Source organism: Pseudochaenichthys georgianus, chromosome 4, assembly GCF_902827115.2.
Source record: "Pseudochaenichthys georgianus chromosome 4, fPseGeo1.2, whole genome shotgun sequence".
In the NCBI taxonomy this organism is placed as follows: Eukaryota; Metazoa; Chordata; class Actinopteri; order Perciformes; family Channichthyidae; genus Pseudochaenichthys; species Pseudochaenichthys georgianus.
Genome location: NC_047506.1, coordinates 22,130,254 through 22,274,432, shown reverse-complemented (window position 1 = coordinate 22,274,432; position 144,179 = coordinate 22,130,254). Strand labels below are relative to the sequence as shown.

Below are 144,179 nucleotides of genomic sequence, written 5' to 3'. Positions count from 1 at the left end.
AGTTTAACCTCTCACGCATGGGACCCAGTTCTACCCTCGTCACTTGGAAGTCCAACAGAAACCGGCCTATAAGCACATTTGAAAGTGCAAGAAACACTGCCGCAGCTACACAAATATATACACAGCTGTCTGACTTTTTAATGCCTTATTGTTTAAAGCATTTGTACTTACTACCACGGTTTGGGAATGTTGTGTTATTATTTTAACCTCTGTGTAAATATGGTACAAAGGTCCTGAGTGAATGAGTGAAATACAAAGATATATATTCAAAAAAACGTTAAAATTAAAATGGAAGCAAGTCGATCCTGCGGCAGAGGAAATGGTTTGAATCACAGTCTGAAAAAAGATTCTGTGTCGACATTTGAGTTAACGGATCGTTTTAATGCAGGATGTGAAGGAAACACTGACATTTTTACCGTGATCCTAAGGTGCCTTTCAGCAGGGGTGCAACTTGCTTGTTTCTGGACTTATTTGAATACAAAAATGTGCTTTACATTTGCTTGTATAGTCAAATAAACTGCATTTAGCAAGCGATAATCGAGAGAGAAAATGCAACAGCAGATTGAACAAACAAGAAGTTCAACAGCTTTTACTAAGAAGACCAGCAAAGAACTGTTTGAATATGTATTGATGTGCGTATTGAAGTCAGACAGCTAATGGCTATGTGACAGCTCCCCATTGAAGCCGCTGGAATTTAAACTAAAAAGATAAAGGTGATATGTTGGCTAAAAAATTGGTGCAGGCTTTGAGATCTGGCATTTTCTCACAAAATCCCTTCGGAAATGACCCCTGAATGTTATTTGTGCAACAACATGACACTTTGCAACATGGACACAGGCCTCCTCATCAGTCTTTTGTTTCTCCTTCCATTCCTTCATCATGTCCCCCTCCTCCTTTTTCCTCTTGTACCATCATCCACCCTCCCAGAAGAGCAGGCATGGCATCTAACTTCTGAATCTGATCTACAAATGAAACAACAGAATGCTCATAATCCTCCACAGTAAAAATGTATTGGTCTCATGGAACAATTTACAGTCAGTGATGTCAAACTGAAATGTCCCCCTGACAAAAAAATATGTATAATAAGTGTAATTTGAGTTTTCCCAGTATTTGAGATTTTTCTTAAAGATTCTATTCACAGGGCTTATCTTCACGTCTTTGACTTTTTCTTTCCTGTATTATCTGCGCTTGTTTGGTTGAAAAATCATTTTTCAAGACATGGAGGACGGAATGTACTCGAAGCGGAAACAGTTAAGCAGATAAGGCTCCTCGTAGACAATTTTACCATTAAACAAATCTGCCTCATCTACGTGAACAAGAACTCCAATGAACAGTATGTTGGAAATGCTCAACTCCCACTCTGTGCCTTTGCAGTAGGATGCTAGATTTAAATAAGGATCATTTTCCTGAGCTGGGGACCGACTGTATCACTGGGTGCAGAGAGATTTATGTACAGTTTTTCTTATATTTGGTTCCTTAAGAGAAAATGGTCAGTATGCTAATATTGTTATTTCTAAATGTCTGGCAGCAATTGTGCTGACATGTAAGCAATCCCGACAAGTGAAGCTTCTAATGGTAAAATATCTCAATTAATATGACCGTAATGTTTTGTTCGGAGTCTGTGAAATCACAGCTGTTATTTTATTTTTATTTCAACATGTCCAGTAGCAGGTCATTTTATACGGTTTTGGACACAATTGGCCAAATACTAAAACATTTTTGGTTAATGATGAATCATTTTCAGTCCTGTAATCACACATATAATGCCGAAGCTGTCTATTAATGTTTAATTATGGTAGAAGCACAGCTTAATATGAAGCTTTTGTTATTAAAATAACATATAGATAGAGAAACAGCTGAAGTTTGCAAAGTTTGTATCTTAGTTACCTTCAGTGCCTTCTGGTTAGGAGACAATCATTGGTTTTTAAAGTTGTAAAAGTGTCCCAGACTGTACGTGTTGCACTTCTTATCACTCTTAGAATCCGCTGTATTCACTAACCAAACACACTTTAGTCGGGCACAAGGGTATGCTGATAGCATTTCACTGTGTATCTGCAGAGCATGAAGCGATGTGAAAACAGCATGCGTAGCAAGTACAAGTACACTACAGCAAGTGTAGTGCACTTTTTTTAAATTGTCATTTGTGGAATGTAGATAGATGACACTTTATCTTCAGTTTCAGTTTTTACTGTATGTACCCTTATAAACTTTAACCCTTCTAATCATACCAGATATCCATACAAGAACAGTAGCTGCCCCAATTCACTGCAGACTAACATGACTATGAATCAATTTTAAATTAGACTGAGCTTTTGTTTTCCCCCTAGATCATTTATTCAACCATGGTAAAACAAAAAGCAGCTTGTCTGTTAAAAGCTAAATGAAGGGAGAAGATTGTATTTGTTTTATTATCCTGTCGAATTTAGTCCAAGTTAGTTTGACTCGTATTAAGTTAATGTTCCCATTATTTCATTGCTGTCTTTTGTCTATTTTTCTTTTTGTTCCTTTGAAGCAGATCAAACTACCTTGGGCATCTGAGTTTGTACACATGACATCTAGCTTGTAACAGACTTACGTGTATGAATATAGCAGTGCAAAAACCACTTGTACACAAGACTGTGAATCTAAATCAAGTCTGGTTATTTTTGTATTTGGCCAAAATCGTTATTGTGCATTTTTTAATACTATATATCCATAAGAGAAAAATACAATTACATTTATATTTCAATGACAATGTACCCGTTTCAGAAGGTTTACATGCTTATCCTTTTGACCATGAGGCCTTTACTTTGTATTTTGTCTGAACATTTTTGCACAGATGTTTTGTATTGCAAAATCATTTATTAAATGATGTTGTTTGGTTAAACTTTGAGTACATTTGTTTGAATAATCAATTGGTCTTTATAACTAATTTGTTGGGTTTTGGCTTGGTGATCAGGGTTGTAATTGCAGTATGAATCCACTAGGTCTCACCAAATTACCATTTCTGTGGATGTTCAGCCTTTAATGGTAGGGACCATTGTTGACCAGGTGGTGGTGCCCTTTATCTGTTTGATTTGTGTAGGTTTGAGCATAAAAAAAGCTGGAAATAATATAAGTCCAGCTAGAATTTGGCAAAAAATGACTAGTGTATGCTTACTTGAGTGTGTGTTTTTCCCTCTAGATTCCTGCTCAAACGTTAATTTTGCATAAAAAAGCTGAGTGAGTGTGGCTGTGAGTATGAACTGTACTCTATATACACTCGATATGCATGTAAAAAAAAAGTTTTATTTTTGTACATAGAGATCATTATTTGTGCACACGGCCCTCTGGTTTAAGATTTGTGTGAACGTATAAAAGCAGACAAGTGTTCTTAATCACCAACACACCATGTTAAACATCCTTTTATTATATGCATTGTTAAAGGGATTTTTTCAGTGCAATACCTAAATTACATAGAAAACTGATTAAATGAATGTTATGGTATTTAGCCATTTAGATTGTTTAGTTGCCAGGCTTTGCTATAACTACTTCAGAGCACTGGTTCCTGACCTTCTTGACTTTTGACTTCTTAATGTGTTCTTGTGACCTGTCATCGGTTTGCATGTGATTACAAGTTATGATCATTTTTAGCAAAGATTGATTTTCCCTCGGAGATTAAAATAGTTTCTGGAAAAAGATACTACTTAGCTTCTAGTGATTTTCCTTAATATCAATTTTCTTCAGAAAATACATTTATGGGCACATAAAATCAAACAAGTTTATTGAAATTCACATGAGGGGCATGACATACTTACGTTTTGTTTGTAATGTGCGTAATATATATCCAAGATAATATGAAGGTGAGCCTTTCATTCTCTCTCACCATCTTAAGTGTGTTTACAAGTGGAGTAAAGGTCCTAATTGTCATTGTTCACCACTTCTGAATTCACGTAAACAGACTACTCTCACACTCTGTATGATAGGTGTAATGGGGACGGGTGTGTCCTGTCATGATGCTAAAATAGGGGGATTACTTCCTGTGACCAGAGTGTGTAACTGAGGACGACCACTCCCATGACAGCAGAGTGCTAAGGGCGCTCTCTGCTTAAGCCTCTTGAGTTCAGGGTGTGATAGGCTTTGAAAGCAAAACAGCGAACGAAGAAGATAATGATTTGGCTTTAAGAAAAAGGGATGGATGCATAAATGGAGGAAGGAGAAGTATACAGCTTAAGTGCATTGAAAGACCAAAACAAAAGGCACTAGTGACTTACAGGTACAGCATACAGCAGAGGGATAGTCAATTGACATATAAAGCCCCATTAAAATATCTTAAAATTGTACAGTGGAAAACTGGATGATTTAGCACTCCTGGTTGTGAAAGCTGAAGGCATATGAAGACTGAGAGGAAGCGATACAGATATATATTGAGGAAGGGAGAGACAGGGAGAAGGATTCAGTTTCACCGTCCTCTCGCTCTGCCATGGCAGCACTGGAAACCTCCAACAAACGCCTGATTGTTGGGGAACATGAGCTGTTTTTGTTGAAGGACTGACAGGCGCTTGACCTCTGCTGTCTGTCCGTGCTGCCACACACTGACCTTGGAGAGAGGAAGTCGAGAGAAGCCTTTGAACGATGTCAATTGAACTACAGTGCCTTGTTTAATTTCACCCGGAGGCCTAGACACAGCTGAGATAGGTCATCAGGAGTTTATAGTCATCCTCATGGTTCATGCTAATTGTTTTCTTCAGAAAGTTAAAGTTTATTTTCCTGGTCAACCTAAATTATTGTTTTGTATAAATTAGCTTGTAGAATGTTATCTAAAAAATATAAATTGTTGCCATTTGGTGGTCAACTTTTTAAATCTTACTTTGAAAACATTTGTGTTCTCAAACATTACTTTAAAGAATACAAGTTATAATATAGAAATAGTTTTCACCAAGATCTTCAATTCTCAAAGGCTGACACAGAAATGCATCACAAATTTGGAATTTTTGTGATCATACATTTGAATGTTTTTTTAACCAGACTAAGAGTCTGGAGCATAGGTCTGGAGCCATGCCCCCAACTCTGTTTGGCCAACATCCTGGTTTTTATCAGCTAAATGTATCAAATCAAATCAAGTTTTAGTTATATAGCACATTTATAAACGATTTTTGGTCGAGCCAAAGTGCTGTACATATAATAAAATAGCCTACAGTAGAGACACTTTACGGCAAATACAACAGCCAGGGTCGGCGTCATGGGCAACACACTCTCACTCCCTAAGCGTCCAATAGCTACGTTTGGTCAGTGTCCGTGGCGTCCAATTGTGACGCTCCTAGGCTCCTTCAGCGTCATAAAGGGACGCAAATAGCTTTCAACTGATTGCAATGTATTCCCATCTGCGTCGGGATTTGACGCTCATGGAAGCACGGCATTCGTTTATGCCGGCTGCCCTTAAAGGCAATGTGAGCGTCCATTCCCATTGGATAACGGAGAATTGTACACCCGGAAGTAAGTATTCCTCTTACTGTCGATTGATTTTACAGTGATATCTGCACTACTCATCGACTAAAAAACACCAGATTATCCCTGTTAATTACACAACATTGATTGGTTTAAATTGTGTGCAATGCTTTTGTATTTTTCCCCTTCGATTCGGAGAAACAAATATTTTTTCTGAGTAAAGGATGGCAGAAGACACTACACTACCCAGAATCCCCAGCTATCGTTTGGACTACACCATGTGCTCTGTTTTTTACCCCGTTTTTTTCACCATTCATTTGATGGCTGGCGTCTGTCACATGATCTTCAAATTTCTCCCTGCAGAAAAAGAAAACATGGCCGAAATTCGTTTTATTCTCGGTAGAAAATGCCTATTTTAAAGTTAGTTTGGCCATTAAAATGCGTTTTGATGTCATTTGATGCGAGAAATATGAGTTGTTATTTCAGATTATGTGTGCAGTCGATGTACATGATCTTTAGTTTGCTAGTTATTACGAAGATTACTTCAGGAAATCGCGACGTTTTCATTGTTACCAAGGTGGTTGCTTGGGACGCTGCTATCGATATTATTTCTGTTATGTTGTGTAACTGTTTAATGGTGTTATCGTTATTGCTACCCCCTTCCCCGTCAATGTATAGTGTTGGTCCACAGCGCAAACGTATTAGTTTAACAAAATCCGCATCTAAAGATAGCCTACGTTATTTTCCCCCTGTGCAATTCCAGTCTCACATCTCACAGCACATCGTCATTAACAAATACCGGAAACAGACCGAAAACATTTTTAAAAAATAATGATAATACTTTATTCCGAGTGTGCTTGCTTTTCTCTTTGAAAGTCATCACGTAACGGGATTGTAATACACGGTTCGGCTGCATTACATATTACATATCTGCCGTAGTTCTGTATTTATAGAGCCCTGATGAGAAGACAAACATGAGGAACTGAAAACGTGACGTGGATCATAAATATATCAGCCATTAAACAACATCTTAGGCAAGGCAAGGCAAGTTTATTTATAGAGCACTTTTCAACGCAAGGCAATTCAAAGTGCTTTACAAAACAAAACAAAAACAAAAAAATGAAAGACATTAAGCATTAAAAAAGAAAAGCTAATCAAATAAACATTAAGAAAAAATACATGGATAAAAGTTACAGTGCAGTCTAAAATATAAATAGTTCAATTAAACATTACAAGAAAAAGTACATGGATAAAAGTTACAGTGCAGTTTAAGATATGAAAAGTTCAATTAAAAGCAGCGACAAAAAGAAAAGTCTTCAGCCTGGATTTAAAAGTAGTAAGAGTTGCAGCGGACCTGCAGGTTTCTGGGAGTTTGTTCCAGATATTTGGAGCATAATAACTGAACGCTGCTTTACCATGTTTAGTTCTGACTCTGGGGACAGAAAGCTGACCAGTCCCTGAAGACCTGAGAGATCTGGATGGTTCATAGTTTAGCAGGAGGTCAGTAATGTATTTTGGGCCTAAACCATTCAGTGCTTTATAGACCAGCAGCAATATTTTGAAATCTATTCTTTGACACACAGGAAGCCAGTGTAAAGACTTCAGAACAGGAGTGATGTGATCCACTTTCTTAGTATTAGTGAGGACTCGAGCAGCGGCGTTCTGTATCAGCTGCAGCTTTCTAATAGATTTTTTAGTGAGACCTGTGAAGACACCATTACAGTAGTCCAGTCTACTGAAGATAAAGGCATGGACAAGTTTTTCCAAATCCTGCTGTGACATTAGTCTTTTAATCCTAGATATATTCTTTAGGTGATAGTAGGCTGATTTAGTAACTGTTTTAATGTGACTGTTGAAACTCAGGTCAGAGTCCATGACTACACCTAGATTTCTGGCTTTATCTGTTGGTTTGAACATTGCAGACTGAAGCTCAGCGCTAACTTTTAAACGTTCTGCCTTGGCTCCAAAAACCATTACCTCAGTTTTATCTTTGTTTAATTGGAGAAAGTTCTGACACATACAGTCATTGATTTGTTCAATGCACTTACTCAGTGTTTGAATTGGAGCATAGTCTCCTGGTGAAATTGTTACGTAAATTTGTGTGTCATCTGCATAGCTATGGTAACTTATTTTGTTGTTCTTCATTATCTGAGCCAGTGGTAGCATGTAGATGTTAAAGAGAAGAGGCCCCAAGATGGAGCCTTGAGGAACCCCACATGTCATATTTGTCAACTCAGATGTGTATTTACCTATAGAAACAAAGTTGTTTCTGTCCTTTAAGTAGGATTTAAACCAATTTAGAACTGTTTCCGAAAGTCCCACCCAGTTTTCCAGTCGGTCCAGTAATATGCTGTGGTCAACAGTGTCAAACGCAGCACTGAGATCTAATAATACTAACACTGAAGTTCTGCCACTGTCTGCGTTTAAGTGGATGTCGTTAAAGACCTTTACAAGAGCAGTCTCAGTGCTGTGGTTTGGACAAAAGCCTGACTGGAACACATCGAAACAACTATTTAAATGCAAGAAATTACTCAACTGTTGAAAAACAACTTTTTCAATGATTTTACCTAGAAATGGCAGGTTTGATATGGGCCTGTAATTGTTCATTACTGAAGCATCTAGATTATTCTTTTTTAAGAGCGGTTTAATGACTGCAGTTTTCAGGGCCTGTGGAAAAATACCTGAGTGAAGAGATTTGTTTACTATATGAAGTAGTTCTGAGGCCATGCAAGGCAAAACATCTTTGAAAAATCCTGTTGGAATAATATCAAGGCAGCAGGAGGAGGATTTCAGAAGTTGTATAATGTCCTCTAGGTTTTTATCATTAATCTGATGGAATTGTGTCATGATGTCTGAATTGATGTTAAGTGGACACAGAGACAACACATTTGCTGTTCCTGATGCAGAGGCACTGACTGCTTGTCTGATTTTCTGAATTTTGTCAGTGAAAAAGGAGGCAAAATCATTGCACGCCCTGGTGGATAGAAATTCAGAGGCTACTGACACTGGGGGGTTAGTTAGTCTGTCGACGGTAGCAAACAAGGAACGTGCGTTGTTTTTGTTTTTGGTAATGATGTCAGAGAAGAATGATTGTCGTGCGTTTTTCAATTCCAAATTATAAAGGCCAAGTCTCTCTTTATAAATTTCAAAGTGAACCTGGAGATTTGTTTTTCGCCACCTGCGTTCAGCTTTTCGACATTCTCTTTTTTCTGTTTTAACGGTCATGGCCTTTCTCCATGGAGATATTTTTCTTCCCAGTCACTTCCTTTACCTTAATTGGAGCAATGGCATCTATAACAGTTTTAATTTTTGAATTAAAAGGATCTACTAGCTCATTTACTGAGGTGTTAGCAGGGGCAAGTGTGGAAGAAAAATTCTGAGTAAACATTTCCCTAGTATTTTCAGTTAAACATCGCTTTGTGGTTACCTCTTTTTGAACACTTGTGTGAACAGAAATAGAGCTCTCAAAGAAAACACAGGAATGGTCAGAGAGTGCAACATCAGTCACCACAACCTTAGAGATATTCAGACCCTTTGAGATAATTAATTCCAGAGTGTGCCCCTTATTGTGCGTGGGCTCCGTCACATGCTGAGTCAGTCCATAGCTATCAAGAACACAAAACAGTTCTTTAGCCCCTCTGTCCTGGGGGTTGTCACCATGGATGTTAAAATCACCAACAATGACTAGACGGTCAAAGTCAATACACACTATAGACAGCAGTTCAGTAAGGTCATCAAAAAAGCTTGCACAGTATTTGGGTGGCCTATAGATATTTAGGAACAGAGCTCGAGAGGAGCATTTCAGCTGAAGGGCCACATATTCAAAATAATCAAAGTTTCCATACGATGTCTTCCTGCATTGAATGGAATCATTGAACAGAATAGCAACTCCACCCCCTTTCTTATGCATTCTTTCCTGACTCATAAAACTAAAGTTGGGAGGGGTTGATTCGATAAGAACAGCTGCACTGTTATTTTGTTCAATCCAAGTTTCTGTTAAAAACATAAAATCAAGATTGTGCTCAGTGATAAAATCATTGATTAAAAATGTTTTTCCTGCCAAAGACCTGACATTTAATAAAGCTAGTTTAAGTTCGTTAAACACACTATCAGTCGTGTTTTTTGTAACAAGCTGTGGCTGACATGGAATCACTGCTAAATTAGATAAACTTACACAAACGTTTGAGTGCTTCCTGTATCTAAGATGATTCACCACTCTTAATCTATTACCTATCAACACAGATATCGAAGCTACTGGCAGGCAGGGCCCGGGCATGTCCTGGAAAGAGTTGAGAGTGCCATACGCCCTTGAGCCTGGACCCAGCAGATATCAGTTTGCAGATTGTTTTGGTTTGGATGATTGTGGTAGGCATGGTGATGAAGCCGGGGGAGATGGTGCGCGTCTCTGCTTTGGTGATTTTGGTGGGCGTCGTTGAGGAGCGGGGGTAAAGAACATGCTGCCAGCCCTGCGTATCACCTTAGTCTGGTCTTTGAAATCCAGGAAGGAATCTGTGCCAGCCCTCTGTATCTCCTTCTTGTGTTCCACGATCTCCAGGAGGGTGGGCGAGGGTGAAAGGGTGAACGGAGTATCCTCAAAGGCGTTGACAGGGGGGGGGGGTGACGGGCGGTGGGGACTCCTCCGTGTGTTTCATAGGTCTCCCATAATCAGAACATTCCTCAGGCGGGTGCAGTGATACTTCTTCAGGGTTTTCTGCGCGATGTGTTGTGTCTATCTCCTGTTTTGATTCCTCTTGCCGCTTGTCCTTGGCAGAGGGAACAGATTGATGACGCAGGCAGTTGAATATGTTAGAGATAAACAATTTCACTCCTGACTTGTTCAGGCAAACTCCATTTGCCTTGAAAAGATGTCTGCGGTTCCAGAAAAAGTTAAAGTTGTCAATAAAATGCACAGAATGGTCAGTACAGACAGTTGAAAGCCAGGTGTTCAGTGCAAACAGTCTGCTGAATCTCTCCACTCCTCTTATGACTGGCGGTAGAGGGCCACTGCTGAACACCTCTGCATTTAGAGAGCTGGAAGTTTCCAACAGACATTTAAAGTCTTTTTTCAGCACTTCTGACTCTTGTTTCACAACATAATTTGTTCCAATGTGTAGTACCACATTCTTCACAGTCAGATGTTCTGCCCCAATATGCAGGATCTTCTCAGCCAAGTCAGAGACCACATCCTTGGGAAAACAGAGTACTTTGTTGTTGTTCTTACTACACAGACCTTTTACATCTCTTACAGCAGAGTCACCCACAATCAGAGTTTCAGGCCCAGTCGTTAGCTTTCCCTCTAGCCTTTTACTTTTGGAGTAGCTATTGGTCCTTACCCTGCTGTGTGAAGAGGACGGGTTATCCAGGTCATCAGAAAGAGATCTCCGGCTCTCGGTCAGCGGAGCGTATCTGTTCTGGATTGGCACACTTGGTGGTTTAGGAGGATTTTTTGTAATTCTCCCTTTAGCAGCTGTCTACTGCTGTTTAGGGGTTGAAGAGGCGCTCTTCCTGGGTGATAACAATGCAGGCCAGCCGGTCGCATCACATATTTCAGAGTGTTGGGCTCTGCCCGTTATCCTTCCTCCCAAATCCCATGAAAATGATTTACTCTTAGGCTTTGCACCCAGAGAGTTCCAGGGAGGACCACCACTTGTAGATTTATGACCCGGTACACAGCCCTCCTGTTCCTTGGAATCCTTGTAGCTGCTAACTAGCTGTGAGTTAGCATACCCTTTTCCATTATTTTGCAACACTGGTAAAGTGGTGTCATTCCCACAACATAGTCCATTCACTTCCACGTTAACTTCCAGCCGTTGCATTTTCATTTCCAGCACGGCCATCTTCTGTAGAAGTTTGTGGAAGTCATCTGTAGAGAACGGAGGCATTTTTCTACCAACTAGCTTAAGCTAAATAGCATGCAGTAGCCTACCAGGCTTTAGCTGTTGCTAGGCCACGCTACTGTAAGACTGGGGTCGCCGTAAAAATGTTGAAATATGGCTGAAAACCTCCGTCTATTTACGAAGATGAACTGTCCCAGTGATAGGTTAATGTCCAGGAGCCGCTGCTCGAAGTTTTCAGAGAATAAGAATAGGAAAATCAGCATAAAAAGTAAGCAGAGGCAGGAGCAAGCAGAAAAGCGTCTGCACTGTAAGAAAGATAAGCATCTTACATTTCTTTTCAGACAATACGTCTCCTTGCAGTATCAACACTAATTCGGCTGACTTTTATATTTGATCCAATTGGTAGATTGACCATAAAGGTGCACAGCTGATATAAAGGGACACCTGGTGGTTAAAGCATGTTATTGAATTTAATTATTTTTATTATTAGATATTAATACGATCCCTATAAAGTATATTCATTACTCGTTATTCTCTACTAATAGTTAATTAAAGACTGTATGTAATGACTATTTTGCACATCCCTTTCAAGATTTCAAGATTTTCTAAGGTTTATTGACATATCATATAGGCCTACACAACTGTGGTGTAGTTCTGCACTGAATGAAAAACTTGGGTTGCAGGTTCCTCAATAGTGCATTACAAGACATCTATCAATATTTGTGCATACCTCCAGCAATGTTAACTATGTTGAAGCACTTATTTTAACTGATATTATACATAATGTATTATACTCTTATAAGATGTATATAGATATTTCATCTCCGGCATTGTCAGGTATTGAACAATCAATAAATAAAGAACACAGAATTGTTGAATATAAAACACAGAATTTATGTGATTATACTAAATGATTTTCAAATAAACACAACTGCATATTTAACTGTTACACATGCTGATGTAACGCAAATGTTCCAACTTGGGATGAATAAAGTATATCTTATCTTAAGCTGATCGATGGCTACTGCCATATTTGCAAAATGTGCCTCTGAACCTTGACAAGTGCATGTTTCAGGCTTATCAATTAATGTAATGTAATGTTATCACAGGGGTCACACACATAAGACCAGCTGTTAAATAAAGCTCTTCTGACCTTAGCTGGCATGTGGGTATATATATTAATACTGCCCATAATGGGCACAAGCAATTTTCACCCATTTATTAATTATATGTTTTAAATGTGAGTGTTTCCTGTCCCCTATACCTCCAGGGATGTACACAGTTTAATACTGGCAACTTCTTATTATGGGAAATACGATAACGTCTTTTAAAACTACAACTCCCAGTAGAGACGTGCCATAGAGAACATGTTGCGAAACAGAATAGCCAGCATGTGTAGTTCTGGGGACGGGTGGGGGAGGGGGGACGCGGTGGACCCGTTCAAATCCAGTTTTGGACAGTCTGCCGTGGTTCCATCCCATTTCAAGTGCTGTTCGAGAATCGGCTTAACCCTCGGAGCACACTCTCCAATCACAGAGCTTGAGGACTATCACGGGGTTTGTCAAACAGAGCACATGGTGTAGTCCAAACGATAGCTGGGGATTCTGGGTAGTGTAGTGTCTTCTGCCGTCCTTTACTCCTGGGAATGGACGCTCACATTACCTTTAAGGGCAGCCGACATAAACGAATGCCGTGCTTCCATGAGCGTCAAATCCTGACGCAGATGGGAATACATTGCAATCAGTTGAAAGCTATTTGCGTCCCTTTATGACGCTGAAGGAGCCTAGGAGCGTCACAATTGGACGCCACGGACACTGACCAAACGTCGCTATTGGACGCTTAGGGAGTGAGAGTGTGTTGTCATGGGGGGTCATTCGCGGGCCATGCCTCCCCAAATGAGTCACTGTGCCCCCCCAACGCAGGGTGGGCAAGCCTTGCCACTTTGCCGTTTTAAAAAAAAAAAAATCATATAAGTGAAAACGTTTCCATAAAGGTTTTTTGTGTGAAATACGTCAGAAATAAAGAATGCAAATATAAAACACAGCCTGAGCTGTGCTCACTGCTGCTCTCTGATTGGTGTTTTGCTTGACCAATGACCCCCGACCTTTGTTTTGTTATCATTGCGTGGCTGTGTGTTTAGATGAAAGCCCCGTGGCGATCTGTTACACTGATTATACAGTAAAGCCATCGAAAATAATATGATATACAGTACAGTACAAGTAGCCTACTTCTGGGTCTCTGTGTTTCATTCAAGCTCGGCTCTGTGTGTGTGTGGCACGAGCGCATTTTGTGAGTGCGCAAGCGGTAACTTGGAATGTTGATGTTAGCATCTGGTTAGCTAGCTATGCTAACGGATATAAAGAGCTGTTTCTACACCAAGGTGGAGGACAGTCATCTCCTGTCAGACTGAGAGTATCATATAACCTCAGCTCAGTGAGGTAAGGACTCTCTCAGTGTTTAGATAGTTAACTTTAGTGTAGGTTATCTCAGTGGGTCTCAAACGGTTTGGTCACCATTTATGTAAACAAGTATTTGCGAGGAATAGGCTACCTTTATATGATCATTATAGTTATTAAAGAATAACAGAATAAATAAAAATGAGTATGAAATACTATAGGACAGTAACACAAGAATACAGTTTAAAAGGGGAGTGATTAGTAAAATATCCATAAAGAAAAAGTCAATCTTTGTACAGTTCTGTTTCATATGGATGCTGAGAGATGTAGACTATCCATAGATCTCCTAATGTTGCTCTCAAAGTGCACCAGATTGATGCTTTTAACTTCAATATTTTTAAAATAATCTTCCCGGGGGAGCATGCCCCCAGACCCTCCTAGAGGAGGTTAGGTCCACCCCCACCTAAAACATGTTCACATGGATAGGATACTAAATACATTTGCACCCTTTTTGTATGGTGGCCTATGTCCATATGTTTCTGTTTTGGTGGTCATGCCACAACCGTGCAATGCACGGTTGTGGCATGACCACCAAAACAGGGCTCTCAAGTCTCACGCATTTGGCGTGAGACACACGCATTCCACTCCATTCACACGCTCACACGCCACACCTTGTATTTCTCACGCAGAGATTTCTTTCCAGGGTACCGCCCACCAAGTTGCGCCGAAATTTTGTAAACAAACTAGTACAGAATCACTGTAGCCACGCATCAACCAATCAAAAGAATGTAAGCTGTCGAACAGCCAATTAGAAAATAACATGGCTGTATCCGGGTAGGATTTAGACATTCTGCCCTATACTTTATAGACAGGTAAGGGTTTCAACATTTTCCAGGATTTCAATACTTTGATTGAATACATTAATCAGTTCTTTACACATGGTGCTCTTTTTAGATTTCAGGAACTACTACCTTTCCATGGGCCGGAGGAACAGGACAAGTGTGTCCGGGACGTGTTATTTACAATATCGGACAAGTAGATCTTTCAATTGACTTGTCCGGCGGACAAGTGATGTTTTTCGACCTGATTTATTGACAAATTATTGATACATTCAGTTTACAAAAGGCAGAACTCATTCGAAAATGGTACGTGTCCGACATTGTTCGTTTAGAAGTGTTAGTTTCGGTTCTGCTTGTCGATTCCTAAGGAAATGCATCTCGCCGCTTTCTGTACAGTTAGACGGGGGCGGAGCGGGGCGGGAAGTGTAGCACAGTGGCAGGCTTGGGAAGCAACACTCGGTTCCGAGTAGGAACAAATAACAATTTCCGGTACCGGGATTAATAAGAGTTGTGAGGACAGGAGGCGAGGCTGAGCCCCGCGGACTGCAGCTCTCTCTATGCTCAGTATCAGCTGATCGCTGCTCGGTGCGGCTCAGCGTCTCTCTCTCTCTCTCTCTCTCTCTCTCTCTCTCTCTCTCTCTCTCTCTCTCTCTCTCTCTCTCTCTCTCTCTCTCTCTCTCTCTTTCTACACACAGCGGATCCGCTGCCCGTTTAACAGCCTCATCTTTGTCAAACTTTCTTATGTTCTTTCTCGAACACGTAATGAAGGTTATTAAACGTTTTAACTCCTGTGTTGTTAATATTAACCACCATTTCCTTTATGAAGTGAAGCAGCCTCCCTGTCTGTCCTCGCGCTGTCCTCACATCCCCGGACCCCCAGACTCGGAGGAGCAGGATGTCAGTATTGTTTATGAAGCAGGGTATAGAAAGTACATTATGGAAATGGTTTATTTACTTTTACAAACAGTGAGCAGCTGCAGCATGTGTATTGCAGGACGTGTGTAAGCGTGCAAGCGTCTTTGCGTTGTAGAAAAGCGCTAGGCCTATAGGCTATAAATATAATGTATTATTATTATTATTATTATTATTATTATTATTAGGTTATGTCCTATGTGTTGGACATGTGTGGTTGGACTCTGTCTCACAGGCAGTGTAACATCAGAGGAGACTGGGCCAACTGTACATTCTCAAACTGCACCACTTAGAACTAACTAAACAATGCAGAGATTATTTTTATATAATTGTATTCAATAACCGTAAGAAATTAAACAGTATGTGATTTGTAAATAGGAATACAGATTTGACTTAATGTTTTCATAAATATATTTTTCTCCCAGTTTGTCATGGGACTTATTTTTACCCTCTCAAAGAACCGGAACCGAAAATAACCGGAATCGAAAAGCAGAACCGGAATCGTTAAAATCCAAACGATACCCAACCCTATGTGTGATGCAGTAAAATCTCACTTCTCACTTACGTTAGCGGTGTCATAAAAACCGTGGGAAAATGTAAAATACGATGACGAAGAAGAAGATTCCAGTGGCCCCAATTTTTGTCCATTCTGGACAAGTGAAAAATGTATTCGGACAAGTAAATTTCCAAACTCACTTGTCCATGGACAAGTACTCTCTAAAAACTTTTTCTCACACCTTAGGTGTGTGAGGAGTTCCTGGAATATCAGCTGATGGATATCCCCATGGTTCCTTTTTTTAAAGGTGACCGGTTTGAGCCAGTTTGGGAGGCTCACTAAAATAGCTCAACTTGTTCTAGTGCTCCCTCACTCTAATGCCGACGCGGAGAGGGTTGCCACCAACACCTACAACAAAACACACACACACACACACACACACACACACACACACACACACACACACACACACACACACACACACACACACACACACACACACACACACACATCCCTTCACTAAGAATGAAATAAATATGTTTTTATATGAATTTATGTGTCATTTATCAGATAAGACCACCGTCCCCACCCAAAGCCCCGCCGCTGCCAAAATCTCACTCTGAACTCTGTTCAAAACTTGAGAGCCCTGGTGCATGTATGCACAAGTCATAGGTGCGCTATACAATAGCACTACACTATGCAATGTGTGTGAAAGACAATAGACTTTACAGCATGTTTTTTGAAGTTGCGTTGGTGTTTGTGTGTTGGTTGTTGACGGCAGTGTGTGCCCCCCAGGGGCGTCGCCTGGGGTAGGCATCCGGGGCTTTAGCCCCGGATGTTTTTTCTTTAGCCCCGGACAAATTCTCCCTCAATAATATAATACATTAACCTACTTTACCTATAGGACGGACGGCAGAAATGTAATTTCCCATGTTCAGTGAATGCAACACAGAGGCAAGACGACGCCACCAGACCAATCAGAGAGTTGCATGGAAATAAACGTGTTTTATTGGCTGACAGGTACGTACCTCTCCTCTGTGACAATGTTTAAACTTTAAACTGTCAGCCCCGGACGCGGAGATTCTGAAGATGGACATTAGACATTTCTTTAATAAAAAAGACGGCAATTCTCAAGTGGTGGCTCACACAACAACCCTAGAGCCACCACCTGAGCCAGGTGAACAAGGTACCTGTCAGTAAACTTACAAGTGATGTCAACATGTAAGCAAAGCATAAATTATAGCTACGTTGACATTACTTTGAATCGCGGGGGTAAGCTAAACCGTTAGCAAGTAGCTATAGCTAGCCAGATATAATATTAAATAAACACTTTGTCATACAATCTAAATGTTGTGTTTTTTAGCGTTACTTGGTGATTTCAAAGAAAGCTCTCTGGGAAATGTTGACTTACTGTCTGTGTTCGACATGAAGCTAGAAGCTACCTTACAGTAGTAGTTGATCCTGAGTCCTGCCAGTTAAAGTGTTTCATAGTTAGCTTAGCTAAGCATCAACCTAGCACTGAAATATATATGGATGTTATGTGACGGTATTTCTGAGAAAAAGTCAGCTGAAATGGTGGCATAGTTGCCACTGCTTTACGTGTCGACAGCATGTTTGAACGTATTTGCAGCAGTAAATGTGGCTGTCTGGCCACTGACGTTGCCATAACAACACCTGCATTTAAATGTGCAACCTCTTTTTGTGACAGATTTTGCATGAAAATATAATTCTTCTGATTGATATTTCCTATTGACAGCTAGTTTCTATGTGAACATTATGAGATGGACAGCCAGCTAACAAGCTTGTTATACACATATTTCAGATCAAAGCTAATCCAGTGGGGCTCATGAAAGGGGGCAAGGGACACTCCCAAATATTAAGCCTTGACCCGCATCTTAAAATTGATATGATCAAAAAATGATCTGCATTGTCGGAGGCCTTTTTTCCTCATCATCATATCAAATTGTACAGCTTTCCTTCGTGTTGAATGCAGAAAGATGCCTATATTAGAGTACTAAGTGAAAATGACTATATTAAAGTTTTAAGTGAATATATTAAGTGAATTACTCAAACTGCATTTGTATAGGAATGATTCTGTCCTATTGGCAGATAACTACTCTTAATAGTGATATCTACAAGAGGTTTCCAATGTACATGTAACTATTTTCAATTGGTTAGTATTACATTTTGTGACAGTGTGGTGACACTCATTTTAATGAAGACAAATGTGTGTATCTTGAAATTCATTTATTTGACAGAGCTGGAAACTGATTGACTTACATACTTGTTTGTGTTTACCTACACAGTCATCACAGATGAGCCAAACGGAGTAGAGGATGGAGAACAGGAGAAAGGGACACACAAGAAGGAGATACAACAGACAAGAACGACAATGGAGACAACAATGAACAGGAACACCAGAACAGACAAGAGTCAATGGGTAACATGACTGATTTAGGGACTGCAGATACAGGGCCAAGGCAAGTGAGACATCACTGCTTTCCATCCAGCATGTTTGGCCAGCAAAAGAGATCATTTCAACCGCAAACAGCAAGAGATGAGGGATTATTATTTCCTCCTTCCATCCCTTTTTTCTGTTTAATCTGATTACTAACAACTTCTAATAATTTGACATAGTTTATGATTTAATTGGAAAATGAAGTGTTTTTAAATAATAAACCCGTTTCTGATTCTGATTCTTTGATTTCTTTTTGACATATGGGTGTTGAGAGATGTATCCATATCTCTTGATGTTGCTCTCAAAGTGCACAAGATTGATGCTTTTAACTTCAACATTTAAAAAAATTCTTCCTGGGGGACCCCAGAGGAGGTGAGTTCCCCCCAAAATAGCACTTTATCTCTGCTTATGTAACTCCGGTGTAGTGTCCCCTCGGCAACAGATCACTCAGACCTGGTGATTACTTTCCTGCATTTCAATGGACAGCATATAAAAAGGACACGTGAGCTGCATTGCTTAAGAGATCCTCTCATGCTATCTCTTTTACAAAATAAGTGTCCAGTCAACAACAAAACATCAGTGATCGTATAGTGGTAGTATATTTTTCACAAGCAGTGTGAAACATTAAACTTATACAAACTGGTGTACAGAACTCACACACCTGCGTTGATCTCCTGGAGTGTCTCTACTCTTTCTTCTCCACATCTCTTGTATACCATCAGAGATTGCAAACATTTCAGAAACAGCTAGAGGTAGGGGACAAACAACTTGTTCGCTGGACATGTCAAAAACCTCCCTGCTTTGATCAAGACTTTAGGGAGCCTTTCAGCCCCTCTAGAAAAGGGACTGGAAAGCAAGCTTTGAACATGCAGTACCATCTCCATGCTGTCATGTTCCAGACACTGCTCTCAACCACTCAGGGCCTGCACAAATACCTGCAGAAAGAAACAATTGACTTGGTGCAGGCAGTAGATTACAAAACAGCAGTTGAGAACACACAGAAATTACCAAAGTAACGAGAAAGCACATGAGGTCTATGACAAGACCAAGGCCCTGTGCAATGATCTTGATATTCCCGAAACTGTGACGCAGAGGAAGAAGCGTAGAAACATCATCTTTGTAGTCAAGGCATCATGTGGAGCAATGTGAAACATTACACATAAATAAACTGGTGTACAAAACTCACATACCTGCATTTCAATGGACAGCATAAAAGGACACGTGAGCTGGGTTCTGGTGCTCAGATTAGCTATTGATGATCACGTTGATAAATCATATAAAACAAATAGCCAATCACACAAAAAACATGTTGCTGTGACTGTGAGCATTAAACAATTAACATTAAACTAAACAAACACAACAGTACGTTATTGTCCTTATAAAATAAAAACATACATTTTGTCCACCGAGATAATACAGGCACCTTGCCCTCAAGAGATCCTCACGTGCTTTGAAAATCTCCCACAATCCATTGCCGTAACAAAGCTAATGCAGGCACACGTTTGTGACACCAGATGACGCAATTGTGTATGTGCGTGTGGGGAGTCTTGCAGTAGAACATTTGACTGTAGCCACTGTGGGCTAAGCCCCGAATGTTTCCAGGTCCAGGCGGCGCCCCTGGTGCCCCCCCCTTTGTAAATGATTTCCCCCCCATTCGATTTGTTCTAGAGCCGACCCTGACAAGAGCACAGATTGTTCAGAATATCAGTATGAGAAAAACGACACCCTCTATCCTTAGACCCTCACATCGAACAAGGAAAAACTTCCAGAGAAAACCCACAGTTTAAAGGGAAAAAATGGGAGAAACCTCAGGGAGAGCAACAGAGGAGCCGTGTGTAAATTGAAGAGATAATACATTTTACAGCATATAGACCGAATGTTAGGAAATGCATGTGTCTGTAATAAGAAGATGAATCCACGAGGATGTCAGCTACAATCCTGTGGAAGCCATCAAGGAAGCAGCATGACGAGACCCAAGGCAGGACCGCAGAGACAGGTTCAGCCACGACCCGAAATCCACGACTTAATCCAGAACTCAGGATAGAGGATCCAAGACACAGGACTACAGCAAGAGGATCAGCCTCGACTCCGGATCCCGGCGTAGATATAGATGTATGCCATATTCACCTTCTTAATGAGTGTTAGCATGCTATCATTTCAACGATCATTTGCTTTAATTAGCATTAAACAAAAAGAGCCTACTGAAGCTTTGGTATTTTGTCATCAACCCAAGTATTGGTTTGATGATGACGCTAAAGGAAAAGTTAGGGTATCCATCCTCTCAGGACCATGAATGTCTGAACAAAATGTAATGGCCATCCGTCTAATACTTGTTGAGATATGTCTGTCTGAGAGAGAGACTGACATTGCTGCTTGTGTTTCTAAAACATACAACAGCAGACTGCAGACATCATCTGCTAAAGTGCTAAAGTACGGCCTTGTGCTAGCTGTGTCTGTGTCAGCTTAAAGTCATTGTTCAGGTCGAATGCATTCAGATGTTTTAAACATTAACAGTCCTCTTTATTATCAGACTGATGCTCGAATGGCCGCAGTCAGAAAGACGAGAGGAGAACAATAGAGTGAAAGATGGATCCACATTCCTTCTCTCCATTCATGCCTCAGCTCGCAGGTCTGAGATCACATGACCCCTCCCTAATAATGGCCAGTGTTCTGTGATAACATTTGTCACATCAGCTTAACATTAAAAAACAAGTTGTCATAAGAGTGTTGGCGTTGGAAGCAAAGATGAGATTGTTATTGTGATCTCATTACAACAAAATGTTGATGAATGTAAACCGTTTCGGTTCAGTTAAAGAAACGTATTTGCCTCCTCATGATTATTGCACATTCTCTTAAGCCACCTGAATGTGCATTTTTCCACTGCTATTTTAATGACCAAGTTTAAGGGAATCATTTCACAACACGGTTTAATGCTTGTCCAACAATGTTTGTGTGTTAGGAATAAAGCTAGAGCCAGCAGGTGGTTAGCTTAGCTTAGCATAAAGACTGAAAACAGGGTGAAGCAGTTTGTCTGGTTGTGTCACATTTCAGTTTTAGTACAGATTAAATTAAAAATATATAGTGTAGCGCTTTAGAGGCACTGGTACCAGCTCACTGTTTCCAGTCCTTCTGCTAAACGTCCTGCTAGCCCTTGTTACATCAGCACGCATTATCAGTAGTGAAAGAAAATAAGTACACCGGGTAAACATACTTTGATTGAGTATTTGCATTTTATACATCTCCTATTCTTTCAATTAAGTACATTTATGAGATCGGTATGATAATGGTAAAGAATTATTCCTTACCACTTACATTTTAATGTAGGCTATACTCTATAGCAGGGGTATTCAACTAAAATTCAACGAGGTCCAGTTAGAGAAAATCTCCCCATGCAAAGGTCCGGAACATCAAAATGTCTAAATTGCTTTATGAATTAGAGTGATATATATTGAAGTAGCCTGTAGCTTTATCAACGTCTGCATGTAATCAACAACTGACTGCCAATCAAATAAAGAAAGTACAATTCATAAACAACAATATGTATTGTCAATTAACATTGAACGATACAGATATACAGTAAATACTGTGGATATGTGTAATGTTCCTCTCGGGCTGCATTTTAAAATAAAATGGAGAAAATAAATAAAACAGCTTTTGAAAATATGTGCATCTCAAAAGTGCCTAATTTTAGATAAATAAAATAAAGTGTAGCAGCAGCTTGAGTTTCCCTTTTTCTTTGTTAACCGTTTCACATCATGACTTAACAGTTTCAGCCGATTATAGAACAATATCAGTCTTTACACATCATAACAATTGAACAGTTTCTCTTTCTTTCCCTCTTATATTGCAGTCCCTCACTCACTTTTTTTTTATTCAGTGCGAGAATTTAGCTGGAGCTTGTCCTGCCAGGAGTTTAAATCTGGGCTGAAATGGTGTCAGGGCCATTCTCATACACACATGGTGCTCATTGGTTAGCCTCGGTTAGCCTGCGCTGGAACGATATTTATTTATTTTTTATTTATTTTCACTACACCACACTACATGTTTTACACTTATCCACTCATCACACACTTACATAAATAAAAGTTATTTAAAAAGTATGTTATGGCTATACTGTGTCTTCACTTGTTTATGTGGTTTGTCAGTTGCAACATACCAGAAGCTTCATGTATGTTGATATATAATGTGCTGTCTTCTGTACAATTGTCCATGTGAAAACCTGTTGAAATTATGAGTGGATTATCAGTAAAAACAGGGCTAAAGGAAAAAGGTTGTTAGCAATATCATAATATCAATTCAATAAACATGTTTATTAGGAATGTTTTATTTTTAAATGGCTCATTTGGAATATTTGCTTTTTAAAGAAAATATGGATAGCTCTTAAAAGAGCTTTTGGTTTGGAGGCTCTTAAAAGAGCCATGGTGACCCTACACCACATTCTGCTGCCATGGCACTGCACCCTCCTCATTGAAATAGGAGCAGAAGTTCTCCCGCAGTTGGAGCGATCTGCGTGTGGCATTGTTGGAGCCCATCCTTGGTGCATCACACAGGGTTGGAGTATCTGGAGCTTCATCCGTGGACTCCTCGACAGATGTGCGTGATTTCCTTCCTATTGTCTTCCTGCGGAGGAAGTTGTGCAACACACAGGCGGCCTTCACACACAACTCTGTTACCTCCGGGCTGGTAATGACACGTCTGAACATTCTCCACCGAGATGAGAGGATGCCAAACGCACATTCAACCACCAACCTGGCCCGGCTGAGGCGGTAGTTGAACATCCTCCTTTCGCGTGTGATCTGGCGTTCAGGGAACGGACGCAGTAGGTTGTCCAGCAGCGGAAAAGCGTCATCTCCAACAAACACATGGGAAGAAGAAGGCCCAGCCGCTCTGCTCCTGGGATGACGGTGTCAGGTGGTAGCTGCAGACTGCCATCTCTGAGGCTCTCTCCAAAAGCGGAATTCCGCAGGCTCCCACCGTCGCTGCTCCTTCCAAAACCTCCAACATCCACTACCCTGAAGAGGTACTGGGCATCCACGACAGCCAGCAGTACCAAGGAGTGGCTGGACTTATAGTTGAAGTAGAGGGACCAGGGTTAGAACAAACATTACTGTATGTTCTCAACAATGTGCAGATTTATATTTTGTGTAAATAGATACTTGCTTTAGGCTTCCTACATTTAAGATGATATTGCTATGCTTATTGATATGTTTTGGGCCATTAAAACCTACAATATCTGATTTTGTTGCCACTAGTTGCGAGCAGCGGAAGAACATTGCGACATTCATGTGGAGTTTTGTTTCTGGTCCACTAATGAATGTTTGTCCAGTATTCACTCACTTTTCACTCTGTTTTGGTTACAACCAACCACGGTATAATACTCTTAAGTTGTTTTAAATGGTCCACTTTTTTTCTATACTCTGAGTTGGGATTGTCTACTTGTTGATGAGCACGTTTTTCAGATTGGAGCACAAAAACACAGTCCAAAGTCATACTGCCAACAGTGGGATCAACATATTCAACAGTCTCTTATCAGTGAATGGCTCGGCAAAACCTGCGGTCTAAAAGTGATCCACTTTATTCATGACTTCAATCTGTTTTGGGATGCAGGCATATTTTAAAGGCAGAGTGATTCCACCCAAGTAGTCCTGAAGACCTGATGTACTGATAGGCCACTCTTGGTTTAGCCTGGGACACTCATCAGCCAGGCCTAAGGCTGCGGCCACACGAGGACGAAAACGGCTAAACGCATAGGATTAACGCAAACGCAATCGCAAAAAAGCTTCCGTCCACACGCAATTGTTATCCGGATAGTGTCTGTCCACACGAGACCGCTCCGTTTAGCTCCAACCGCTGGAGAAACTGCAGTACATATGCAGGAGCCTCTACGTGGCGCTGTAACTTCCTCCACAAAAGCAGCGAAGAAGCATGGTTGTCATGGTTGCCCTTCTGTTTATTCTCCGCGGTGGGGGCCGAGGGAACCGGGCAGAGTTTTTCGCCAGTCAACGTGTATTAAAGTTTAAATCTTCCGGACAAAATTATAAAAGTGCCGGTCAAAGGTCTTCTTTGTTATTTATTGAGCTTTAAAACAAATGAATAACGACTCTATATATTATAATAATAAAATACACGGAGCCTCTCTTTTTCCTCCTTCTCTTCGGACAGCGTCAGTGTCTGTCTCATGCAGCAGCTGATCCAGTAATGAGTGACCCGGCCGACAGTAAAAATAAACATATTTATAACTAGTTTAGGTAGTTTGAGAGGTAATTAAAATAGCTAAGGGTGATGATCTGACTTGAAGTGTGTGTTTTGCTGCAGCGGGAGGAGCTGCAGGTGAGCAGAGCTGCGTGTCTCCGTCCTGTCAGATTAGACTTCACTTGCGTTTAGGTCCATATCGAGAGAAAGATAAATAATCTGAATTCAGTGTGCAGTTTACTTTGACGCGGGGGTGAGCAGCAGAGGTGGGGAGAGGCGGGGCTATAATTGCCTCATCATTATCAGAAAATGATCGTATAGGGCGTACACATGGAGCCGTTGGACCCCCCAGAGCGTTGCGTATGCCGTTCTATCCACCTTGGGACCCGTTATCGTTTCCTCGGTCATTTAGTGCCGTATTCGGTCGTCCTCGTGTGGCCGAACGGTCTATATGACACTAAACAGTAACGCAAACGACCGTTTTCGTCCTCGTGTGGCCGCAGCCTAAACAGTAACGCAAATGACCGTTTTCGTCCTCGTGTGGCCGCAGCCTAAGATGATGCACACTGAAAGGCAGTTGCCCCAACTCCACAAAGAACAAACATCACAGCTACAATTTCACCTCCATTGGGAATCACTGATAAAATAGAATCACTGCACACCTAGGACAAAAACAGCCAGTGTCCCACTTCCATTAAACAGGAGCAAAACTATTTGCTTAACTTGTAATCACTAAATCATACAATTAATGTAAAAAGGTCAGCTCCTCCATATCATGTATACAGTCTGTATTTTCCTGGCTTCCTCTTAAAACCAATAATTGAATTATCGCTCAGATTTTATTTTGCATTGTACAATATGTAATCATTTAAATTGAATACACTCTTTCCCCCTTTTTCTATTATTCCGCCCCCCTTAACTCTACCCTCAATCACCTTCTCCTTTCCTCTCCCAATCTTTTCTCTCCTTCACTTTTCTCCTCCCCTCTCCTCCACTCCACACAGACTATCTAATAATCCATCCATCTTTGTGGTGGAATGAAGGTTTAATGCTTTCCATCTGTTTGCGTCAGTGGTGGGGCTCTAAGGGCAAGCCCTGCCACTCTTTATTCATCCCCCCCTTCTCCACTTCAACTACTTTTCAACAAAACCCCCAAGTCTGGTTCCACTCAGCCTTTAAGATCTCTCCACGGTGGGGCCCCTCCTGGCCTGAGGCCGCAGGGGGAGGTCAGTTTGGCTCCTGGAGCCTAGAGATGTCACTTTGAAATTAAAGAGCGAGTCAATTAATCATACATAAAGTTTATGTTACAAAACACAGAATATTCTGCATCAAAACAAAAATATTTTTTTAAATCAACTGCAGATTAGAAGTGATTTTAAAACACATAATTTAAATTTGTCACAGGCTCACATCAGCAAATGTGTGGAAATCTTTCCAATTTAAAGTATGTGGATGGTTCTTAGCATGGGCGTAATTTCCACTGGGTACAGGGGAGACATGTCCCCCCCACTTTTCAAATGTGTTTATTCTTTTTTTTTACGCAAGGGGTCATCTTCACGCAGGAGCGTCTGTGTGTACGTGGCACGTGCGCATTTTGTGTGAGAGAGAGACAGAGAGAGAGAGAGACAGAGAGAGAGAGACAGAGAGAGAGACAGAGAGAGAGAGACAGAGAGAGAGACAGAGAGAGAGACAGAGAGAGAGAGAGAGAGTTACGGGGGTTGTTGTTAGCATCTGGTGCTAGCTCGGAGCTAACGGAGATTAGAAGCCCCCACCCTAGAGGATGTGAGGTCATCACAAATAAAACAGGCTCACATGGAGAGGATACTCGATAAATGTGCGCACTCATTACACTACACATTTTTCTTGGATTAGTTAACACCATAGTCCCTCATATATTTGTAGAATGGCAGGAAATGGAATTAAATCGAGAACAATGTTTCATTGCAGTGGACCCCCTGTTTTGTGTCCCCCCCCACTTCTCAAACCAAAGTTACACCCTTGGTTCTCAGGTTCCTTCAGAAAGTACTGCGATTTCAAAAAATATGGGATTACTGTGGAGGATTGGCATGAGCCACTGTATAGTTGCTCAAACAAATGTTAACATTGACATAACACAGATTATTGTGTGCAATCCAAAAAACACTGCAGGCTTCAAATTGCTCTCTGGCATTATGTGAAGTGACATTACAGTATGTTCTTGAAGTGTTTTGAATGACATGGTTTTTTAAGTTCCAAAATGCTGAAAAATATTACATTTGAAATGGAAATTTGAGACACTTACTTTCTTAAAAATGACTGCCTCCATGACAACAGATGTGCTGAACCAATCGATAAAAAATAAATATAAATAAATAAATAAAAAACATTTGATTTGTTACTGCACAATATTAAATGTAATCTTAAAACCCACGTTTACAGCATGGCCTTTTCTATATTTTTGAGAATATATTTTTAATATTTATATATATTTTATAAAACATTTGTTTATACCATACATATATGAATGCTATTTATTTTTTGTCATTGCCCTATAACATTTATATCTCTATAAATAACCTATTATTTATTAAACATTTAAACATTCATAAAAATGTCAGTATTTTTCCCACATTTTATAAACTGGTCAAAGTGATTGCGCAAAGAGAATAAAGACATAGTAATACAGATTTAAATTATCTTTGTTTGCTGCTCTTATCTACGCATTATAATTATTAATGTATTTACAATAACAATAAAACTTTAAAAACGTAAAATGCATTGAGCATTTCAAAAAATGCATTGTATAGGATTTATTTTGGTTTGGGTTAGTTTGGGTTGAATCAGAACATTTCTCTTCTTCTTGTGTTTTTTTTTATCAAATTCTCGTCTTGTGCAATAAATGATGCAAGTGTGATCAGACCCAGTGAGACAACGCGTGGCATGTATGACAGTGATGAAAGAAAGACTAATTGTATAGTGGGCAGCCCAAACTCTGCAGGAGATGTTACACTATAATACATCTTGTCATGGTGGAGGAATGCACCAGTGCCATCAAAGGGTAAATCCACCCAAAAACAAAATTCATCAGAGATTTTGAGCCTGAAACTTATCTGTTAGCTGGAGACAAGAAAAAGCATGACTTGAGGCTGGAATGCTGATGAAACTATAGCTGACATCAGCCTTTTTTATAATTATCAAAGAGATATATTGCATGGGGATTCTTGTGTAGGGTGGAATTGTGCTGGGTCACCAGAAGTCCTTCATTTTAACAAATAAATGGAGGAAATGGCTTGAGGGAGGTTTGCTTTTTATAGCGGGCAGTAAGTCATCCAAACAGTGCTGTGCTCTGAGAAATGGTTTGTCTTTTATTTCCCCGACACTGTGACTGATGAAATACTGCAGTCTCCACAGAACCGCCTTTGTGAAAATGTCCTGATGTGGATTGAAGGCTGCGAGTGTGTTGTGCACATTAGGCTCAAGGTCTCTTTCAACTCCACTGTGCATAATCATTGTGGAGATCAGATGTAATTATGATCGGTCCCCCATTTCCCGATGCCTTTGCAGTATTTAAAGCAACTGCAGCGGTAATGTCATGCATTAGTCTGACATTTTTAGGAAATACTTGTTCAATTCCTTTCCAAGAGTCAGATGAGAGGACAACAACAAGTCTCATGTCGCTGGCCTCAGTATATGAGAGGTTACAGTCAGGAGATAGTTAGCTTTTTCTACTTTAAACCCTTGAAATAGAAACAGCTTGCCATGTTTTGTTTTTAGCTTTTTTCCACTGCTCCCAGTCTTAATGATAAGCCAATAATAAGCCAATATACGTATATACATTGATACCCAGGATTTGAAAATCAGAGATCTGTGTACAAGTGTAAGTGTAAGCTTTCTGTGAATGTTCCGATTAATATTTTATATACTTATAACAGGATGACAGTCACACACAACACAGCATATTTCTCGAGCTCCTCTCCTCTCTTCTTCATTTCCTCCCATCTCCCTCTTCCTGTTCTCCCCTCTCTGCTCCTATCATCTCCTCTCTCCCCTCCTCTCTTGATATATTTATTTTAGGTCTGTGTTTGTACTTGTATTCAACACACAGTCATACACACAAATGTACACATATTCAAATACATGAAACAACATGTATCATTATCGGTCCCGACCAGCAGGCAGCTTTGTAATCACAATGTTGTTAATGTGTGTTGGGCGTCACACACACACCCACACACACACACACACACACACACACACACACACACACACACACACACACACACACACACACACACACACACACACACACACACACACACACACACACACACACACACACACACACACACACACACACACACACACACACACACACACACACACACACACACACACACACACACACACACACACACACACACACATACACAGATGTCAAACACAGCACTGCATAAAGCCACAGCCACAGTTTTGAATAGAGCCAGAAATAGCATTGGGTTTGACTTGGAATCGGCTTAAGTCTTCAAAGATAATTGTTTGATGTAGCAAAGGGAGTGAGAGACTGAGGGAAGGAGGAGGGGGAGAAAAACTGAGCAGAGAACAGAGCAGATCTGGTTCTCATATCCAGCTGTAAAAAGGGGGGCAAAAAACTTCAAAGATTCAAGTTGCCATGGTAACTGTATGCCCGTGCTCATACATAGATGTAGCAAATGTATTCAGAGAAATTGGTGGCAGCAGAGGAGAAGAGTGTGTGTGTGTGTGTGTGTGTGTGTGTGTGTGTGTGTGTGTGTGTGTGTGTGTGTGTGTGTGTGTGTGTGTGTGTGTGTGTGTGTGTGTGTGTGTGTGTGTGTGTGTGTGTGTGTGTGTGTGTGTGTGTGTGTGTGTGTGTGTGTGTGTGTGTGTGTGTGTGTGTGTGTGTGTGTGTGTGTGTGTGTGTGTGTGTGTGTGTGTGTGTGTGTGTGTGTGTGTGTGTGTGTGTGTGTGTGTGTGTGTGTGTGTGTGTGTGTGTGTGTGTGTGCAGTCGACCTTACCTGTTACTTGTACCACTTTCTTCTTCCTTTGTTGCTCTCCTGCTAATGTAGCTAATTAAAATCCAATAGGGCTAGCAGCTAATGCTTCATATGATTCCCTAAGTATTATCTAGCAGCTTCTTCATGTTTTCTCTGTATTCATGTTTTGAAGCTTGTTCCCTGTAATTACGACATTCTCTTTATAGCTAGTGGGTCTAAATACCAGTTGTAATCAGATCCATCTTCCAGTCTGTTTTTTTCCTTTTTCTTGTTTGTGCAGACTCCGTTTTGCCAGTGTTGCTGCTCTTTAATTGACTGTGACATGGATTTTCTAAGCACAAGCTAAAAATTAATTACATAATGAGCTAAAGTACCAAGAGACAGAAGTTGCTGTGTGTACAGGTTGAATTTCCATTCATGTATTAGATCTGCTTTGATACAATAATTTTCACATTTCTAGCTTGCAGCGTGACTTTATGGATGGCAAAGTATGTCAATCTGTGACATTGACAGCCCACCATTTTTGGCCACACTGAAATATATTAGATTGCCAATGAAATGTGGCACACATTTCTACCTCAGGTCTCAGGTTTTGAGAGTGAATTCACAAATCAGAAATATATGTTTGCCTTTCATCATGACAACTATGGGATTAGTTTTGTATCATAAAGATAAAGCAACACTTTCTCAGAATAAAGCAAAAAATATGAGTTTAAAAGAAAAAAAAACTGAGTCAAGCAAAATAAAATTAATTTCAAAAATAAAACTATAAGTTGCAAACAAATCATTTGTGTAATCATGTAAACTATAAGTTTTTTTTCTGTGTTTTAACATAGGTTTTTGTTTGCAGTTCTTGTTTCTTCTTTCTCAATGATCAGACTTTTGCTCTCGCTGCAGCTTTCTCTTTTACGCTCCCTCATTTTTTGTTTGAGATTTTGACACAAACCTCCCAGGTGGGCGGGACTTTCAGGGGTGTGTCCCCATTGGCTACTCAGTTTTTGAGTGACAGCCCAGTCCTCCAGCGATTGTACAGTGCAGGCAGCTGCGGTGCGGTAGCTAGCTGAGCGTGGACAGAAGACCCCCAGAAGAACCAGCATTTCAATTATTATAATACTACAAGTGAAAATATATGTAGTATTGATCATTTGTGTTGTTTGTGCTATACGGTCTGTTTCTTTATTGTGTTAAGTGAGAAGTAAAGCTGTGCTATGAAAGTTAGCTTGTGCTACCTTTAGATCCATAACAATGCAAGCTAAGTAGCCTAACAGTTAGCTACATAGCTAGCAGTGAGTGAGCGTTCAGACACCGGCGCACACACTCAAACGGACTCGTGTGCCTGACTCTACCAACAGGTTTTCATGATTCTGTTTAGATATAAGCCATGATAGCTTATTTTATTAACACGCTAATTTGATATGAAAATCAATGGAGGCTGAGTTAACTTTGTAGGAAAACCTACCGTCCATGACTGCCCCTGAGCTGTGTTTTATTTGTTAACTTCATATTTTTCCTTTCCTAAAACATTTATTTTCCTCTCATATTAACAGTGTGGATCATTGAGACAGCGTGGCGTCCAGAGTCTTATCCCGTTTTCCCACTTCCTCTGAGGGGTCAGGGACAGCATGGAGAAAGAACTGCACCAGCTTCATCCACGCTGGCGTTACTGTTCTCATTCATAACACTCCGTTCGATGTCTCACTATGGGATGCGCCTCATCGCGGAGCAAACAGAAGCATCAATCTCATTACGCCAATCCTGATTGGCTGGTGATCTTGACGTCAACGCCAGGGGAAATCACCCCCTATAAGTAGCCTGCGCCACGACGCATGCGTCATTCAAACACCTCTTCTCTCTTCAGAGCACATCTCTAATGGTAGCCGGGCTAGCTTAACAGTCCACAGACTGAACCAAAGCTAATTTTCGGTCGACGGGCGTTAGCCGGCTACCCTATTCTGCCTTACAGAAGAGTATGATACTAACACACCAGTTAGTATTATAGTCAACCTCGCCGTTCTTCCTCTGGAAGTAAGGTAAGATTTTGACTTTCAAGTTAGCAACACACCAGTTGCTAGCTTGTGCTTTTTTTCCCTCACTGCCGACACCACGGTAGCGAGGACGTTTTTTCTTTTCTCTTCCCCGGAGGAGAAAAGGATTTAAAGATTATTGCCACACCAGGTAATATTCTTTGAGAGGAAAAGACCCACACTGCCTTTTTTCTCCGGATAAAGGACAGATTGGGAACACTTTTTCTCAACGTACCTGTTAAGAGCGGGTCCTCTCCACGAACGAGATGGACGCCTCTCTCCCTCACACCAGAGGAGTCAGGGACTCGGAGGCTCGGTTCTGCGGCTGCGGGTTGAAGATATCAGGCACAGACTCACACCAGGTCTGCTCGTCCTGCCTCGGGCTGGAACACGCCCAGGAGGCTATCGACAACCCCGGCTCGTGCGGGCATTGTGCCCGCCTCACCATAAAGAGCCTCCGCCGACGGTTAGCACGACAAGCTAGCCTGTCGGGACAGGATCCCCTCATGTCCACTGATTGGCCGGCTGGCAATCAAGACACGGGGGCGTCCGCCGCAGAGACTGAGCCCCTCACCTTCACGGTCTGGGGCTCATCAACTGCGGCAGCTGCGGAACCGGATTCCCGCGCCATATCAGGCCGGGACCCGGTGGCGGCAAAGGACGCGGGAACGGGGCCCCACGCTATACCAAGCTGGGGCTCCCGGCTGGACCTCACCATGGTTTCACCCGCGGAGGATGTCCTAGAATTGGATTACATGGAGGACGAAGAGGATGCCTCTGAGTTCCTCCTGTCTGATTCGGACGAGCAAGAAGACGACGTCTTCGTGTCACCAGCTCAGGCTGCAAAGCCGGGAGCGATGGCTGCTCTCCCGGGCGATAGCACACCAGCTTCGCCCTGTCTCAGTATGGACCTACAAGCCGTGTGTCAGCGCGCTGCGGCCAGACTAGACATCCCATGGCCCGAAGTGGCCAAGGAGACCTCCAGGTCCCGTTACGAGGGAAAACATTTTTCCCAAACAACGAGGACAAAGAGGCAACTCCTCCCGGTCTTCCCGGAGATGTTGGATGAGGTGTGGGTCTCGTGGAGAGACCGGCCCTTTAGCAACAAGGCCCCAATCCAGGGTGCCTCCTCCCTTGACTGTGATGGTATGGAGAGGCTCGGCCTGCTCCACATACCGCCTATCGAACCGCTGGTGGCAGCCCACCTCCTACCGAGGATGGGCCCATCACCAAGCAGGAACCCTACACTGCCAGCGAAGACGGACCGATTCCAGTCGACCATGACTGAACGGTCCTACAAAGTTGCAGCATTGTCCGCCAGAGCTCTGAACGTTTCCTCGATGCTAACCGCGTACCAAGCGGAGCTCTGTGAGGATATGTCGAGCAATTCTGGACCGGCCACTCTGGACGAGATAGCCGCGGTCACAGACATTTGTCTCCGTGTCCAACGCTGCGCCGTCCAGGCCACGGGCAAGGTAATGGGGATCATGGTGGTGCAGGTCCCGGACCGGGAAAAGGAAGATGTGCTTGATATGCCCATCGTTCCCGAGGGGATTTTTGGCTCCGCTCTCGCTTCCATGCAGAGGAGGTGCGAGTCGAAAAAGAAGGAAGACGAGGCCCTCCACCTCTGTCTCCCTCGAAGGGTCCAGCCGCTGCCTCCGCAACAGCGGCCCTTCGCCCAAGCTGCTCCGAACCCTGCTGGGTCTAGAGTACCAGATCAGCAGAGGTCGCAGCCCGCCCCGAGTCCCCAGCCCAGGCAGGAGACGAGGGCGAGTTGGCCTAGAAAATCTCCGGTTCCAGCTGCAGCCCAGGCGCAGCCAACCCAGAATTTCGGCCAGCAGTCGAGGAGGAAGAAGCGAGCGGCATGACAGCCCCTCCTTCTCCCCTCTGTGACAGAGCTGGAAGTTCCTTCCCCGGCTCGAAATGTGTTCCCGCTGCCTCGAGAGATGCCTCAACGCCATCCTCGAGTCCGCATAAAACACATGTCACATCCTTATTGTTTGAATAAACCATTTTCCGCTGACGCATCCAGGCTTCGGCCAAGGGCGCAGCTCAAAAAAATTAAAAGAAAAACAATAAACAGTCCGTTAACCATAAATCCCCTTCTGAGAGCAGCTATGGCCTCTCTCAAAAGGCGGATAATAAACGGGTCTGTGAAGGCACCACCGCCACGCGCATGCGCAGTGCCGGTTGGGGCTTTAAGGGCACTACCGTCACGCGCATGCGCAGTGCCGGCTAGAGCTGTAAAGGACGGCCCGCCAATCCTTCCCCTTTCAAGAGCAGCTACAGCATCTCTCAAAAGACGGATTATTGACGGGTCCGTGAAGCCACCGCCACGCGCGTGCGCAGTGACGGTGGGGACTGTTGAAATGGGGTACCACCGTGTTCAGACACTAGAGGGCCCCATAACACAACAAACAGAGTCTCACAGGGCAAGAGATGTGACATCTCCGCTGGCTCGAAGGAGCACACAGTGGAAGATGCTCACAACATCTGCTTGGGTTTTCAAGACAGTAACACGGGGTTACAGACTCCAATTCGCTGTCACCCCCCCTCGTTTCTCGGGCATTTTGTATTCACAAGCCCGGGGAGGGTCAGCCCATATTCTAGAGAGAGAGAGATCCTCTCACTTCTAGAAAAGAGGGCTATATCTATTGTACCTGCCGAGCAGAGTCAGAGTGGCTTTTATTCCAAGTACTTCCTCGTCCCCAAATGAGGAGGGAACGGAATCCGGCCAATACTGGATTTGAGGGTTCTGAACAGATGTCTAAAAAGATACAAATTCAGAATGCTCACTCACACATCTCTGCTGCGTCTCGTGCGACAAGATGATTGGTTTACATCAGTCGACCTGAAAGATGCGTATTTCCACATCCCAGTATATTATCCACACACATATCTGAGGTTCGCATTTCAGGGGATCTGTTACGAATACAGAGTACTTCCCTTCGGCCTGTCTCTCAGTCCAAGGGTGTTTGTACGATGTACGGAAGCCGCGATAGCCCCGTTAAGACAACAGGGTATTCGCTTGGCGACCTACCTGGACGACTGGCTGCTTCTCGCACAGTCGGAGCAGGAGGCTGTTACGCAGACAAATGGGGTTCATGATAAACACAGAGAAGAGCATGTTGTGCCCCGCGCAGACTATACTCTTCCTGGGCTTACGCCTGAACTCGGTGCCCTTTTCAGCTCGCCTGTCAGCGGAAAGAGTGAAAGCTTTCAAAGCTTGTCTCGCTCTATTCCAGCTGAGCAAACATGTTCTCTTCAGAACATGCCTGCGGTTGATGGGGCTCATGGCGTCAGCCATCCTGGTCGTACGACTAGGACGCTTACACATGAGGGAGTTTCAGCGCTGGGTAGCCGCCTTAAAACTAAACCCCGCGCGTCATGGCGCGCGGAGGGTAATGGTTACTGTGAAATGCGTAACGGCACTGCGCCACTGGCTGCACCCGACTTTTCTAGTACGGGGCGTGCCTATGGGTGCTGTCCTTTCACGAAGGGTGGTCACCACGGACGCATGTCTGACAGGTTGGGGAGGTATTTATGAAGGCCGTCCGGTGAGGGGTCTCTGGAGCAGAGACCTCCAGCGGGCACACATAAATTACCTAGAGCTTTTAGCGGTGTTCCTCACCCTAAAACGCTTCCTGCCTTTTCTCAGAGGACACCATGTCCTCGTGAGGACAGACAATACGACTACAATATCGTATATAAACCGCAAAGGGGGTTTGCGTTCTCTCCAGTTACACATGCTGGCACGCAAACTGATCTTATGGAGCAGCGGGCGTCTCCTCTCCCTGAGAGCAACGCACGTACCGGGTGTGTTGAACCTCGGGGCTGACCTACTGTCCAGAGGTACACCACTTTATGCAGACTGGAATCTACATCCAAGGATTGTGAGCCAGCTGTGGGTGCGTTATGGTAGAGCCACGGTGGATCTGTTCGCATCAAAAGAAAATGCTCAATGTCAGCTGTTCTTTTCGACGCGCGACTTAAACGCACCGTTAGGCGTGGACGCACTCGCACACGTTTGGCCTTCGGGCCTTCTGTACGCGTTCCCACCCCTGGCTCTGATTCCCCAAACTCTGGCCAGAGTGAGGGAACAACGCCACACACTTATCCTGATAGCTCCGCACTGGCCCGCTATGTACTGGCTGGCGGAGATTTATCAGCTGCTGTGCGGGCATCCATGGCAGCTCCCACTACGCAGAGACATACTGTCCCAGGCGGGGTGGGGGAGATTTTTCACCCACACCCAGAGCGCTTGGCCTTATGGGCCTGGCCCGTGAGTGGTACAACCTGAATACAGTGAGACTCCCTCATAGGGTGATAACACTATTCAGAGTGCGAGAGATTCCTACACCAGGTTTCTCTAACATAGTGCTGTTACTGGCCCTGGCTTCCGCCAGGCGAGCCAGTAATGTTTTCATGCACTGTCTGTACATGTACCCAATGGACATTGAGACATTTCCTCAGCCGCTGGGTCCCTCCGGGGAACAGCAGCGGGATTTGCTGTGTCCAGTTCGTGCTTACGCACCTGTATGGACAGATCAGGGGTACTTGTCATAATGACCAACTCCTGGTGTCCTGGGCTAACCCTTATAAGGGCAAGCCTGTTACTAAGCAACGGCTCTCCCACTGTCTTGTGGAAGCTATTGCTTTGGGGCCCATACGAGTCAGAGTTTGCAGGCACCCTCGGGTCCGCAAGCTCTTTCGACTCAGGGTCTGGCTGCATCCTGGGCTCTGTCCAGGATGTCTCCCATCCAAGACATCGGTGCAGCGGCGAGCTGATCCTCGCCACTCACTTTTGTCCGCCTCTTAGCAGGCTGGGCGTTCTGCTCCCGGTGTGACTCAAGCAGTGCTGGGCACCTGATTGAGTCAGAACTCTACCTGTTGAGTTCTGGTTGGTTTGGTGATTTTCGAGATAAGCTCGTCTGGCAATACGGGAGCTACAATTTCCCATAGTGAGACATCGAACGGAGTGTTATGAATGAGAACTATAGGTTACTTACGTAACCCCAGTGTCAGAGTAACATGAAGTGAGATGTCTCACCAGACGGCCCTCCTTAGCCGCGTTCACACTGCGGTACTTTTCCCACAAAGGTTCATGCGAACTTAGTTCATGATCGCGTTCACACCAAAAAGAGCCGGTACTAAAAGTAGTTCATGCGAACCTTTTTACCCCCTCGAAAGTCCCTGCTAGAGAGCAGGGACTTTCGAGCGGCTCTTTTTTGAGAAAAGAGCTATATTCCTGATTGGCTGGGCGAATTGCAAACCACGCCCCGTAAAACTCCCAAAAAGTTTTGTGAAGCCGCCATTTTATTATCCTCGCATTAGCATTATTAGCATTAGCCCAGCGCAGAAACGCAGAGAGACTAACTTATGGCAACACAAAATAAAACATGGGAGCGGTGGAGATGAGGAGGTGTAGGCGTTCTGGCGATTTACTCGGAAGGCTTCAGTAGAAGCTGCTGGGAGTCCCAGCAGCTTCTACTGAAGCCAGTCCCCAACTCCGGGGACTTCCGGCCGGGGACTTTGGGCGGCAGTATACGCCGTGAAGTGGTTTGCGGCCTGCCAGTAAACCCAAAGCAGAAGAAGAAGAAGTGACGTCAGCGGCTTCATTTGCCTAATCCACCCCCAGGGACTTTTTCTGGTGTGAACGCGATCTGTACTTAGTTCATGCGAACTAAAGAGTTCGCATGAACTAAGTTCGCATGAACCTTTGTGGGAAAAGTACCGCAGTGTGAATGCGGCTCTTGCTATGGTGAAGCGAGAAGAGGTGCTTATTTTGAATGACGCATGCGTCGTGGCGCAGGCTACTTATAGGGGGTGATTTCCCCTGACGTTGACGTCAAGATCACCAGCCAATCAGGATTGGCGTAATGAGATTGATGCTTCTGTTTGCTCCACCATGAGGCGCATCCCATAGTGAGACATCTCACTTCATGTTACTCTGAGAACTGGGGTTACGTAAGTAAACTATATTTGCTCATTTGAGCAAATGTCTTTACATATACATGTAATAGATTTTATTATTATCCACCTTTTTGTTTTATGTCCTTTTATTTAAAACATTCTTTGAGACTTCATCTTCTGGTTCAAATTTCAATAAATGTAATTTGTATAATCACTCTTTTGTCTTTATTCTACATGAAAATGTTAGAGATTCCATTCAAATCTGTTGATTATTCATATCTTCCTCAGGCTAGGAATAGGATGTCAAATTTGTAATGCTAAATGTATATCATTTTCTCACAGGATATAGAATGAGACAACACCGGTTTTATCCATTGTGTATGAATGCTTCAGCTCTTCAGACCAACATAGTAAGATGTGAGCATGTTCCTAATTGTGTTGACATGCAGCCTAGGTCTGGTCTGTTTAATAAAGCAAATCTGCCACTTTTATATTGCAGAATTTGTTCAATTAAAGCAGTCTTTAATTGTTTGTCCTAAACATAGCAATATATGCTTTTGAAATGTAATGTCTTTGAATAATAATAGTATACAGTTTATATTGTGTATCACCTTTAGCTTAAAAATACAGATGTGTTTTTTTAATCTATAAAATAAATAGACACACTTTATCAATCCCAAATTGGGAAATTATTTAACAGCAGCAGTGTGTTCAGGTATTAAAATATTTAAAGTTGGAATAAAGTATGAACTACATATCACAAGTATAATGCACTGCAATCCATAAAATAAGTCCGATATGTTCATGAAAACCCCCCAGGAGACACCAACACTAATGTGGCCGAGTGGACTCCGGAGTTTGCTGCATGAGTTGCACTGTATGATCTGTGGTGTAGTGGTCTGTCACTCAAAAGCTGAGTAGCCAATGGGGACACACCCCTGAAAGTCCCGCCCACCTGGGATGTTTGTGTCAAAATCTCAAACAAAAAATGAGGGAGCGCAAACGAGAGAGCTGCAGCGAGAGCAAAAGTCTGATCATTGAGAAAGAAGAAACAAGAACTGCAAACAAAAACCTATGTTAAAACAAAGAAAAAAGACTTATAGTTTACATGATTACACAAATTATTTGTTTGCAATTTATAGTTTTATTTTTGAAATTAATTTTATTTTGCTTGACTTATTTTTTTTCTTCTTTTAAACTCATAGTTTTGCTTTATTCTGAGAAAGTGTTGCTTTATCTTTATGATACAAAACTAATCCCATAGACAACAGCATACAGATTCAAACAAACATGGAGGAATTAATAATCTGTAATACTATTTAATCAAGCAGACCTCAAATGAGTTGTACATTATGCTTTGAGTAGGGTCACTCACGATACCAGAAATGTAGTAGAGCGTCTGTATGCCAATACAGTGACATTCCAGTGTTGATTCCAACTTGAAACCATTGTAAAATAATAATAAATCCCATGATGTTTTAACGTATAGGTTATCATTTCTTCTCTTATATTTATTCTTTATGAAACAACTGTACACTTGTTTAGGTTTACAAGAATACATTTGAACCTGTCATGGCAACTTGAACACTACCAATAGACATGTTCTGAATAGAGCTTGAATGCACCTTAATACAAGTCAATAGCAGCTCCGAAACCGGCTGCTAGAAGCTAACTAGCCGATTTCAACGTGAATTTGTTGCTAAAACGGTAGCATTAGCAGGACAATACGAGCTGCATGTCCCGACTTTGTACTGTGTGCGCAGCGAAAACGCGTTTGAGCGAAGAGATGCCGTCGATCGTTTTCAGCCGTAGTCTATTATTGCATACAATTCGTAACATACCACGTTTTACGATTTTTGGCATAAGGAAGCCTATCTTTGTATTTACTATTTGATAAAGTAACATCAAACGTTAAGAGTTTAAATGTGATTTTATATTGTACATACTAAATAATGAAATTTCTTTATCTCTTTCTAAAGACTATCGAATGTATCTGCGCCGCTAGTGTAGTGGTATCATGCAAGATACCCATTCTTGCGACCCGGGTTCGATTCCCGGGCGGTGCATATTGGTTATTGGTGTTTTTGGTATAGATTGCATACATAAATACAAGCATCATATTCAACTTATTTACTTGTTCTGTTGAGTGTACATTGAGAGCAACTAAACACAAGAGTCAGCTTCTTTATATCTAAGGATGCATAGTGGTTGTTCAGAATTTATATTCATACATGTGTGAGAAAGTAATGTAACTAAGTAAATGGGCCTACTAAGCTATTTGCACAGGGCCGCATTTTGATGCTTCAATCCTGTGTAAAGGTCATACATTTTTTTATTTTAATATTATTAAGGGCCATTTCAAATAATGCTGCAATGTTCATAGGTCAACAGATATTATTTAGCCTAAAGCGGTGTTTTCATGCCCGTCTGTGACACCTGAGCAATGTGAGTTTCTTTGCCTTTTTACTCTGTTTCTTTCTGTTCTTCTTTCTTGCTCTTCTTTCATAGCTGTATGATCACAGGGGTCTGACATGCATTGAAACGAACTGGGTCTAGCTAGTTTGTCCCCGGAGCATTTCCTGTCTGGAGATGGATGGATGCCCAGAGACTCTAAAGCTTAAGCTCTGATGCTGCCAGTGAGTAAGTCAGCTCTGTTTACGTCTAAAATGATTTCTGTTTCTACTTTAGATGATTACTGAGTTGCCATTTTGAGCCCTGTGATCATCCTTGTTTAGAGCTTTGAAAGTGTGAGGCATACATGTGGATAGTACATTAATGGACTTATTGTAACCTTCTGGCTTGTGCTGTTCTTCCTTTTTTTCTTTCTGATTAGACGATTATTTTCTTGATCATGATGATGTCTAAACTGAGGAGTCTTATGAGCATCTGTCACCAAAACATTTCCTTTGAATGGTTTGAGGCTGACCCAAGACCACCTGAGAAGAGGTGGCAAAGAGCAGCGGTGAGGACACTCATGTAATTCATCATAACCAATATCAACTGTCATGCTACCAAGTCATTCAACTAACCAATTCAAATGTGAAGCAAGCATTACAATGTTATCTTATGTATTTAAAAAAATAGGAATATTTTTTTCTTGAATGAGGTGTGCATCTTTTGTTAATTTGTTTTAAAATGAAAGGAAACAAGTTTATTTTTTATCAAATATACTTACTGTATTTGTGGGCCTGTAGTCTACACATATTAAGAAACAGGATTATAGCATTAAGATATAAAGAGGAGATACAACACAAGTCAAACAAGAGTAGGAGTCAAACTATAACAATCATCTCACTTTTTACTAAAAGATGTACATAATCTAGTGGATATGTGTGTGCCTTTTCTGTATTGGTGGTCATTTCTACATGTGTGCACAACCAACTATGTTATGTAAGTGCCTTGATTTGCCAAGAACAGTTTAGCTGTAAACGCTTAACAACCCTTTATGTGTCACTATCAACCGCTGTGTTTACTGATTATTGTGACTGGGAACTTTCATTTGCATTGCCTTTGGCTTTATATAACCTGGTTTTTGCATTGCCTACTTACCTACTACAGTAGAACAGTACTCTCATATCAGAGACTGTGTAACTTTACTGAATCTGGCTTAAAATCTAATCTCGACTTCCCCAGGTAACCGGTAACATGAGATCCTTAGCCAAATATTTCCTGGTCACGTGTGATACAATTCTCTCTCAGTCAGAGCTGCCTTTGAAGCCAGATGTGAAACCCCGGAGTCTTCCTGTCTTGCTTTAAGCAGGACCTCCCCGCATCTTTCCCCAAAACCTGTGTATCTATTTAATATATTCAAAACCCTGAATCCTAGACTAATCAGCCTTAATTTCTCTCCTTTATCTTCCCAAACCAGGTGGCTTTGTGGGTCTTGGCTGTAATTAAAATAATGCAAATGGGATAATCCTGTAAGACAAATAATTCGTCCGCCATTAATAAAAACACCCTACCCGTTTTCTTGTGTACTGAAATATTTTGCCCTGAATAAACCAGCAGAGCCCTCCCCACAGAGACATGCCAGTCAGACAGCCAGTTAGGAGGAGTTATTTCACAGACAGATGCATTGCTTTTGCTGAGCAGCAGACTGAAAAGGATCCTAGAGATTGAGTGAAAAAACAACGAGAGCAAGTGAAATTAGTGCCATGTATCTTATTGATTTATAAGCCAATTATTTGTGTAGTAACGGATGGATTTGGAGATGAATTTATCATACCTTTTTTAGAAGTCCCATCTTATTGGCAACCTTAGCAAGGTGTAGACATAAAATGAAAGCTACTGCAATAGTACAATTCAGCCAAAACATATTCTTCATTTCAGAATTTACAATTATAACAACATTTTAAATACCTTCTAAATAAGTTTAGTACTTTATGAAGTCCTTAAACCAATAGGCCCTCGTCTTAATGTGAATTCAGGATGCAAAATTGCACACACACACACACACACACACACACACACACACACACACACACACACACCACACACACACACACACACACACACACACACACACACACACACACACACACACACACACACACACACACACACACACACACACACACACACACACACACACACACACACCACACACACACAAAAAAACAGGTTCAGCAGGTTTTAAGAAATGCTCCAAACTCATAAACACTGACAGCAGAGCTTTGATGAGGTCAGCTCTGCCTCTGTGGCAGAGAGGAGAGGAGAGGAGAGGAGAAATTGACCATATCATTTTGCGGCATTTAGATGTTACTTTGAGTTATTTTAGTCTGCTTCTCATTATGTAAATTCATAAACTATTTATAATGTTTGCACAAGGATCTATATATACAATGTTCTACTGTGCAAATATTGCATGAGTGTGTTGCAAGCAAACTACACTTTCATCTGTTGCACTGAAATATGAAGGTGAAACAACACAACGCCTACAAAACAGGGGTTTTCTGGGGAACTGATAATGCATGTGGTGCACACACACACACACACACACACACACCACACACACACACACACACACACACACACACTGCGTTTGGCCACTTAACAAACATCCTTGTGTTTGTAAGTGTCTAAAAGAGTCTGACGGCCATGCAAACATCTGATGGCGTCTGCAGCCAAAGACACAGACAGACGACTCATTCAGGAGCAGAGTAAAGTCTGGAGTCAGGGACCCTTTCCCTGCTGCAGATCCCTGGCTTGCAAAGGTCCACTGCATCAATCACACTTGTATTTTATTAGCAATAACATCCATATGAATTCAATCTTGAAAAGACAATTAAAGCAAATAAACAGTTTTGGCAAAGAAAGAAGTGGTTCGTATTATAAGTAGCACATCCTGAAAAAAACACAGTTGGCATAATATTAATATTTTTCTCGAGAATTATTCACATTGTCTTCTAGCTTATTCAGTGAACTACTTCCACTAAAGTATGGAGCTTTACTGCATCGAATGTAACAATAGGATGTTGTTAGACATCACAGATCAAAAATACTCATTTTACAGATGATATCTCAGGTACAAGGCATTGAAGATATTTTGGCTTCATAGTGGAACCATCATGTTGGGCATGCAGGGAATTTTCTGACAGAGCCAACATCAGTTACTAAGCTTAAAAAGTAAATCTCTTTGACAACTTCAGTTTGTTAAACAGGATAAACCCCATTATTACAGATCAAACAGCCATGTAAAAGATATGTTGTGCATTAATACAACCGAAAAATCTCCCCAAATGTGCAAGAAACAGTGAGATGGATAGCAAGAGGCCATCTCAATCAAATGAAGTATAGAGAGAAAAAGATGATGATTTTAATTTGCAGTGAGAAATGAAAATGTGAATTGCTCAAATGAACAAGCCTCTCAACCAAAGTGAAACAAAAGCCCGAACTGGATTCTCATAGGAGTGGAGTCTCTGCTGGTAGGTAAACCACTTTGTTCCAAAAAGCATTTACAACACTGACCCTGTATCAAAAGAGAAAGACTAAAGCATGCAGTTGGTGGGTTTATCATTAAGCCAGTAGGTATCTTGAAACAAGGGAATTAAAGTAAATGTGGAGTTAACATTAAAAAGGCTAAAATCATTGCATTCTAGGCCCTTACAAATGGGTAGGTAATGGCAAGTCACCGATATGATTAATGGAATTTAGATCATGTTCTCTGGATTTATTTGTGGGAAATAAGGGTTTAAGCAAACTGCAGAGAAAATCTTCTACATGCATTTTATCAGCAAATTCCATAATTGTTATACCCAGTTTGTTTAAATGTGAGTTGCAGATCTTTTCTGACCTGATATTCCATTTCCCCATTAAAATATCATCTGGAGGTTTTCATACTAGGAGTGTTCAGGCCGACTCTTTATTTGTAAGCACTGCTGTTTTGTGATTTTGTGTTAGCCTACTTATTTACCTGACTCAAGTAAACAATTTAAAATGTGTGAATGATGTGCTTCCTAACCTTTGAACTGCTTTGTGGAAACATTTTATTTAGAGACATTATTTCTAAAGATGTTGAAAAGGCTTGTTTTATACATCCATGGTGGTGTTAGAAGTCGCGGTGCATTAAAGGAACATTATGGCATTTCTCGGATTTAGCGAGTTTGTCGCTAACTTTACAAACAGGTTGATGAAAAAAATATTAATGTCCTTGTTTCTCTAGTTAGATTAAATAATCTAACTTTTCTTGTGGTTTTTGCACTATTTGCAGGGCCATTCCACGGCAGCTGTTTTTACCACTGTGTTTTTTCCCAGCAGCAGTTGAAGGCGCCATGAAAGCCCGATCCGGAGATCCAGGCGCCGGGAGGACTCTTGTGTTTCCACGCCTCCCACTTTCACCCCCATTGTGGTGAATCTCCGGCTCACACACACTTTGCCAGACTTCCAGGAGTTGGAGCGACTAACCGAGGACGGAACACCGAAAACGTGAAAAAAGAAAACTCGTGTCTTGTTTCCCGCATGGATCTACTTTCTTCTCTGGAAGGGTTTCGTGGAGCTGCAATGTTTTGCGTTGCTGGGAATGTTGGAGACTTGTACCCAAGATAAATGGCACACGTTCTCTACGTTGCAAAGTTGTAAAAGTAGTTTCCCTTGAAGTTTTTTTCCGCCACCAGCTCAGACTTCGTGTTTCTCCAGGACCCACAGCCATCATGGCGAGGAGGACGGGGGAGAAACCGCTGCTTTTGACGCCGATTACACGCGCTGCTTTTCGGGATAAACGCCTTCGGTTTCACAGGGGCTTGTTGGCTTTTTCGTGGAGCTTCGTTTTAATATGCTTGGCTCTTTCATGTGGATATTGCAGAGCAGAGACGGAGTTTTCCATCCTGGAAGAAGCTCAAGTTTTGGCCGATCAGATGAAAAGGCTGTCCTCACAGGAGCTGGGAGTCTTTACTATGCAGGTAAACGTTGGGGAGAAATGTGTTAAAATCGTGTGTGTGTGTGTAAAACTGAAAAATATTCCTCCGCCGCTTAGAGTTAAAGGGATTTAAATAGTCAGACTGATTTAAACAGCATAGTAAACCGATAATCATGGAAACTTTGTTGACAGAATATTTTTTACAATCTTACCAAACAATGAGCTATTTTGTCACCAGTCCAACCACAAGTGCTTTGAAGTTGGGACCCATTTATCTGGGACAGCTACACGCTGGAGATTTGGTGTTGTGGGGGGCTTGTGTTTCTCCTTTATTATACCATGAGCTGCTGAAAAGCGATTGTTTTATAAAAGGTCAGATGTGTGTGGGATTGCATGTGTCTGCTGAAAAGGTGAGAACATTGTCGCCTACATTGATCACCATGAAAATCAGCCTGCAGTAACATTTGGTTGTGGATTGGCCCTTATCCAACATTATACCTGTACCTGGTTGTAAAGATGCTTACATCATTGTGCAGATAAAAACGCTAGTTATAATTTAACAATGTGTCTGAGATTGAGGTCTGAGGTGCCTTGAACCTTGAGATATGTGCTATTTAATAAATGTAATTAATTATTATTATGATTATGTAGGTCTCCTGAACATCCAATAACAGGAATACATCTGTTTTGTCTAAGTTTCAAGGATCAGGTAATCTATTGATGAATATTTTTGGAGTAATTGAATAGTTGTTTGGTAAATATTAACATATCAGAAGCTAGTGAAAAATGCAAATTACAGGTTTGCAGGGATCACATTGCTTGTTATTTTCGATCATGAGTTTATAACAAAAACATATTTAGTTTAATTATATGAAAGGGAGAAAAGCAGTAAATAGAGTGGGACATTTTGGCCTAATGAATGTCTTCAATCAGAGCAGCCTACTATTAAAATTGTTGTTGTTTTTTTAACCAGAAGTGAGATGGTTAGTGCTTTTGTATGCGTTTTGAAAAAAAATCTTTGTTGGAGACAAACCATTTTCTCATAATGCTGATAAGTGTCTCTACATATAAGATTATTAGTAACCGTTGTTCACTAATTACAGTCTGTTGATTAGACGATTGACAAAATGTAAATTGTTTAATTGAAAGCAATTTGATTTGAATGCAATTATCTCCCGGTTTACTTTCAAGTATTTGAGTTAGAGCTGTAACAACTCATCTATAGCTTTATCAGTTGGAAAACAGAACATTTAGCTGTAACTATTTTGAAAATAGAATTAATTAAAATACATTTTAAAGAAAAAAGGCCAGACAATTCTTCGTTCTATCCTTCTCACTTCTGATGATCTACTGTGTTTTGTGATTATAAACTGAATGTTATGGGTATTGGATTGCTCTTAATACCAACAACACACGTGTATTACCATTTCCTAGCATTTCTTTCAAACCAAACGATAAATCAGGAATGAAAATAATTGTTTGGTGCAGCCATGATTTATTTTAAACACATGTGAACACAAGGAAAACACTTCTTTGCCAGCCCATGCGTGCAGACCAGCGTTGAGTCACCAAATGGCAGGAGGTGCAGTGGCTGGTGTGAGGGGGGTGTTTAGCACTTCAGAGGCAGAGGAGCTCACAGGCCCTGAACACAGAGGCGAGGCGGTGGGGGAGGGGGGGGGCACTGCCCCCAAATGGTGTTTCATCTTCTCCGCTTCCACACTGGGTCGCCTTCATCCCGGCTCTAGGAGTCGGCTTTGAGGGTTTCCTCTGATCCCCCTGGATCCGCCTCTGTCACCGCTCATCCTCCCCGAGCTCCAGTTTGTGTCTCGTTCATGTTCTTGCCATCATTTTCTCTGCTGTTTGTGTATTTTGTCCTTTTTGCTCTGTATTATTCTGGTCCTGCTTATAGTCGGCAATCATGTTGTTATACAAGCTGTGAAAATCAGACTTGCCAAGGAGCTAATGTGAGTTAGATTGAAGCCGTGCATTTCATGGATTTTCTACCAATGTAAGAGATGTGCATCCAGTAAAAACAGTCTGCATCTGCCTGTGAAAATAAAAGTAGGAATCTGTTGGCCGTGCTGTCTGTGTGGACACCTGCTCTGATGCTCAGATGTGGCCAGATTGCAGTCTGCTGGTGTGTCTGTTGAACTAGATTTCACTTTATCTTTCTGTCTCTTAAGGCAGTGATTTCCACACCATAGAATGAGTTTGTATCCAAACAGCACTCCTTAAATAGTGATTGATTCCTACTGACATAAATTATTTCTTAAAGGCATTTTGTGTGCTTTCTTTTTTTGGCACAATGACATCAACATTCAAAAGGTCACGCAGTATTATATTGGAGAAGATCTGAAGAATTTGTCATCAAGTGAGCATCCTGACTTCTCTGTTTAAAACGTAATTCTACCTCTCTCCGCTCCACCCCTCATTCTCTGGCAGATGTGTAATTTGAGGTTTTCCTTGTCGGTACTTCTGAGTCACCGGGTCAACCTTGTTCAATCTGTCATTGAGTTACTCAATTATCAGGGGACACGGGGAGTACAGTCGACACTCTGTTCAAGCTGATGGGTCACTTTTAAAGAGGATGTTTTTCTTTCTCATTCATCTCTTCAAAAATAGTTGTTGTTTTATATTATAAAGATATTTTGCTACAGTCTATTAAAATCAGCTTAATCATAGATAAAGGTATTCAGTAGATTTTAATCAGACTATTGTATTTTCAAACTGTAACAGTTGGCAGTAATGACACAACTGTTATTCCTGTCATTGACCACAATTTATATTCATTTGATAACAAATCTAAAAAGCAATTCAGTTTTGAATGTTTATTTGAAATTATTCAGTCACAATTTTTTCTCACTACACATTTAGAAAAATCTAAAATATCATATCATTCTGAATGATTTTTTTACACTCGAATCTCAGTGGTTGTTGTGAAGGTATAATATCTTCTCTGAGATATGTTGCTAATGACAATTTGTATCTGATTTTCTGCGGCTCAAATCAGGAGGGTTTTGCATGGCAATTTGGAATTGGTTCATCTTCTTTCCCTTTACTGTTTTATTAGAACATTGTCCTGATGCGTCTTGCTCAGTAGAGCCAGGGTCACAGTTACAGCAACACTAGGGTGGTCCTTAAAATTGAAAGTCGGAAAGTCCAAGCTCCAACCCCCAGAATTCATTCTATTAGTCGAGAAAACTCTCCTGGGGAATTTTTTCCTCAATCTGACAACATTTACCCCTCCCTCATCGACCTTGAAGTTTCACCCTGAGGATCCCAGAGAGAAGCTTTTTATCTGGGAATAAATAGAGTTTATAAGGATTAAAATGAAAATGAATAAAAACAATCCTTGAAAACAAGTTCCATTTATTCCCAAAATGTTTGCTTATAACACACAACGACACACAGTGTTTTATTCAGATTCAGATTAGGGCTGCACAATTTTGGGAAAAAAATCTAATTGCGATTTTTCTGACAAATATTGCAATTTATATATATCTCCGGCTAGGAAGGTTGTATCAACGTGCTCCCGTCTCTAGCACCCCCGCAGCCCGAGCTACGAGTGAAAGAACTAAACTTACATGAAACTTCCGTTGGGTTGCTTTAAAGTCAAGCTTCAGTTTAAGATTCACCCTGTAATAGAGACATGTGATGGAGCATTACTAACCCGACTCAGATGGTTTGTTTCACCAAACCATCTAGGAAAGCTCCATTGGAAGCCATTTGGAAAGGGCAGGCACTTTCAAAAGCACTTGGCAGGTGATTGGATCAATCTGTCTATCACTTCTATCATGGGCCACTTCTGATTGGTTAACAATGGCTGGTACATGTGGAGCACAGCACTTCTGATTGGTGTGGATGACTAACACACAAGAAGAACAAAAACAATGTAAAAAAAAAAAACAATGAAAAAAATAATAATCGCAGGCTTTGCGATTTGATAATCGCATAATTTCAAATCGCGATTTCGATTTAAAATCGATTAATCGCTCAGCCCTAATTCAGATACCGTTGAATGCCATATTTGCAATGAATACAAATAGGAACTTAGTGTGGCATTAAAAGTGCGACAGTGTTAAATACTTTTTTCACAAGTGCAGACAAAACAAAACTGTGAATAATGAATAACAACAACATAAAACAAATCAGTGCAATGGAGTGGACAAATCAGTGTAATGGAGTTGTATACCTGATTACACAGTTAAATGTATTAAACTATAAAAAAAATCTTAAGAAAAATGTTTTTCTACCTCAAATACATAGTCCAACTTAGTGCTCTTGCTCCTGCTGGGCTGCCACTCAGCTACTGCAACTAAGGATAAACTTCAAGGTTGATGAGGGAGGGGTAAATGCTGTTGGAATTTGAATACAATTCACAAGGAGAGTTTTCTTGACTATGATAACGAATTCTGGTGATTGGAGCTTAAAATAAAAGAATTTGAAAATGTACCTCTCACGAAGGACCACCCTAAGCAACACATGCTTGATCTGTGGGAAACAAACTGCACTGCATACTGTAGCTTGTCACTAATGGAACCAAAACAAGACCACTCATTGCTGTGTAAAAAGTCCCCCTCACTTGCTTTTACAGAGAGGGTATTATGCCCGTCTTCTGATTATTTACAAAGGGAATTTCACTCAGTTTTAAGGGCCTTAATCCTCAGAGAAGTGTGGTTTGTTTTTGAGACTGGTTTTCCCAGTATCCCCGGCCTCCTAATTGAATATTGATAGTAATTTCAGGGCAATGGAGGTTTGGGCAGGAAGAGAGAAAATTGGGGCGTCTCCTGCACTGTCATTAGGCTGTGAATTTCTGAGTTGGGTTTGGTCCAAAAGCAACACCAGTTGAGGGGCTATCACAGAGCCCCAATTGTTGTTTTTCATTTCAGTTGGACTAGACTTTTTATTTGGCCTGTCTTAACGTATCTAATAATAATAATAATAACTGAGATTTCTATAGCGCCTTTCAAGGGACCCAAGGTCGCTTTACAGGAATAGGGCAAGCACAAACAAAACAAAGGTCAGACAGACAAAACAACAGATCGATTTAAGGGCCGAAAGCCTTGATGAACAGATGGGACTTGCATTTCCACTGCAGCGCATAGCACGGTTTAAGCGTGCCGTGCCAAACCCGGCTCGTTTTTTGTTGCGTTTCCACTAACGGGTACCTTTTCACAGTTTTTCTGGCCCTCCAAAATCGTGGTTCTTTCCGGGCCAACAACTGGGCTGAATATGCTAAACAAGTGACGTGAGTGGCTACAACTACAACACAATGAACATATTTTACCGTGATTTAATTTAATCAACATACTGATACCGGTTAGTAAAAACCATGGATTAATGCTTTGACAAGTCTGCAGACAAGACGGCAGGCGGAAAACCTTTTAAAATGCGTGTTTTCTGACGTTAGCTAAGCTAACGTTGTATATGCTCCGACTGTCCACACTCACAACAACGGCCTACAGACATAAATAAACCAGCGACTGTATTCGCCATGACACATACAGTCTGTGGTTTGTACTTGTTTAACTTTTGTCTAGTTTATGAACAGATATGAGTAGCTGTGAGTGCTAACAGCTAACGGCTGATGTTTGGTTTTGTGGTTCGCATTGAAGATGACGTCACGGCTCCGCCTACACTGCGTTACTATAGTTACTGCCCCAGCTACTAAACTGTAATGGAAACGCAGCATAAAGTGAGCCTGGCCTAACTATACCGTACGAAGCCGTGCGAGGCCCTGCAGTGGAAATGCGCCATTTTCCAGCTGGCCTTTCTTTCTCTTTTGTTCATTTTTGGCTGCTGTGTTGCCTCACTTTATAACGAATCCCTCGCAGAGACGGAGAGGCAGCCAGGGAGGAGGAGGAGGGTTAGAGGATGATACAGCAGGACATCAAAATTCCTGCTAGGTTCTCTGCAGCAAAGCTTCAAAGGCTTCTTGCTTCTTACTGCATTGCCTGCATGAATATGTGCTCAAACAGTCAAGGTTACCAACAGCCTAACAAGCCCTCTGCTACATATTGGACTATTACTATCTCTCATTCAACCTCTACTTTTTGCTTGAAATGTATGTATGGACCACTCTACATCCAGCCTGACATGCTGTAACACTCCATATGTTGACTGTATTCACAGGGGAATCGAAGGTCATATATTCCATGAAAGAAGAAAACATGAATGACATGTCTCTTCACATTAGATCTAGAAATTCCTGCACTTAGTCTTTCTGAGGGTATAATGAGGCTCCTTTTTTGAAGCCCACCCCTCAGGTGCTTTAAAACATTTCTGGGTTTGCTATAGGTTTAATAATCTGTGTTAATTTTTCATACCAAAGAGGACCATTGTGAGATTTGGTTGTTTTCGGAGTTTGGAGCCACACGTGACAATATCATTTAACCCACTTACACTAATGAAAAACACTTTTAGGTGTTTTCACTGCGTTACATATCTGTCAGGTTTTGAACTATGTAGGGATTTCTTCAGACTGTTAAGCTACGAGTGCTTTGCATTAGCCGACCTTGCATTGTGCAGCACAACTGCTCCTTTTCGGTCCCGCCGTAAATCATGATGTGCCTCAGCGGTTTATGAGCCATTCGAGGCTGCGCTGAACTATCTGCACCTTTCTTCTTTTTCCATTTCAGCTTTAGCTTTTTTCCAAACTGTTATTGCAGGGAGGTTTTCTTTTTTTTAACATCACCATATGTTCTTGCTTTCAACACAGTTATTGGATTCTCGGTCTGAAGTAGCTGCTGATACATTATACATCTAACTCCAAATGATATTCTCTGATTATGTGTGTGTATTTTTGTTAAAAAATCAAACATGTGTTGGGTATGCATGACCTTATTTTAAAGCTGAACTTTTCTCTAATTTAAAAGTCAAATAGTTTAATATAATTGTAATTGTATTTCTTGGGTTTTCATGAAGTAACAGGCCTTCCTGCCAACAGCTGCAGAGTCCCACAGCAGCATCTGCAGTATTTTTAAACTTGGAATGACTTGGAAATCTGTCATCCTGATTGTTGGTCTGTCCAAATCTGGGGAAATGTCCAAATTCTGTTGACTTTTACCTTTATCATCCCGTCACAATGCAGGAGAGAACAGAGCAAAAGGCCATGTTTTCATTAAATGTTGAGCTGCTTGTATGTTTTGGCCCGAGTCCAGGCCCTGAGAGGCTCAGGCGCCCCTGGTATCCAGGAGTGTCTCCAACCTCCAAACTGAACACATATCAGAAACAGCTGAGGCCCCGGACTTGTTTGACAAAACTGGGAATTTAAGTGCTGCTGCATACTTTGTAGCATCTGGGTTTAAGAAAAACAATCTTATTTCCAATTAGTCAATCTTAAATATTTGAATTGGTGGTTTTAGGTTTTAGTGGTTGTTGGTGAGTTGGAGTGTGACTTCTACATTGAATGAAAATACAAAAGGAAGGTATTCAGGGTAGGGATGTCCCGATCACCTTTTTTTGCTCCCGATCCGATTCCGATCATTTGATTTTGACAATCTGCCGATACCGATTTTTTCCGATCTTTATGCAATGCATTAAGAGAAAAAAAAGTATTCAAGTTGTCCCTTAAGGTTATTTTTTTATTTAAATGACAGTACCCAACTACCCATTCTATCCAACATGGATATAGCTTATTTTTTTCACAGCAGCATTGGACCAGTTCAGTTGTGCAGCATTGGATCAAAACAAAATAATGCTTATCAGTGGTCCACCACAAAATAACCATGTAAACAAATTGAGTGCAGATAGTGCAGTAACAAAACAAAAATAACTCTACTGGAAAGCTTGACTAGCTTCACAAGTTCACATTCAGTCACAAATAATAAAATAAAATAAAAATGTGGCTTAGTGCAGAATTCTAGCCATAAGACTAACTAGTCTAGTATTAATGCAATGAACAACAGCAGCTTAAATTTTTTTTGGCACTGTTCTGGGGCAGTTTCTCTTTCCCTTTAAAAGTCTCTGAAAGTGTCGGTTGTTTCAGTGCCGTTACCTGAGTGGCCGCTGTGTACTCGTCGTGTTGGTGTTTGTTTCTCGGGTGGCGTATTAGATTGGTCGTGTTGAACGTAGCTCTGTTCTTTCCACCATGCGGAACCTCCTTCTTGCAAACATTGCATCTGGCTGTTACACTGCCTTCGCTTTCAATTTTATAATACTTCCAAACTCCTGACATTTTCTCTGTCCCGACTCCCGAGCTGAACGTAGCCTCTCGTTAGCTTACTGCTACTATTAGACACTGCGCCCTGCCCACTCTGTTGCCAGATTTGAGAGAAATAAGCAGAGGTGGGACTAGGGCTGGGCGATTTGGCCTAACATTTTTTTTTCTTCTAACTAATGGACAATTTTCGATTTAAACCTCGATTTTTTTCTGTTTTTTTCTAAACAAACCAGACCAAGGCAACATTTAAATACATATTTTCTTTATTAACACAATAAAAATAAATGAGATTACCAAGTAGTCTAGGCCTATGTGAACAAATCAGTTGTTCAAGAATAAAAAAAATAAAATAAAAACAGCACCACGGCACTTGGCTGTCATTAATGTGCAAAGATTTTTTTTTAATCAAACTGAAAAAAAAATCTCTTGTAGGCCATCCCTGAAAAAACTTGGAAAATGAAATACAACAAATAATAAATAACGATAATGAAATGAATAATAAAAAAAATACCCTCAAACAAAATAACATCCCTTTAACTTTCTAGGAAGTTGTCTTTCTACAGACCTTACACAGAACAGTTGTTTGTTCTATGTATGACCGCTTGTACCCGAACCACTTCCATACAACTGAAGTAGCACCTTTTTTAGGAATGAGTTCTTCATCTGTGTTTGTGGACATTTTTATGGTACGTCTGTCAGTGAAGCGGTGAATGTGATTGTAGTAGGCTATGTGACTACCCGATCTGCAGCTCTGCACATACGCACAGTGTTATAAATTAAAATCAATGTTTTTGATGGCATAAAGTACCTTAAACATACGGTCAGTTTAAATGCTGTTTTATACTGAAAAACCAGAAGTTCTCGTGCGCAGTTGTTAAGCTTTTATTCTGAAAATCCTTCATCTCCGGTTAGCATTTAGCATGTGGCTAATATACCATTTACTATAGAGGTGAATTTAGTAGCGATATGACACGGAGTGTTGCACACCGAAACCTACTGATTTCAACACTATACTGTATAGACGTTGAGATATTATTATTGCTGCATATTAAATGAATGTACAGTTTATTTGAATACGTTTGTTTACAGACGTGGGTAGCATGAGACAACAACCGGAACTACCAGAAATGATACCAGCCGTGAGGTATTTCCTGTATTGAGTATTGATTACAGCGTTCAAAACCATATTAAATGAAAAGTCATGAAAGAGATAAGGAGTTATATATGTAATGTACAATGTCTGAGTCCTCTGTTATGCTCAACAACGAACAACGTACACAGCATAACAACAGCTGATCGGGCAGAGCTGCAGATCGGGTAGTCACAGGCAATGTGGCTGAGTTTTGTGCGCATTCTGGAAAGTGAGAGAGTAAGCTACTACGGAGTCCCTTAAAGCAAAACAAATATGCGGAGTCTAGAAATGTTTTAAAATCGCGATTTTTCGGTTCAGCCATTTCACAAACCGTAGGAAAGTAAAAATGCAAATGAATCGTGAAAACCCAAAAAATCACCCAGCCTTAGGTGGGACCAAGTCATTGTTTTGCAAGTCCAAGTCTCAAGTCTTTGCGCTCAAGTCCGAGTCAAGTCTCAAGTCTTTGCGCTCAAGTCAAGTCTCAAGTCAGGATGGGCAAGTTCAAGTCAAGTCCAAGTCCTAAACTTTGACAAAACGAGTCTTAAACAAGTCCTTATGTGCTTTTCAACAAAATAATACTTAATAATAAAACTGCCCTTTATTAGTCACATTCATAATTTAATAATCAATTTTCTCTCTGCTGGTAAAGTAACGTGTTTTTTTCTATTTTAAGAGGGATAAGTGAGGTAAGGCTACCGTGACGGTTTGATTCAGAAGGAGTTTTCAGTTTAATGTATAAGTTCTGAACTTCTCCCACCTCTGACAATGAATCCTGAGTGATTACCAAAACAAAAACCCTGCTCTGAAGGGTATTTTCATTTTACAAATCCTGCACTCAGCTTTGCTTTCTCCAATATCATTGAAATGTAGCCAGATGCTGCTTCTTTTTTCGGTTTTCGCTCATTTCTTGACTTTTTACAACGCGACTTTTTCCCGTCTGTGTAGCTGGCCTGTACCATGAGCGTCTGCCCCCCACCCTTCTTTCACATAATGGTATGATCCTAGTGTGTCCTCGCATATGATTGGCCGCATAGTGGCTCAGCAAAATAAAGTCCCGTCCCTGCCTGCATGGATTCACAGCAAGGATTGGAGCGGCTGAAGATTCTGCTCCTCCCGACTGGAGTCTGCTCTTCTAGCGGCATCTCGCGATCGGCGTGTTGGAGACCCCTGAATTAAATTATCAAGTCACCTCAAGTCAGAAGGCTCAAGTCCAGGTCAAGTCCCGAGTCATTGGTGTTCAAGTCCAAGTCGAGTCGCAAGTGTTTTGTGATTTTGTCAAGTCGAGTCCAAAGTCATCAAATTGGTGACTCGAGTCCAAGTCATGTGACTCGAGTCCACACCTCTGGAAATAAGCAACCTGGGGCCTATACTACGAAGCTGGTTCAACCTAACCTGGATATGTTTGAGTTAGCCGGTTGGCCTAATCCAAAACATACGCGCTGTCGCTAAACTGTACTACGACGCGGGTTATCAAGTGGATCGCTCAAGCCAGCCGTTTCCTATCTAGTTAGGTGCGCGTTCACATGAAAGGGGTGGTATTTGGAGCATTCGACCAATCACAAACATGGAGAAGCGCACTGACAGCGCAGCGTCATACTTCCTGAATGAAAAGTGAACTTTAATACTAGTCAAATATGAAGAAGTTAAACTTTAAACATCCATGACTTAAACACTTTATCCAGGATCAAAGCCACATAGCTGCACCTGCAAGGTGAATACAGCTGGAAAAAGAAAAAGTGTTTGAATGCGTACATTAACAGGTTTATGATATCACTGCTCCGTCTAAGACACGATCTGACTTTAATTACATTTGTCTCGAGTGTTTCGTCAACTTAATGTGTTGCTTAAAATAATACTTTTGCATACAGTAGGCCTATGTGACACTGTAAGTGTTGTACAGCCAGATACGGCTCAAGAAGCTGACTCAGATAAGGAGATATATGATACATTATGATGTGATTTGATGTGATATGAATGATAATGGGACACTTCGACGTCTGCACTCAGTGTGCTTATGTTGTGGCAGCTATTTAATTAAGCTTTCTTAACGCTAATGTTATAATAGTCAGATTGCTCTGAAGATGGGAGGTGATATTCTATTAATGTTCACGTTCACACAGTCGGTGATTTTTGCCGGCCGTCTTTCCTGCAACGGCAGCTTTTCTGTATTTCCTTTCTCCTGTAATATGACTTGATCGCTTTAAACTCCGCACACTGAGCTCTGATTGGTCAGCAGGCGGTGCTTTCACTGAGTTGAGCTCTTAGCCTGCAACCTAACCTGGTCCCGACCAGGTTACCCGCTAAGCATAAGTTACCATGGAGATGCCTGCTAAAAAGAGAACCAGCTTCGTGGTACCGGAAAGCCGGAGTTTTCCCTGAATTTAGCCGGCTAAGCGAAAATCCTGCTTCGTAGTATACCCACCAGGTCTATGAAAACAAGCCCAAAAGAAGCAACACATACATGATGTTGTGTAATTTTAAACCAAAACTAAGGCCTCAGGATGACTTTAAGACGTGAACATGGTCATTTTTGTTTTGTAACATTAAATAAAATAATTCAAATATTAAAAAAAAAAGATGTTTTCCCGATCTTTTTCTCCCGACTCCGATCTTTTGAAAATCACGCGATCGGCTCCGATCCCCGATCACATGATCGGCTCCGATCACATGATCGGATCGGGACATCTCTAATTCAGGGTTTCTGCGGGGTCTTAAAAAGTCTTACATTTGATAATCAGAATTAGTGTTGCCCGGTGTACCGATACTTGAAAGGTACCACGATACCCTGCCGTTAAAAACTTTACGATTCCTCCGTTTCATTAGTATCGGTACTTTAAGAATGACGGGGAAGAGTACTCCGGTGAGAAAGCGCTGTTTTAATAAGAGCCGTGTGTGTTCAGCGCTCTGCTTCCACTCCCCTCTCAAGCACGCTCTAAGTCCCTCCCCTCTCTCGTGCACGCGCTAGCTGCCAGAGCATGTGAGAAAACGAGAAGCATGGCTGCAAGTGGGAGTGCAACTGCCCCTGCGCCTCGGCTTGTTGACAAAAAAGACGCCAGAAACGACATTTGGAAGTATTTGAGCTATATCTCTGACAGTGAGGGCAAGCCTACGGACACCATGAGGCCTGTCTGTAAGACATGTTTTAGATCCCTGCAAACCAAGCGAGCCAATACATCAAACTTGGCTAAGCACCTCGCCGACCGGCATCCAGAGCTGTTTAAAGAATGTAAAGACAGACAGGTTAGCTAATGTGATAGATAACATAATTACATCATGCTCAAGCCCATGCCCTCAAATCTAAGTCAAACAAGTGTAATTTATTTTGTGACAAACGAACGTTTTCGTAGTTTGGCTATCTTTTTAGCTATCTTACCAATGTGGCTAACATCTGCAATGTACATTTTGTCAATAATTATTTATATTACTGTACTATTACATGTTAATAAAATATAAAGTTAACTATCAAAGAAATCACAAACTTAAGTATAAAGAAGAGACCATGTTGTAAGAAAACACTTAACAGATATACTACAATTGTATTGATCATGAAAATAATGAAAGATAAGTATCGAAAAAGAGTCGGAATCGCAATTCTTGACTTGGTATCGGTATCAAAACCAAAATGTTGGTATCGTGACAACACTAATCAGAATTGAAGGCCTTAAAAAGGTCTTAAAAATGATCAAAATAATTAAAAGGTCTTAAATATGATTTAGAAGGTCTTAAAAATGATCGGATTTGAAAGGTACTTCTGTGTTGCGATCGTGTCTAAATGTGTTTTGGGGGAAATGTCCGGGCTGCAAAGTAACCAGTACGGTAAGAGCCTTTCAGTTCCCCCCAACAATTTGTATTGAAATAAATCAACATGGAACCAGTAATCACTAACTTTGTTTCCCCCGGCCCCTTATCGGAGAACACCCAGCTCGTAACCTAGCAACCAAGATTCAGCTAGCGGCAGTCAGAAACTCAGGTATCTTCGAATCTACTTACAAATAAATATGGGGGAGTGTAAGTTCAACCGTATTTAGAGCACGGTCGTGAACTGTCAACAGGGGTGTGGGGGGGGGGGGGGGAGCACAGTCGTGAACGGGCAACGGGGGGCGGGGCGCACGCTTGTGAACTGTTAGCGCCGTGTTATGCATGCCCACTGCACCTTGCGGGAGTGCGCACAGCGTAAAGCCAAAACTCACAGACATTTCAATGATTTGTAGGGCAAAGTTTGGTTTGGAAACGGTATAATTTCCTTTTTGGAAGGCATGCTTAACACCGGAGCCTCGCTGCGGGGAAACTTTGGCGCTGTTCCGAGTTTGTTCTAATCCGTCAAAATGACGGACTGCTTTCAGATTTTTCCGTCATTGTTAAAAAAAATACGTCATAAACGGAAAATATTCGGTTAACGCGACCTCTGGGTGAAATACTCCAAATCTCCACCCTCCATAATTGCACTTGCTTCAGTTGCTTGCTACTTTTTAAGGACGGTGATGACAGTACGAACTGAAGTTGATGCGATTTGATTGGATTGTGAGGCATGACGTGAGCCTCATCTGATTGGTCAATCCCTCAATTCTTTTCGCCAAGGGAAGCCAATTTCGGCTTGCCTCCTCTCGCAACAGAGTGCAATCTACTTTTTCACCATAGCATGTAGAGGGGCGCTGTTTCACTCTTTGTAAAATACTCAATGAGAATGGGGGAGAGACGGGCCGGCAGCAACACACAGCACAGAATAATTACAAGAAACTAAACAAAGTGTTGTTATTTATTTATTAAAATTATAACTACAATCCAAAAAAACAGGGGAAGCCTGGCCTCCAGGAGAAAACGCCACTGAGTTCAAGGGATAATTCTCACCCACCACTTGCTCTTGCCCTGCACTTGTATATGAGCCAGTTGAGCTGGTTCTTCCAGCAGCTCAACTCTGTCCCTCATCATGAACGCAGGAGGCTGGCTGTATATCTGAACTCGCGCCCTCATCATTCTCTTCATCATCTTGCACTTGTTCTAAGCTGCTGAGGTCTGTCAATTTGCAACATTTATATGCTTCACCTGCAAGTGACTTCACCTTTTTTTCTCTTGCTTTCTCGGCCCCACCTTTTTCTTTTCGTTTTCTTTGATTTTTATCCATTTCTTTTCATTATCCCTGTCTGCCGCGGCGTCTAATCCTTTCTCTTCGTGTGGCCGGTCTTTTTTCTTCTTCGTGTGTGATTTTGACAGATAAGAACCACATATCTGCATTAGTGGCCGCTGTCGCCCTCTGTCGGCCGTCAGCGTAACTTAAATGATGAAGTTAAACTATTTTTGTTTAAAGGGTGGTTCTGTGGTTCTCCAGATTCTACAGATGGCCAGTCCGCCCCTGTCTGCACCCTAAAGAGAGTTAACTGATTGAATTATGACTGAAGATCGTCAGCTGTCTTCCTCTTCCGTGTTTTTCCTCCAATACGTAAAGGCTGCAGCACCTTTGACAACTTCTCTACACATATCAAACATACCGGTAAGCCAGCATCGTTTGCTGTGAAAGCATATAACTCTAACCATGCAGAATTAAACCCTCTGTGTTCCTCCGATACTTTTCTTTGATTTGATTTATCCATAGTTCGCTCATCGAGCGTGTCACAGTATCACCTCAAAATAGAAGATACGAAACATTTTCAACCGTACAACAAAATCCTACAAATATCTTTATTTTATTTCCTTCTTATTTTTGTCTGAGCTCAAGGGAGCCAGAGTAGAGGGCTTAAAGAGCCGCGGGTTGCCGACCCCTGCTCTAGGGCATCCAAACTCAAGTGAGAAATATTACTGCAGTCATTGTCGAAAATCTGGTTTTCTCGAACCAACTAATGTCTGGTGATATATATATATATATATATATATTTTTTTTTTTTTTCCATGTCCATTTTTAAGATTTGGCAAAAGACAGAGACCTGATCAGAAATTGGTTATCTGAATTCACCTGCAGCCAAATTCTATTCATAACCTAACCCTTGAAGACTACTGGAAGAAAGATGAAATATGTAGGATTTGTTTTTTTCTTCCTCCAAGCATTTGAACCACATGGCTCCCATTAATTTCAATCAAATCCCTTTAATTTATTTTGCCTGTGTAAGTGCAGCCTAGTGCACCGTCTCCTGCTGGACTGGGGTCCGACGTTGCAAAGGACTGATGTGCTTCCCCCTCTCCACCAGCTGTTGTGGTTTTAATCTGTCTGTACTGTGGTTGCCAGATCATTTATCTGACCGCTTTTTGATCTGTCTCCCACAGCTTTTAGTTGAGGAAGGCCTCTTTCTGTTTGGCCTTGACTGAAATTTGTTTTGCAGTGCCTCCTCGGCTATTGCCTTTTTGTGTCTGCTTTAACTTATCCTGAATGTCTTTCAGCTTTCATCTTGTTTTGACAATACTGAGCTTCATTGAAGAATATAGACCAGGGGGTCTTCTGACTTTTTAGACCAAAGACTCTTTAGATACGAGGGAGCAGGGTGGGTCAGATTGGAGGAAATACTTACTTTACTGCAGCTGCAAACATCCTTGTTTATCTTGGATACACGTCATTATGCCAAGTGCAGGAGTGCAAACATGCCTAAACAAGTCTGTGTATTTGATTGTCAACATGTAAGGAGTTGAAATGATTGGATAATTAGTTTTATTATTTGGAAATGATGTAGCTAATTGGTTATTAGTCATTCTTCAAGCAAAGATAGATACTTACAAGTTGTAGTTTCACAAATGTGAGCTTTATCAAATGTATCTTCAGGTTTTGGAAAGTTAGTGCGGGCAAAATGATGCCCTCTGTGGAATTTTTTGATGGCCATTTTACACCCAATCTTCAACATTTCATAGACTGGCCTCACAACAAATCCTCACCACAGATATTTGGCCTTTTAGTTTTGTAAACAGATTTTTATGATATTTGGATTATCAAAACAGCTGTGAATTAATTTTCTGTCTACAGTTTAATAATCATATCACACATTTGTATGTATAAAAATAGGCCTTGTGTTCCAGTTTTTCAGTTAAAGTAGCTTACTCTTTCTGTTGCTTACCAAAGAGGAGAACTAATAACTGGCTGTTTAATTGGGTCACTCTCTTTTTTTTTTTAAAGATTCCCTTTCCCTCTTCTTTTTCTCTCACTCTTTATCTTCCATTCATTATCACCCATTTGGTCTTGCCTCAATTTACATCTCTCTCTCTCTCTCTCTCTCTCTCTCTCTCTCTCTCTCTCTCTCTCTCGCACGCACGCACGCACACACAATAACAAATGCACTGAAAGAGTGAGAGGTGATCTTTATTGGTGATCCAGGCTTTGTCTTTCCAGATTCCTGCCTTAGTGCCTTAGTTAGCTCCAACAGGGCTGACCTGGCAGTGTCAGCCAGGGGACCCGGGGCCACCCCTTAGCAAGTCAGTCCCCTCACTCGCCACAATGGGCAGGACTTAAAATGAACTGTCCATGAATGAGAGAAAGAGGGGAAAGTGTAATGAAAGAGAAGGGCGGGGGTTTGTGGTGAAGGCAAGGGGCAGTGAGCAAAATACCCGACTGGGGGGGGGGGCAATGGGAGTAGAGGGACCAGCTCCCTCCCCCAGACAACATGCATTTGTAAGGCCCCCATCCCCCTCATGGTGCACACATGTATGCGCACTCACTCCTGCAGGAGAGGCTTTGCATTCTCGATGAGGAGAGAGTTTGGGCTCCTACTGTGAAGAAGCAGATCAGAATGTTATGCATGCTTCTTATCTCTTTTCCCCCCTCTCTGTTTATGCCTCAGAGCTCCTCAGTGTTGCATAAATAAACTGGCAGTAAACTCAGACGTCAATACAAAAATGTGTGTTTTATTTTTATTTGTGTCTGCGTATTTTTGCCTATATGCAGTGTTTTTGTATTAAATAGGTGTATTTTGGGGGATAAAGATCATACTATGACTATGTAATACTAAACTTGTTTTTTTTTCTTGAGGCATAGGCTGCTAAGAGTGCAAGGAAGGACTGGAGAACATCATGTCAGCCCAAAAAAAAACGGTCTTTCATATTGTGGAGTCTTGAACATAACTCTTACAAGTTTGTGTCTTTGTGTCTGATGCTGTGGAATGACATAACACCTCAAACTCTTAGCTCATATGGTCGTGGAGGGAGGACAGCTCAGTTTGTCTCACTTTTCTCCTCCAAACAATACATCAATACAATGACATCAGCCAGTTAATCAGAAACAGGTTTATTGCTAAGCAGGTCTGTTTCTGATTCTGTGCAACCAATAATTATTTCCATGAAATATCCAGCTACTGATACACTGTGTGTTTGACAAATAAGCAGAGTCTTTTATGAAGATTACTGGAACATATAGACTGATTTCCCTGCTTCCAGACAGTATTCTATTTAATATTTTTAAAGAACTAAAAAAAGAAGACTCATGAAGAGATGAAAGGAATTATTTAACATTTTGAGAATCGCTGTGGAGAGTGAGATGACTAGATTAGTGACACATCTCTGTGTGCTAAATATAGAGCTAAAGCTGAGATGTGATTTATAGATTAAGAAATGTTCTCATATGAACTCCGAACAATATCTAGCGAATGAGGTCTGCACATTTTCAGATAATTCACGTACACATGTGTAGCCATAAACAGGAGTTATCAGACACATTATCACTTTCTGTGAGTGTGTATAAGACACCACAATGACGTGGATTAAACCCTATTCACATATAGTTTGGAAATATGTCATAAACCAGGGATTTCTAGCCGTTCGATGAATTTGTCTGACAACTTGGCATCATCTTTTGCAGTCCCTCTCGCCAGTTAAACATTTTCATTGACATGTTCATGTAAATGACCCTTCTTCTTGACCCTGGGATATTTATTTTCTTGCGTTTTCACGCAAGTAGCTCTAGAAGCATCCTCATCAACCCGGCGCTCACTCTGACTTCCTGTGTGAATGAGCACTTATATTGGCTCCATCAGTCAATACATAGACTTTGTACTGAAGACCTGATAAATTATGTTTACTGCTGTTTTTACATTTGCGTTTTCACACACATGCTTCTCCCAGTGATGTTTAGATCATTTCAGGTTTTTATTGCATGAGTTAAAGCGGCCTAAGGTTAGCATATAGACTAGTAACAGGGTGAAACGGATAGCCTGGCTTTGCAAGTTCTGTGGTTTCATATCCTATTATGCTGCAGTAATGCTTGTGATAATACTTTCTTTTCAAATGTCTTAACAAGATGCCGTCCGCTCTACAGTCACATACAGTCTCTCTATCTTCTAATCTTCTCCTCTCACTCATTTTATCTCTCGGTATAATTGTGTCCACTGGTGTGCTATGTGAAACTGTCGTGTTCCTTTTGTATTCTGCTGGTTGGCTGCCTTTGAAGTAAAGACAGGAAGTGACCCTGGCTAATGAGTTGAACTTTCTGCCTCTGTCTCTTTTATGACTGTAGAGGAAAAGTAATGCAACACTTTTTTTTTCACTCTCGCAAATGAAAATGGCAAAGGGGAAAAACTGATACAGATTGCTAATTGGGAGGCAATGGAGAGTGTCTGGACTAAAAATGGGTAGACTGCGTTAGACACTTTGAATGTTCCAAACACATGTTAACACCTGAAGTCACACTCTTACACTATCTCTGTCTCTGGCTATATACACGCATATCTCACATAAACACACACTCGTATAAAGCTGGATGTAAGGGACAGCTGCAGCTGTGTTTAGCTATCACTGTCTCTGAGCTCAGTTATGCTTCTGTCGGGCGAGTTGCTTATTTAATCTGGACTGAGTCACAAGTAATGGAAGACGAGCATTAGGAGAGCCAAACAGGCTTTGGTGTTTAACACATTTTCTCCTGCTGGCATGTCAACATGACTCCAGATTACCAAAGAAAACGGCTTATTTTTCATGGCCGTTATAAAGAAAGTGTCTTGTTTCAGAAAATACGGTTTCAAACTTAGTCATATTTCTTACTCATATATTTTTTATGTTTTTATTAATATGTATATGTTAACTTACATTTTATATACTTAATTCTACTATTGTGTTAGTAATTTGTATATGTCTATTAGTGTTGCACGGTGTACCGATACTTGAAAGGTACCGCGATACCCTGCCGTTAAAAACGGTACGATTCCTCCGTTTCATTAGTATCGGTACTTTAAGAATGACGGGGAAAAGTACTCCCGTGAAAAAGTGCCGTTTTAATAAGAGCCGTGTGTGTTCAGCGCTCTGCTTCCACTCCCTGCACTGCAGCCGTGCCTGCAGTCCCGCTCCTCTCAAGCTGCAAGCACGTTCTAAGTCCCTCCCCTCTCTCGTGCACGCGGCCACGCGCTAGCTGCCAGAGCATGTGAGAAAACGAGAAGCATGGCTGCAAGTGGGAGTGCAACTGCCGCTGCGCCTCGGCTTGTTGACAAAAAAGATGCCAGAAGTCTGTGAACGGGCCGTTCAGGTGTTCAGAGCAGAGCTCCCTGTCGGAGCGGCAGAGCGTGATGTGCACTGAAAAGTTTTTCTGTCGCAATATTATCGTTGAGCAAACTTAACTAGCAAACTAGCATCACGATCTGCTAACGTTAGCTTTAGCCTTCGTTTTCTATTAGTTTTTTTCATAGGCTATAAACGGAGGTGGTATAAGTATATATCTTGTACTTGAGTAAAAGTAGAAGTACCAGAATGTAGGAACAATCCTGCAATCAAAATGTTCCTCAAATAAAAGTACAAAAGTATTATCATCAAAATATAGTTAAAGTAGCGACAGTAAAAGTAGAAGCACCAGAGTGTAGGAATACTCTGTTACAGTAAAAGTACTGCATTCAAAATGTTCCTCAAGTAAAAGTATTAAAGTAGCGACAGTAAAAGTATTCATTGTGCAGATTGGTCCATTTCAGAATAATATATTATATGTTTTATAATGATTGATCATGAAAGTGTTCTCAAAGCTGGTGAAGGTGCAGCTAGTCTGAAGTACTTTGTAGACTGCAGGGTAGCTGGTGGATTTACTCCAGGTGGAACTAAAGTCTGATTTAACACTTGGTTATATTTCACATCATTCATCCAGATCTGTAGAGTAACTAAAGGGGTTAAATATATGTAGTGGAGGAAAAGTACACCATGTACCTCTGAACTGTAGTGGAGTAGAAGTACAAAGTAGCAAAAGAAACATTGAAATACTTAAATAAAGTACAAGTATCTCAAAATTGTACCCAAGTAGTACTTGAGTTTATGAACTTAGTTACACCAGTGGCTATAAAGATAGAAAGACTAAGCCTTGCACAGAGGCATGAAAATACATTTTCAAAATGCTCATCAGTGCTGCCAAAATGTTAAACTCACTGCTACACAATTAAAAGAAATGCTTTTATATATATTTATATTAGATGTGACTCTTTGGCGTTTCTGTTCTTAGTAACACTGCTGCTTTAGTTGTTCTGACTGCTAAAATCATCTCTTATTCCTCATTTTAAAGCCGATATTCCGTGTTTCCCTTTTTTTAAGAAAAGTATCGAAAAAGAATCGGAATCGCAATTCTTGACTTGGTATCGGTATCGAAACCAAAATGTTGGTATCGTGACAACACTAATGTCTATATATATTTCTAAATTAAGAAGCTGTGATGTATCCCAATTTCCACATAGTCCCAACATATTGCTATTTGTTGTGTAGTAGGGACCATCTTGAAATAGTTTTGCAGCACATTTGACATCTTGGCCTACTTTTTGCACAGGATTTCTCTCTCTGGCTGTCACAATCTGTGTGTGAAGGTTCCCTTTGTTGTGCACTCTGTTTTGTTTTCACTGCTAAGTTAGCTAAACAGCTGATTGTAGACCAGAGATAAAACCTTTATTTCTTTCTCTACACTTAGACACAGTCTAACAGAGTGGTGCTGCTTGCATCCCACATCTATTTTCTATGGAAACATCTCTATATCCATAGAAAAGGTGTGTTTTTATGTTTCTGGAAGCAGCAGCAGTTTATCTTCTAGTCTCCTGTCCAAAAGAGACCCCACTGTCATTCTGTGTTAGTGTGTGTCACTGTAACCAGCGCTGGTGGTCCAACTAAGAGGTCTAATGTTCAGCCAGCAGTATAGCAAGCTGTCTCACTTCAAGCATTCATGCGTCTTTCTCCAGCAGAAGCCCAGTTAACTATTCCTACAAAAAACCTGCATCTTATCAAGTTCTCTACAATCCTTCCAAACTTCTATCTCTCAGACCTTTTCTTTCTTCTCAGAAGGCGTGTTCTCTGCCAGGTTTGGGTGCCTGGTGCCACGCCAGGTTTTTTCAGTCTGTCTATTGGCACCAACAGCCGACTGGGGTTTCTACATATTGGCAGTTTATCAGGAGACAAACCCTGTCTACAAATTCAGTTTTTTCACGACACCTAAGGAACTTTTTTTGTGACTTTTATGTAACTGTCAACATTTCAGAGAATTTGATCAGTCATCTAAATAGATTTTTTTTTAAAGAAAAATTCCACAATGAGTAATAGACCTTATCACAAATGGATTCTTCGTGGATTTATTTGGCAATACTGACACCCCCGTTTACATATTATGTATAAAAATGTGGTATGTGCAAGAAAAAAAAGTCTTTGTGGAAGCAGAAATGCTCCAAGTGGAGCATTCAGCAGCCGGGAACCTGCTCTGTTTGGTGCAGTTGACGATCGTGTGAATGAGCTAGACCTCTTACCTTTTCTGGAAATGTTAATCTCGCAGTGTTATACGGTCTGTGTGAAATGGCTCTTAAATTGATACTGAGCTCTGTGGGAACAGGAACCTGTGTGTATGTGTGTTTGTGCCCCGGTTTATACAGGTAGTAGATTTGGTTTACATTCCTTAGCCTGCGTGTGTGTGATGGGATTCATTGATATGACAACCTTCTGAACATCATGAGACAATAGAAATGTCAACTGCCAGCACATTTGTTGTAGTATTTAGATTAGGGGAACTATCCAGGCCATCACAGATATTGATTCAAATTTAAGAACATGATTTCAAGTGTTTTAAATCAATCGGAAATTGGATTAGCCATAAAATGAATTTTGACTGTATCATTAAGTGATTCACAGCCATTTATTTTGATGGAAATAAACCATCTTAGTTTGGACAGTAGGCCTACATAAGAAAATAGGACTTGATAAAACTATACGTATGTCTCCTGCATACTTCAGAACACAAACACTGCTCTCCCTCCACTCTTATTCATAGCAGCAAAGCCACTCATCATTAACATACCAAAAACTTGTGAATGTCCTGGGGGAACTCTCTTCCTCTCTTTTTTGAAAGCACTCACACTTGAGCTCCTGCACACGGCAATGATCGACTCATGAATCTGAATAGGAGAGGCTTTCCATGTTTATACAGCACAGGGAAGAACCCTGGTGCATATTCAGCTGATAACCACCACAGGCCTGCCTGCCTGCTGTCTAAGATCTAAGATCTCGGCATGACATGTTTGTGAAACACAGGCGCTGTTATGGTTTGCTTAAGCATTAATGAATGTAAATCAGATATTCTGCCTATTGTTTTCCTTCGCATGGGATTTGTGCATATTAATTCAACTAATCATAAGAACTCAGTTCATCAAGAGGTCAGTCATCAACAACAATATTTCTGTCTTTGTGAGATATTTTGTCTCCCTTTTTCTCCTACTTGCATCAATGTCCACATCTTTCTTTATTCAAGTTCCCACTGTCTTCTTTCCTTCCCCTCTCTGTTTCTCTGAGGTAGTTCAGTGGCCGTCTCAGGCAGCTTTCTGATACAAACTGTGTGCGCAGAAGAAGGACTCGTGTTTGCATTGATTTTATGAGTCTACTTTGGTAGTGTGGTTTCCTGCCACTAGTGAGTGTCACAACTCATAAACTGTCCTCCTTTTTAATTCACTAGTGTGTGGGCAGTTGTAGAGCATTGGCTATGAAGACAGGTTGGAGTGGTATAAGCTGTTATTTGCCAGTGGGTGCGTGGTTCATCTGTAATTTTTATGTGAGTCTATATGACATAAATGTATTTCTGTAATTTAGCCAAGCATGGGCTGATGTTTTCCTTCCTCACCACACCGCAGCTCCGAAGGTAGCCTCCCTCAGCATGCTGCGTAGCCAACACAAATCCTGCATCCAGTTAATCATCTCATGTCTGAAAGATTAATGCTTTGCTCTACTGTGCTGTGTTATGCCATGAATGACTGTGCTCAGTAATGGTATTTTTTATATTAGTAATAGTCACAAGTGTATTTTAAGAATTTGTTTTACCACACTGTAACCAATGTAGTCATGATGATTCTAGTAATATATGTGAACTTATTTCTCACAACAATTATCTGTGTTGGACCCATCATCTGTAAAGACATCAAATAGGAGGAAAGAAGAATGAAGAGCCTTTTACTTCTCTGAATATCTTCACATTTCGCCAAGATGCTTTTTTCCAAAAACTTCTAATATGGCTGAAGATAAAATATTAGAACACATTGGTTTGCCAGGGTGAAGTCATACTAAAATGATTGCCGGATTGCCAAATGTTCCTGGTCATGGTTATAAAGTTTAATTAAAAAAAAAAAAAAACAGTTTGGACATCCACTAAACATTATACCCGGCTTTCATAAATGTTTTATTTTAATCGTTTTTTTGGCAGGGACAATGCACAGTAATGAACACTTAAAACATTCAAATGTATCAAGCGTAACGGTGCCAGATTTAGCTTTGAGCTAATTTCCAACCGCAGTCCCTCACATAAAACAGGAGGGTCTGTTCGAAGAACGACCGTATTAGACTGCATTTGTTGGCTATTTACAAGTAATAAACTCACACAAATGTATGAATGACTACTACAATATTCACTCACAAATCATGTTCAACACATGAAGATGACCATGCATCAAATAGTATTTGACCCTTTTCTTGCAGACTGATGTTACTGGTTAATTCCAGATGATTGATATGAACACCAGGATCAGCTGTACTAGTTTGGCTAGGCAAAGGCAAACCCAGAATCATGTAGTTTAAGCCTCTGCAGGGCGACCCATGCCTCCTATTAATCAGTGCGTGTAACTGCCCTTAGAGTACATGAAGTAGAACAAAGCACCCTGTCTATAGAGAGACCTTATAACAGTGGCCAGACATGATCTCACATCATGCTCAGAAACCTGAGAAGGAGACCACCCCGGGAAAACATTTTTTCCCTCTCTGCCCTATGTCCATTCCCTCTCTTATCCTTTCCCCATCTCTCCAATCAGTTCCAGTCTGTTCTTTTTCAGCTGCTCCCTCACATCCAACTCCCTGAGACTTACACACATATTACCTTAAGTTAGGAGATTTCTACTATCTTAAAGGTCCCATGTCATGGCCATTTCTACTGATCATATTTCCATTGTTAAGGTATACTAAAATAGATTTATATTGTGCAATTTTCCAAACTCACATTGGTTTCTCATACAGCATCTCTGTATAGTATGTGTATTCACTCTCTGTCCTAAACGGCTTGTTGGAGCTCCTGCCCCCCCCTCCCTATGAGCCTAGTGGCCGTCTGCGAGACAGCGAGACACAGCGAAACCCAGCCCGAAACCAGCCCGAGCACACACACACACCCGCAGTCTGGCTGGAAGTTTGTGTGTGTGCTCACACACAGACTCGCCGCGTCCCGCCGTCTTAGGCGGAGAAATCGGCAGAGCTGCAGCTGAGAAAAGATTGAGTGTGTGTGTGTGAGGAAGTCTGCGGATTGGTCCATTTGGAACAATCCACGGACTTAACGTAACGGCTCCATGGACATAACATTACGTTACGTTACTATATCCAAATACGTCACTTTTCCCAAGAAGAAAACAATGGAAAAAGAGAAATCTCCAACGAGGCGTTCTGGGGCAGCATAGACAGGCCTTTCTGTGTTAGAGTTTTACTCGCTACAGGGTGTACTTTGAGGGTGTGTGACTGCAGACCGTTTACACGAATACAAAGCTACATAACACACAAGGGGACGGGTAATAACCAGAAAAGCATGACATGGGACCTTTAATACTTTATACTTATTCTTACGTTACATTAAGGCAAATTATTGTTTTGACTGATTCTGCAGTTTATTATATAATCATATGATCCATGATTTAGTTAGTTAAATAGTCAGTTAAATATGAATATCTGCAGCACTGCAATACTTCATTTGGAATTGTAATTTACAAAATAATATGACAAGTATGTTATCTTCTGCATTGGGATGTTGTTCTTGTTCATAATGCCATTTTGATAAATGTATACTTAATCATTCCCTGATTCATAAAATATATTTTTTCCAAGGAATATTTGAGTTATAAAAGCACCATTTTTTTATTTCTCACATATTCAAAATATTAATGTCCTATTTTTCTTATTGCTCTGGTAGCAGTATTTGTTTCAGTTTGTCTATGGTGTGGCTCTAGTGTACATATATTCTTGCTTGTAACGGCGAGTGCCTTACAGTTGCATTGGAATGTGAAGATAATGCAGACAGTGCAGGCGCCCCATCTTAACATCCTCTCACTTGGCTTAGAGCGGGATCTTTTGGCAGGAAGTGTATATCAAAGTTTTAAATGTATTGGCGCTGGATGGCGAGCCTTTTGGCCCTGTGTGTCTCCGTTTCTCTTTCTCTGACTTGTCTTTGACCCCCGACTTACAGATCGTCATTGGTTGATTGGTTTGACATCTCAAAGGGGTCAGTATGATTTTTGTTTTGGCCTTGGCAGGGTGTACCACGAGGGTGTGACTTGTGGTGCCAGAGGCTGCTGGCAGACTGGCGTTGGCCCCGATGTGGCTGAAGCCCAGACCAGAGGTTAAGAGTTTGTTAGACGCTTAATTTCCATTGCGACACCGCCTGTTTGCTTCAGTCATGCTTGGTTTAGTTCTGAAGGCAGTATTTCATGGTAACGTCAGCTGACCCAAAAATATATATATTTTCATATTTCGAGTATTTTCCCCTTTCACATTTATTCTATTGTCAAATAAATTGTTATGTTTATTTAACTGATACAGCACTTAAAAAGCAGGTTTGCAGCAAAGTGCTTCAACAGCAAACATGTATGTACACATACAAGCATATACACAAAGCCATAGAAGCATAGATGTCCAAATATAACAAGTCGATTCATTATATTACATTACATTTACATTGCATTTAGCTGACACTTTTATCCAAAGTGACTTAAAATAAGTGCATTCGACCAAGAAGATACAAACTTGAAGAAAACAGAATCATATAAGTACATCAGGTTTCATAGAGCAAAAACATTTCAAGTACTACTCAACTAGCTATAGATAAGCCAGTCCTTTATTAGTATATCAGTGATTTGTTAGTAATTGTATTGCTCGAAGTGGAGTCGAAAGAGATGAGTTTTTAGTCTGCGCTGTGTAAGCTTTCTGCTGTCCTGATGTCAATGGGGAGCTCATTCCACCATTTTGGAGCCAGGATAGCAAACCCACGTGTTTTTGCTGATGGGAACTCGGAAACAGTCTTAAATGTAATTATTGTACTTTATTTCACACCAGAACCATAACCATAACACAAACTTTTAAAAAATTAGAACAATAAATAAAATAAATGACTAGAATTTGTATTAAATACAATTAAGCATCATCTATAAACAACTTTTTAGTTTTTCGCTTCTGGCGTCTTTTTTGTCAACAAGCCGAGGCGCCGCGGCAATTGCACTCCCACTTGCAGCCATGCTTCTCGCTTTCTCACGTGCTCTGGCAGCTAGCGCGTGCACGAGAGAGGGGAGGGACTTAGAGTGTGCTTGAGAGGGGAGGCACTGCAGGCACGGCTGCAGTGCAGGGAGTGGAAGCAGAGCACTGAATACACACAGCTCTTATTAAAACGGCGCTTTCTCACCGGAGTACTTTCCCCCGTCATTCTTAAAGTACCGATACTAATGAAACGGAGGAATCGTAACGTTTTTAACGGCAGGGTATCGCGGTACCTTTCAAGTATCAGTACACCGTGCAGCGAGCCGTGAGCCGTTTGCCTGCTCCCTGCTTCCTTGAAGTTATAAGTGAACATGAAGTATAACATTTCAAAAGTGTCCCAAAGCCAAGTGTATCCATTACTAATTTAAGGATTTTAACTTAAAAAATGCACTACTGGTCTCTATACTATAGGCCTCAAATGTTAATTAAATGAATGTGTAGTGCAAATTAGCAGACCATGATTTGCAGCAGAGGTTCTTTTTCTGGTTCTTTATGAACCCTCACAGTAATTTATTATCATTCTTGACATGAAGTTGGCCGCATGAAATGAGCAGAGGACATACTTTGGATCCAATCTAAATTGCCTTTAGTTATTCACAAGATGTACACAACATCTATGACTTTTATTTCATATCTGCACATTGAAGGATGGTTTGACTATGACTCTCCTTTGGTTTTCAGTCTTTGTCATGTTGTTTGAACATAAACACCATCATTTATGCACCTTTTTGATATGAAATACTTCCAAGGCCCCTATAAAAACACGGCTTTCTCAGTGTCTTGAATTCCTGTGTCGGAGTGATTTGACCACAGTCTGTGTGGTTTGGTTTTCGTCCTCTTTCTCCCTAGATTTTATCAGCTAAATCGAGGTGCTCAGGTATGCAGCTTTGATCTGTCTTTAGATAGTTTTCACATGGGCTCCACTTTAACAGCGAGTTGCTATTCCCAAAATGCACTGCTGGTCGGACGCTCCTGCCGCCACACACTGTGTCTTGATGCTTTCAGGCTCCAGTCTCAAAAACCATGAGAAAAACAGTCTAAAATGGGATCTCGTTTATTTTTGCATAGTGCTTAAACGTTGATTCAACTTAAAAAAACTTTCATCAACATATTAGGAATGAGTATTTCATTTTTCATTCAAGTTTTGGTATTTCTAATTAGTCTGTATGATGAGTGCTTGGTTGTTGTGGCCTGCGGCCTTGTTTTAATGACTCGACTGCTTTAACATCAAAAGGCCTTGTGTGCAGGAAACTCTATGGTAATAACCTGCACCCTATAGCCCTTACCACATGCGCTCTAAATACACTCAGGCTGCAGCCACACGAGGACGATAACGGTCGTATCTGCTACAGTTCTCTATCAGATAGACGGTTCGGCCACACGAGGCCGACATGGAAACGCAGAAAACGATAACGGGTCCCAAGGTAGGTAGATCTGAGACGAAGTGCTCTGGAGGGCCAAACGGCTCCGTGATTACGCTCTATAACGATAATGTCTTGCTAACGATGACGCCCCAGTGTTTCGAGCCAGGTCCGGTATCTCGCAGGACAGTGCACCCAGCAGGAGCACGCGAGTGAAGTCTAATCGGACAGGAGAGGAGACATGCAGCTCTGCATGATAACCTGCAGCTCCGCCCACTGTGATGGAGCGATGAGCGGAACAAAACACACACTTCATCACATCACCCATAGCTATTTTAATTACCTCTCAAACTACCTAAACTAGTTATAAATGTTTATTTCTACTGTCGGTTCACTCGTTACTGGATCAGCCAGCTGCATAAGACCACGGATACTGACAGGCTGTCAGGAGAGGGGGAGGAAAAGGAAGGCTCCGTCCTCCGTGTATTATTCTTATATTATTATATAGAGTCGTTATTAATTTGTTTTATATCAATAAATAACAAAGAAGACCTTTGACCGGCACTTTTCTCATTTTGTCCTGAAGATTTAAACTTTAACGGACATGTTGACCGGCGAAACCCCACCTCTGCTGCTAAATCCAGCGCGGAGAATAAACAGAAGGGCAACCATGGATGCGCGAGAAGTCTTCTTCGCTGCTTTTGATGTATTTTGTGGCAGCAGTACAGCACCACTTACAGGCCCGGCATATGTACTACAGCGTCTCGAGCTGTCTCGCATGGACGGACACGTTTCTGGTGCCTATTGTGTGTGGACGGAAGACTTTTTTGATAACGATTTCGGTGCGTTTCCGTTATCGTCCTCGTGTGGCTGCAGCCTCATATGGACACACACACACACACACACACACACACACACACACACACACACACACACACACACACACACACACACACACACACACACACACACCACTTTTTTAGTCTTCTACACTCTGAGCATTGTGTTTGTCACAGAACTTTGGACAATTTTGGGCACAACATCTTTGTATGCCTCCTGTCCTTTATTCACAGTTTGATGATGAGTGCCCACAACCTTCATTGTTTCTTAACTCCCAAATGGAGAGGGAGGCATAAACCTAATCTACTCTAAGCTGCTAGATGATGTCCCTCATTTGAGTCACAATGCCTTATTTTCAGGCTGCAGCTAAGACCCCATTTACACGGGAATGCAAACGCATACGAAACGCAAACGAACCGAATACGATATCAAAAAAGTCTTCCGTTCACACAAGACCATTCGAAAGTGCTGGAGACGCTGTAGTACATATGCCAGACTTGTAAGTGGCGCTGTACTTCCGCACGAGACCGCTCGAAAGCGCTGTAGTACATATGCCGGGCCTGTAAGTGGCGCTGTACTCCCGCCACAAAATACACCAAAAGCAGCGAAGAAGACCCCCGAGCATGGTTGCCCTTCTGTTTAGCAACATGTAGTTCATGTAATTCTCCATGTCCACTTGTGGTAGAGGAGCTGTAGATTTTGCACTAACATCTGTAGCATGGTCAGTAGCAGTAGCTACTGACCAATGGGGTCTTAGAACGTAAACAACTTTTTGGAAGTAATCTCAGTTGCTGCGTCGCAGCATTCAGAGTAATTTGCTCACATTGGGTTCAACGCGTCATAGAGCGAGCAAGTCATTTAATTGGACGAGAGGCATTCTATTTTATAGTTGTACTTTGAATTGTGTCCTGTGTACTGTACTGTAAAGCACTTTGTACATCCGTGTTGAGAAGGGTGCTATATAAATAAAGTTGTACTTACTTACTATGAGAGCTGGTCAGAGGGATGCGTTCAAATATAGTCAGTAATTTGAGGAAATGGCGAAAGCAAATAAAGTTGAGCTCGAAAATCCTCCAGCATCATTGAAGTGTCCGGTTTGGAAACAATTTGGTTTCGCAGTTATGTACAAGGATGACGGACAAAGACAGGTTGACCGAACCAAAGCTTTTTGTCGGCATTGTTCAACTAAAATTGGTTACGCGGCTGGCAATACATCAAACTTGCACACTCATTTGAAAAGGTATCACCCGAATGTGAATATCACCGGTACCAAAAGACTGAAGTGCAAACCCAACTCCCACTAGCATGTAAGCCTCCACCACTCGCAAAAAGTTTAGACCGAGCCAAAGCTATTACAAATGCCAAATATCCTTATGTTGCCATGTTAGCAAAGCGCTACCTGGCTGTATCTGCTACTACCTCTGTCCCTAGCGAGAGGGTGTTCTCCACAGCAGGAGACATTGTTAGTGCCAGCAGATCTGCTAATCTAATTTTTCTTAAAAAAAACATGAAAATACAATGACAAGCAAGTCATAATGTCAAACTGGCTGCTTAGGTACTAGTACAGTACAGTTCAAATACAGATTATTTCAGTTCATCGAAATGCTGCACCTTAATGTTTATTTTATTATATTTTGTATTTATTTGAGTGAATACATTATTCACAGTTTAATAATAATTAAAAAAAAAAAAAAAAAATGTATGTTTTGTGATGATTTTTTCTGCTGTACCGAACCGAACCGTGACCTAAAAATCGAGGTACGTACCGAACCAAAATGTTTGTGAACCGTTACACCCCTAATAGGATGTACACACGGAGCCGTTTGGCCCCCCAGCGCGTTCCGTCCGCAGATCTATCCACCTTGGGACCCGTTATCGTTTTAGGGGTCCATTTCCGTTACGGCCTCGTGTGAACGAATGGGCTATACGAAAGAGAAAAGTAGCGGATACAACCGTTTTTGTTCCCGTGTAAACGGCACATAAATCATAATTAAGATGGCTCATTACCATCCTTTGTCCTGCAGGAGTGCCAAATGGAGTAACGGAGCGTCCACACTACAGCTTCAAAAATAGCTTGGAGCTGGGCGTGTCTGGAGCTTGGGGATTTTATTCAAGCAACACGGCCAACAACCAATCACATGAATCTCCCGCCCCCGACATACAAAGCAAAAAACCCCGGGATTGTATGGGAGCAATATATATATATATATATATATATATATAAACTCCCCAAACAGGCGAAAACCTACCAGTTTCCCTCACTGCCTCTGCCACCTCCCTCCATGCCTGGTTCCTCCGGTTTGTATCCCGGTAGGTGAAGAGGGTCTGGTCATACAAAACCGGGTGATTGCTACGGCGATAGTTGGTTTCTCCTCTGACTTTTTTTATATATATAATATAGAAATGAACGGCGGGATATCTCTCCCAGCTTAGACGCGGTTTGATTGGCTACGGCTTCAGCTGTCAGATTTTGGGAAACGGGATTTGATTGGCTACTCCGGCGTCTCCGGCGTCAGAAGTTGAACATTGTTCAACTTCTGCCGCCGGAGACGCCTGAGACGGACCGCTATGCTACCCACAATTCAGTTCAGCGAAAAAGCGAGGCTACGTGACGTCACCCCATTGAAAGTGAATGAGCAGATTGGAGCTTTCGACGCTGTCGACGCTGTAGTGTAGACGGGCCGTAACACTACAAAAGTTTGAAGTTAGTTTGATTTCAGACAGACAAGAAGTTAACATTTCTGCAGCGAGGCCCTCTTGATTTATTTAAAGCTACATTTTTGTTGCATTAACAAGACAAGTTGCTATGGGATCTATGCCAATTGTCGTAATATCAGTCATGATGATTAATGTGTACTTCCCTCAAATGTTACTGCCTCTATACTAACTACCAAATAAGAGCGTAAAATATCAACGGATATTCAATTTTGACATCTTTGTTCACAGTTTTTTACAATTCGCCCCTCTCCTCCCTTCTTCTCTCCTCCACCCTACATTCACTCCCATTTTCTCTCACATGTGGAAAGCATTATATACTGTCTGGTGGAGAGGGATAGCAAACATCCCAGGCGGAGACTGAGAGCCTCTCGGTCGGTGTAGGGGGGGTGGAAGCTGTTGGGATCGGCATGGCCGTGACTCTCTCTCGCTCACTCTATTTCTCCCTCTCTCGCTCTTTTGGCCACGATATTATTTGGACAAAAGGGGGGTCTTGTTATTTCAGTACCTCAGCACCCGATAGCTGACAGGCTTCACCCTCCCACCATAGTGGACGAGACCTTGGTTGAATGAGGCAGAGGAAGATAAAGAAAGTGCATTTAAAGGCTTTTGGTACATTTGGTGTGAATAATATCTACAGCATCGGTAGATGTGGGTTTAATACACTCTGCTCCTCCCTCTCTAGGGAGTAAATTACATTTGGTAGCTTGGGGAAGTGCTATGACTTTCCTGACCATCTTTTAAAAACGTATTGGGATTTTGATGAATGTTTTTAGATCTCTTTCCCCTTTTGCCTGATCAATATTTTGATGCCCTTAGCTAAGTTAAATAATTAATGTTAAATAAAAAGCTACTGCTCCTTTTATAAATGGCATACCTCATAAGGAAGGGGTGAAAACATTTCATGTGATGGCCAAGAAATAGAATAAGGGCCTCTTTTTTTGAAAACATTTCCTTTTTTAATAAGTTTCTCCACATTGAAAAGCCATCATCTGCGGTCAATGTGACATATTTGTCCAAGGTCTTGGACTAAGATGTTGAAAAGCTTCCAAGTCTTTTCTTTACAGTATGTCCCAAAGTTGGATACTATTTCGGCTGAAACCACCACCACACCCTTACCGCTTAGATCAGGACCCACTAGATTACAATGTGCTTTGTTGAATCTTTGTAACTTTTTCAACAAATTTTTTTTGCCCATTGATAGAATAGAAAGCATATAAATGTTGGTACAACATAATATCATGTTACTTCATCAGATAGTGTGATTACTTACAGAAGATCCAATACTTTTACTGTCTTTATTCAGTGTTACTCATACTGAAATCAGAAAAGTAGTAGTTCAGCATATCGGTATGAAAGTGGGGTACACATGGCCTTTCAGTGCTTCTGTAAAGCAGTGCGGCCTGGGATTTAGAAAACAAACGTGGTGCTGTTTTATCCATTACAGCTTAAGGTCACATCAACATGACAACCACGTTTTTATCAAGATATAAAAACTAGGAATCATGTGGCAGCAATCCTTCCTATTCTTCATGTGCACATAAAGGTCTATAAGCACACAAATACACAGTATAGAAGATTTAAAATGGAGCGCAGTAGATCAAACCTATGAGGTGCTGGCTGCAAACTCTCCGCACTAACTCAGTCTGTGGGCCGGGGCTTTGGAGCCATTGCCTGGGGTTGTCCTTTAGTCTGATTCAAGTGAATGAAATTGACCCCTGCCCCCTCTAAATGCAGCAGTTGGCAGACACTGACGGCCGGTCATTGAATTAACAAACCTGCTCCACTGGATTGAAATAGAGATGCACTTCATTAGCAAGGGTTTGGTTTCTCTATGGCCATGATCTAGACATGTAGAGATCCACATTAACCATGTCTCCTCATATTTAACCCCTCCTTTTTTCTTTTTTCATTGCGGCATTGTCCAAGTGCAGGATTTTCTTGGCACAAGTTGTCCATTCAACAAGCTTTAATATGTTTTTTTTTTTTTATTTGATATAAGATATTGATACTCTTTATATATCCCCAAAATCTGAAGTTAGTTTACTTCAAATTTACACTAAAATGGCCATATAACCTAAATCGTTTGACTTTTGTGCTTCACTGGAAAGAATGTTGGAATATCTATTTCTTAACAAAATGTAAACTATAGAGAACCACAGTGACACGTCCTAAAACCCGGATGTAAACTCCTTCCGGTTCTTTCTTCAAAAACCAATGCAATTTCTCCATAGGATTTTGGAAAATAAGGTCTGTGGTTGACACACATTTAAGAAACGGATCACGTTTTGTTCAGCCGGATAATATCCACATGTCTACACTACTTTTATATTTTATAATCATAAATCTAGTTGCAAAATGCTAACGTTATGCTATAAACGAACTACAGCAGGGTCGCTACTTCAACCTCACGCCAACTTAAGGTCCATATTAAAAACTACAGATTCTAAATTGTACAAGTTGAAGGATTTGTTATAACAGTTTGCAAGAGTGCAGGTACTTGCTTTCAAGCAGAACAGGGCAAACAAACTTAGCGGGAATGTTTACGTTTTTGGTGTAATGACGTACAACGGCCTCGACAACTTCTGTAGTCCTATTCAGCCACATGTTAACAACCATCGTTTTTCAGACACCTAAACTCTTCAAAAATCACCAGTGGGGTCACTGCTGATGTATTTAATGTCGTAGAACAAAACGTGATCTGTCTCTTCCATTTGTGTCAACCACAGACCTTATTTCAAGCTATTTTCCAAAATCCTATGGAGAAAATGCATTGCTTTTTGTCGAAGGAACCGGAAGTGGTAAAAATGTTAACTTACTTCCGAGTTTTAGGACGCGTCACTGCGGTTCTCTATTAAGATTACATTAATTTTACCCTCTAAGAAACTGCTTTTTTTTCACAATCTGTAACCTAACAATTCTTCAATAAAAAGAATGCAAAGCCATGCTTTTATCAGGTCAATTTGCACATGCACTGCCTTGACTTTAGCTTAGAATATTTTTGTTGTGGCTCAGTGGAAAGATACACCAGAGCCAGACTAGCATATTATCTGGTTCCTAATTGATCGTAGGTTGTGTTTTGCGCAGTAATAATTGACAGGAAGCTCAGTGAATCCTTTTAAAAAGCTTTTCTAAGGTTTGGTTACTTCACCACGTTCATCCCTGTAGAAAAATAGATTATTACAAAATGTTCTTCTTCTGTTCTGCTCTGTGTAATGGAGCTGTAAAGAGCAGGTGCAATTATTTTCAGACTTCTCTTGTTGTATTGCAAAAATACAATCTCTCTCCATCTTTTCCAGTCCCCTGCTCCCTGACTCTGCTTTGTAGTGTTCAGAAAAAAAGATGGAAGGGCACGGTTGGGGATGCAGACATGGCAATAGGTCTAGGAAAAAGTAAAAAAAAAAACACAACACAGACGCACATCAGAGGCGAAGCTCTGTTGCCGCGTCCCCGGCTCCAGCTCTTTGTAGTGCAATGAGCGGAGAGTTGGCAGGGGGCAGGGAGGGAGGGAGGGAGGAAAAGCCAAGGGGGATAAAGCACTGAAGGAAGGAGGGAGGCTGAGCTATATACCAGCAGCATGGAGGAAGCAGCAGTTACTCTCCCTTGGGCTTTATGCTTTTATCTGTCAGTTGTATAGAAACCAATCTCTCAGGCTCCAAAACATCCACACTGCAGCCAAATGTGAAATGTGAATGTGAAACGTGTGTGAGAAGTTCACACACGTTTCCTTCAATGAGAAGCCTGTAAAGACGGATAAGGCGTCGATGAGCCTCACATACATGGGCCTGGGCCTGTGCGTAGCCAGCATTCACAGTCACATTGGCACAGTCACTTTGACTTGCTCACACGTATTTGAGGTGTGACAATGTTGCTGTTTTCTGCCCTCCAGTGTGTTCACAGATAAACCGTGTACCAATAATCAACAAGCCCTAAAGCCAGGATTAATTGTGTGTGTGTGGTTGTGTGTATGTTTTCGTGTGTACATGCCGTCTATTCCAATTCCAAATTAGTGTGGCTGACTGCTCCTCTCTGCTCTTTGAATATGGGGGAATTGCCAATAGGTGTGTTCCCAATGCTGCCAATGCAGTTGGCCTCTTCTTCCTCCTCTCTTTTTGCTTTTCTTTCCTCCCCTTTGCTCTCTCTTGCCATTGTCTGCTCCATTCCCCCTGCTCTTCCTCTCTGTTACCCCGTATCTCTGTGCCTGTTTCTCCATTCCCTTCCCCTAAAAACATTCACAAGTGGCTCTTGAAGTCTCTTCGTCTTTAGTCTGGGATTGTCAGTCATGTGCCTGGATTTTATTCTCTGCCTCACTCAGAACAGAAGAGTCTCTTTAAAAGGAGAAGAGCCTCTTGGGGTAGTTTATAGAATCTCCTAGGAGAGCCTTGCAGAAGAGCTGGAGGGGCAGGCCCAATTAATTGAATGCTGTGTGTATATATATATATATATATATATATATATATATATATGGAGGGTTTCCATGCTGTAGCTGATACAACAGAGTGCCAAAAAACCGAAACTAAATTCTAAGGTTTGTTTTTTAAGTGGGACCCGAAACAGCAATGGTCTATGTAATTCTGCTCAATCTTAAACCTCCTATTTTACCTTAATTGAGAGGGTACCAAGTTAAGTTATAATCTTTGGAAGGGATCAAACGATAAGTCAGTTATTTTGCAACCAAATTCCACTGATACAACTAATACTACTGTGTACCAGAACAAAACACAGGTTCTTATATTTATCGGAGTTTGAGCTTTGACTGAGGTTCAGTCATTCATGTGAACCACTCGCCTGTGCTCAGGATTAACCTCAAGGTGGATGGATTTAAAAAGTGGCCTAATGAGACAAGGGCTGTTGCTCTTTGATCAATGGACTTTGAGCAGTTTGAATGCATTTCTGGTGAGCTTAATGTTGAGAAAGCTGCTTGGATTTTGGTCCAGTAAAATATTTTATTTTCAAGGGGCCCTGTGGAGATTTATTGTACATAAACAATAGTTTAGTTTACATTGAGTGAATCACCAAAAGGCATTGTGTGTATCCTTGAGGTCTAACCAACACGTTGACTGTATTTCCTCCCTCACAAAACACAAGCAAAGCTGATTTTATTTATTTATAATTCAGTATTGCTTACTTCCATGATTACTAGACTTCAGTATTTTCCCCTGCTATGGCAGCACATCCTGCTACATTAACTGTTGATTATTTGAAAACATAGTATTACACCAATAGTAAGACTTTATTGTGTCTGTTCTGCCAAGCACTATATGGAGGTTGCTATAGCTACCAGGTGTGTACCCCTGATGCCGTGCGGTTGTCTCTGTGTATCTCTCTTCTGGGGTGAATGTGTCTGTGAACATTTGGGTGTTTGATTATGGGTCAGGGGAGGCCACGGGTTCACGGTGGCCCAGGCAGCCTCAGGCCTCTCGGGTTTCAGAGCTGAGCATTCCTCCCCGGCTGCTCCATAGCTGTGAAAACCGCAAAGCAGCTCCAACAACAAACACCCGAGGCACTGGGGGAAAGACAGCTAACCTGTGGCTAATCAACAACAGGAGTTTTCTCTCTCGTCTGGGTTTGTCCCCCATTTTCATAATCGCTGGCTAAATGGAAGCAAAGTGTCTTTTTCCATTCCAGAGCTTATCTCCCTCCCCATTTTCGTCATTTTTCTTAGTGTTTTGAGAGCACATGACTCCTGCTAAGCAGTGGCAGCTCTGTTTGTCTGTGTTTATTTGACGGCTCTACAGCTTTGGACCTTCTTTTTTCTGCTAAAAACGTGGTGGAACACTAAACTGCTGGGCTTGTTTTTGCACTTTTTGAATGATTTGGAAGTAAAATATGTAGCAGTGTGTATGTGTTTTTGTTTGTGTGTGTGTATGTGTCAATACACTGTCAGAATAGCACTTCTCAGTGAGTCTCATGCTTCTGTTAAATGAAAGGAATATGTTCCCAAACAACTGCTGACTCCATTCAGACGATCAGGATTAAAACAATTAGCTCTGTGTTTTGTTTACATTAGACATAATTACATTTTCCCAAATTACATTTGATTCCTAATCTGCAAGAGCGTTAACTGAATAGTCTAATTATGGCCCAGGTGAGGGCATTACAAAGATTTTGCATTGTAGCATGTATGTATTTGCAATTTTGCATCTTTGTTTCTCTGTGTGGTTTTGCTTGAGAGGCAACTTTTTTGATAAATGGTTTACATTTCTAAGCAAAACTTGTAAACATGGTCTGGTTTAAGCTTCTTAAATCTGTGCTCGTTCTTTCTTCCTTATAGTAACCTCATGATCTCTGTGGCTGGTATTCTGGAAAATATAAATCCCAACTTTTGGCTGATGTTTTAAATCAAATTTAGTAATGGCTATACTTTCTATATGGTGGTATTAAGCTTGATTTCTTTGCAAAAATAGTAAGGTATTTATTTGATTAAGAAGCCTTGTATAAATTAGGTTCTGTGAAGGAGGCTTACATATATTGAAGGAACTTCCAACCTTGCCCTTAAGCTGTATGAAACAGAGAAACTATGTTTTGTACTGCTGAAATGTAGATCTGTTAGAAGGTACCAACGGCTAGTCAATCACCTCCAGGTTGTATGGATGCATTATGGGAATATATTGGTGTCCTGTGGAATGTGTCTAACAAAAACTGTGGACAGGAAATAGTGGCTGTGTGGAACTACGCAATTGAAGGCTTTGTGAGCAGTGGGGCGACTTACAGTGAAACATCTGCCTACCTGCTGCCTGAACACAAACATTAGTTTTACTCTGTTGGTAGCTGCCACACAGTGCTGCTTGCTGTGTTTGGAAAGGGAGTTAGGAAGTAAAAGAAAAAGGGAAAATGTTTAGCTGATGGGACTCAGGGGACCATCTGAAACAAGCTGTGTGTGTGTGTGTGTGTGTGTGTGTGTGTGTGTGTGTGTGTGTGTGTGTGTGTGTGTGTGTGTGTGTGTGTGTGTGTGTGTGTGTGTGTGTGTGTGTGTGTGTGTGTGTGTGTGTGTGTGTGTGTGTGTGTGTGTGTGTGTGTGTGTGTGTGTGTGTGTGTGTGTGTGTGTGTGTGTGTGTGTGTGTGTGTGTGTGTGTGTGTGTGTGTGTGTGTGTGTGTGTGTGTGTGTGTGTGTGTGTGTGTGTGTGTGTGTGTGTGTGTGTGTGTGTGTGTGTGTGTGTGTGTGTGTGTGTGTGTGTGTGTGTGTTATTCAGGCAGTTCTTGAAATGTGTTTCTGGAGCTCTCTTTGTGTGTGTAATGGCTGAGGTCACACCAGGACTCATTTTCTCCATGCCCTAATGTAGCACTCCACTTCCTATTCACTTTACAATATAGTCAGGGACTATTAAAATGTTTCTGTCTGTAAGTTGAATATAGAAATGTTACATTACTTTGTGATTAGGTACTCAACATTCAGACAGGTGACGCATTTTCCTCCAGTCCTAGAAATTGATGTAAATGTCAGAAACCTTCTGTCTGCGTCTATGTTGCTTGTTTTGGAAGAAATCTAGGTTTATCGTTCATGTTCGTTTTTGCAAATTTACATTAGGCAGAGTTTATGAAGCAAGTTATAATGAATTTCCTCCATTGAATAACGGAGCTAGTTTAGTAAAACCAGCTCGACTTGTTGCAGATTCCTGAAGGTATTTAGCCTACCGCATAAAAAACGTCCCTTTTTAATCAAGTTGCGTTTGACGTCATGTCGTGCCATGTTAAACCATTGTATAACAAGGCACACGTAAATGCAATCAAGGGTAAATCCATCATTTACTTGTCAAAATAACTTTATCTGTGCCAGATCACATTAACCTAGAAGAAATTGATCAGGTGTGATAGGCAAAGGGTTGGTTACACAACTGTTGTTTCCGTGTCTGTTGGCAGTTTATTCTAATGGATTTTTAACAGCCATGAAAGGGTATCAAACTCCACTATTTACTTGATGCATAAACATGTTTATTTCTCTGCAAAGTCTCCTATTTCTTTTAAAAAACAAGTGTATCATATACATGTGTGTATGTCAAGTGGTTGCTTTACAGTGATGGCCTTAAAGGGGACCTATCATGCAAAATGCACTTTTGTACGTCTTTTATACATGAATATGTGTCCCCGGTGTGTCAGGGAACTCACCAAATGTCAGAAAACACAACCCTCTCTCTTTTCCTCCATACCCAAAATCTCTAAAAACGGGGCTGCAACAGATCTGATACAGACTGATACAGATTGGAAATATCTCTGACGTCAGAAACAAGGAGCTCCGCCTATATGGGCAACTCTCCACCAATCAGGGGAATGAGAGGTTGCCGTGGTAACAGCATGGTAACAGCATGGTAACATGACGCTCGTGCCTCGCCCCCCTCCTTTGCAGGGGGGGGCGAGTTCAGCTGCAGCTCATTTGCCACAGAATCAGCCCTTGCAAAAACAGGGCTGGAAAAGAGCAAATGGAGCGAAATGAGGCATGGCTAAAATGCATGATTTGTTTGGTATTTTGAAAAAAAAACTTCACAGACATGTTTTATATAGGTATGGCCCTACAATATATTATTAAATATAGCATGATAGGTCCACTTTAAATAAAGCCCCATCAAAATAGAGAATACAAGTTAATGAAATAATCTGAAGCCTTGTGATAATCATGAATCTTGACACATTTTGGTCTGCACCCAAATTTAATGCAAATTCCTGGCGGCAGCTTCATTATAGCCGGTCTGATTAATTGGCATATATGGCACGCAGCCACAAACACTCCTGATCTGACTGGATTTCTTTGAAACCGCAGTCATGCCACCGAACATAAAGAGCCGGGAGTGCTTGAACATATTGTTTGCCTTTTCACATAATGCAATAGTTTGTAAATTCCAACAGGGAAAATACTTTCGGATGTATTCCTTGAGTGTTAATAACAAAGGGTTTCTGCTCAGCAACACCTGGTAGAAAAATATATCGCTATAAAGAAACCCTGCCAATATTCTTCCTCAGGAGATGGTTTCATTATTGAGCCAGATCTTCTGCATTCCTCCTTATCTAACCTCAGCGTCTCTTCTTCTCTCTCTCCGTCTCCCTACAGAGGATTTTCAACTCGTTTGTGTACACTGAGAAGACTTCAAACGGAGAGACGGAAGTGCAGCAGGTGAGTTACAAAGGCTTTCCCTCTCCTCTGTGTGTGTGTGTGTGTGTGTGTGTGTGTGTGTGTGTGTGTGTGTGTGGTGTGTGTGTGTGTGTGTGTGTGTGTGTGTGTGTGTGTGTGTGTGTGTGTGTGTGTGTGTGTGTGTGTGTGTGTGTGTGTGTGTGTGTGTGTGTGTGTGTGTGTGTGTGTGTGTGTGTGTGTGTGTGTTTTTGTTGTTGTGTGTACTACTGTTTGTGCATGCATGTACCATGGATGGTGTCTGTTTGTGATCTTCAGCAGCAATGAACAAAAACACTCGCCATCAGTAAGTAAAAATGGGGTTTATTAAAATTCTGCGGCTGCTGTCTCATTGGCTTTGAAGTTCTCTGTCTGTTATTCTACTTGTCTCTGTGCTGTATTTCTCCCTCCCTCTGCTCCCAATATGAGTGCAGAGCTGCAGAGAAACAGAACAAGAAGCCTTTAACGAGATAATGGCAACTTTTTTGATGACCTTCAATCCAGTGCGTGCGTGCGTGCGTCAGGGATCTTGGAGGAGTGACAGTAAACACCAAACTGGTAAACAGCCACCAGCAAGAACAGACAGCTGGATGTTTGTTTGCATTTCCTCTGTGACTGTGTATCTGTGTGAGCATTAGCATATCCTTTCACATTGGTGCGTGTGTGAAATGTATAATATATCTCACCTTGCAGCTACTTGCTGTTCCAGAGGCAGCTTCAATCTGGCCTTAAGGCCTTGATCTTTGTTCTTCTCAATGGAGACGTAGATGGTTCTTGCTAGCTATCACAAACATAGTTTTCATACAAACCCAAGGTTCTTCCTAATTATAAAGTGTTGTCCAGTCTCTCAAGTCCCAGCCACAGTAACTGACTCAAAGAAAAAAGCTCAGACGAGGGCAGACTGTTGCATGGTCCCTATTTGCAAAAATGTTTCATACATTTTTTTAAAGCAGCGTTTACTGACCTTTCTCAATGGCTCACCACTTGGCCTTATTTAAGATGGCTATGGCCATGGGAAAGTATACTTGTATTGGACGTTTGAGACCAGATGAAAAAGAAGAAATGAAATTAGCCTTTGTGTGTGTGGACTTTCCCTAGCAAGGCCAACCACAGCCAGCCAACTGTGCTGCAAACATTGCAAAAACTAGCGCAACAGACACTCACATATGTTTGTTGCACATGCCATAGTTCTAGAAGCATTTCCTTTCACAGAAACCTCAGCTACAATACTGAGTCTTGAGTTTTGAACTGACTACACATTGTTTTGGTGTATGTTAATGAGCACCAGTCCCAGGGCAGCACTGACTTTACGTCCTTGTTGGAATAGTTTAACAGCTCATGGGGTCCATGCATTCTGGCTGCAACCCCTCTGTGTCAGACGCCAACTCATTCAGATGACAGCCCTGGCTTAGTTTTCTTGCGGGTTGTCTCTGGGCACAGGGGCTGTGTCCATGTCCCAAAGTGAAGCCCAATTAGGAGTGGGTCTGCAGAGGAGGGAGAGAGGGCAAGGAGCTCCAGAGAGGAGGCACTGGCCCCTAATATGGGTTTCTTATCTAGAAATGCATTATTCCGAGCGACATGCAGACATCTGTCCATGGTTAATGTTATGATACCTCCCTCTCCATCACTCTGTCATTGAGTGGTTTCCTGTCTATTCTATAAGTCTATTGGTATACTCAGTGAGATCTGCTGTTAGAGTGAATATTATAAAGAGTGCAGGCTTCTAATGTTTTCATGCTGGTCCATCATTCCCATGCAATGCTCTTTCTAAGCATAAGGTTCTCTTAACAGAGTTATAGAATAGAGTGCTATGTATTACCAAAATAATTTAATATACTGTAGATCAGGCTTGTATAGCAGATGCAATCCATAACAAAAAATATCCTTGATTGGAACCAAATACTGAGCTTGCCTTGGGATTGACCTACTAATATGATATTAAAATATATATATAATCTCAAACCATTGGAAAGGAATTGTAGGGGCATTACATATAGCCAAGAGTAAGTAGTAACTTAATAACACATTTTAGGGACACACTTAATGCTGAAAAGACCCATTTCAACAAATGTTGTTACCCATGTTAGGTGGTAAATGTGTGCTGCGATTCAAGGTTCTTTATTTGTCAAACGAACATAGCTACAGTGTAGTTATGTCGATGAAAATCTTGTGTCACAGGCTTCTCCAACAGAGCAACACAAAACACAGATAAACAGAAAAATATAGTGCAAGTAAATAGTAAATACAAGAAGAAAAATAGTTTGAAATAGTGCAATAAAAGTCTATATGCAAGTCATTGAAATATGATATATTAGGTAAATAGATCAATATTTTTTAAGTAGCAGCCAGATGATTATTGTGGATGTTGTTTCAACAGTTCAGGTGTTTAACAGTCTTGTTGCCTGTGGGATGAAACTGTCCCTGAGTCTGGTGGTTTTAGTCCGGAGTGGTTTTTGAGTGCTTTACAGTGTCAGCTCCTTAAACTGCTTCATTGTTACGGCAACTCAGAGTAGATGTAGTCTTCACAAGGTGACATTTAGGAAACGGCAGGAAAAAGACAACCACAAATTGTTTCATTCAAGTGAGGAATGAGATTTTTAGTGTTTCCTGCTTTTGGTTGTCAGGTCTACACTGCTACATGTTGTGTTCACCCTTTTATCTCTTGACTACATTTAGTCTTGCTTTTAGGATATCTGTCATAGGCTTAAGAGACCACATGTATATCATTTTTTGTCTGCCATAAAGAAGTTTATTAAAACAAATGCTCAGCATTAGCCTGATATCGCATACACAGTTTGTTATAATTTAACCTTTTGTAACTATATTTGTAGTTTGTTCCACAAAATAGGAGCGTCCGGTAATACATCATTTTAGAAACTGGCAAATGTATTCATTCATTGGTATATCATGCAAAGTACTTGCATCGGCATCACTGAAGTGAAGAAAGTCAGCAGTGTGGAGGTTTAACAAACTTTTCTGACAGTAAAACTGTTATAATGAAGCTTTGTAAACCTATTTGCGGAAGCAGACTAATGGACTTATTCTAAATTAATCGATGATCCTGTACAGTTTCTTAATTTTGCAGAAATATAGTGCCTCTTCCTGTAACACTCATCCCATAAACCATTATTGAAAGTAAAGCACTTGTCTTGCTGTAAACACCACTGCCAGTTACTGTGGTGGAAGGCCGTCTGGCAAATCTCAAAGCTCCCAACACAAGACGTCAGGGTGCACCCGCTCCATTCACTCCAGCTCTGCGGCTGCACCGACCCCACTGGTTGCTGTTCGCCCTGAAAGCTGGTCAGAAGGGTCGGAGAGAGGAATCTGTGTTTTGGAAGAGTGCGGTTAATCTGCAGAGCGCAGGTTTGCTCTGGCTGCACCGTGGCAGACTGTAACATAAGCTTCAACTTGCACAGCTCAGAGTTTCTGGTTTCTCTTAAGTCACTCTGTTAAAGTGGGGTGTTACTTTCTCCCTCTCCCCCCCCCCCAGCTATGGAAACACTCCCTAGCTGAACACTGGCCTATTTTCTCCCTTTTAATGCAAAATTCACTGCAGCTAATTGCCATGCACGGACATTACTGTGAGTGGGGGAGAACCACGTGTGTGTATTTAACTTTATGTCTATCTATGTGTGAGAGTGCACATTTGTGTGTGTGTGTGTGTGTGTGTGTGTGTGTGTGTGTGTGTGTGTGTGTGTGTGTGTGTGTGTGTGTGTGTGTGTGTGTGTGTGTGTGTGTGTGTGTGTGTGTGTGTGTGTGTGTGTGTGTGTGTGTGTGTGTGTGTGTGTGTGTGTGTGTGTGTGTGTGTGTGTGTGTGTGTGTGTGTGTGTGTGTGTGTGTGTGTGTGTGTGTGTGTGTGTGTGTGTGTGTGTGTGTGTGTGTGTGTGTGTGTGTGTGTGTGTTCTTTGTGGTAGAATAGTAGTAATTGTGGGCTGTGCCTTAGGCCCTGTTAAACCTGTAATAAGAATACTGGCCGGCTGATTAGGTGTACAAGCGGTCAGTGGACTCATCACTGAGGACCTGACGTGGACTCAGCGGTACATTTCCTTTTTCCTGGCTTGAATCGCAGCCTTTTGCAATTATGGGATGTGAACAAAGGGGCTCCAGTTACTGTGGAAATAAGCATTTCTCTGTATCCAACAAGGCTGGGAAGGTAACTTACAATGGCTTAGGAAAGAATTCAGAGCACTGCCATTTTTCTTGAAGTCAGTTTAACTTTTTTTGCATGACTTTTGCAATCAATGCACACATCCCTCCTAATGTAAACCTTTCAAACAAACTGAACAATCAAATGTAAGAACGCTTTCACATTTATTGTATTCTGACAATTCTCGAAATTCAGCTCAGGGTGCACCGTTTAATCATTCTTGAGTTCTCTAGAAGTAGGTGGGCCCCACATAATTCAATTTAAATATGAAATGTAAAAAGAAAACCAGGGAATTATGCCTAACCCTAACCTAACCGTACCAAACTTTCTCCAAATCACTCAAAGATGCTAGAAAATATAATACAATGTAAAGACAGGGTAGCCTAATCCCAAAGTCACTTCTTCATACTAGTGATTAGTAGTTTAACATATCTTTAGTAAACTAATAGAACATGTTAAAGCTTTCAAATGAAGTGAACAATCTGTAACAGATTACATGCATGTGTTGCTCACAAATCCTTTCATGGCAAAATAAAGAAAGAACAGGAACCTTGGTGTGAAGAGGTGGTGTGCTGGTTATTCATGTCCCCCAGGAGGCGACTGTAGAGCTGGTCATTATTTCCCCCAAAGGAGCTGGAACCCCATATCAAAAAGAGCCCTGTGAGATGTTTGCTCAACCAGAACCCTGTCTTTCAGAGGAAGAAAGACAAAGCATAATGTATGCCTCTCCAGGGGCCTTCATTAGGGCCCCAGTAAACACGGACTAAATTAGCCGTTTTGCCTTTGTCTAGAACCACTATTCCCTCCTTCCTGTCTCCTTGTTTTCATGCTTATAAAAGGTAAATTACACACATTTTCTGTTTGAAAAGGAGAGTGTTTTTTTAAGGACTAAGACAAATCGTTGATAGTGTATTTTAAATGTGGATTGCAAGGTTACTACAAAAAAGAAATGTTTTTATTCTCACGCATCCATCTTTCTGCTTGGCTTTTAACAGTGATGGATTTCACACAGCCTGAGTGCTGGGCATCTTTGATATGGCTTAGCTCCATTTGGATTTATGAACTTGTTTGTGTACATGTGTTTGCATGGGTGTTGAGGACTGACTGAGTGTGTGTTCAAACACATGTCAGTCTCAGTTTTCTTGTTTTTAAGCTATAACCATGAATACAATCAAGTTAGGTTTGTTTTGCAGTGTAACCTTTTCTGTACAGTGCTGTGTGCCTTGTATGTACAATGTATGGCTTTTCCTTTAGAGCCATCATGGTATTGTTACTTAGTGGGATACATTTAGAGGTAGCTTTTTATACTTATCCCCAAAAAAAGCAGATGTCAGTGTGAGAGGAAGGATTCTAAAGAACAAAGCAGCCAAAAGATAAAGAGGAGATACAATTCAGAAGCAAGTAGCAAATGTATAACATTGAGATTGAAAAATATAAGCATATTGAATGAGTAAGAAGTGAATAAGTTACAGTAAAGACAAATAGAGTTGATCGAGGTCAGTTTATTCATCTGTATTTATATGCATATAACCGACTTAAAGGGGACCTATCATGCATAATGCACTTTGTGATGTCCTTTATACATACATATGTGTCCCCGGTGCGTCGGGAACTCACGCAGCGTCAGAAAATAAAGCCCTCTCTCTTTTCCTCCGTATCCAAATCTTTTAAAAACGGGTGTACAACGAGAGGATACAGATTCCATCCGAACTGACGTCAAATCGGCAGCGGACCCACAGAAAGTTGCTATCAGAAACAATGCCTGACATGTTTTGGACGTAATCTCGTCTTTGTTTACATTAGCAAGCCTCACTAACACTCAGAGCCAGCCTGTACTGTGTAGAGCACATGTGTTTAAAAAGCAGGAAATAAAAAAAGAACTCGCCTTGTGATAAACCCGCAAGAGAAAAAGCATTTGAGCTCCATACTGTTTCAGAGATAATCTTTGATGTGGTTTAAACAGGATGGCGTTTTATCACAGCAGAATTTAACTTTATCTCCGGTAGAATTCTGATCAGGCATTAGCTCTGCCTCCTCTTCTTTTCTTTTTTTTCTAGCTAAGTACCCAAGATCCGCGTTTCTCTAACAGGGCTTCAAAAGAGGGGTTTGAGCAGTATGAGGGATGGCTACAATGGGTGATCTGTTTGGTATTTTGAAAAAAAACTTCACAGACATGCTTTGTATAGGTATGCCCCAACAATATATGTTTCATATATAGCATGATAGGTCCACTTTAAGGTAACAACAAATGAAAGGATAAATATAAATTCTCTCAATTGGAGTGTCCTGACCTGGGGTGTTTGTGTGAACATCTGTTTTATATGTACATATGCAAGTGTTCGCTGACACTGCAGTACTTCAACTTTGATAAATGCATTTATTGTTTAGAAAAAAAAATTTGATTGTGTTTTTTGATCTTATTTTTTATATACCCAACAAAACAAACTCTGATACTTAAAAATACTTTGCAGAAGTCTTGGGGAATTATCACTATCTGAACAATCCCGCTTTTCACTGCAATATTTAATAACTCCTAATCAGTGGCGGCTGGTGGAAAATATTTTAGGTGGGGCTGTGTAAATGGTGACCAAACAATACTAGGGGGGTCCGGGGGGATGCTATGAGAAGACTGATCAATACCTCCATAATATTCAGTGTGGTTAGCTATGGATCTTCCAAAACTTCCAAACACCTTGTCCTGGACATAGTTTCTACTGCATAAACTGTGCAACAGTACAGTAGGCCCACACAAACTGCAGAACACCGGGGCTTTGGGAACACTCAAAATTACTTAAAATGATTTAATTCCCATTTAACCTTAAGGGGCTTTTCCCCCCAGTTTTCTTTCTCACGAAACTGTGTCTCACAGCTTCTTAACATGTAATAAACTATTCATGTGTCCTGCTCATTTAACAGGAAGAAACTCAGCTAACTGATGATATGAACCATGTTTACCGAAACAAAACACAAGTCTCACAAGAAGCGTCTAAATGAGCCCTGAGCGGAAAAATGCTAACGCACTCTAGGTATAAATCAATCGATATACTTATCGGATCTGCACTTAGCTAACAAGCTGAGATTCCACAGATTCTAGAAATATAAGGATCATCACTGAGCGATCAGAACTCGCAACAGGGGAAGCAAATACAGACATCACACGACGTAGCTTTAGGTAGCAAAACACGGAGATATGCTCACCTTTTGCTGTTATTCTGATCAAAACCAGAAAAACGCGGCTGAAGGTTAATCCATAGGTTAATCCAATGTGTCTGTCAATTTGAAAAAACTATTGATAATCCATAATTCCATTTTTATGTTTTCATTAGCTGCTAATGATAGCTTCCAGAGTGAATGACAGCTTCCTGTTTTGTCTCCTTGGATAAGAGTCCAAACAACTCACAGACTGCACCAGGCGCTGACGTAGGCGCCCTGTGACCATCAGATTTGACGACGCTGATTGGCTGAAATTATGTTTTGGCGGCATAGTTTAAAGATAGCAACAGTTGGCTTCTGCTGCACTTGCTGCACTCTCGTCTGGGTGCTGTGCATAGCGCCCAGACGAGAGAGGGTAATGATACACGGGCAAGGCCAGGCAGGAAACATGTGATTTATCAGTAACTTTAGACATCGTAACACCATTTTAAACGATATTTTATTGTAGATTATACATTTTACTGATACTAATTATAGAATATTTACCTTGTTTATTATTTTTAATTTTTTTAAATGTGGGAAGAGGGGGGGCGGCACCCCTATGGGCTGGCCGCCACTGCTCCTAATTCACAGGAGGAAGGCAGTGTCTGATTCCTGTATTCTTGTGTCCTCAGGGTCATTATTGTGCAACAACTTGCAACCACAGCTAAACAAACCCCACTTCTAACCACAAATTAGCTTTTATTTGTAATCATTGTCAATTATTCTTTATCCCGGTTATTACTACTGGATCTGCATGTGCATACTTGTGTGAATGCTAAATGTGCTAATGTGATGGTTGTAATCTTTTAACTACTTTAAAAGGGATATTTTGTTTTAATTAGGTACTTATGACTTTAAGAGCGTAAGAGGTACATTTAGCTGTCACCTCTTATAGCTGTCTTTTTAATAATTTGTCTGTTTTTTGTGGGGTTTTTTGTGTGCAGTTGGCCAAAAAGATCCGTGAAAAGTTTAACCGCTACCTGGATGTGGTGAACCGGAACAAACAGGTGGTGGAGGCCTCGTACACCGCCCACCTCACCTCGCCACTCACTGCCATACAGGACTGCTGCTCCATACCCACATCTATGATGGAGTGAGTAACTTTCTCTTTAACACACACACACACACACACACACACACACACACACACACACACACACACACACACACACACACACACACACACACACACACACACACACACACACACACTTCTGTGTCTTTGTCTCTCTCATAACACTCAAACAAAAATCTCTGCAGGAGGTTTGTTCAGTGTCTGTAAACTCACCTCCCACTGGTTGCACCTGCAGTCTGCTCTATACATTACGCTAAGCTTTGACCACACACACACACACACACACACACACACACACACACACACACACACACACACACACACACACACACACACACACACACACACACACACACACACACACACACACACACACACACTTCCCATTCCCTGTCTTTCCCTTGTTTAAACATGTTTTGATCATCTTCGGATTACATCATATCATTAATAGCCTTGAGTTGAGTAGTGTTGGCACACTCTGATACCTGGCAGCGTGTTAAACTCTACGCTTTTTTCAGAACCTATTAAAGCAGTCAGGAGTTATGCCATTTGCTGCGTAACTCTTTTTACTGCAGTGTACCTCCATTAAAATGTTTTATGGTACATGGAGCCCAGGAAGGCAATCCATTTCAGTGTAATATTCGTATGGAATTTGCCTACACAACAAAAGCCTTTTTTTTAATTTACGAATATTGGTGTGAGCCTGAAAATGTCACATTTAAGTCCTCTAGGGAGAGAGTTTTAAATTGCCTCAGCCCACAGTGTAGGCTTTTCAGCCAATCACTAACTCCACTTGCATGCGAAAACAGATTTCAAAGCTGAGAGCTGCTTTCAGTTTGAATCTACAGAGCAGCAGCTGTTGTCTACCCCTCATCCCCTCTTTCTCCCTCTCTTTCCATTTCTGTCTATCTCTCCCCCTTTATCAGCCGATGTGACCAGGTTATGATCTGTGAAGTCTTCCCGCTGCAGACTTCACAGGCTGCAAGGTCACCTGCCTTCCCTTCAGTCGTGCAGAGTGGAAGCTGCCTGGCTCAGAGCCACTGTCCACCTGTAGCTGAATCGTGCACATGACATACTGTACATACATTCAACAGTTGTTCACACGCAGACATGTTGTATTTATGTCCTGACATGTTAGCTCTAATCCCAGGTCTAAAATCATGGATTTACTGAGAGACAATTTGAGGCAGAAATTGCTTAGAAAAGAAGATGTAAGACTCAGATAAGTTGGATGGAAATGCAGTCACATGGGTGGTAGTGTTGGGGGGGGGGGGGGGTTGGGGGGGCATACCAAACTGAAGCTGAGTCTGACAGATCCCTGAACTTCAAAGAATCGTCTGCAGGCTAAGAAAAGGGAATGCAGATCTTTATCATGCATTGTTTTCTGCACAGTGGGATAGTTCAACGTGCAGTATGAAGAATAAATGAGCTCTCTCAAAGAGATTATTGCATCAGGAAGCAGCTGAAAAACCACCTCCATCTTAGGATAAATTAGAAGACCGATACACGTAATTTGAACCTTTTTGAAAATATACATGCCTCTCTGATATGCAGCAAGAATTTAAAACATAGAAAAGGACACATATATACTTAAGATAATTTAGAAACAGTGTTGCTGCTACTTTATCCAAGGATTAAACTGTTTTCAACTGTATAATGCATTGCTATTTACATGCACTGGTCACAGACAAATCCAAAAAATTGCACCAAAAACCCAGTTTCAGTCAGGCTGAAATGTTACATTGTAAACCCATTTAGCAAATAGTTTAAGTTCAAGTACTAGACAGCTGTGGGCAACAGATTTACTGGCCGACAGAGAGCCTTGGCAGCCTAGGAGTTAAGATGCCGACCATGCCAAAAGAGCAATTTCTCTTAATGTGTCTAGACTAAGAGATTGTCACTTGCACGTCAGTCCCAATCTCGATTGATAGTCATTAAAAGTATAGGAATCCATGCCACTATTGGGACAGGATTTCAGATATTTTGTGTCTGTTTCAGATTGTCCTTCATTAGTATCAGACATCAGCTGCTTGTAGGGGTCTCAGTCAGGTCAGCCAGTTTAGATGGGGATCAGGTGGTTCACAGAGTGTCCATGTCTGTTAGCTGTCAAGCTAGCAGGCTATCATTTCACAGGGAGGCCACCGAGGCCATGCTTAGCACCCAGTGGTATGCTTTAATCACTGCTCAGTCCCAACGACAGACTGTACCTGAAAATAGAAAGATGATGTGACTCCTGGCGTTGGCATAAGTGTGTTTCTGTATGTTTGTATTTTTAACATGTCATCTCCAGGTGCTCATTTCAACAGTTCCACTCATATGCAGTTGTAAAAGTGATAAGTGTGTTTGGGAGCAGCCCAGATGGTGTTTTAATAGTCACATTCCACCAACCGTTGTAGAGGAGATAAGCTGCAAATGGACTGTGCTTGTAAAATGCTATTCATATGATGAAGTAAGAGTTATTTTAAGAGGTAAACAAACAACTGTCACTGAAAAATGAGAAAGGGAGAAAGGGAATGACATCATGGCATGATGTCCCTAAAGATGGCCGGGTTATACTTGCTGCCTGCAGGCATCAGTGTTTGACCAGCAGTATCACTGAAAGTGCTATGTTTGTCCCATGACTTAGCATTTAGGTAATGAGCTAATGATGACACTAGATGGAAAGGGAAGGAATCAAGGAGTATCAGCTTTCAACAGTCTGTTACTCATATCACAAAGCAGATCTGAATTGCTAATATTTAATGTAGTAATTGCAGTTTGTTTTACTTTTTGTATATTGGTTTGTTGTCATCATGTTGACAGGGTCATCAGCCTGGATCTGAGTTGCTAAACAGAACACCAGATGCCAAACATGATATCCTAATGTCAAATGAGATATGATATTGCAGAATTCCTAATACCTCCACTCATAAATTAAACATAAAGATGAAAGACACCATAGTGCTAATACTGAGCTTCAATTTCTTAAGAGGAATTCTCCCCATCTAAGTTCTTGGCAGATTTGCAGTCCAGATCAAGAGTATATTTGGCTCCATTGAGCAGCTTCTCAGAGTTCTTAATTCAGATCAAGCTGATCTCCTGGTTGCTCAGTCAGCACAACGCTGATACCTCTGTTTACACATTAGAAAAGGATCTGACAGAACACCAGGCAGGTTTAGAAAGGGTTTGTTTAAGTGACCTTAACAGGTGTACATCAATCAATGTTTATTTATATAGCCCAATATCACAAATGTTACATTTGTCTCAGTGGACTTCACAGTTTGTACAGAATATCAGTATGACAATATGACACCCTCTGTCCTTAGACCCTCACATCGTACACGGAGGAAAAACTTCCGGAGAAAACCCACAGTTTAAAGGGAATAATGGGAGAAACCTCAGGGAGAGCAACAGAGGAGGGATCCCTCTCCCAGGACGGACAGACGTGCAATAGATGCCGTGTGTAAATTGAAAAGATAATACATTTGCAACATAGGTAATCCAAATGTTTGGAAATGCATGTGTGTATAATAGGAAGATGAATCCACGAGGATATCCATCCAGGACCGATGATCCAGGACCACAGCCACGACTCGCGATGCAGGACCGCAGGATCATCCATGACTCCGGATCCCAGCGTATATAGACACCAAAAAGAAAGAAATGTGGGGAAGCTGGGCTAATCGGAACATGAGAGTACACAGGTATAGACAGACAGAGAGAAGGAAGAAGTAAGATGTCCCCCGACAAACTAAGCATATATCAGCAAAACTAGGGGCTGAATCTAATCAGCCCTAACTATAAGCTTTATCAAAAAGGAAGGTCTTAAGCGCACTCTTAAAAAACGGATAGGGTGTCTGCCGCCCGAACACAAACTGGAAGCTGATTCCACAAATGTGGAGCTTGATAAGAAAAGGCTCTGGCTCCTATTGTACTTTTAGAGACTCTAGGAACAACCAACAACCCTGCATTCTTGGAACGCAATGCCCTAATAGGACAGTAGGGTATAATGAGTTATTTAAGGTAAGATGGCGCCTGTCCATTAAGCTTTATAGGCGAGAAGAAGAATTTTAAATTATATCCTTTGTTCTATAGGGAGCCAGTGTAAGGCAGCCAGAACAGGAGTAATGTGGTCCCTTTTCCTAACTGGTTAGTACACGAGCTGCAGCATTTTGAATCAGCTGAAGCGACTTGACTGACTTCTTGGTACACCCTGATAATAAGGAGTTACAATAATCCAGCCTTGAAGTAACAAATGCATGGACTAGTTTCTCTGCATCGTTTTGAGGCAAGATATGCCTGATTTTTGCAATGTTACGTAGATGGAAGTAGGCGGTCCTTGAAATTGATTTTATGTGAGCGTTAAAGGATAAATCCTGATCAAATATAACACCAAGATTCCTTCACTGGAGGCCAACATAATGCCATCCATAGTTAGTATATTTTTAGATAATTTATTTCGTAGATTCTTCGGGCCAAGTACAATAACTTCAGTTTTGGTCGTGTTTAACATCAAAAAATGTAAGGTCATCCACGTTTTTAAGTCCTTGAGGCAGTCTTGAATTTTATTTAGATGATTAATTTCATCAGGCTTGATTGATAAATATAGATGAGTATCATCCGCATAACAATGAAAATGTACAGAATGATTCCTTATAATATTGCCTAGCGGAAGCATATACAATGTGAACAAAATAGGTCCGAGCACTGAGCCCTGTGGCACTCCATGGCTAACTTTGGTTTGCGTGGAAGATTCATCATTGACACGTACAAACTGAGAGCGTTCAGATAGATAGGACCTAAACATCATTCTTTCTCCCTCTCCACATGCCTCTCTTAATGTCAAGCTCTTCCTCTTTCCCTCTGTCCTTTGTTCCCCTGTGATTTCCTCCCTTAAACTTTCAATGTAGTCCTGTTTCCAGTGTCGGTTTCCCTTCTTCATTTACTCCCCTACTCTTCACCTTCCTTCCAGTCCTTTGTTTTTAATGTCCTTGCTCCCTTCCTCCATTAGTAGCCAAGGACAGCATAAGCAGTGAGGAGGACTTTGTGTCTCCACTATCTGGCCTTTTTCATACTTGCACAACAACACATACTTGAATCTAAACAGTTGAAGTCATCGTGTTGCTAATAACCTAAGTGATTTTGAAAAGTTTATACAACAAAGGGAACTTATTCTCCAGAGAAGACAGATATCACTTTTACCTTGTTTTGCATTGTGGTATATTTAAAGGTCTCTGAGTACAAGGATAACCCTCTTAGGTCTGAGGGGCCCTCTGTGAGAAGCCCCTTGGCTCCGGCCCCGTTGGCTCAGTCTGTAATCCATCTTTTATGATACCCCCACTATCCTAGTTGATCCTCCCTTACTCTCTCCCTAGTAGGTGAATGGACAGCACAGCAGTGTGAGAGTCTAAATGAAGGAGGCAATGTAGCGAATGGAAACCATGACATAGCCTACTGGTAACCGGTTCAGCTTGTCATACACAATTCCTGGGCTATGTTTTGATGCAGTTATTTCAACAACATAAGCCCTATTCCAACTAAACAAACAACAACACACGGACACCCTTTAACAGGTATTAAGTTATATTCTAATACACAATACTTTCAGCTCACGGATCAGTCAAACAAAAAGAAAACGCTCTTTGTTAGTCTCTCTTTTCTTACTTCTATCTCAATGATCGATCAAAATAAAGACTAAGTACCAGTTATACAAAAGAAGAAAGAGGATAATTGATTTCCACTATTTACTGATCTATCTCTCCAAAGTGGGACACAAGAAAAGAAAGAGAAAGGCATACTCCTCCAGTGAGAGAGGGAAAATAAGTCTATCGCTTACATTTAGCGGCTTTTCCCAAGCGCTTTAGATTTCATGATTTTTAAATGGTGTTGCTAATATTTTGCCCATCTCCATTTACATACATGAGGGAGGCCAGTATTTTAAAACACCATAGCTAGTGGTGTAACGGTATCCGTATTCGTCCCGTACCGTCACGGTTCGGACGTCACGGTTCGGCACATGCAGTCACACGGTGAATGCGCCTTTTTTTACGAGTGGGAAAAAAGTCTGTCACTCAGGGCAGTATTACACTATATATAATCCATGGGGCGGTATTGCGCCTAAAAGCCAGCCGCCCGTAAATAACAAATGAAGAAGCTACGGCGAGTTCACACAACACACAGGAGCTAGAATACCCACCTGCTTCTTTTAAATCAGGTGTGTGGGAACATTTCGGGTTCCCTGTGGACTACAATAATGATGGGGTGCGAGTTGTGGATCGGACGAGGACGGTGTGTCGGCATTGTTCGACAGCGGTGCGGTATGCTAGTGCTAACACGTCAAACATGCTCAATCACATCCGAGTCAGTCTCAGTCCCCAGCGAGAGGGTTTTCTCGACGGCAGGTGACATAGTTACCGCCACCAGATCTGCTCTCACTACTGACAACGTAGACAAACTCATCTTTTTGAAGAAAAACTTGAAAATAGAGTAAAGCTTGAGTACCTTTTATTTAGGCATAATGGCCTCACACACTCACAAGTTAATTACACATGTTAGACTTTGCTCCTAAAGGTACAGATTTTATTTTGTTTTATATTTATCATTGTATTTATTTTATATTTTGACATCAGGAGATGTTATACAGTCCTGTATTGCCTTTTATTGATTGTGATTCAAACACTTTCTTATTATTTATTTTAATATTTTCAAGACATTATTTTTAGTTGTACAGCTTATTTAACCTTTTTGTTTGACATCAGCCATTATAAATAATATGGCCATCTGAGTGTGTGTGGTACTGTTTGTGGTTTGTTTTTAACTGTGTAATACAGTTAATGATTCCAAATGTTAGTGTTCCTTATTTTCATACCAAAACTTGCACGACTGTTAAAAATAAATAACAGCAAAAAAAATATGCATTTGGGACTTTTTTTTGCTTTTCCTTGTTGTACCGAACCCGTACCGAACCGTGACCCCCAAACCGAGGTACGAACCGAACCGTGACATCTGTGAACCGTTACACCCCTAACCATAGCTTTTACTGAAAGCAGCTGCCGGTAACCAACCAGGATTCCAAAATCCACTCTCCATATTGATATTACCATTCAAAGCTGTTTAGATAGAGCTTTCTTTAAGGGCTCTCCATTCTCCAGCTAGTATGTTTCTAGATTCACTGCTGCTATTCAAGGAGGGATTGCGAACACATTAAAAAGGGTATTACTCTTGACGTTGGAGCTTGCACATTACTCTTTAAGGTAATTGAACACACTGGGCTTTTGGAATGGCATATGTTTGCCTCCTTTTTGGATGTACAGGTTTTTTGCAGCAGGGTACATCTCATTATAATGGATTTCATAAACACTGGATGGCTAGTATCCACTGAAAACAGCAGGGACAGCTTTATCTTGAAGAGGGTTCCTGTTCCAATGTTTGCTATGAGACGCTGGACTTTATGTGTTCTCTCCAGTGTGACGTTTTGTATGTCCAAAATTGAAAGAAATAGTTTTTCCTTCTGTTTTAACACCCATGTTGGCTCTTCTGAAATGCTGCAGTTATATCTCAGTTTTATTCTGTATTAAACCAAAGAGGATATATAAAGAAACATCAATAAATTGTACTTTTCATCAAGGATTTCCACAGGTCAATTACTAGTGCTGTGTGTCTGTTGAATTGTCCTCAGGATTATTTCTAATGGCTGCGTAGTGAACAACCCCTTCTGGGAGGTCGTGGTGTATGGTAATCAAGCAAGCATACCTACAATACATTATTAATATGCATATTCAATGGACTAATTATTTAAATCACCATGCATTCAGTTTGGAATATACGTGGTCGTGGTTAAAAGAGTTTGGATTTATATTTTGTATATGCAGTAAATAACATCAAGCTTGTGTATATGCTTGCATCAGGCTCGTGTCAGCCTGTTTGCAAAACAATTTTTTGTATGCCCTCATTAAAATGTTTGATCAGAACCGCAGCCCTACTCCCCCCATTTCTGCTCGCTCTCTTATTCTCATCATGTGTTTTTGATGTGGAATTCAAAGCGGCTGCAAATGTATTTTTTATCTGGCACACATTTGTGCTGAGCGTCCTGCCCACTGCTTCTATGCAAAGTGGGTTGAAGGAGAATAGTAATGACTCCGGCCTTATGGGACTCCAAATTAGTGAAGTTCAAACTCAGCCTTTACATCACAGCGTCTGTCAATCCAACCGGGCCAAGGCCAGGTCTGCAAGCAAGCAGAGCTAGCCAAATAGTGTGTTGCTCGTGTGTTTATGTGTGCATGTGTGTGTGTCTGTATGTTGTTAAGCCAGAGGATGGTGTGTGTGTGTGTGTGTGTGTGTGTGTGTGTGTGTGTGTGTGTGTGTGTGTGTGTGTGTGTGTGTGTGTGTGTGTGTGTGTGTGTGTGTGTGTGTGTGTGTGTGTGTGTGTGTGTGTGTGGTGTGTGTGTGTGTGTGTGTGTGTGTGTGTGTGTGTGTGTGTGTGTGTGTGTGTGTGTGTGTGTGTGTGTGTGTGTGTGTGTGTGTGTGTGTGTGTGTGTGTGTGTGTGTGTGTGTGTGTGTGTGTGTGTGTGTGTGTGTGTGGGGGGGTGTAGTTTGAGAGATGGCAGGATCAAAGCACCCAGGCTTGGTGCAGTGCAGAACAGTCTGCTCCTCTGCATACCTACCCTTTGTCAGCTCTTAACTGCCGAGATAGAGCTCTGGAAACCACATGAAAGAGATTTTAAAATAACACTGCTCATGCCCAAATTAGTAAATGAAATCTGATAAGATATGTGTAAAGATGTTCACAGAAGATCCACATGTTAAGGATGTGTTGATGGCAACATGTGTCTCATTTTTGACACCTCTTAAACGCATTTGGAGGTTTGTGTTTTTGTTCGAGGACAACACTGCATTACTCAACTGCATCTGTAACAACAGGGCTCAATATAGAAACCAGCTACAGTGCAAGCAAGCTACTAAACTCACCTGCTTTTCCCAGGAAGAATTCTGTTTTAATCAATAGACACATATCTTCTCCCAAGTCCTGTTGTACATAACCAGTTCAGTCTGAAGTGTGAGGTTCTGTGACAGATGATTTGAATCATCACATTTAGTGGGCATTTTCTCCAATCACATTCAGATGTATTCAGGGAACTGGGTATTGGCTTGGCTTGGAGAAAAGCAAAATGTAAGTAGTTTTCCGTGGAAAATATTATTCACTAGCCAATTACTCCTACTTTAATACGGGGTCTGGGCAACAGCTGATTTAGCCAGTGATACAATTCAGCTCAACAAGCAGGTTCTATTTGTTTCAACAGATGTTTCATGTAATTGGATTAATGTTTTCATGTACATTTCTATACTGTTTGTGTAAATCATGTAGATCTCTGTCAAAGAAGTTAACATAAACATATAGGTATTTGCAAACCTGTGAGTTTGTGTGTTTTGTTCGGAACAGAGCATTGGTGCACTGAATATTTTTGCTGCCGTGAGAATAGTTAGAGCCGCTCCGTAAACAAATGAGTCGGACACACTCTATACATTTCTCAAATGTTGCCTCTTTTTGTTTATTTAGGTTTGATGGAAACTTCAATACCAACGTCTCTAAGACCATCTGCTGCGACAGACTTTCCCCCAATGTCAACAGCCGAGCGTTCAACCCTGGACGGGACCTCAACTCAGGTTTGATAGACTGGCACACACTCACTTGTTTGAAACAAATGAAACACAGGCACGAAGATTGTGTTTAAACTTCCATCCATTTTGTTTTTACTGTGGACTGCATGAGAGATGTTGAATAATTTAACAACTATTTCCATGACAACCACTGTTTAATTAAAAATGTGTATTATCTTTTCTATTCGTCTTATCTTCTGAAATGTTAAAGGAGAGGACATTGATCTGAGAGGGAAATAATTAGCTCTGCGTGTTTAAAGAGATGTTTTTACAGTCTGCTCTGAGCTCCCTCGCTCACACTTTCTGCTCTCCTCTCTCTCTCATGTTTTCCCTCCACTATTTTAAAATGATTTTTACAGCCTGAGATCAAACGCGCTTTGTTTGACTTTGAACTTTGCCTGCAGTTGTGTTCAGTAGTGTATGTTTTCACTATCCTGTTGTTCAGGGACTTGTTTCTGTCCTCACTTAAACTCAAATGGTCCCTAAATTGAGGCTTTTACATGCCATTATAGTACATATATTTAACCTAAACATCTCCTGAGAAAGCGATTTGATGATGTTCTTACTGCTACCTTATAGAATATTACCCACTATGATACCCAATGTAAAATCCACTTGTGTCTGCACCACATATGTTGGCCTGCACATGATTTTAAAATATCAAGCTGTTTTACAAGCGTTTGTGTCATATCCCGGCTGCATATTCCTAGAATATTGAACTGTTTTCCCTGTGTCTCTTAAACCTTTAGCTTCAGTCCAGCACACATTGTAAAAACACTGGCAGTTCATTCCATTTGTGATCGTTTGATCACAAGAAATAAGTATAGTTCTGTAAGGTACTCAAGTAAGGAGTTTTCAAATGCCCAAAATGTTTCTACAAAATTGATCAATTTGGAAGGATGTTGTTTATTGTGCCAAGCACTGCAGTTGTCTGCCCCAAAAGTAATCTATTTCAGAAACACTTCCATCAGCCAAAGCCAAATAAAAATCAAGCTTGAAATACCAACACATTTCCTTTTAACTTCATTATGTGTTTTCCTATAGCATTGTCATGCAGTGCTTGTGCCCTTATTAATGTTTTCTCTAACCAAGCTGTAACATTTGAGAAACCAAAACCTCTGTTTCTACTCAAATGCCTAAACCTAACATTTGATTTTCAGAACTTGTTGACAACGCTTTATTGCATAGGACACATTTAATTTCACTTTAAGATTGAATTTAGAGGTAAAGAGTTATTAAACAGAATGTGCCTTGCCAGCTTGCAAATGTTATTATTACGGGTGCAATTATCCTTAAAGCACTCTTCACAATCTTGGAGGGACTGTTTTCAGCCATAACTATATTTAAAATTAAGGGTTGGATCATCAATCAGTTCCTGAACACACACGTTAGGTGTGTTGTTGACACTAATTTATATGAAATATACTGAAGTCTTTACTCCTCAATACAACCCTGTCTATTGAACTTGCCCCCTCCCTTCCCTATCTACAGGATACCTTAAACATCATTTGTTCTTCTTCTGGTGAACCGCTCCTATTTTTTCCAGACATACCAGTATTCTGCTCCTCTTTCTGCAAACCATTCATAATGACTGCCATTCATAACACGTCACCATCGGCTGGGTGTTATTTTCCTTGCAAGCCAGTCACGGCAAGTTCAAGTTACCCCTCTCCTTTCCCTGTCCCTCACACTCAGCCCTCCTTGACCCCCATGTTCCCAGCGTATTCATTCTCTCCCATTTGTCTCAGCCCAGTCTAAACAAGCAGCTAGAGAGGGGAAAAAGGGAGGGAGAGATAATTGAGAGGGAGAGAATGATGAATGAAGGGGAAGAAAGAAAAGTCGAGAGCTGATTGATATAGAGTAATTTTATCAAGACTGTATTTTTCATCATCTTTCATTTAACTTTTTTAAGGGGGGGAGGGTGGGTGTGGGAGGCATCAATAGTGATACCAGCAGGTGGGAGTGAAAAGCCAAGTAGATGAGAGGTGACAGTCGGTGGAGCGCTGTGTGATTATAGGACTAGTTTGTTTCATCTTTTTTCGTCCATCCATTTTCTTCCTTTTTGCAGCCTTCATCCTATCAAGTGCAATTTCATTCATTTTCTGGCTTAGACATGTTGTGTCAACTTATAGTTATGCTTCCCAAAAGGCGTGTTTACTTTCATGAAGTAAACTTTATGTATGTGCACACTTACACATACATATCTTTTTTCGAAAAACTCAGTTTTGTCACATTAAGCTGTATCACAATGCCAAGGCATTTGGTTTTGTGTGTGTCAAGATAGGAAACAAACTGAAGCTGGAACAGAGCTCCAGAAATATGTGAAAAATTGCAAATGCTTTGTAATTTTTGCTGATATCTATAGTTTCCCAGATGATATATCATTCACACTTTGGCTTTTTCCCATAGTGGCAGCATGAGGTTCATGCTTCTATTGAGTGAATTATCTCTACAACTATTGGAGAGATTGCCAGGACAATTATGTTTCCATCTCCGTCCGAATTATGGCACTTTGGTTTATGACGAATAACCTGCAAAACTATTGACATTCCCATTATCATGAGTAGTTCTGTGTTTTTGGTAAGTCGGAAAACCATGAACATCCCCAGCTCCAAGCAACTTTGCGCCACAGTATAACCTTACAGAGCTTCTAGCATGGCTGTGGACTCTTAAGTCTTGTTTACTCAGTAATACATAGAGAAAAACTGAATAACAAGAAACTATGTTGGAATGTTAGCTTATTTACTTTTACACTTGGGTGACACTTTGAGGGAATTCTTCAAATGTTTTTGCAATATCTGGACATTCTAGCACACAAGATGTACATATGGTGTGTTAATGTATAGAAAGAGATCCAGATATCATTAAGGCTGTAGGAAATGGGTGTCATCTGGGTCCTATTTCTTGGCTTGTCCATGTGTTTCTGAGAAGATCTAAACATTAGTGGCAGAGTGGAGCACTGTAGCCTGACAGGTGTATACAGAGCCCTTCTTCCACTGTCAACACAACTGAGTGTTTCCTGTTTATATGAGGCTTTAGAGATGGATGGAGTGACAGGGCAGGGATGATGGGCCACCAGATGGAGGTGTGCAAAAACCTGCTATGTCTCAAAAGATTAGTTGTTTGCCAGGAACTTAGGCTACAGCAAGTTCCACAGTAGTTCTGCAATGTATCTATTTGTTTATATATTCTTTGTTGTTTGTTGAATATTTGACATGTGATTTTTCCACCCCTCCTTTTGAAAAAAAAAGTATTTGGCTGTAATATTGCTTTAGGGATGGAAAGGGTCAGACAGTTTCTCGTTAGCAGGTGATTAATTCAATATGATAACAAGCCAAGAACCACATATGAGAATATTTAGCTGAAGCTGCTATGCATAAATGAAGGTTAGTCTGGCATAGACCATAATCTCAATTAGCTAAATATTTGAAATCAAACCCATCTGTGGAAACCTCCAACCAAATAATAACACATAGTCAGCTAAATGTTCAAATAGTAGTTTAATGTGTACAGCTGCACATGACCTCCACAAACCACAGTGAATATGTATTAGTAGTAACAAATTAAATATTGCATTACCTGTCTAAATCCCACCAAATGTTGTATTGGATTGGAAACTACATTTAATTCCAACCAAAACCTAGTAGTGGCACTTATAATAATCCTTATATTTATTATTGCGCTTTCTCAAAGCGCTTTACAAATACACATTACACATACAGATCATACATACATGTAATGGTCATCTACTGTGGACAATACCCACAGGAGCAAATTCGGGTGAAGTGTCTTGCCCAAGGACACAACGGCCTGACGCAGTGGGGCGGGAGCGGGTTTCGAACTGGAGTTCCCCAACGCCCCCTTGATCTGATGATCAAACGCACAGACCACTGCACCACCCGTCCCTCTGTGTGGCTATAGGGATTCAAGACAATATGTTATATCGATAGTTACGGCTGTAACTACGGTTCTATGAGTCCCGGATGACCGCCAGAGGCGGTGCTTTAGCACTGGATATGTCCATCGCGCGCATGCGCAGCTCGAGTACCAATAACAACAAAGTCACCTGTGACTAGGGTTGGGTATCGTTTGAATTTCCACGATTCCGATTCCGATTCTACTTTTCGATTCCGGTTCTTAACGGTTCTCGATTCCGATTCTTTGAGGGGCAGGGTAAAAAAATGATACATGCTTCTTCCACCAAAAAAATTACATTTATTTGAGAAACTTTTACACAGGTTAGTTTAAAGTAATATTCACATTAATCAGTCTGTTTATATTCACTGCTATGTAACTTTAACCTGAGAACCCCTGAAGCTACAACAGTTCAACTTTTAAAAACAGTTCTTGTTGAGAAAAACAAGCATATCTGCCTTCTCAGGCATACCGGGAAGAAATGTTTGAACATTTTGAAGTAAAATGCTTCAATCTGGTGCACACGCAGAATTACTAGAGACTAGATCTAGGGGGTACAACTCCTAAACACCCATATGAAAAAGATCGGTTTACATTTTAATAATTAAATAACAAATAGCCTACATGTAATGCATTTTATTTTTGTTGTTCATTCATATCTTATTTTACTATTTTATTTATGCATATGTTTTTATCTCTCCAGTTTAAAACGATATGTCTGGTTTACTGTCCTATAGTATACATTGGAATGATTTCAAACCTGTTTTATCCCAATAATTATAAAGGAGAGCCTTGGAAATATGTGTTTACATAAATTGTGATCAAAACGTTTGAGACCCACTGAGATAACTTAGACTAAAGTGAACTATCTAAACACTGAGAGTCCTTTACCTCACTGAGCTGAAGTTATCAGCCTCTCAGTCTGACTGGAGAGGACTCTCCCTCCACATCATTGTAGAAACATCTTCTTCTTCTTCCGTAAGAGCAGCTAGCACCAGATGCTAATAACAACAGCGCCGGTTCCAGTGCACCCTCGTGAGCTGCGGTTGCCAGATAAGCCAACATCCCCCATTTTCATCACTTGCAGCGCCCAACGTACAGGGCAAATGAAAAGTGTAACCGGGATGAAAAGGGTGTTACATTTACTTAATTATGAATGTTGTTACATCAAGGCCGAAAATTAGGATGAGCACCAACGGTCAAAACATTTATTTTTTCTCCCAGAGCTGTCAGCGCAGCGCCTCCACAGATCTGGCGCCCTAGGCGAACATTTATAATGCCAGTGCGACAGGCCGGCCCTGGTCTCAGGTTACACTGTAGGAAATGTAGATACAACGCTACATTTCCCGCCCCGCTGCAGTAATGCAGTAGGCTACGGAGAGCGGCGAGAAACATTTCCTCAGGAATCGAAAAGCGGAACCGAAATTCACATTTCTAAATGATACCGTTGGAATCGAAATGTTGGAACCGGTTCCGAACCGGAACCGGTTCTCGGTACCCAACCCTACCTGTGACCCACGTGACACCGGCTATATCCGCCGGTATTGTCAGAGGATCTGTTCCCCGAATCTTCTCGCGAGCACACAAGAATTCTGAGTGACAGGGAACTCTGGCGGTCATCCGGGACTCATAGAACCGTAGTTACAGCCGTAACTATCGTTCTATTTCGTCCCTACTGACCGCCAGAGGCGGTGCTTTAGCACTGGATGACCTATACCAACAATGTCATGAAGAATCCAAGCCCTTGCTCACCACTGGAAGCAGCGGAGCTCGGCAAAAGGACCACGCCCAAAGAATGGGGAGTGGCGACATTGACCTGATAACAACTGGAGAATGTGCCAGAAGACGCCCACGACGCTGCGGCGCAGGTGGTCTCCAGGGGCACCCCTCTCAGGGCAGCCCAATATGTTGAGATGCTCCTTGTAGAGTGGCATCTCAGCCTGGTGGCAGGGGGCGGCCACTGGCCCCGTAAGCCTGTGAGATGGTATCGACAACCCAGTGGGGAAGCCACTGGTTAGAGGACCTAACCTCCTTTAGTGCCACCAGGGCAAACTCAAGAGTTGCTCCTCCTGCCGTATCCAGGCAGTAGCCTTGATATACGCCCGGGCACAGCAACTTCGATGTGCCGTACTCCTGAATGTCAAAGCGTGCCAGCTGGGCAGGCTGACCCCGGGCGGGAATGCCACATTTGCCCAAAGGGCAACGCCTGAGAGTCTCACCTCGGGCATGTATTGTTTATGGAGAGGACATGCAACTCCCCGACTCGCTTCCCTGAGGCTATGGCAAGCAGAAATGCTGCCTTTGTGGGCAGCCACCTAAGCCCCACCTGGGCCAGGGGCTCGAAGGGAGGAGGTGATAGGGCATCCGGCAGCCAGGGCAGGTCCCAAGCCGGAGCCCTCGGGGTGCAAGGGGGACGCTGCCGTAAAGCCCCTCTCATAAAGAGGGACACCGACCTGTGGCACCCCGCCGTGGCGCCGTCGACCCGAACATGTTGGGCAGAATCGCAGCCACATAAATTCAGAGTGGAGTGAGAACGTCCACTATCTAGAAGGGACTGTTGTCTAAGCAACAATGTACATGCTGTCCCCAAGGAACACGCACATTCTTGCCATTCTAGAAAGTGCGTGAGTGCAAGCTGCACGGCCCGAAGCTCTAGCACGTTGACCCGGCGCGCACTCTGCTGGGCAGACCACTGACCCTGAACGGTCCTGCCCTGCCGCACTGCACCCCACCCTGAGAGACATGCACCTATGGTGATGGTCTCCTGGCGGGATGGGATGGCGCCCATGGGCACGCCTACCAGAGATAGGCCTTGCCCCTCCAGCGTGACGGAGAGTGGAGCAATGCTGCGACACCCTGACTTCACTGTGCCTGTGCCACTTGGCGTCCAAGTGAAGGCTGTTCAGCCACATCTGCATGGGGCACAACGACAGCGGGCCTAAGGGCCCAGCGGCCGAGGCAGCTGCCAGTCTGCCCAAGGGCCGGAGGAACTGAATATAAGGCACCCTCTTGCCCGGCCCACGTGGAAGTAGGCATCCCTCGGTTGGGAACCACTCCACCTGTGCGTATGCAGTAGTCAGCATATAGAATGGCAGCACCTTCAGGAATCTGTTGATTCCTCTGAGGTCCAAGATCGGGCGAAATCCGCCGACTTTCTTGCTCACGAGAAAGTATGCCGAGTAGAACCCCCTGGCTAAGCAGAGGGTCTTACTGGGTTGATTGCGTCCTTGGACAAAAGGACGGACAACTCTTGGCCCAGAGGTAGGGCCCCTGCCGGATCGCTGACGACTGTCAATTAGACCCAGCCGAAGGCTAGGGGCCGGAGCTGCGGTCCGTACCCCTGGGTTGAGGTGAAAACCACCCAAGGGACGGAAGTACAGACTGCCCAGAAACTGAGCTGCTACTGGGAACGCAGCCGCCGACCACCCCCGGGATTTCAGAGCCCAGCCCCCCGGACCCTGGAGCCTCTTGGGGGGTTCCGGTAAGGCTCAAACCTGAACGCTGTAGGCTACGAAAACGTAGCCACGGTACCCTCGCGCAGCGAGAAGATGAAAAGGAACAGATCCTCTGACAATACCGGCTGATATAGCCGGTGTCACGTGGGTCACAGGTGACTTTGTTGTTATTGGTACTCGAGCTGCGCATGCGCGCGATGGACATATCCAGTGCTAAAGCACCGCCTCTGGCGGTCAGTAGGGACGAAATAGAACCCTATATCAAGACATCAATTTGGTTTGAATCCTGAGAAGATGTGTTTTAGATTGTTAATCTATATTTGAAAGATTAGTTAATTTAGCATACTTGCATACGTTAAACTTCAAGCATATTTGCTATGATAAAGATAATTGGATTTGCCATGGTTGATTTATATTTTAACTAGTGCTGTCAAAATTATCGCGTTAACGGCGGTAATTAATTTTTTGAATTAATTGCGTTAAAATATTTAACGCATTTAACGCATGTGCAGAATGGCCCGCCCCGTACGTGCCACCAGTGGCAGCGCCGGGGTATGGCTGGGGTTGGCTACACCCATACCAAGAAATGGCTTAGCCCTACCATGAAAAATGATGTTAAAGTAAGCAAAATAAAGTCTGCCAACTCGCGCGGAGTAAATTGCACACACAGCAGTTAGTAAGATTGATTTCAGTAGCCACGGTTTTGAAAACTTTTGTCACGTAGTGATCGTCTTCTCAATAGAACATCTTTGATAACGGCGTGGTGTTGTTGCAGGAAGTCCCGACGGAGAATACTTTTGCTGTAGTACAGGGCAGAGCCATATCATAGTAATAATATGGCTCTGGTACAGGGGTGCACATAACTGGTACGCAGGGTATGTGCGTAATCTGAAATGCGTACCGTCACTTGTGTCACAAAGCGCATTTGCGTACCGACGTACTTGTGAAGCTTTTCCAGAAGGCGGTTAGATCACCGGACGACAGAGTCGGTCTCCGTGTGCACAGACAGGGCTGCTGTTAACGTCGGTCTGTACAACGGACTTGTGCCAAAACTACGCCAACCGGCTGCGGAGGGAGACTCCCCCCCCCCCCCCTTCACTGGAGAACTGCGCAAAAACAGCTGATCACAACGTTCACACTCTGTGGTCACGAAGTACTCCACTAGCGCCCCCCCCCCCCCCCCCCCCCCTCTGTCGACTTTCCTGAAGCACTCCCCCGTTGATAGAAATCAACACGTAATGAATTAAGACCCCACGGTTTGATGATTGATAGGTGTGTGGGTTGTCTTTCATTTTGACATGCAGAAAAATGTTATAATAAACATAGATACTGTATGTTAAATGGATATATCCGCCTGCTTTCATTTATCTTTCCATTCCCACAACAATATACATAAATAAATGGCATATTTTGGACATAGTTCGAATGGTGATTAATCATGATTAATTAATTTTTAAGCTGTGATTAATCTGATTAAAAATGTTAATCGTTTGACAGCCCTAATTTTAACCCTTAGATGCACGAGTGACTGGACCAGTGGCGTAGCCAGGAATTATTGTGTGGGTGGGCCTGGAGAAATGTAGGTGGGCCAGGAGGAGACATTAAGTGTGGGGTCTGAGCTGAAACTTCATTAATGATTGTAATGATTTTTTAATGCACCAATAGAACTTAAGCATAAATTAGCAGTGAAAACAAAAACATAGGCACGGCGGCCTCAGAATGTGTGTAAAACTGACATCCACATAGGGATGGCTAACGTTAAGGCTTTAACGGTACTACTACTTTTATCGATAGCGCTTACGCTTATGCTCCAGGTTCAGTACCAACCACATCATAAAGTACGCGGACGATACAGCAGTGGTGGGACTCATCAGGGACAACAACAAACAGGCCTACAGGGAGGAGGTGAAACATCTGACAGACTGGTGTAACACCAACAACCTGATCCTGAATGTCGATAAAACAAAAGAGATGATTGTCGACTTCAGGAACAAAAAGCACCCACCACTCCACATCAACGGCACAGCAAGTGAAGACTACAGGCAGCACCAAGTTCCTGGGGGTGCATATCACAAGCAGTCTGACCTGGTCCACTCACACTACATCACTATTTAAGAAGGCACAGCAGCGCCTACACTTCCTGCACAGCTCCCCCCTCCCATCCTCACCACGTTCTACAGAGGAACCACAGAGAGCGTGCTGACCAGCGGCATCTCCATCTGGTCGAGAGACTGCAACGCCAAAGACTGGAAGTCTCTGCAGAGAGTGGTCAGGACAGCAGAGAAGATCATCGGAGTTTCTCTCCCTCCCATCAGAGACACCGCTCAGAAACGCTGCCTAACAAAAGCCCAGAACATTTTTAAAGACCCCACTCATCCTCACCATGCTCTGTTCTCCCTGCTGCCCTCCGGCAAGAGGTTCTGCAGCATTAAGAGCAGAACAGCCAGATTCTGCAATAGCTTTTTCCCCAAGCCATCAGACTGCTGAACAGCAAGCAGACCAGTAACATAAAGATTACATTACGCTGTGTAAAGGGCACATATTTGTTATATAGTATGTCTATTTTATTTATATGTATAGTAAGTCTTTATATTTTAAACGCACACTTTATCTTTAATTGTATCAGCACCACGTCACTATTATTTATTTATATGTACAATTTTAGCAAGTTTTTATATTGTCCTGTTCCTGTAAGCCAGTACAACGAAATTTCGTTTTAATAGTACACTCTGTGTCTTGTTGAAATGACAATAAAGTATGTCTATGTCTATGTCTTATCGATCCGGTCCTTTAACATTACTTTTATCGGTTCTTTTGGAGAAAAAAAGAAGGTAAACTAACTAAACAAATTGTGAACAAAACTAACATTGCTTTTTATTTAAATTAAATACATAATATTTCACATCAAAAGAAACAACAATGTTTTAACAAATCATATTAAATAATGTGATGACAGAACTGTAAACAGAATAGCTGAAACTTTAACAAAATAAATAACTCAGTTTCCTCTAATCATTAACCCATGTTTGTATAATGTAGTTAACTCGGTGTGTCGCTGCTAGCAAACATAACACCTGACGTGGAAACGTTCCTCGTGGATGGGGCTACAGAGCTGCTAGAAAGACAGTGGAACCCGGTGCATTCCTCCGTCTGGATGTGGAGCACTTTTGCTAAATGTTTAGACAAATTGCTCGTGTTACCGCCCTCACATGATAAACTCTTATTCCACTTTTGATAACGAGTATTGTCCACATAGACACGGCTATAGTTTAACCACACCTCGGAGCGCGTTCTCTCCGCCATCTCCTCCGTGTGTGTGTGTTGCTGCATGTTGTAGCAGCTGCGTGTGTGTAAACTGCCCCACCCCCTCTCACACAGACGGGGGCGAGATCTCTTAAACGGAGTTGGCGACACTTAAACTGCAATGTAATGTTTGTGTAGCAATAATACATACAACATATATCGGGGGCACAGGTTGTTTATCCTTGACAGTCGCACAATGGGCACACACTGAGTGTTTTCATATTCAGCAAATGTGTACATGCTAAACTGCAGACCTCAAGATGAAATAATACTTTCATTCACTCACGGCAAAAGTTACTTTACTTACTATAAAAACTCACGGTAAAAAAATGCACTCCCTATTCCATTGTCATGAAGGTGGAATCTAACTATATCCAGAATACGTTTTATTGGATCCAGGCAAGAAAGATGTTTATTTCTGCTGTAAAGTTGGGCATTTTAACATGGGGGTCTATGGGAATTGCTCCTTTTTGCATCCATCCCCTGTCGGCCACTAGATGAACTGCAGTTTGTGGCACTTCCTTCTGGGCTTCCCGGCTCTGCGCTATGAAGCGCTGATTGGCTGTGGGTGGGCCAGACGTGCATGTGGGTGGGCCCAGGCCCACCCGGACCCACCCACAGCTACGCCGCTGGACTGGACCCTACACTCTTCCATATGTGGGTCAAAAAGGACCCGTATTAGAATAATGTGTTTTTATGCCATTTGTCATTTTGGTAAAGAAAAATCACTTGTATAATATTTAGTATTATATTTTGGTTCACACTAAAAATATTTTATATTTCATTTTTCACTATTTATAATTTTGAAAAAAACGAAACCCCATAGAAAATGCATGCGGGTAATTTTTGACCCACTTATGGAAGCTTGGGGTAGTAATACAAAAACTACAATTTCTTAAAATGTAAATTTAAAATGTGAATGGCATGATATCCAAAACATGTTTTTTGAGGAATAGCTGGAATATGAAATGATAATTTTATTTAATTACAATGATACTTCAAGAAAACCACCTCACTGGGTCAAAAAAGACCCACTTATGCATCTAAGGATTAAGAAAGAAATTGATTCAACAGTTGCATTATTGTTTTGTGATACCAAAATAAAGCCTACTCTGGTGGCTACACTTTGTTTGCTCCCTCTCTGTTTCCCCCAAAGGTTTATATTCTAACTCCACGCTCCCCCTCCCCCGATCCCTTTGTGAAAGGCCGTTTTGTGTTGCAGTGAGCGGAAAGGAAGTTGCTGGCTTTGTGATGGGATCTCTGTGAAGAAACTGTTGACTCTGTGACCCAGTAAAAAAAAAAAATCTGTGTGTTGGTGTTGAGCAAATAATCAGGCTCAGTGTCTCTGCAGAGGTCGTAGTTAAGGCTGTTATTTCAGCTCGGCCTGCACTCACAGTTATGACACAGATCCAGTTCCGGTATCCAAATGAAAGACGTGTACTGTATACTTCCTAGTAGTTAAAGAGTTATTTTTCTTTCTTGAGTTAATATATCCTACCAGACTTGTGGATTGGGAAATATATTTACATGTGTAAACTGTATGTCTGGTCACAAAGGGGTGTTTTGTCATGCCTGAATAGACAGGTTTGAATAGAGCTCAATTAGGTGTGAAAAGCTCAATAATAGAAACAATGCACAACTGTTCGTCAGAGGGAGCGTAGACGAGTTACATACGCTTGTGTGTACTTCAGTTGAAAGCATGCTTGTTCAGGATGAGCCAGGCTAGGAGAGAATCAATCACTGCACAATGCATGAGGTATAGATTCCTGTCAGACTGGATCCAGCTCTGAGTTCATGCAAAGGCAGGCAACAATAACCTCACGCAGTTTTGGAGCCACTACTTGTAACTGCTCTCCACTGATTGTAAACTGTCAGGGCAGGATGGGATTCCTTGCTACTAGCTGATGTTAGATGTTAGTACTGATTTGTTTAGTTATTGGATCAACAACTTGTTTGTATGGTTGGTTAGCTTTTACAGTACAGCAGCAGTTTTGGGAGAATAAACACAAACAATCCTAAGGTCAATTTTGCCATTCTTTCTATCAGAACACCCTTCCAACATTCAATATAATACAGGGATTTTAACCAAATATGTCGAAAATTACGTCCAGTAATTCGCATATCACATATTCCGTACGTTCTTTTCAAAATTGTATTGTGTTAGATCAAATAGATTTCTACATCCTTTATACACATAAGAACAGTAATGGCAGTGGTCTTAACGCTCTTACTGTAGTGTGTTTCATTGAAAGGGATCTATATTCTATTTTATCTTCTTCCCTTGCGCCCTACCTTTCGCTCCCTGTTTTCCTATCTCTATCTTTCTCCCCTGTGTTTCTTTCTCCTTCCCCTTTATTCTTCACTTAAATAACATGTTTGCTGTTCCCTCTCTCTCTCTACAGTGTTAGCAGACAACCTGAAGTCCAACCCGGGGATAAAGTGGCAGTACTTCAGCTCAGAGGAGGGTATCTTCACAGTCTTCCCTGCCCACAAGTTCCAGTGCAAGGGAACTTACGAGCACCGCAGCAGGTATTAACCATCTTCACTTCATTGCCAAGCTCAAAGTTACTACCAAACACAAATACGTTGTCAACAAATATCACTCTCTTGGCAAAGTAACAGTCTGGCTTATGTAAAACAAAGAAACATGAACTTGTTCCTGCCCCCCCCCCTCGTCTCTGTCAGTTGCTGTGGGGTGGCCCAGAGGGCATGTTGGTTGCGTGCCGCCCTCTCACACCCTGACCACACATGCCCCAAGCAGGAATGTGGCTCTGTACCAGTAAAGCTTATTGGAATTTCACAGCTTCAGTGTTGTGGCTTTTTTGGTTGCCACGGCCGAAAGACGTGTCGTTCTCTCTTCTTTTATTTCTGTATTCTTTTGTCTCTCTCCTACTTTCTGTTTTTTTTTTTTTGCACTGCCTCTCGCTTTTGTTGAGCTTTTTTACATCATGTTTTTCGGATTTCTCTTTCTCTGGCCGTTCGAGTCAGTGAGCTGGCATGCAGCCATGAGAGAAATGACGTTACTTGGCTTGCTTGAAGAGTGAATGAGGCTTTGTGAGTACATCACTCCCCTTCTCCACCCTGTGTTAGTGTCACCTTGTCCAGCAGACCACACACAGGCGCTGACCACCCAGCCCCCTTCATCACACCAAGCTGATAACATACATACTTTAACATGTACACCAAATATTGAAAATATAACTCTAAATAATTGTATTAAAGTTTTATACCAACTGCACGCTGACAGTGAGCGCACATTGTATCTTTTTGCACTCAGGGTCAATGATAATGTCATGCTTTTAATTTTTAGCTTGAGCCGTTAAGTAGTGTGTTTATTGTTTTGCCTGACTTTTTATGTCGCTGTGATCCAAAAAGGCTTGGAAATTGTATTTTTTAATTGAAAAACACTAAGCATTTACAGAATTGTTAAAGCTTTAAAGTTATACAGCTGTAGCAAGTCGTTCAAACATGTTTTTTTCTTTTAAATAATTCAGCAATAACAACAAATTAAAGACAAAAACATTTTTTTAACCTCCACACAAACAGAGAAGGGAAGCGGATTTCTTCTGAAAACTGTATAGTGCGGACTGGACAAGCAAATACAACTAACATGATGATGAAAGTTTTTCAAGAGGAAGACCTTTTTATCGATGTACACATGCTGTAACAGTATGTCTTCATTGCCTTGGATTTGTTAACTGTGTAGTCAATGTTTTGTATTTTTGTGTATCTCCGCAGGCCTGTGTATGTGTCTGCGGTGCGTCCCCAGTCTAAACACATTGTGGTGATGGTGGACCACGGAGCGTCTGTAACTGACACCCAGCTTCAGATCGCCAGGGACTCGGCACTGGTCATCCTCAACGCCGTCGATGAACATGACAAGGTTAGAGAAGGGGAATACATCTCTCTTACCTTGCTTTATTGGGAAGAACGCATTGTGTTTAGGGCAAGTTTAGAGAAGCACATATACCTAAACATTTAAATGCAGATAATTTGGCTACCGCTGATAACTTACTGAATGATAAACAATTACATTGACTGTAATGGACACCACCTGACTGTGGCTTCTGTTATTTTATGATTGAGAGACCCTTAGAAAATGACATATTGTGCTTTGAAATGCTTCACAACTCTACACTGATACTCTTAACATTTTCTTCATTTTACATCTTTATCACTCCATTCCAGATCTCCATTTTGTCAGTGGCAGAGACAGTTCGCACCTGCGCCCTGGACCAGTGCTATAAGAGTCTGCTCTCTCCGGCCACCAGCGAGACCAAGAGGAAGATGAGCACCTTCATCTCCAACATCAAGGCGTCTGATGCAGCCACTCAGCACGCTGCGGGCTTCCAGAAGGCCTTCCAGCTGCTCCGAAACACCAGCAGTCTCTGCAAACACAGCTCCAGTAAGAAACGCTGCAAATTAGGAATATGTGTGTCTGTGCTCAGAGGTCAATTCCAGCTCCGGTGCTCTCGCTATTTAAAACGTAATCAACTCTCGTCACGTTATCTAATATCAATTGACGTGTGTTGTGTTTCTGCTTTCAGCCACAGACATGGTGATCGTCTACCTGTCGTCCGGTATCACGTCTCGAGATTCGTCAGAGCAGGAGAAGAGAGCGACGCTCAGTGTGGTCAGAGAGGAGAACCGACACCTCAACAACTCGGTCATGATCCTCACATACGCTCTCATGAACGGTAGGTCACTTATATTTAGGGCTGATCAATGTTTTTTACAGTGGTAAAATAATAATAGATTATCCCCTTGATTTTGTCTTCCTGCTATAAAATATAATTCTGCGTCAAGGTGAACCTGAGTGTTTTGCTGCAAACGGATCTTTTAAATCAACAAAATGTCTTCTCAAATTTATATCCAATTTCAATATTTGTATTTTAAGATGTATTGGACAAATGAGGTCCAACAGGGCCCTGCTTGTACTTACACAAAGGATAAGAGCAGAGTTTGTCTTACAATTTGCAATTTTTTTATTAAAACCAGATATTTTGACATTATTTGAACATGCAATATCGTAATGTAAACTAAACCTAATGCAGTACACTGTTGTGTTTTCTCATATGTCACTTAGTTGTTTGTTAATGTTTTACTTTTGCCTTGGTTGTTTAGAACACCAGCCAGCTCTAAAATCATATAATTATAGATACATCAAAGAACAGTCAGTTTTAGCCCTACTCACACATTCTCTCATTCTTTTTTTGCTTTGCTTGGATTTGTTTCCTGTGCATTTTCTCTATATTCTTTGGTACAATGTGTTCATGAGACAGGAGGTAAGAGAGGTGCTCAGAAACCTCAAAGGCTTTTTCCCCCATGTGTGTATGCTTTCTTTTCCTCTTTTATTGTTCTTGTCTATCCATCTGCCTCCTCTAATTCCCTCCTCCCTCTGCACAAAACACACACACATACGCTCACATGCACTGCGCTTGCATTAGTCCACCATTAACACAAATCATTTTAGCATCTGAGAATGGAAATGAGGTACATCTAAGAGAGGAGAGAGTGAGACTTCAAAGGGCACGTTGCTCACTCTGTGTGTGTCTGACAGAGGACCCTGGCTGTTTAAAGAGCCCCATGATGAAAAGGATGCAGAAATCTACCGTCCTCTGAGTTTATTAGCATTGCATATCCAAAAAAACATTTGTTTTGTTCGCTGCACACAGCTGAATGACCCACTGTGGGTGTGTGTGTCTTATTCCCTACATCCTCTGCCAAATGTGAAGTGCTGATTGTTGAAGGGGATCAGCAGTCCCTTTGCAGTATAAAGCACAGGTGTGTGTGTGTCCAGTTTGTGTGTGTTAATGAGTTGTCCACCATCCTCACCAAAACGGTGTATGCTAGGCTGAGCAACCTGCTGAATAGTCTGTCAGATAGCATACAATTACGTTAAGACAGACTAAATTAACTTTGAAATCATATTTAATCGAGACATTTAGAAAATCGTTTTTTTGTTGTTGATTTAATTTGATTGCAGTCCCTGTTTTTTGCATTATGGACTAATTTGTATTCATATTTTAATATACATATTATACAGGGTTCTTACGGTCATTAAAAACCTGGAAAAGTCATGGAAATTCCAAATGCAAATTCCAGGCCCTGGAAAAGTTATGGAAAACAATATTTTTCCCAAAGTTTTGGAAAAGTCATGGAAATGTAACTAAAGTTGCATCAAATATAATGTATATTTTAGCCAATCGCCGAAATAGTAATACTATAATGATAATAAATACTCTATCGTATAGTAATGAAACAATGTCATTTAACTGATGAGGTATTTTGCTGGTGAGAGATTGTAGTTGCTTTAGCGTGTAGAAGCTAGTAAGCCTACTATTTGATTTGTTTTAGATAGGCACAACATGTATCAGACCTTATTTTCCTGTTCCATGTTAAAATAAACAATTTTCAGTGGTACCGCTGAGAAAGAGTAATTTCTTTGGTCATGGGAATTAGGTAAAGGTCATGGAGAAGTCATTGAAAATCATTGGTGAAAAAGTGTATGAACCCTGATTATAAGAACTTCGATATTATTACACATATGCTGGTCAATGTATCTCCTCTGACGTAACTCTCCAACTGCTGTTTTTGCTTTTGTGCCTCTTAGCTAGGTAGATGGGTAGTTATACCATTACAGCGCATGCTGATTGAGTAAGTGGGTGATGATGAAGGACTGATTTACTCCCATAGTGATGTTTTAAGGAGTGCTGTGGAAAGATGAAACACAGACGGGCTGTTCAAGGTTCAGTGATCAACATAACTGTGTTTGCTTAGAATAAATGTATACAAAGATACAATAGTATCTTTCAATGTGAGATTAATCTACAAAATCAAACATTTTACTTACATAAGGATCATTATACCTATCCTATAATAAAGATTGGGAATCTGTGCTGTCAGCAAACGTTCTCCTCTCTGGTGGTTTGACATTGCCACCCATGACGACATTGACTCCCGTCAGTCGCCAAGCGTGAAGATCAGCAGAGCCTCGGCATTAAAGAGGGTTTCTGCTGTAATCCAGTCAATGATTGGATACTGGCAGACACTCAGGGCTCTGTCCTTCCCAATAGGTTGTGGGATGCCACATGTTCCAGGTGACAGCTGAAGGGGCCTGCTATGGTTATCCATTGTCCTCTAAATGACCTTATGAGGCATGGGAATGTAGAGTTTAAAGAGTGCATTAACGACTCAGCTGCATATTTTCTTTAAAGCAATGAGGGATTTGCTCATGTCATGATCTCTGAGCTTCACAGGTGACAATTGTTGTGTGGCAGATGCCTAGGATTGAAGGAACAAAGCTATAGAGATCATGACGCAGGTTTACAAGTTGGAGCCTGCATGTATGAAATATTTCTGTTGCTGATGCCAAATATGTTTGGGAAATCCATGTGGCAATGTATTGTATGAGCTTTGATTATAAGATCATGTTCAGTGAAAGCCTTTTGCCGCCTGACCATGTGAACTGCGTGAGGTTCATTTTCTGAATACACCTTGTTTCAATGATTCTTGATATCTGCCCTTGTTAATGGCAGGGGTGTGATTTCTTTATTCAGCTCCTTGAACCTTTTGTTGTTTACAGCTTCAGGGGAAAGAGAACAGTGGGCTGCCTTTGTACGGTTGGAATTGAAGTCATACGCTTTTTAGTGACAAGCTGTTTACCTCTTTTCAACCACTCCCTCCTCTTTTCATTTGCACAGTTGCCCTATTCAATAGGCCTGCAGCCATGCCGTCAGTTACTGATTTGTTCCTAATATCCCTGCTCGATTAAATTAAAAACAAATTCGACTCGACTATCCTAAACTCTCTCTCTCTCTCTCCCTCCTCCATCAGAGGGAGTAACAGGCCTGAAGGAGCTGGCCTTCCTGAGGGATCTTGCAGAGCAGAATTCGGGGAAATATGGCGTAAACCGAGGGTCAGGTCGAGACCGCTCATCTGGGATGTCCTCGTCCGGATCGGCCTCCATGATACCGGTGTCGAAGGGAAGCATGATGGTGCTAAATCAGCTGAGCAACCTGGAGACAACAGTGGGCCGCTTCTACATCAACCTGCCCAATCGCATGATCGACCTGGTCCGATTCAGCCTGCCCTACTCGGACCCCATGGGAGACGGTGAGTGGTGCTCACCCTGAAGTTAAGATCGATTAGAAAACATGAAATCAAAAGTTCCTACTTCAGATTAGTTGCAATTACAAACAGTTTGAAAGGAGGAGTCAGGAAATACAGCCAGGCTAGCTGTTACCCCCTGCTTCCAGTCTTTATGCTAAGTTAAGCTAATTGCCTGCTGGATCAAGGCTCATATTTTCTGTACAGATATGAGAGTTGTATAGATATTCTCATCAAAGTGAAGAAGTTAATTTCCCAATTTATTGAACTCTTTCTCTAATACAGACCAAAAAGAGACATTCCTAAACGTATCTGAGGTGTTTTATGAACTTTACTTATATTGTTGTTCTTCTTTCTCCAGGGTTTATTATGACCGTGAGCCGGCCGTGTTATTTCGGTAACCTGCTCCTGGGCGTGGTCGGGGTGGACGTGAACCTGGCCTACATCCTGGAGGACGTCACATACTACCAGGACTCACTGGCTTCATACACGTTTCTCATTGACAACAAAGGTCAGTAACATAGATACAGGAAATAATCAATTTAATACAGGAATACTTTCTAACCATGAAGAGCAGTGTAACCCAAATATGGCTTTAAATCTTGATAATCTGTTCTCTAAATAAAGTGGTTAAAGTCTTATGGGAACTACAGCATATAGCCGTGTTGCTTAATTTAAACCAAGCCAGTAACAACAGAAGCAGGAAAGCTCTTCCTACAACATGTGTGACAGACTCCAGTGCCTATTCAAGGTATCAATCTTTGTTAGCCTTAAATTAACAGTCCAAATGTTTGGAAGAGAGTGTAGTATGGTGTTTAGTCTTGCATACAAGTGGAATTACATTTTATTTAGTCTCTTTCAAGTTCCTCCACAACCATTATCTGTAATTGACATCTTCTTGGTAGCACTGGCACTTCTTTGGCAATCTGTTCTCTGTTCAATTCATGCCTCGGTGCGTTGCCACGGTCCGGTCTCAGTTTGTTTTGGCCTCAGCTGAGGGGGTCTTGGATGATCCGCTGGTGCTGGACAGCTGGCAGGTTGTGCTCAGTAGGCCTGGGGGGCAGGGACGTTAATGGACAGGGTTTTGCTAGATAGCACTATAGCTACATATTGATTCCCCTTAAGTATACTACAAATACTACTTGGGATAATGTCCCCTCTTTTAGATTTTTGCACACAGCCAGCAGAAAAGGAAGGTATTTTTAACTTCAAATCAATAATCAGATGTATTATGTGTATGTTATTTGGGACTGAGAGGTAGTGCCATGTTTAAAAGAGGGAGTAGTGAATGACAGGGGGAAGACCTGTAGAGGAAATACTTATGAGGGAGTCGAGGAACGTGGAGCAAATCATAAAACATGGGCAAACTACCAAGTGTTTACTCACCTGAATGGTAATTATTTAGCGTCATCATTTTCTCACTATTAAGCATAATTATTGCAAGTGGAATTGTTGCAGCTGTGTGAGTTTTGCTCCTCTGGTACAATTTTCAATGAGTCTCTTTTTTCCCTCTTAAATGTTTGTTATTTTAATAAATATGCCATTCAATTATAGCTTATTACAGAAACGGCGCTTATTAATGCAGCAACACTGAAAACATTGACGACTGAGTCCTATGTAATGTTATTAGCTGGCATCAAACTGTCTGCTGGCAATTAGCCTGTAGGTAAATACAATTAGGCAATACAGGGCTGACGAGAGGTTTCCGGACCTGGAAATAAAAATAGCTCACAAGTGAATTGGAAATATTTTTGCATGGGAGGCATTTATCCTTTTCAATGTATAGATCTCTCTATGACTTATATACATACTCTGGCCCTTGTGCTGTAGTTTGCAGTGTGAGGACAGAGATGCCCTTTTTAATACAGCAAATGAAACACAACACACACGACACAAAGCAACACACTCCCTCTTTCACAGTGTATTAGGATGGTCTTAAAAACAACAGCACATGATTTAGTTTGTTTACTTCGCTCAGAGTGGATTAACAATCCAGTACCTTGAGGGCTTTTTGGCTCTCCTAAAATGATGCTGCTAAGAGCTGAGATTATTACAGCACTACACTCCACCAAGCAAAAAACAAGTGAACAAGAGAGTAATTCTTCACTCCGAAATAGTAGACAGGCATATGTTCTATTGACTTTAAATGTACTATCTTTCCTTGATGTCGAGGTTTTGATCAAATGTTTTTCTAAAAAGGCAACTCTATAATATGACAGGACTTTGACAAACAAGTAGTTATACCAAAGCGTCTTAAAGATACTTTTCTTTCTGGTTCCTGAAAAAGAATTGTTTTAACAGCTTTGGAGCTCTTCTAACATTCAGGTTGTATGTTTAAAGTTGCCAGAATTCAAGTGTAACAGGACTGGGCAGATAAAGAGAAAAGTGGTAGTGCAGCAATCACGACAGAGGCAGTGTTCAAGTCCAAAAAAAGAGGCTTTATTGCTGTTAAACTCAAAAATACCTTTAACTATATACAGGCTAACGTAGCCGGGCCGCTAACCGACTTACAAACTGTTTCCTCACGCTGGGAGTCTCCTGCTCCCTCCATGTGCCACACACAACTGAGCAACTCTCGGTGCTTTGTCTCCCTTGAGGGAGTGATTAGCACCAGGTGTGAGGTCTCGCCACCTGCTCCCAATACTGTAAATTGGAAGTGGGTGGAGCCACCTATTGGGAATGTAGGTGTCTCCCACTACTCTGCCTCTCAGTCCCTTACATCAAGTCAATTGGACTTTAAGTGACATTTAGGGTTTGAAGCAATAATCTAGTTAGTAGTTACTCTTTATCATGATTTTATTTGTTGCATTAACAAGGATTTCACCATGTATAAAGAGACTATGACTTAATTTGCACAGTTATATAGTAAGGATTGAATGCTTGATTGTTGTGTATGAATGCCTTGTTTGACAGTGACCAAAGAAAACACTGCTGCTCTGTTTTAATGTTATATGCATAAATTGGCCATTTGAGGATGTTGTGTTATTTTTCAGTATATATAAACACAAATGAATGATGTTATGAATTGCTTTGTGATTTTCCAGGTTACACCCTGATGCATCCATCACTCACACGGCCCTACCTGATGACAGAGCCTCCCCTGCACACGGACATTATCCACTACGAGAATATCCCAGCATTCCCTGTTGTGCGGCAGAACATCCTCAGGTAAGAGACGTTACCTTCAAGAGACAGAAATTCACCCATTGATAAATACATACATATCGTATGTTTTGGTGTTTAATACTGTATGTTTCTTGCAGCCTCCCTTTGGGCAGTCAGGTCATTTCTGTCCCAGTCAACTCCTCTCTGTCCTGGCACCACAACCGACTCCGGGACAACAGCAAGGACGCATACAACGTCAGCTACGCCTGGAAACTGGTAGGTGTTTGTATGAACCTTGTAGAGACTCAACACTCGTGTACACTGGTGACACCAACATTCACAGTTTAATGCTTAATGCTATGTGAAATAAAAAGCAAATAGAAGTAGCATGTTTTTTCAAAGTTCCCAAACAAAGCTACAAAGACTGTCAAAACAAAAGATGCTTATGAGGAGATTTATGCCTCCAGTCTTTCTGTCTCCAGCAAAACTCCGCCACCTAAAATTGTAATAAAAACCAAGTTCTCCCACACCCAAAAACCCTCAAATATGCTTTCCCTCTCTGGCCCAAAGGTGTCATGTTTTGGAACAACAGGACAGCAATACCATAATGCCAAATATTTTTACATTTAGAAATATGGCATTAGCAAAAATATCGCTCTTGATTAAGGTATTTCCCTTTGAACCTATACTAATCATGTTGTGTTTTTTGTCATACAGTCAGTTAAGCCACGTCACATTTTGCCATGAGTGTGGCAGCTTTGTCTGTTTTTTTAAATCACGTTTAAAGAGCCAACAATATGTCGACATTGGCCACAAATGAAAAATCCAGACGACAAAAACTGTCTAGGGAAATCCTTTTATAGCATACCACGTCTCGGTGCTTGTGACCAGAATTTAGACAAAATGTCTCCTTAAAACTAGCAGCTAAGGTCATGTTCTCCTATTGTCTCTCCAGTTATCAGAAGCTTCTGTTTTTTTTCCCTAATGTCAACTAATTTAATGAAAGTACCAAAACCAACAACTTTCTCATCCTGCTAATAAGTATTTAAGGACAGCACTTGGTTGACCAAAAACAGTTTAATAAACCTTCAACATTATTGCACTGGATGACTACATGAACATGGGCACCGTACTGTAGTTTTTCAGGTCAATCCCACATGCACTGTCCTGCTTCCAGAAATACACACACCTATTGGTTATAAAACCATGGTTGAAAAAGGTCAAACAATTGGCAAATGCACGATTCACCCCTGTTGGAAAAGTGTTTGCTAAAACCACAGTGCCCAGCTGCTTGTATTGTATTAACAAGTCTAAAAATGAAAGTATGTAAATAATATCATCAGCCTTAATCCTCCACTGTCTTCTGTCTTCTAGGTTCAGGACACGTCGTTCATCCTGTGCATCGTGTACGTGCAGCCGGAGATCCCAGTGAAACATCTGAAGAACCTGAACACAGCGCCCAGCTCCAAGCTGCTGTATCATCGCTTAGACCTGCTGGCTCAGCCCAGCTCCTGCCTGCACTTCAAACAGCTCGCCACAGTTGGTGAGGAGAAAGACACTCATTTATTATAACTTGGGAGTGAAAAAGAAGTCTTCAAACTTTATTTGTATCCATAGTCAGCTCTTAGACATTTATAACCATCTCTGACTGTCTCTTTTTGCCCTTTTCTGTCTCTTTCACAGAGTCTCCCACGGTGATGTTGGCAGCTGGAAGTTTCTCCTCTCCGTACGAGCACCTCAGTCAGCCGGAAACAAAGCGCATGGTGGAGCACTACACCGCCTACCTGAGTGATAACACCAGGCTCATCGCCAACCCAGGCCTCAAGGTACTTAATGATATAGACATGGATATATCTCCAGGCTAAGACCAGCCAGTGGGCACACATGGGGTTAATGTTGTTTACCTCACAAACCCCTGGCACACGTCCAGCCCTGCGGTCAGGCTTCAGGCATGTACACGCACATTCATATTCTGCATCAAGGATGTACAAACACAATTAATGAGTCCCATGATAGTTAGTGTTACGATTTAAATGCAACTTTCTTTCAGCATTTGGCAAGCAACTTTTCAGGCAGCTTACATTATACCTAAAATGCACACATTTATAATGAAGCTCTGCACCTTTAAGAAGGTGGAAAAGCCCCCACGTGGTTTTGGCAGTGTGTGTGCATTCCTATCCTGGGGGGAGTTTGAACTGTAAGCCCCAGTCCCAGCTCTGTTTCCCAGGCTGGTCTTAAAGGCCCCCTCCGGTGACCTCATCACCCCTTTCAAACTAAGAAGCCTCTCTGAAAATGGCACTGGGATGTGAATTTTCTGGGTGTTAGCAGGGCTTTAGGGCTAATAGTGCTATTTATTCCTAAATACTGGTGTTCTATGCTTTGACTATTGGGATTTTTGAAATATTAAAATGACAAATGACTATCTTAGACGGGAATACAATAGAATCATTTCATGTTTAGGGGTGTTCGAACGGGGAGAACCTTTCACTTTCTTTCCCATTTTGTTAAATGGTAAATTGGAGGCAAACTTTAAGCCAATTTAATTTCAAAGCAAACCCCTGATTAAGACTAAGAGCTTTTTTATCAAATGCTCAACCTTTTCTCTTCTTCGTGTTTACACCCTCCTTCTTTCTCTCTCTTTTCCTCCCCTCACTGTCCCTCTTCTCTCTCTGTTTCTCCCTCCATCCCTTCATCATTCTGCAGTCCTCTGTCAGGAACGAGGTTATGGCGACCAGTCACGTCACGGATGAGTGGATGACACTAATGGAAATGAGTAGCCTCAACTGCTACATTGTGCGCCGTTACATAGCAACGCCCAGTGGGGTGCTCCGGATTTACCCAGGATCACTGATGGACAAAGCCTTCGACCCGACCCGCAGACAATGGTGAGGCTTACTTTGGAGTGTGTGTGTGTGTGTGTGTGTGTGTGTGTGTGTGTGTGTGTGTGTGTGTGTGTGTGTGTGTGTGTGTGTGTGTGTGTGTGTGTGTGTGTGTGTGTGTGTGTGTGTGTGTGTGTGTGTGTGTGTGTGTGTGTGTGTGTGTGTGTGTGTGTGTGTGTGTGTGTGTGTGTGTGTGTGTGTGTGTGTGTGTGTGTGTGTGTGTGTGTGTGTGTGTGTGTGTGTGTGTGTGTGTGTGTGTGTGTGTGTGTGTGTTAAAGGGAATGAGTATGTGTACAGACTGCCCGCCCATTTTTTGCCTAAAATGGTCCAGCAATTTCTGATTTCCTCATTGATCTTAGTTTTAACTTAACACTTAAAAAACTTAAGTCATGCGATAATATTTTGGTAAAGGTTAGGTTGTTAGTCGGATTATCAGCACAATCAATAGAATACTGTTCCTCAAATAAAAAAAATGTAAGAGTAAATATTATGATTTATAAATAGTGACAGTTGTTTGTATACAGGGAAGACCCAAAAAAAATGCAGCACCAATTCTTTGCATTTCACACAAAAAAGTTCCATTCAACTTTTGTCAGCTTTGTGAGTTAACCCTCTTCCTGTGTGATGTGTAGGTACCAGCATGCTGTGGCTAACCCTGGCCTCGTCACCTTCACGGGACCCTACCTGGATGTGGGGGGTGCGGGTTACGTTGTCACTATCAGTCACACCATCCATGCCTCCAGGTAAGAAGATTGAGATAGTGTATTTTTAGCCATCTCAAAAAAGTAAACATGCTTTCTTAGTTACTGCACCAGAAGATTCAAGTCCTACAGGACAGGTATTTTCCTGGACAAGTATCTGGTTAAAAAAGTACTCGAAGTGAGTTGAAAGTGTTTTGCTGCTGCAGGCTAACTTGACTTATGTGAGGTAATGCTGGCAAACTTTAGATAGAAGTTTCTCTGTTGCATTTCATTGCTGAGTCAGTTCACCGACTTTACAACTCTTCTCTATTTATCCGACTGTTATGTACACTATTTTAGCAAGTCAGTTGTTTACATTTCAGCGACTTTGTATCATAAAAGGAAACAAAAAGGAAGTAAACACACCATCCTCACCAGGCAAAAATAACATTGTGGGAATTGAAGGAACACTGCATCTGCCATTATCCTGTATTTGAGTCTCAGCTCATTGTGTAGCTGTTCAACCAGAAATGGTACAGTTTTGTTTCACTGTCACAGCTCCTATAGTGTCATTTGTGGCCACAGCAGCAGGCAGCTGATTTCAGCGAAAAAGCTCTGAAAAGCCACTGTGCATAGCAGCAGACAGTTAGAGACTAGTTTTGAAAATAAAAAACAGAGCTATAAGGCCAAGTTGCCTTGATCTTAAACAACTTTAGAAAGGTAGAAATATGTCACTGTCCCTAAAGCAAATGCTCTGTTTCCATCACAGTTGTCTTTAAGTATATGCTCTACCAAAGTGCCCACAAGTAAAGAGTATTACTTGTATTACTTGTTTTCATAGCAGAAGGTTTTAAACACAGCCTCTTTGAGTTGGAGGCTTTAAAAAGCCTTTAACTGCAGCTGAGATTGAAGTATTTATGTTTCTAGTTCTGTGAGTTTAAGATAAAGCTTAGCACGGGAACACCGCTAACAGCAGCACAATAGAAACTGTTTACCACGGCCACTGCAATAAACACACAAACATTCAGTATCAGTGTGTGTGATGAATCAGGATTAGTGTGTGGATGGCCGGCTCACTGAGCATAACACTACGCAGTCTGTAGTCTGCATAAACACAGATTGAAAGAGAGTTTGAGGTGCGTGGGATGTATTTTGTGTGTGCTTTAGATTTGTTTTTGGCTGGTGTGTACAAAATGTGTAAATATTTGAGTTGTAATAAAGGTCTTTTGAGTAAAAACTCAAGGCAAAGTTAAACTGTTTTCCCACATCTTTAAAACAAATCTGGTGTGCTTTATTGCTCTGTCTCCTCTCTCTCCAGCTCTCAGATGGCTCCTGGGTATGCAGTTGCAGTGATGGGCATAGACTTCACTCTCCGCTACTTCTATAAGGTCTTACTGGACCTGCTGCCAGTCTGCAACCAGGACAAGGGCAACAAGATCAGGTAGGTTGTGTCTGTTGTTTAATCTTCTCTTCTTACTTCTTTATTTAGATAATTTCTTCTTTTCTTTTGCCCTGAATTTTATCTAAATGTGGAGAACTCAACTTGCAAAGGCTTGAAGGAGATAAAAAAGAACGGGAGGGAAGAAGAGATAAGCTGATTATCATGGCATTCCTGCTGGAAGATGTGGCGTTGCTGCTGTCTCAGCCCTACATACTTTCTCTGGCTTTTAAGTCTCCCTTCTTCTTTTGTTTCTGTCTTCATCCCTTTTTCCTTCTACCACCCACTTCTTCCCTCTCTCTCTTTTTCTGTCTTCCTTCATGCTGTCTCTCTGTCTGTGTTCAGGAGCCATATAAAACAGGATTAGCTTAAAGGGGGTGGAGGAGCAGGGAGTCGCAGTATTTGGCACAATGTTTAAGGAATGGAGGGAAGTAAAATGGAGCAGTATTTTACAGGTAGAAGTAGGGGATTTAAAAAAAAAAAAAATGGTCAATGAAAGTATAAATATGTGAGTTACAGTCTTTAAAATGATTTCCGAGGTCACTATGTCTGCTGTACTTACATTTATGTGTGTGTTTACTTACATAAATAAGGTGCTTCATAATGGAGGACAGAGGGTACCTGGTGGCTCACCCCACTCTCATTGACCCCAAAGGTCACGCCCCCGCAGAGCAGCAGCACATTACACACAAGGTAAAGGACCAGAGACTAATATATAATAGTATACAAAAACATTAATCACAGTTAGCTACTTCTTTATTATTTTAAATCAATTTTTTTTTGTGATGGAATACAGGAGCCGTTGGTGGCTAACGACATCCTGAACCATCCCAACTTCGTGAAGAAAAACCTGTGCAACAGTTTCAGTGACCGCACCGTGCAGCGCTTCTACAAGTTCAACACCAGCATCATGGTGAGGCGGTTAAAATGAGATAAATGGATGTATGATTGAAAGCAGAGGAAGACAGTCAGACAGTTATACTCTGTGATAGTATAACACTGCCCCCCTCTGGTGATCCTTTGTGTTGCCACCTTATTTATTGTTATTTAGTATAATTCTATTAAAGCTTCAGTTTGTCTTGTGTAGTTAGAGAGTCCTGGTGTATAATATTCCTATTTAAGCTCTACAGCTTTTAATTAATTAAGGTACATATTTTTAAACATGTCATACTTGAATGAATTTCCTTCATGCCCATTTTTAGATGAACATGAGCAGATGTTGTGTATTATCACACATTTCAATTGATTGGATAAATACCCCAGTTCCCGGTCCAGGTTTTTGTCTTTCTTCAAAGGTTACTGTTCCTTAGCTTAGTTGTTATGCCATGTTCATCTACTTATAAAGTCATATTCCCAATCTTGCCTACTACGGTTTCATTTTTTTCCCAGCTGCATCTGGTTATAGATAATTTAAGGAAATAAATTAACATAAAAAAGCGAGTCACTGCTTGAAGTGTTAATTGTAATTCTGAGAATAAAAGAAACGTACAAATTAGAAAACAATAAATAAATAATGGATTTAGTAGTTATTGAAGTGTTTTTTAATCTTCCTATTTGTTTCTCATAGGGGGATCTTACGAACCTGGTCCATGGGAGCCATTGTTCTAAGTACCGTCTGACCCGAATCCCCGGCACCAACGCCTTCGCTGGCATCGTCAACGAGACGTGTGATTCTCTGGCGTTCTGCGCCTGCAGCACCGTGGACCGCCTCTGTCTCAACTGCCACAGGTCTCAGCCCCTTACACACACTCAAAGAAAAGATGATATGTGTTGCATGTTTGTTTAACAATGTCAAACATGGCAAACCTCTGGAGTTTACCAAAGGTCCAGATCTGATATTGTAGATATCGATTGTGTGGGTTGTATTTACATTTGCATCATGAGCTAACAAAAATTCAGCTTATGAAACTTTACATGTTGTGGATGTTAATACAATTGGTTTTTACTTCACCTAAAAAATAAACAAAATGAATGGAGCTTCCTCACTGACCATGTGACTGGTCTTGTGTTTTTCAGAATGGAGCAGAATGAATGTGAGTGTCCATGTGAGTGCCCCCTGGAGGTCAATGAGTGTACTGGTAACCTCACCAATGCTGAAAACAGGTCAGTCTCCTACATCATATTTATATTAACAAATTCTACAATGTTTGTGAATTATATTCAGTCATGTCATAAAGGGGAAAGGAACCTTAATCAACGAATGTGTGCCGGTTGCTTTTAGAGAAGTTACTTTTCACATGTGGTAGAGGGAAAGATACATCATGGTGCAACATGTCATGGGTACCACATGTTTTTTCTGTTTGTGCGGGAATATACCTCTCGCATATAGCTTCACTTGCTGACCGTATTATATTGCACGACTCATTCAGTGTCATGTGAAACATTTGCCAAATGATCTGTAAAGTATCTGCAAATGCACGTTTCCAAGGTGGCAATTCTCTTTAATATTCCTGTTACTATTTGAACTGTGGCTTGTTATGATTTGAAGATTGCCACATCAATATCACAGTAAATCAGCAAATCAAGGTTTCGGTGTTAAACCTGTTTACCCTCATATCACGCTCCTGCAATGATTTTCGGAGCCGTGTAAATGTTTGTGGGTGCTTCCTTACTTCTCTTTGACTGTCACTGTCTCTCTTGTATTTTTAGTCATGCCTTCATGTCTCTCCTCTCTCTCTTTCTCTGTCTCTCTCTTGTTCCACCAATCTCCTTTCATAAACCATCAGCAGTCTTTGACAGCACGTTAATGTTTCAAATGCCAATTTCTCCTTTTATTTCAGGAAGACATGCAATTATCATTTTTTCACTGTCAGATTTCTCTCTTTGTTTCGTGTCGAGCAGCATTGATGTTTCCTTTTTTCTTTTTAAAGCTGCTTAGCATACATTGACACATTGAAGACGCTCCTTTGAGGCTTCATGCTTTGATTCCATTGTCAATTGCACTGTACAACATCTGCTTTCTTCTTTAAAGTCCAATCATGTTTCAATCTAGGATTAGGATAGATTCTGTCAGCAGAATGTTTGACTTTTTCCTAAGAATATTCACATGCACCTTTCTGTATTTTTACCTGTTGTGTTTTATGATTGTTTTATGCAGGAACCCCAGCTGTGAGGTGCACCACGAGCCAGTCAGTCTGAATGTGATTGATCCCAGTCTGCATGAGACGCTGCCTCAGTGCATCAACACTCGCTGTAGCCAGAGATACACCAGCAGGTATACACACTTATCTACACACATGTACAGTACACATTAACTGGTATAATGAATAAACCAAAAAAGGCTCTAAAATCACACTCTTGTTCGGGTATGGTGTGTTTACAGAGACAGATTTAGTAAATCATTGTTATACATTGAGTTTGTGCATACCATGAATGGAACAAATAAAAAATGAAATGAATGAAATATATAATATTAATAATACTCTGCTAAATTGATTTGACACAATAATGAATACAACACATTTAGTTTACTTTATAACCTGGTAGTGGTGAGACATTTGGTAAAACATTCCTTAATAGCTTATTTTAAGTGTTTGCCACCAACTAATATCACTTCTATTTATATTGTTTCTGCCCTGTGTCAGTGATTGCTTCGGCGTTTTGGACTGTGAGTGGTGCATGGTGGACAGTGATGGTAAGACGCATATCGACAAGCCGTACTGTGCCTTGCAGAAGGAATGTTTCGGGGGAATCGTCGGCGCCAAGAGTCCCTACGCAGATGGCATGGGAATGATAGGTGAGTGAACTGTGGATATAAATTAGTCCTAAACTGTTTTTGCAGAGTCCACAGTTATGAGACATTTGTCCCAACTGTATCCTTGTGTACCTTCTTAGCCAACAGAGCAAAGCAACAGGCAAGCAAAGACAAAAGAAGAAACGAGTAAACTAATCCAATGGTCCTTGTTTTAGCAAAGGTTTTATATGTCTTGATCATGATAACCAATATTCAAAATTGACTGACTTGTTTCTGACTTTATTTTGTTGGATTGTTATCAGTTTATTCAAAATTAAAATTGGCCATCCTATCGCAGTCAATAATTTGTCCGCGGCGTTTCACATTGTGAGAGGACAGAAGCTGAAAAATGTCTCGGCATGCAAGAAAATCTGAGCCAGAGCTGTTTGATATTTGCATGTTTTTTTTTCACTTCAACCATCTGCAATGCTTTGTAATTTCCTGAAACAGCCGTCTGCCTATCCTTTCCTCTCCTTTCTTCTTCTTCTCTTTCTTTCCCTAGATGAGGAGGTGGCCTCTCTGAACATGATCAAGAGCGCCCCTGTGGGTCCAGTTGCCGGGGGCATTATGGGATGCATCATGGTGTTGGTGCTGGCTGTGTATGCATACAGACACCAGATCCACAGGCGGTCGCACCAGCACATGTCACCACTTGCAGCACAAGGTAGGACTAAGGGATGGATTATCTCTTAAAAAACACAAATAGAATTATAATCGAACATTATAGGTCAGTCAAATGAGATTGAAGTGAAATTTCAACATATAACATTATTTTTTGTCAACACATTTTGTTACCACCACAAAATAAATCCACAGCATCCTACTTGTTGGCTTGTAATGGCCCAAAAGCTTCCAAAGCAACCACAAGTTAGGCTGAGAATGTCCCTGTTTTATTCTCCACATTTAGTCTGTTCACATACTGACATTTCTTTTAAATACCAAAGTATGATACAGAGTTTCAAAGCAGCCTGATTAACAAGCAGAGCGGTAAGTGCTGCTGGAATTAAATAGCTGACATTATCATCACGCAGCAGCAGCTGCTACAGCATGAATTGTGTGATTACTCAGCGATATTGACAAAAACATCAAACCCAATTACAGCCTCATTAAAATACTTGAGTCCAAGTTGCTATCAGTATAATTGTTTGGTAAACTACTTGGGATGGATGGTGTTGATACAGCTGAGGAATTGGCTCTTATAGTTCCAGTTGTGTGTGTGTGTGTGTGTGTGTGTGTGTGTGTGTGTGTGTGTGTGTGTGTGTGTGTGTGTGTGTGTGTGTGTGTGTGTGTGTGTGTGTGTGTGTGTGTGTGTGTGTGTGTGTGTGTGTGTGTGTGTGTGTGTGTGTGTGTGTGTGTGTGTGTGTGTGTGTGTGTGTGTGTGTGTGTGTGTGTGTGTGTGTGTGTGTGTGTGTGTGTGTGTGTGTGTGTGTGTGTGTGTGTGTGTGTGTGTGTGTGTGTGTGTGTGTGTGTGTGTGTGTGTGTGTGTGTGTGTGTGTGTGTGTGTGTGTGTGTGTGTGTGTGTGTGTGTGTGTGTGTGTGGTCAAAGGCAAGGTTAAAGAACAATCGAACCCAAGAAGTTATTCTCCCCAAACAGAAAACTCCTAAATCTAAAAATATTTGGAGAAAGAAACCATGCCCTCATTTAATCTCTTCTTGTCATACTTGTAATATTGGCAGATATCAATTTCCAAAGTGACATCAATCTTATCTTGCATTTGTCTTTTTTCTTCCCCTTTACCTCCATGCTGCTCCAGAAATGTCAGTGAGAATGTCCAACCTGGATAATGAAAGAGATGAAAGAGATGAAGACAGCCATGAGGACAGAGGAATTAGTGAGTATTGTTTGATATCCTATCGATATAAACAAGACATACTGCAGAACATTTGATAATAAGGATGAATACTTAAGATAACGTTATTACAGGATTTCCTTTCATTTGATGCTGCAAATATTAGATCTCTTAAGGGGCCTAGTGTTAAGCTGTGTGTTTCCTTCATTTTCAGTCAGTAATACTCGATTCATCGCTGCGGTAATCGAGCGACACACTCACACGCCAGAGCGGAGACGGAGGTACTGGGGTCGATCTGGGACAGAGAGCGACCACGGTAAGAAAAATTGTGGAGAGACAGAGTTCACAGAAAAAAACCCACACATGTTGTAACACTAAAACCGCTTCAGCATGTCATACAATACATCAGAATTGATGGAAAACGTATTCCACGAATGAATAGCTTGCATTTTAAATGTCAGTAATGCTAAATCAAAACACAACTACTTTCAAAACTGAAACATTTACTTTAAAATGCATACTACTCTGGTTAAATTCACCATGGTTGTTTAAAAGTATATACTTAGTGAAAACAAGAAGCATCAACAACGTTGCCCGTCATTGTTTTGTACGAAATCGCCCCAAGTTGAGTACAGTAAGGTTTAATGCAGCTTTAGCGTACTTTGAACCCTCTAGAGATCAAACGTCCTCCTGATCAGCTCCCCGTGGAGGTATTTGCCTTCATGTCATGTTGCTCTTACACAACAGATGCTCCAGTCTAAAATAAACTAGGTTTCTGGAAAATGAATCATTCCTTGGTTACAAAACTAACCCAACATGTACAAGTATTGCTGAAATGCACTTGGAAGCACAAGCTTAGCTATATTTACTCCTTTAAAATGATGAAGTCAATACATTCATGTGGGCTCATCTGTAGACACAGCACCGACTCTAGAATAAAAAAAGGGAGACAGTTGAGGTTTATGAATCTAATTAGTAAGCTTTCTGAACACCACCATCTGTGGAGGGGACCCCGGGGGACACCCAGCAGAGTTTTCATATGCCACCTGGCCTGGGAACGCCTCAGGATCCCTAAGAAAGAGCTGGAAGATGCTCGAAGAAGTCTGGGTTACCTTCTTTAACCTTCTGCCACACTTATGCCTGGAGTATGACAGAGCAGCAAACTAATTAAATGTTCTCTAACATTAGGATATCTTAATAGAATATGTTATAGAATATAAAACCAAAATAAGTATGTAGCTACACTCGGGAAAAATCCTATTTAGGACTTATGTATGTCCTTTTATTTTGAAATGAACGTTACAGTTTCAAATCCACGGTTAGCTCTCAGCTCTTTGGCAGCGGTTCAGCGCCTGGCTTGTTCTTTTCACTATATCACAGCTCAGAACAAGGTTTTCTTTCGTCTTCAGCTCTGGAAGTTGCTCATATTTCACTGTAACCGTTTGTAGAACTTGTAAGTCTGACACTCAGTGAGCGTGGACGGACAGCTTTCACCCACATGGGCTCTTACCGCCTACATATGGCATCACTCCACTTCCTGGCAATGAGTGTCTCTAATGCTTGTTGCATAACTGATGATGACAGAGAGAACAAAGATGAATATGAAGAGTGGGCTAAAGTGAAAGAAGGAAACGAGAAGAGATTGTCAGCTGCATGTTACTTACAGAATAGCTGTTAAACCTTAAATAAAACAAATATTGTTGGTCATTATGCAACACAATGATGCACAACAAATAATGTGTTGCTTAGATGATAATGCCAAGCACGAATAAACATGAATTTGCATATCCTTGTATCCTGCACAACATGTTTTTACGATACAAAATAAAAAGCATTTTAAGATGGAAAACTAGGGACATGTTAAACAACAAATAGCCTACCTTAGCAACAGCCTTAGCATAGTTATTATTTACCTAGCAAGCTATATTAGCATCTCATAGCAGCACTGTGTATAACTACAGCATTACAGAAGCGCTACCTTATTTATGATCAGTTTGCTAGGTTCTTAAGCATTTGCCTAGGGATAGTCTGCTTAATTATATGAACCTCCAACGCCGTGAGAAGAATGATATGCATAGCTGTTAGATGTTTGGAGGATAAAAAAGGTAACTAGGAGATACATTTGACGAGGCCACCCAAACAAACAGGCATACTACGACCCACTGCATTCTCCCTACATGCCTCACACATATAAACCCACTGCTTCACACACTGGATCATAAATCACTTTGAGCAGTATCTCTGGAGGTTTAATATTTCATCATCCAAAATTGCAGTGATTTTTCTATAAATAACGTTGAGGCGCGCAGGTTTGCAGGGTTATTTGCTCAATAACAGATTGATGTTCCTGTCGTGCAGCCAAGCCCGCCTTAACCTGCCATCAGGCCCTGGGGCTGATTTGTAGGCCCCCTTAAACAACAAATCAAAGTCATTTATAGCCTCGGCAGGCTCTGTGATCACACACACACACACACACACACACACACACACCACTAATACCTCATTCACACCAACGGTGTTTCAGGGCCGGTTCGGAGCTGGAGCTTGAAAAGCACCGGGTTTTCCTGTTCACACCGCAGCGGAGCAGCCTCTTAGCTCCGGAATCCGGTTTGTTTCAAGCACCAAAAAATTGTCCGGCAAGAGCAAAAGCACCGCATACGTCACGCTTACGTCGAGGCGGGGGCAGGGGCGGGATCAACTCCTGAACAACAACAAGAAGCCGGCGTTTTATCCAGCTTGTACACAACGATGGAGAAACTTAACAAACAGCAGTGGTCCACTGAAGAGACCAGATACCTACTGGGAATCTGGTCTTCCGAAGAGGTACAGAGGAAGCCGGAGCACAATCGGCCATTGTTGTTGTTGTCGGTGTCAGCTGTGAGGGGTTTGCGCGCGGTTTGGCTTTATGAAGCAGGCACGCAAATGGTTACGTCATGACGCAAACGATGACGCAATGAAGCAGCACCAGTCGGACTCTGGGCAGTGTGAAAAGAGCCGGAGCTAAACTGAAGAACCGGTTCTGAACCTGAAAAGCTCTAGCACAGAGCTTGAACCGGAGTTGCGATGGGGGGAATGAGGTATAATTCAGCACCATGAACGGCAACATATGGCCTCAATGCCAGGTATCAGTAGATGAGAATGATCATTATCTCCGGTGGATTAACACTAGTAAATGCGTAAAACGATGCACACCACATTTAAACCTGCAGGCTACTGGGAATCAATGAATAGTGCAGCATTGCCTTACCTCTTTAGCAGTGCTTCCGTCTGGTTTTCTTTGAAGAAAAAGCCTTTATGATGTTCTTAAAATCCATCCCAAGTTGTGATGTCAAGTTACTCAGTTCTCCGCTTGTAATTATGCCGTTACAAGCTTCAACGTTGTATTTATCATCTGAATTTGCCGAAACAAGTTTAATATTCTGAAAGCCAAGACTTTGTTTAATTGAAATCAGATGAAAACTAAGTGGAACGGACCCTGCCGTGTTATCTATGATTACTATACGCCTTACATTCATAATTGAAGTGGTGAGGGAGAGCTGTCATCTTCCCTTTACAAGCTTCAAAAATGTATTTACCGTGTGATTTTGGAAATAATAAGATTCATATTCTGAAAGCCAAGACTTTGTTTATTTAAAATAAAAATAAAACACCCGAAATAAAAATAAAAAGATTTTAATTTTTTTTTTGTATTGGCTCATGATAGGCCCCCGATCTCCGTAGGCCCCTGGGCTTCAGCCCAGGTCAGCCCGTGCATTAAGGCGGCCCTGCGTGCAGCGTGTTGCTGGTGCCGCTACAGAACCTGAAAAAGATAACACTAAAGGAATTAAGGATAACAGGTTTATTTACAGATATACCAAGTATTTGTTTTTAGTCAGACAATATGTTTCAGGTGGATTTTAAGGTCCTTAAGATGATACACGCCACTCGGCAGATAAAGGGTTATGAAGAAACTGAATAGACCAAGAGCCTATACAATGTATTCGTGATAATAAGCTTTTGAAAAAGTACATCATTAGTCATCTCACTTGTCAACAAATTAAAGTATGACGACCTAAATTGTCTTTATCAGTAAAGTTTATTATAAAAAAAGTACCCGTCTCTTTATGTATGATCTGTATACTTATACTCTGACCACATCATCCCTTTTTCTATTACCAAAGTACCACCCTCCCACTGCTCCACTTACAAAATGCATCATGTTGGCTTGATTTTCTATCTCCCCAGGCTAAACGTATGTGCAATATGTGAAGGAAAGCAGTCATAAATATGTATGGATTTGTTTTCTTTTTCAAATTATGAGAAAGCTGAAAACAAGAAGAAAAATGCCCGGTGGGGATATTTAGATGTCAATGCACCATCAAAAAGCTTGTACTGCTGTCAGAAACATTGTGTGGTACTGTGTATTCACATGGAGGTTTCTGTGTTGACTATCTATGACTAAAAGGCATCATTTGCTGAGGACATTCTTTTATGGTTCCTTTCCATTTATGTTCAATGCTGTGCAGCCATTCTTAACAGAAAACCATGAATTGTTACATGCTTTATGTTTCTTTGAATCCCTCACTCAGAACCCAAACAAGGTGTCCTCTAGTATATAATAGTGTTGCATTGTACAAGTGTGAGGTTTTTTCTCCAATGAGTTTTATTTTTGTAGCTTTGAGGTAGTGTGTAGTGTAGTGTTAGAATTTTCTTTGAAGGTTTACGGCTTTATTTCTTTACCATTTGTTGACCTAACTTTCATGCTTTGAAGTTCTTATGACCCTGATCTTATTTGTTAAGTCAATAATTTTTTCATAACAACCTTGATAATATATGTTTAAGTCACTTCACTACACCTGAAACATTTCAAACGTTTCCTGGTTCCAACCTCTTTAAAAAGGAAAGGGTGTGTTTTCCTGTGTTATTGGTCATCGATGTATGAGTCATTCTGCAACACATGGCTGCAAAAAGAAATGCATTTGTGGCCTCACCTATTCATGCTACATAAAAAACTAAAAAGAACAAAAACAATGGTGCATTTTTTAAATTTGCATCAGGAGGACTGTCAACAGTAGCAACCAAAACACTAGGAATTTGGAAGGCATGTTGAAATGTTTGATGTAAAACGCAGGTTTCTGCATTCTTTCCTCCCACCTGAATCCTGTCGTCCACCTGTTGAGTGCAAAAGCTTGATACCAGGTGTCTGTAGATGCGAGGCAAATATCAGTTTTACAAACTTGATGTTGCCTTATCCAAACATTAGTTGAGTTTACACATTACCTGATTCAAAGTTTGAAAAGCCTGAGCTACAACAGGGCGCATTGAACTGAAAAGATTCTTACCAACCATCTATAAGTGTTAGTTTGGGAAAAGAGTTGTAAGAGGGATAACAGTTTGCAGTAATACCAACATTTGCATGTTTCTTTGTCTCCAGGCTACAGCACCATGAGTCCGCAGGAGGACAGTGAGAATCCACCTGGGAACAACGACCCGCTCTCGGCAGGTGTGGACGTCGGTAACCACGACGACGACCTCGACCTAGACACCCCACCTCAGACGGCGGCGTTGCTCAGCCACAAGTTTCACCCTTACCGGCACACGCACACACACCACTACCCGCTGCACACACACACACACCACCTGCAGGCGGCAGTCACCGTGCACAGTGTGGACGCAGAGTGCTGATCCTGCGGGGAAGGGACATTTTTGTATTAAAGACTATTTTTAAGAAAAACATTAGTGCTTGAATAGACAGCACGCAGTAGGTACTGTCAGGATGGACGGAGGGAGAGAGAAGCTGGACTCGCAGCGTCTATGGATCGCTGGGATCTCTGCCATGAATGGATGTTTAGCGTGTAATGGGTGTAAGCCTCATGGTCTCATTTTTTTTTTCAACCCAGTCCAAGATCTGGTTAGTGTACACAGCCTAACTCACAAATGACCAGAACTGGGCTGGTAAAAATACCCAAACTGGAATCTTTGTGTGTTTTCTGAAGGGATTTGCCATTCAGGAAACAACTGGAACCTAACATCCTTGAGGGAGTACAGAGTTCTTCATTTTCAAGCCAGAGCAAAGACTGTATAGGACTAGAGGAGAATCCAATTAACAAATGAAATCTTGATGCTGATTGAACTCTTTTGCCCGAATGCTTCATTCCCGCCTCGCCCCTAAGCCTACTTGTGGTGAAAACGTCTCAGATGAAGAGTACAAAGACTGGGATCTAATATGAGATTCTATTATGAATAATATTGCAGTTTTACTCTCCCATTGTCACTCAACAGTTGGTTTTCTCTGAAGACTAATAATGAGTCTCTGTGAAGTGCAGAAAAAAAAAACTTCAATGATTCAAATGAATACAAGAGGGAAAACAAATTAAGAGGAAAAAAATATTTTTCTACTATTTATTAAGGAGCAACATTTTCAATGACAGATGAGTAAGCAGCTGCAGATAACAAACAAGAAAGATAAGTGATGCTTATCAACCCACTTCCTATAAACAATGCATCATAGTTAGGGCTCATTAGTTTCTCCTTGCATTTCCCTAAAAGCATGTCGCTTGCTTTTTTATTTTATTTGGACATTATAGAATATCAGACGGTGAGAACACATGTTTTGTTTCTTTATTTTTCACAGGACCCTGGCGCAAAATCAGAAGCGCATTTGGAATCTATTTCAATTTCTCTCTTAACTTTCTTTTCCTAAAGGCATATTCTGAGCTATCCTCTCCACCAGATGATCCCATTTACTATTTGGTGTTGAGCCTGGGTTTTCTTTAAGCAGGGAACTTTTTGGATGAGCAGGTATCTAAAATCTAAATCAGATATTCTCCTTACAACAAAAAACTGGTATTCATTTTTAAATTGGTAAAAAACAGTGATCCTTTAATCTTACCCTGGAGATGTGATTTTTAACATATCACATTTTTATTTTTGTTCTCACATTTCGGAAGTATTTGCTTTACTGTTAAGGTAAGACTTGCTGTGCCGAACATCGCCATTCTGGACATGTCCTCTGTATCAGGAGGCAGACAAAGCTTGCTGGCCTTTGTAAACCTATCGGGGATTGAAGAGGGAAAAGAGAAACTAGCACCCTCCTAGCTTTAGTCCCTGCTGGAGATTTGGTTTGTGAGGATAATTGGGGATCCTCACAAAGGTCTGATTCAGACAGAGAGACTGACTGCTGTCCCCTCTGTCTGCTTGAGTAGAAAAACCAGTACTGAAAGCTGCCCCCCCCGCTTTGACTTTATGCCCCTTTGTGGCAGAGCTAATATTGTATGTATGTTAAGTTGTGTGCTGGATTTGGTGCAAAGAAGCTTAATTTCCAGTGATGCCCAAGATGGAGTCTCCCTCTCATTGAAGACAGTGAAAGAGGGAGAGATGCTGCTGTTGTTGTACAGAGGTTACACCCATCTGTCAGATCCTCTGTGGTTAACCACTCAAAATGTATTTTCTACAAGTCTTTGGTTTAACTGTTAACTGTGTGTGTGTGTGTGTGTGTGTGTGTGTGTGTGTGTGTGTGTGTGTGTGTGTGTGTGTGTGTGTGTGTGTGTGTGTGTGTGTGTGTGTGTGTGTGTGTGTGTGTGTGTGTGTGTGTGTGTGTGTGTGTGTGTGTGTGTGTGTGTGTGTGTGTGTGTGTGTGTGTGTGTGTGTGTGTGTGTGTGTGTGTGTGTGTGTGTGTGTGTGTGTGTGTGTGTGTGTGTGTGTGTGTGTGTGTGTGGAGACTAGCATTACTATACTTGTGGGGACCTAAATCTGTTTACACAGTCATGTGTGGGGACTCGCCTCCCTTATGGGGACAAAATGGAGGTCCCCATGAGGGGATCATTAATTTTAGGGTGAAGACTTGGTAAGGTTTAGGATAAGAGTTAGGGTTAGGCATGTGTTGGTTATGGTTAAGGTTAGGATAAGTCTCCAGGAAATGCATGTAAGTCAATGTAATGTCCCCTGAA

At 41.5% G+C, this 144,179-nt stretch overlaps 2 protein-coding genes and 1 non-coding gene across 4 annotated transcripts in view; all 3 read left to right on the top strand.

Moving 5' to 3' along the window:
- ror1 (receptor tyrosine kinase-like orphan receptor 1) overlaps nt 1-2,866 on the top strand; it is a 127,019-nt gene extending 124,153 nt beyond the window's left edge. Inside the window, exon 12 of the mRNA XM_034080324.1 lies at nt 1-2,866. This exon is cut by the window's left edge and continues 745 nt beyond it. The gene's annotated coding sequence lies outside the window, so the exon portion shown is untranslated.
- Nucleotides 2,867-39,456: 36,590 nt separating this feature from the next.
- Nucleotides 39,457-39,527, top strand: trnag-ccc (transfer RNA glycine (anticodon CCC)). The gene has a single exon. It is a non-coding gene; the product is annotated as a tRNA-Gly (tRNA).
- Nucleotides 39,528-44,304: 4,777 nt separating this feature from the next.
- On the top strand, nt 44,305-143,737 carry cachd1 (cache domain containing 1). Of its 2 annotated transcripts, XM_034082037.2 has the most exons (27): nt 44,305-44,858; nt 85,735-85,797; nt 94,078-94,226; nt 103,744-103,850; nt 116,920-117,046; nt 118,256-118,400; nt 118,706-118,922; nt 119,065-119,214; nt 122,354-122,632; nt 122,988-123,137; nt 125,671-125,794; nt 125,890-126,007; nt 127,106-127,274; nt 127,415-127,557; nt 128,435-128,616; nt 129,243-129,353; nt 130,609-130,731; nt 131,322-131,421; nt 131,525-131,641; nt 132,296-132,456; nt 132,745-132,831; nt 133,826-133,942; nt 134,313-134,464; nt 134,964-135,125; nt 136,216-136,293; nt 136,466-136,567; nt 141,665-143,737. In XM_034082037.2, exons 1-27 carry the CDS (start codon nt 44,610-44,612, stop codon nt 141,913-141,915), a joined length of 3,933 nt encoding a protein of 1,310 aa, XP_033937928.1. In that variant the 5' UTR covers nt 44,305-44,609; the 3' UTR covers nt 141,916-143,737. The 2 variants fall into 2 exon arrangements, with proteins under 2 accessions (XP_033937928.1, XP_033937929.1); XM_034082038.2 differs by lacking the exons at nt 44,305-44,858; nt 85,735-85,797 and adding an exon at nt 86,316-86,349.
- Nucleotides 143,738-144,179: the final 442 nt, after the last annotated feature.

Bases quoted from the DNA above. Each gene is read 5' to 3' on its own strand.
- cachd1 (XM_034082037.2), top strand. From the start codon at position 44,610: ATGGCGAGGAGGACGGGGGAGAAACCGCTGCTTTTGACGCCGATTACA. The intron at 118,401-118,705 runs GTTAGAGAAGGG...ACTCCATTCCAG, and splicing joins CCGTCGATGAACATGACAAG to ATCTCCATTTTGTCAGTGGC. The intron at 128,617-129,242 runs GTGAGGCTTACT...TGTGATGTGTAG, and splicing joins GACCCGACCCGCAGACAATG to GTACCAGCATGCTGTGGCTA.